This window comes from Homalodisca vitripennis, chromosome 4, assembly GCF_021130785.1.
Source record: "Homalodisca vitripennis isolate AUS2020 chromosome 4, UT_GWSS_2.1, whole genome shotgun sequence".
NCBI lineage: Eukaryota > Metazoa > Arthropoda > Insecta > Hemiptera > Cicadellidae > Homalodisca > Homalodisca vitripennis.
Genome location: NC_060210.1, coordinates 42969289 through 43107653, shown reverse-complemented (window position 1 = coordinate 43107653; position 138365 = coordinate 42969289). Strand labels below are relative to the sequence as shown.

Here is a 138365-nt window from a genome sequence, read left to right as displayed (position 1 = left end):
ATTATTGGTCCTCTGCTACCATAAGTACAACTTGAGCTCATAGCAATACTTTTAACAAAGGCACACTCCTGTTGCGTTGGGCTCGAGAGTGCATTTGCAAACTACTACTGCTCACAGAGTTAGATACAAATATATCTCTTACCTTAACAAGCTATTTCCACTGGTCTAGATAACCTTAACTAGAGTTGTATTATACATTTTTGATTAAATAAATAAACTGAATGAAGGAAGCCCATAATACTGGACCTATCCTCTTGCCCAGGATTAAGCCCTTGCGGAATAGAACAAAACAAGGAGATGTCTATGTCAAGTAGACCATGAAATAATGGAGACGGCTTACAATGATGATGATTAGTAAATTTAAAATACCATAATAAAAGTTTTATTAGTGATTTAAGGCGGTTTTTTAGAATACTCATGAGTATTTCATTCATTTCCTTTCATTCTAATGTACAATGTCTTTAAACTATTTTATTATTAGTACTATAATTCTGATACTTGAGTTTTTTATGGTATGAAGTATTTAATCCTGAACAATTTATCACCTTACTTTAGGGCAGGGTCGGGTAATTATTTGTTAATGTGATAAAACGGCCATGTCCAAACTAGGACTCAAATCTGAGTTCTTGAAGTGTTACCAACCAACTATATAAGCAGGGACAACAAGCACAATGGTTCTTTTGTGATTGTGTTATGTAAAATTTGTCATATTAATATAAAAAAAGTTAAAATATTATTTTCCTTGGGAGGTAGTACGTTACATTTACATTGCCTAATGTTTAGGGCTCTTATTAAAACAAAATTACTCAACCATAAAATGTGTACATTTTTAAAAACAGTGTTTTAATAAATTAATTGGTAATGTGAGCTCTGTATTAAAAGAACATTTGTGTTATTATTCTATCCTTACTAATAAATATCTACAGAAAATTGAAGAGGTGAATGATAATTCTAAATGCAAGCCACAAGGATCGTTTATGAACTGAAACAAACATATAAGTTAACCTACACATAACATTTAATAGAATTGAATATGATAAAACTTGTGTATCAATAAAATTACAAACATTTGAATTTAAGACATTAAATTTAATTTACAATTTAAGCGATACCAAATAATACAGAAGATTTAGGGCATATATTGTATTGATCTATAACAAATCGTGCAACCAACGTGAGGACTGTTTTAAACAACATATTTTAACCTAGTGACCTACATATTTGATAAACATAAATTTGCACTACCAATGAGTGACTTTTTTAATTTAGACCTATAGTCATTCCTTAACTGTACAAAAAAATGTTGGATCTTCAAAGTATTGCGCTACCAACCTGCGACTCATTATTTAAATAACCTGACTTACAACACATGACACACTCAACGTGGGCCTAGGCGTAAATACACCCATCTACAAATTTGAACTTCAACATATTCTACAAAATTTAACAATCCACATCATTTAGCACCACCAAACTGTGGTATTTTTTGTTTGTACAATAAAATATTGACTTACTGTAATTGGGACTACCTTATTACGTAAGGCTTGACAGATTTATACATTAATTTGACTGTTCACACCACCTCTGTCCATTCTAACAATAATTAATCTAAAACCTCGACAATTAGATGAAGAAATGTTAAGAGCACAGCACAATGATTGGATTTTGAAATGTAGATTTTGTACTAAAAATCAAGCTTTTCATCTCTTTCTTTTACATTATTATTATTTCACAACAGTAAAAACTATTTAATACTCCTGCAATAAAAAACTTTCTCTCACCCCTACTGCTCAAGCAGCGAAGGTTCACGGTAAAGAAGCGTGAGCTTCGTTGTCGGGATTGCCCTGTACTTGTCATTTCGATACACTTTCACTGTATTTAGATAGATGAAATATTTTTTTTTGTTGCTACTGTATTGATTTTAACATAAATGTTGCTACTCTTTAATTGTCTCACAACCATTTAAACTTAGTCTCACTGATTAATAGATCTTAGAAATTATAGAACTTATAGATTTATATGTTGTCTGATAGGTGAACATGAAACTACTCTGATGTCTTTGACACTGGCTTCTTGTATTGCTAATTCTCAGTTTAGTTCTTATTTATTTTATTCATGTTATGACAGTAATTTCTGATAATTTCTGAGAAAATCAATGGATGAAGACATTGGCAATTTATCAACCAAATCACAAAAGTAACACAGTAATTTTATTTAGAATTTGTTTTATAGTAATATTGTTTAAAGCTTAGAAAATATTAAATTTTTTATCAGTTTTGACATAAATAACATTGTTACTAAAGAACCAAACAAAGAAAATCTATAGTTACTTTTATCAAATTCAATCAAAACTAAAACATTTATGTCAATTTACAAAAGTTCTCTAAAAAATTCACCAAAACTCTTCTACAGTGTAATGAATTGTGATAACTTGTTTGAAACAGATAGCTTACAGAAGCAGTACCAAGTATCTCTTTTCCCAGTAACCTTCTACTCAATATACTAAAAGATAGTGGAATTGTTATACACTTCTGACATCATCTGCTAAGTTTCCTGTAACTAACCGATACAATTATATTGTACCTTTGTGATACTATAACCTTGATATTATAAACATTGACTTTCGATGTATCCATATTGCTTTGATAAAATGTTTAGTGTATAATCTCAAAGTTGTTATTACTAAAGAGGTATAGTAACGATATAATACATAATACTGATGACAGATAATAATGATAAATAATGTTGTCATTCTTTAAAATTTTATTATCAATGTTTAATAATAGCCCAAAATAAACAATTTCTTACAAAAGGGAAATAATATAAATTTTACAGTAAAAAATAGCATTTAATTCAAGTTATAATAACTACAGTATATATTTGTTTTGTAAATTATTTGTTATCTTTCATTTAGTATATGAACAAAGGAAAATGGGATGAAATAACTCATAAAGGGTAAATTTAATTAAGATCATTTAACTGCTTAATGGTGGGATGTTGGATTCATTTAACAATGGATGTTTAAACTTTAACAATTTGGTACAATAAAATGGCATAGTAATATGAAAATCAATCATGTATGGAAGTGAAACATGGACATTAACGAAGAAAAATGAGGGGCGGTTGATTGTTTTTGAGAATAAAGTTCTCCGAAAAATATTTGGACCAATATGTGATGAAGGGGTGTGGCGAATAAGAAAAAATAGAGAATTACGCAGTGTATACCAAGATCCTGATATTGTGGCTTTGGTGAAGGCAAAGAGAATTAGCTGGCTGGGACATGTACATCGGAGACAGGAGGGCACAAGGTTAAAAGAGGTCTACCAGGCGGTGGGCTGGTAGGGGGTACCGGCAGGAAGGCGCCCTTTGGGTAGGCCAAAGATAAGATGGTGCGATCAAGTGGTCGAAGATGTGACCCGGTGTGTGGAGGGTCTGTGGATCTGGCGGAAGACAGGGTGGCGTGGAAGAGGCTCATAGACGAGGCAAAGAATCGACTGAGATTTGTTAACGCCCCGGCAGTAAGTAAGTAAGTAATATGAAATTAAAAAAGTAACCAAGTAACTTTCAATCATGAAAAATAATGCCATTCAAATATTACAAACTAGAAAAATTAAAAATAAAGAATACATTTTGTGTAGTAAAATTGATTATGGTTTTACCCTTACACTTGTATCGCTTACAACAAGAACAATAATTAAAGATTAACACAACTGTAAGTCTAATAGACCTTGTTTCAAAGTGATATAGATGACAAATCACAATTTTTTAACACATAATAAGTACTCTACAATTTTAAGTGTGCAACCTAGGAAAGAATTCTTTAAAAAAAATAAGTATCCACATTCCAATACACTACATTGCAAAGAAACAATAGTACACTAAATAGTTAAAGTCATTAAGATTACCAAAAATTGCTTGGGAACTCAAATTTATCATTTTAAATAAGTTTTTAATTAAATCATACAAAGTCTTAAAAACCACTTGTTAAATATAGTCCAACAGCCTAGACATAGTTAGAACATAGTTATAGTGTTACTTGGTGTTTTAATCATTTTTAACAGTATTGCCTTACTAAACTAACGTAATTGATTTATCAATAAAAAATGGAATAAAACAAGAATTAATATTATAAAGAATTAACACTCAATACATTCATTATTTCATTCAATGGTAGTAAGTCTTAATGTAAACTGCATCACATTTTAAAACTAAAACTGTTCATTAAAAACTTTAAATTGTTAAAGTGGTGCACAATAATATTGTTGGGTACAATATATTAATAAACATAAAGTAACTGAAAAATGAAATATTAAAAAGTTCTAATAATAGTAAAATATAAGTTTGAAAAAAACTCTATAATGAATAGCCTATTTTGTATACATTATTACGATGAAAATCCAGCAATCTGAAGTATTATACATTTGTGTACTCTCAGAGCAGTTAAGTGTGAATAACAGGATGTGACAGTATGAGTAACTACTTGTGGAATGATTCATTGTAGAGATATATGTTCTTATTTCTTCATATTGGGTGGTGAAACGAGTTCTTTTGGTAGCAGGACAATTTTTTTCACTGCACACTTGGCTGTTTTATGACAGTTGGTTTGGATGAAACTTCCAAAGGAGGCGACACAAGTTTTTAATTTTCGCAGGGTCTTTCCTAAAACAAAGATATGCAGGACTTTAAAAATGTGAAAGGTTTGTTTTCAATAATCTTGGACAAATTTGTTCAACTAAACAGTAGCCATTTAACCCTTCGCATACCACTAATAAATCCATTAACATTCCTATAACATCAAGACAAGTCAAAAAAATGAGTTGTTTTCTTTAAGTTCAAAGCTAATTTTTATTATAACTAAATTATAAAAGGTAAAAGCAAAAAAAGCATGATAAATAGGGTGTTTATGAGTTAAAATTAGCATATTTATTGATACAAAAAATAAAAAAGATTTATTTATAAAACTATTCATTTCAAATAAAATATAAAAACTTCATTGTAAGAAAAGTAATTAAACTGAAAAGATTAATTACATATAAACTAAAAAACAAGATAAATATTTCAAACTAATGCACAACACTATGACACAATTGAACAATAATAACGAGATACTGGGGGGGGGGGTGGGGGGGGGGGGGGGTGGGGGGGGGGGGGGGTGGGGGGGGGGGGGGGTGGGGGGGGGGGGGGGTGGGGGGGGGGGGGGGTGGGGGGGGACTGATAGAAGCTGCAAACCAGGTCCAATATATATATTGTCACCTTTTTCTGGAGGGTTAAAGAACAAATACATTTTATGTTTGTATAGTTTTCTTATTATACAATTATGTGTCATACATTTTCATTCTTGGGGTATTAAATGTTTTATGTGGTTTTCACTAAAAGTATAGTATTACAAAAGGTAGTTGAACTCAAATTACACCAATGCATTTTCTTCAGTTTTTACTGTATGTATAATCTGGGACTCAACTAGCCTGTAATGTACCTCAGATCAGAACTTAGTTTAGTATATAATAAAACTAGGTGATGACTGTAATAAAACTAACTCTCTCGAATAATACAAGTAGTTAATAGGCCATGTATATCACGACAAACGACGGTGTGGACCACTGGCACATGAGTTATTGTGAACATGTACACTCAGTGGACCATTAAATGTGGCCCATACTTATTATTACCAGGTAGTAATTTTGTCTCTCAGCTCGGTAGGTCACATTTCATTTGAGTTAGTTAAATGGCAGTCTTTAACTTTGGGCTCTTTAAATGTATTTCTTGAATAATTTACAAATTTAAATAAGCTTCAAGTATATAACAATCAAGTTGCTCAATATTTAGATTAATTTGCTATTAAAATTACGTTAGTAAATATGTAATTTATGTTTTAGGTTGACATATTTTAAAAGCAATTTTATTTTTATGGTGTTATACAATAGTACGATCAGTCTCAAGTAAGGTTCCAATATTTACAAAATAGGAACTCGTTTCCATATTTTGAAGTTGAGCTCTACCAGTCCTCTTAATAATTTTATTGGAATACACCACACCAGCTTCAGAGAAATGGTTTTGTTTAAAATGGAATGTTCCACAAATTAGAGAAAGATTTGATTTAGTTACTTTGGACGAGAGATTGTAGCAAAAGATAAGGATTGAATTTTATAACTCCCGCAATACAGTGGGCCAATACGTAGTGGGGCTGACGAGCTGAACAGGCCGAAACAGTTGAGGGACATTAAACAGAAAAAAATAAAAAAAAATGGGCCCAGGTGATTGTGAGTGACCAGGATATGATCATAAACTTCTTACCAGATAGTATCAACTATGGCCCATAATGACCCATAATGACTCCATAGAGCTGAGAGGACAATCATTATAAGTTTCCAAATCCGAGTTTTAAAGGGTTAATCTTTTCCCAAAATCACTTGATATTTATTAAAAAGTGTAGATAATTGAAGGAAAAATCCCTGTTAGATATACTCAGAGTTGGTGTATGTTTATTGAATTTGAATGGAAAACAAGCATAAACATTATCTTTCTGTTCTTTAATAATCATACTCTACCATTAATTTATCATTAAAACATATTCAAATTTATTTTATTGATTATAATTCTTTTATTTCAGATTAACATTAAATATGGATGACTATGCGACAGTTACAATCTTGGTTTCCTACAATTTCATTCCCTTATGTCTGAAAACATATGCCAGTAGAGATTCGTCTCCAATACGTAAACATAATTTACTCTCCTTCAAAAATGTAGGAAAGGAGGGTGGTAAGTCTTTTGCATTAATAAAAAAAAAACAATTGCTTAGGAACTTATATTATTTTTTAACATTTTCTTAAACTTTGTGCATGAAATTACTGATCATACACTAAAGTCATTGAACAAAAATTGTAATAACAGCCATTATCTGTATTTAAAACCTCTATGGTTAACATTAGTATACGAAATAGGTGGCACGAATTTAGGTTTGTTGTGATGTTGCCTTAATATTTAATTTTTATTGAATTGTTTGGTTAAAAACAGGACCCTGAGCAAGTAAAACTGTTAAATCGACATAATTATAGGTCCGGTTAATGCCCCCCGCTTTTTAGTGGGATGTTTAACCGTGCAAAATTTTGTTCGATCAAAAGAAGGGGGACATTCCTTCCTATACATTACTACTTTTTTATATAGATAGCTCTACTTGTGAGGGTACTACTATATACTACTCCGGTAACCGTATCGATATAATTTCATGCACCATTGGATTCGGGAAGAAAAATGCTAAGGAGACAGATTGAGGTTTTATTCCTCTGTTGTATTGATGGTTATGACGTAGGCAAGCTTGATTTATTTTGAACGTAAAAGAAAAACGCGACGCCGTTTTGTTGTGACCGAGCCATATTGGCGCTGCCGTTCTTGTAATCACTTTCGTGCCGAGCTGTGGATATTTGTAAGTTTTAAATAGTTTTAGCGCGAGTTTATAGTGTCGTCTAATTTAAATTGTGTTAGTGTGTTGTTTGATGTCGGTAGTAGTGTAAACATATATATTTTAGAAATAAATCAAATTTCTATTTACTGAAATATGTTTGGAGAAATTACCGGCTTTTGTGTAGGCTATGGCAACAATGACTTGGCTAAAAATATCATTTCACATAGTTTGTTATTGTTTTCACTTACTAAAATCGTCTATTTATCAGCACTCTTTTTCAGCTACCTTGAAGTAAACTAATGTTATTTTTGGTAAATAGATAGTTTTCACCAAATAAAATATATATTTCACTGTATTTTCCTTTTTGGTTATATATCAATAACTGTTTGGGTTATTCTGCTATGTTTTTTTTAATTATCTTTAGTTAATAATTTATCAGTTTTCTAAACTACTTAATATTTCCTATTTACTTTATAAACCATAAAATTTTATAAATTTTGATATTAGTACAAGCTTTAGAAACACTATTTTATATTTGTGCTGAATTGAAAACTTTTCGCAAAATTTTTGAAATAATGGCAAAAATTTAACTTTTTTTACTTTTCAAAAAATAATTGTAATTAGGGTAATTTATTTCATTACTACTGTGATTATTCTATTTTATTCTAGGAGTAATATAAATTATGACAAAATAACATGTATTCATAGATAAATGGTATTTGAAAAAACTTGTTTTACCAAAGTCTTTAACGTTGTTACACCGCCGATTTTCAGGAATTTAATACGCATCGCTGCCTTTTTGTGTTCTATTAGCTTTATGATGCTTTTCATAAATGTGTATAATGTTTTATGTTGTTTCTGAAACTAGATAAAAATTTGACGACAGAATGGCTATCTCACTTATAAATATTTCCTCAACCTTATAAACTTCATTTGCTAGGTAGTTGGTCCCCCCCAAATTTAAGAAATATTCTTTCCCGATAAATTTTATATTTTGAATTAAAAAAAAGTGTTTTTATTAGACAAATTTTTAATTGGTTAAATTTTTACACAATATAGTGTCAAAATTTCTCTACGTTATTAATTCTGAACACAAAAATATATACTCTTATTTACATATTGCTTTTAATTTTATATTTTTAATAAATGGTTTTTTAAAAAAAACCTTAGCGCGAGAAGGCATCTCAAAACAAGCCCGACACTACAGGATGAAAATGACCCGCCGAGTTCTAGGGTTAGTAAATTCAGTGTTGAAAAATGATCAGATTTATGAAATCTGAAAAAGGTGTCAAGTAATTGAATAGCCTATCCCGAGGGTAACAAATGATTGAGCATCCCCAAAATTCCAACGTTTGTTAGTGTGGTATGTAGCCTGATTATTGGATATAATTTCAAACTAATGAATAAAATATTTTCTTTGAAAAATGAGGTTCTTGCATCAGTCTTGCTTTGATGGCATCTGCTGCTTTTCTTATAATATTTAACAAGAAACAAAATTGTTGTGTTTAAGTTATACTGTTAGAGTTTGTATATAAACATGTCACAATTTACTTTCTTACTTTGGCAAATGAGTTCTTGCATCAGTTTCCTTGCTTTGATGCATCAGCTGCTTCTTATAATATTTAACAAGAAACAAAATTGTTGGTGTTTAAAGTTATAACTGTTAGACGCTTTGTAATAAAACATGGTCACAATTTACTTTCTTCACTTGATAAATGGAGTTCTCTCTTCGCATCAGTTCTTGCTTTGATGCATCAGGCTGCTTCTTTATTAATATTTAACAAGAAAACAAAAATTGTTCGTGATGTGTTTAACAAAGTTTATACTGGTAGAGCTTTTGTAATAAACATGTCACAAGTTTTACTTTCTTACTTTGAAAATGAGTTCTTGCATCAGTTCTTGCTTTGATGCATCAGCTGCTTCTTATACTATTTAACAAGAAACAAAATTGTGTGTTTAAAGTTATAATACTGTAGAGCCTTTGTAATAAACATGTCACAATTTACTTTCTTACTTTGAAAAGTTTGTATTTATTTTTATTATTTATTCAAAGGAATTATGAAGATGTTCATTTATGTTGATGTCATTGTTCCTTCCAAGATTTGGTGTTTAATACAGTTTTAAACAAAAATAAATAATATAACATTGGAAAATTCAGATTCTAGCTCTTTATTTTCATGTATGAAGCATTACGACTGATATGGCTTTTTTCTATGAAATACAAAAATGTTTTAACATTTTGGTAATTGCCAATTTTGCCACCGCTTGCTTAGAAACGACCACAGATTTGTTTGAAACTTTTAGAAAATTCCACTGAGGTTACTATTTGTAATTGAACCTTGTATGTGCCTTCGTTGCTGTCAACATCTAACTTTCTAGAAGTGGTTAGTTGAGTGTTTTACTTATAATTTATAGTATTCCATTTGTGAATTATAAATAAGGCTTACATTTAATGTTACGCTGCCAGTTGATTAAAAAACCATATGTTTGTTATTTATTTCAAAAATCAGTTTATACTGTGGAGTTTTTTTAAGTTTGGTGTGCACTTCCTGTAAGTTGAAGACTTTGACTTGAATTCGAGCTATGTAATAATTCTTTATGTTACTTTTAACTGCTGGTGGAAATCTGGTGATTTTGCAATTTTGAGATTTTAGGGCTATGGTGGCTCATTGGTTTTTTTAGCAAGTTTCTTTTGTTATTTTGTCAACTTTTTCATGTGAATTAATTGCTTTGTATAAATGTTTTACAGGGTGTATGACGTGTGTTTTTTTTTTTTTTTTCATTAGTTGTAAATAAATTATGTTATAACTAATATTAGCTCACAAACTTATTTATACAATCACAGAAATTATTTTGTTTTATTAAATCCAATTAAGTGTTTTGTATATTTTTACGTTAATGAAAAATAATATTGTATAATCATGTAAAAAATATATGTTATAGTTTTAACTCAATTCACAAATGTTCTGCCACATATTCAACATTGTTTGCTGCCACTACTGTGTTGGAAATTCTTTTATAATTTAATTTATGCATGTGATATTACAAAAAATATAAAAATATTATAATTTCTATTGATTAATATTTTAACTTTGCAACTTTACAAACACATTTTACTCTATAAGTAAACCCAAGCTGTAAGTTACACCACAACTGAAATATTTGCCATACTTTAAAGAAGATTAAATTTTATTATATCTAGTCATTATGTCTGCTCAGTGCCGATATTTGTTCCTTAACCCATTTTCTTCTTCCAGAGATTGAAGTGCTTCCCTGTGAAAGATTTCATGTAAAAGGAGTTAATTATTATGAAACTTGCAGAAAAAAATGCCCAGGAATTGATTAATGAAGAACAGAAAGCAAAATTAAAAGCTGAAAAGAAAAAAAGCTAAAAAGGAAAGACAAAAACAAAAAAGGAAAGAATTAAATGAGTCTCATTCAGTAACTATTGATAATAGTGAAACAATTATTAATAAAGCTTCCAATAAAATGGACAATTTGACATTAAACTCAGATAAGTAAGTTAGTAAACTGTTAAAAATTAGTTTACTTTAGTACATAGAACTGGAATTAGTACAGTGTCATGTAATTGTATTCAAGTGATAATGAAACATGGCATGTGTAAAAAGTGAAGTAAAGTGTGGGGGCAGTTATTTGTAAATAATAAAGATAATGGCCCTACATAACTTTCACTGTGATGTTTAATTACATTGGACTATCACCATTTTTGACATTCACATGAGCAATTGTGTTAAAATCTATTCCAATATAAAATTGTTTTTATAGAGTTAAAATAAAAAGGGCAAGATCATCTTTATTTTTAACAACAAAAATCAAGAACACAGAGTGGTCAACAATTTCTCGTCAATTCCTATTTTAAATATTAAAATTAAATGTTCAGTTTCAATATACTGTTTTAAAAGCTTATAAATATTATGGGGAAAAGTTATTTCTAAGGCATTAAATTATATAAATTCAATTTTGTTTACCTTGTTTTATGTATGTAAAGGACAGACAAATCTTCACAAAAATAATTTATAATGGCAGGTAATTGTTAATATTGAAAAAATATAGTAAAACAATTTTAAAAATTTAACCCTTTGAGTTCTGTAGCACACCTGTGTGTTGTTTGTTTGAATTAACTCATTAATGTTGTTACAAAAAGATTAGTATATAAGATTTTAAGTAATTCTAAATACTATCTAGGAAGCCTGTACTGTTACTCATCTCCAACTGTTTAAAAAGTTCAAATATAAACTTTCAAAAGTTACAAAGTTTTCAAGTTTGGCGTTTCTTTCTGCATTGACAATGTTTTGTATTCTAAAGTAAACTTAGTATTAACAAAATATCCCATGTTTATGTTACTTAATTTTAGATTATAGAGATTGCACTGATAATCTCCTTCAAGAATGGTAGTAGGGATTATTAGTAACATGTTTCTCTCTCTAATGACAAAAATGATTTATCCAAAAAGCGTTATTTGAGGGGTCCAAGATAACACTTTGAGTAACAGGTAAACCAATCTCTCTGGTGCCACAGGACTTTTCCGTAAAAATGACTTAAAAGTTAGAGATTGTGACAAAAAATGTGGTATTCTGACAAGGTTATGTTTATTGTTTTACCATTCCAAATCCTGTCTTATCAAGAGTTAAAAGTGTGTTGGAGCAACGAAAACAGTTTACTTCTACAACAAAAAATTCCTTAGCTCAAAGTTCCATTGGCTTCTTTGTCATGCTGATTGAGTTTTTTCGATCAAAGAAACTGAAAACAGGGTCACGCGCAAACAGGGTTTAAAGCTTTCTCGCCATTTTGCTTTCGCCGAAAAGTTCATTCGCATGAGGAAAAAGCTCTTTGTCCCCAAAGGAGTTAAATTTTACCTGTATGGGAATCCGTTACTCAAAATTACTTTTGAAAACCAAAACGGGTATACAAGAAATCATCATTGCAAACATAACTAATGAGTGCAAGGGCTTGTCGGATTTTTGTGTTGCTGCCTGTTCGGCTTCAAAATTCGCCCTCTTCCAGCTAAGGAGATTTTGTCGTAGAAATTTAAAAGCAAGTGTTTTGCCTTACTACAATCACACTTTTACCCTCAGGACAGGATTATTAGAGTGGTAAACATATGACATACCTTAACATGTTTTTTGTTAGAGCATCCTCATCTACTGAACTGAGAAGAAAAAAAAAATTTTTGTGTCGCAACCCTTCATTACTCCAGAAAGAGCTGTTTTTGTAAGCACAAAATGTTAAAATAGCCTGTTTAAACAGGATTATTTGGTCATATTATCTCGTAAGTTATTTGTTTAGTGTGTACTTTGTAAGTACTAAAGAAAACAAGGCCATTTTCTTATGAAACATTTGTTTTTGTGTATTTTATTAACTATCAATTAATTATATAAGTAGATTCTTACAAACTGTGTACATCCATCGGGCCATAAGTTTCTCTATTATGACACACTCTGTTACTGGAATCTAGTGACGTGTTTCTATTACGATATTAATTTTATACTTGTTTACTGTTGACCATCAGTATGTTTAAAATTCCTTACTACCTAAAAGTTAGACTAATGACTAAATTGTTATATTTATAAAAAAATTTTCCTAAAATATTTGTAATTTATTTATTAACTGAACAGCCAGGCTTATTTAACTAAAATCATACATTTACTGTTTGAACATTTTTTTTTTTTTCAGAAACTTTTGAAAGGACTGGATATGAAAGCAGCTTTCCTAAGCAAGGCGCGGTTTAAAAGAGTTTAATAAAATTCTATGGTAGTATCCCGAAAATGCACTAAACGAAAGAAAAATTGTAATAGATATTAATTCCATTATTAATGACAGCTATAGATTAGTTGAAAAAAATCAATAATAATTGAAGAAGCCTTATACAATTTATTTTCGAGAGGCTATTCACTTAGCTTCCAAGGAGATTTTGATTTGGATTTTTAAAACGTAGTCAATCCTCTCTATATTCATACAACTTGCCTAAATTTGAAAAAAAGTAAGGTAATATATTTGGTTCTAAGTGAGTTTAGTCAAGGATTATTGGTTGATGAATATTGTACAAAAGCCATAAAGCTACACATTACTTACTTTTTTAGTGTATCATGGTGTTTAAATTGGCATGATTTAATGCTCTGTTTCATACAAAATATAAGCTTATACCTAGAATATTACTTTCACCAAATAAATTGTTGAATTATAGCTCTTGGAAATATTTTGGGTGTAAAATATTACTGAACTAGTCTTGGTAGGCAAAATGGTTGTGGTTGTAAATTAAATACTCGGGAGAACAGGTCCCAGACTATAAGAGAAAATCCACTAAATATGACAGTCTGTGGGTTTAAGCTGTTCCAAAATGCAACACCTCATTTTTTTTTTTGTAAATCCTCATATATGTTATGGAATTAGAGGTATATGGTAATAACATCTGAGAAGGTGATCTGGTTAATATTTTGTTTGTTTGAAATAAAAAGTAACACTCTTATAAAATATGGTTTCAATAAGCCATTCCTCTGTGTTGACTTCTACTCCAGAGATGAGTGGAAGAATCGCAAGATAAAACATCCCAACAATAAGGAAAGAGGCTTTGTCTGGTCACAAAGTACCAACAACAAGAAACAACGGATGGCTCGCTTATTAAGGGTTTCAGACAAGCTGGATATGGAAGTGTGGTTTTTTAGATAGGGGGGTCAATCCCGCTAGAACTGCCCTCTCCGGACGGGACGGCAGTATTTTGGGTCGGAAAACTTGCTCTCCATATTTCAAGCCAGAAATCTAATGGATATTCCTAGCCTATCCTAGCCCCTGTGCCATACCTAGGCCGTCACCAGAAGGTACGCGAAGGGGAATGAATCCATCCTGTATAATGTCAGGACAGGGTCCAAGAGGAGGCAGCTCTTAAAAAGCTTCTTGACGGTCCAAAACAAGCCATTTTTCATTTCATTCCAGGCTTGTCGTGGGAGTTTAGCTTTTAAATTTAAAACAACACTCATCTGCAAGCTTGGAATCAACGCAAACTGACTGGTTGTGCGTCTCTTGGTTACAGGGTTACTGACGCGGGCCCACATCAGGCATTAGGTGGCAACGAATGGCGCCGGGCGCCCGACGAGGGCTTTTTTTTTTCCCAAAAGAAGCAGGAAGCAATGCATGCCATACATCGGGTCCAGAACCGAAAGTTGTGGTATAAGCCAGTCAAGAGAGACCACGAAAAGAGAAGAGAGAGCCGCTTATACCAAAGTATAAACAAAAGGTCCAGGAAGACACAATAACAACCAAGGCCACCAGAAACGAACCCCCCCAACACAGGGGACCCCCCCGCGTGCAGGGGTGGCAGAGTCCACCCAAGGACAAGCACTACCGTGGTACCTCGCAAAAAAGAGCTTGCTTGCCGATTCTTAAGCTATCGTCTCCGGATTTCCACCAGATGGCTGATGGGGCCTGGAGGGGGCTGGGGCGGGCTAGGGGCAGGGTATTCTGGGTTTAAGCAAGTTGATTGCCTTGATCACTGGACAGAACCGGGGCCACCTTCAGGTAGGAAACAACGCTAAACACTCTAAGGTTTACGAAATGAGGCCTACGGGAGTGTTAATAGAACTCTGCAATAAGTCCTGAAGAGACTGCAAAACACATAATACTGGGACTGGTGAGAGACTTGTGGAGGCAAGGAGAAGAGGGCTCTTTTTCCGGTGACAAAACAACCAGGCGGACGAACCAGATGCTAGTAATCGGGGAAAAGCCTTCTTTAGCCTAATTAAGGGCACTCGGAAGATAGGCTTACTTTGCCGGTTACCTTATTACAACCCCTCTAAAACATCAAAGGGGGCACACAATAAAGCTCCAGGTTGGAACGTGTGAAGGATCTATGAATCCATCACCCCAATATTCCACCAAAGGAAAAAAAAAAAAAAAATAAAAAAAAAAAAAAAAAAAAAAAACAAAAACTAAAAAATAAAATAGTAAACAATTAAAAGAACATAGGTTGGTGAATGTTATATTGTTGTTGAAAATAATTGGCATTGTTTGTTGGCAATTTGGCTGCATAACATTAATATATCTTTGACAAGTGTAAAAGTATAATCTGTAAATGGATGAGTAACAAAAGTTCCTAGCTGAGTGGATTATTCACTCACCACAATCCAAAACGGCTGGCATGGCCGATGTCGATGTTAGAAGGGCAATAACTGTGAATCATGGTTCTCTTGTGTACTTTTAATTGTTGTTATTAGTTTGTAATAACAAGTTTATTTTTAAAAATTTTTAATAATCTATTGTAAATATGAGGGTAAAGTGCAATTAAATAATGTAGCCTAAATCTGTTTTTAGACCTCACTTTCATTGTGGAAAATACATAACCTTATTACTATTGGATTTAAGTTTACTCCACGTTATATGTTGAAACGAAGGCATGAATTATTCATTTAGTTTTATTATTTACTATTTATTTTTCTGATGGATGTACAACTACAAGTAGATTACAAAATTCATGGAATTAGTGATATACTAGATAACGAAGTAACATCCAGGTGATGAAAAGACTGATTTGTTTCCTCACACGTGATCTAGGCTCTAGTTAGCCCCTTAAATAGCTATTCTGTATCAATTTATTTTTACAGTTTATTGGAGTAGAAATAATATTACAAAACCAAAAAGAAATAAGTTGAGATACACATATTCAGTGAAACAAATATAATTTGATGCACCCAACAGCTTTAATCTATCATTAAAAGTTTGGATTTTTAGTTTAAAAACAAACAATATAATTTGTTACTAAGATTTTAAAATTATAAAGTAAAAATATAATGGTGCTAGCAAAAATAATTGTTTTTTATACCGTTGTTTTAGTCTAACATTTAAAAGTCTAATCATTAAACATATCATGCATTGTACTAATTTTTTTTTTCAAAAAATAAAATGTTATGTTAAAAAATACAACAGGTGTACTTCAACTGAAACGTTTATATACAAACCTGATAGATGTAGCCCTGTTTATTGAGTACATCGAATAGGGTTAGAAAATCTGTCTCTAGTTTCGACACTCGCATTGTAATAAAAAGAACTATAAAATTATCTCTCTGGTTAAAACTTTAAAAAGTTGTTCTTTCATGAGAAATGTAATCGTTTGGGTGTCTGTATTCCTTTTACGTGAATGACAAAAGCACTGATGTATTAAAATAAATGCAAAATGAGTATTTTGAACCACTGATACAATTCACTATGTAAGTTTAATTTTCTGAATAAAAAAATTTTGTAACCTAAATTATTATTGTACATGTGAAATGGTTTTTTTTATTGTAGAATATTTTTGTAAATTAACTCTTTTGTCTCCAAGTAACAATATTTTGTGGTCTATTAGCAGTTGAGACTTTACTGAACAATAATGTGACCTTACTTTCTCAGGCATACTAGTTCTTCATCTACATCAATTGTATTATTCACTCTCTAGAATTTAAGGCTTGGCAATGCTACACATACCTGTTTAGTAATTGAAAACATGAAGATTGCATAGAAACTAAGAAGATAGTAATAAATGTTGGGGGGTGGGGGGGGGGGGGGGTGGGGGGGGGGGGGGGTGGGGGGGGGGGGGGGTGGGGGGGGGGGGGGGTGGGGGGGGGGGGGGGTGGGGGGGGGGGGGCCCAGTAGTTTGGTTTCACTTTCAACCCGGAGATCAGGAATTTCTGAGATCTCATCTTGTTGTCGACTAAAGTTGATGCAGATTGTTTTCAGTAGGTTTATTGCCAGGTCATTTTGGAGACAATACTGAAGAGTTTCATTTGTTGATGAGATGATTTCTGACTGAAGGTCTTGTGGGGTTTTTGTATGGTGTATGAGTGTGGTGTCATCTGCATACATTATTGTCTCTGCATTGGTATCATTTATGAAAGATGGGAAGTCATTTGTAAATAGGACAAAGAGAAAGGGTTCCAGGACTGAGCCCTGTGGCACTCCTCTTGATGATGGTCGAGCACTGGATCTGAAGGAGGTTTTTTTTCCATTGGCTGTATTTTTTATTTCTACGAACTACTGTTTGCGCCCTTCAAGATAGCTTGCTATCCAGTCCCCTGATTTCCCTCTGATGCCCAGGGTTTCCAGCTTAATCAAAATTTGATCATGTCCGAGGCAGTCAAATGCCTTGCTGCAGTCAACAAAGACGGCAGCTATGAATTTGTTGTCTTCTAGTTTATCTGTGATTAACTCAATTAGGCTTACAAGTGCACTAACTGTGGACCTTCCTTTCAGGAAGCCGTGCTGGTGTTTTGATAACAGGTCTTGCTTTTCAAGATGTTTAATCATTCTTCTTATTGCAATTTTTCTATAATTTTCGAAAATGAGGATACAAGAGCAATTGGTCGGTAATTTTCAGTTTTTTTTTTTACTTCCTTTCTTATGTTTGGGATAAAATTTGGATAGTTTTAGTAATGAGGGAAAGTGTCCATGTTCAAATGACTTGTTTATCACCGCTGCTAGAGGGGCAGCTAGTTGCTTAGCACAAAACTTGATAGCTTTGGATGGGACCTCATCTAAACCACATAATAGTTTGGATTTAAGAGAGTTTATGACATCTATGACTTCTTCTTCAGTGGTTGGGGAAAATTGTAAAGTTGCTGAGAACTGTTTGATGGAGCTATTTGGAATAAGGGTTGCAGCACAGTGTAGGCCTGTCCTGTTTGTGTTCAGTGTCTCTTCTGCTGTTTCTGCAAACAATTTGTTCATATGCTCAGCTATAAGAGAGGGATTGTTTTCTATTTTATTATTTATTTCCAGTTTTAAGGGAGTATCACATGTGTGTTTGATTGTTTCTCTAAATTTATTATGGACCATTTATTGCTTTTGATTTATTGTCTGATTTGTTTATGTATTCTAATGCTGCTGTGCGTTTTAGATTTCTTAGTTTAAGATCATAGGTTTTTTTCTTGCTGTTCATTACTTCTTTATCAGCAGCATTGCCAGTCATTTCATATCTTTGAAAGCATTGAGATAGTATTTGACATTGAGCTTAGGGATTTTTTTCAATCTCGATTTTTTATTGGAACAAGTGTGATCAAGATTCAACCTTACAGTTTGATAGAAAGCATTATACATTCCCTCAGCATCAGGCATGTTGTACAGAGTGTTCCAGTCTTCTTTTGTCAATTCATTTCTTAAACTTTCTAGATTTTGTTTATTGAAGTTTCTTCTTAGTGTACTCACTGAAGTTGCCGGGCTCACTTTTATCAAGTTTAAAAGGCAGGTTTGGCCAGTGTGATCTGATAAGCCAGCTTGGTGAATATTGAATTCAATTGGTGTATCAGGTATATTAGTACATATGCAGTCTATGGATGATTGGGAAGTGCTAGTGATCCGGGTTGCTGGAAGTGGGAGGCGGGTTACCCCATACGTTAGTAGTTCATCTTCAAACTGTCTATTTTCTGTGTTGTCTGTAAGCCTATTAAAGTTGACATTCCCCATTAAAACTAATTGCTTTGCCTCTGTTCGGATTTTATCCAGGATTTCAGCTATCATCTCAATTGCGTGTTTGCTCTGCCCTCCTGGTGGTCTGTATACTCCCAGTACATAGAGCGACTTTTTGTTTTTTGTAATTTCCACCAGGGCTGCTTCACACACAGATTCTACACAGTGGTTGGTAATATCCACTGCCTTTGCCTCTATGTCGGCCATTTTGTCAAGATATATCGCAACTCCCCCAAGTTTATGGTTTTCTCTGCTGAAATTGGCAATGAGTTTGTAACCAGAAATTAATGTTGAGCTTAAATTATCTTGATCAAGTCCATGTTCGGTTAATATAAGCAATGTAGGATGTAGTTGATCAAGAAAATGATTCAGTCTGTCAACTTTCTTAGACAGTCCTCTTATATTTTGGTGGAAAATTCGAGATTTTTGATGTTGCTTTTTCTCGGCGAGGGATGGTTAGTCTTCCTGTTGTTGAAGCTTTTGTTTGCCTTTTTTCAGAGCAACTGATTCTAAAAAAGATATATTTGGAGTTGAAGTAGGTGTAGTGGTTGAAAGGTTGAAGTCCTGTCCAATGCAGCTGATGAGGTTTTTGTTCATCTCTAAAGAGGTAATTGGTGAAAAGGATGTTGTGCTGGCGGTGTTGCTTGGAGTATGTTGTAGTGTTGAAATTTCTTTTAGGTGCTTGTTTAAGAAGTCTTCATATGTTTCATTATTTTCAAGTAATTTTGCTGTTATTGGCGGGCTGTCCTGAACTCGGAAAGTGCCAAACTCTTTATTTGTTTCACTCTTTTTTGCAAGAGGAGTATTCAGACATTTTTTTGAGTTTTGAGTGTTAGCATGGCTTTGGTTGCAGTCAGAGCTAGATTTGTTTTGTGGTGGATCTGAATGGCTGAAAGTGTTTATTGATTTACTTTTAGCTTTTTGTAGGGAAATACTAAATTTATTTTTCTTGTTTACCATGGTTAGGGATTTGTTTAGTTTATAAGTTAGAGGTGTATTATTTGTCTTTGGGTAGGTCTGAGCATGGCAATGTGAGGGATTGCAGGATGGTTTGTTTGAGGCAGTTTGTTTTTTTGCCACCGTAGTCATTTGGGATTCTTCTTCACTGAGTAATTTACCCTTAGCTACCTCAGTTTTTAAGGTTTTAATGTCTTCCTCTAAAAGATATTGTTTTGATTTCACCTCCGCTAGCTCAATAAAAAAGGTTGTGTTATTAGGCATAGGAGTAAGAGTATTCATGTTTTGTACATTTTGGTCAGTTTGAGTTTCAGCGTTTGTATAGATTAGAGACTCTTTGTCTGATGTTATATGTTTTTTTAGGTTTCTTTGTAAAATATTTATGGTTTTCTCTAAGTTGTTAATTTTATGTAAATATTCATTGATTATTTGATTTTGTTTTCTGTCATTTTCTTCAAATATCTGCTGCATTTCTGTGTGTCTCTGCTTTTCCTTCTCAGAATTGTTATATATTTCTTCTATCTGGTATAAAAGTTCTTCAATTTTGAGAGCACATATATCTTTTTCTCTTTCTAGTCCCTCTGCCTTTTCCTCAGCAGTCATGAGTTTTGATTCCAATTCAAATTTTTGTCTTTTCAGTAATTCGTTTTCCTGCAGTAATGCTGTTCCAATTTTGGCTGCCAATTTTAGTTTTTCTTCATCATTTTCTGAGCTTTCTAATAGATTTATTTTCTTCTGTTAAGCTCTCTTCAAGATGTTTTACAGACATGTTTAGTGTATAATTTTTTTTGTAGTTCAAATCTTCTTGTATATTCATGTCACTTGCTTCAGCTGTTTCATTTGTCTCTGCTTTCTTCAAGGCTTGAATGAACTTCTTATTTCTGGAATTGTCAGTTTTTGGTCTTCCATGTATGTGTTTGTATTCAGAGTACAGACAAGCATCTTTATCTTTTACAGTGGCTGTTTCTTGGGTTCCGAAGAAGGTTACTTAGTATTTTGCGTATTGTTTTTTCTGTCCAAGATACATTGTCAATTATGGCAGGCCAGTATGGGAAGCCTCTTACCTTGGCGAATACCTTGTCACCTTTATTGAATTTGACTGCCATATCAATGGGATAAATTCTGAAATTCAGTGTCAATGGGATGAAATGTAAAAAAACTGTTTTTTAAGTCGAGGTTTGTCAGACTCCTCCGGTTGTTAGTATTCAATGTCAATTAGATGAAATGTGGAGGAAAAGTAGTTATCAGGGTAAAAATTTGTTTTGTCAGAAAAAGAAACTATTGTTTTTTATACTAGATTTGGCAGACTTCTAGTGATCAAGAGTAAAAATATGTCAGGTCAATAAAGAGAGCTGTTTTTTTATACTAGATGTGACAGACTTCTAGTGGTCAGAATTAGTCATAGGTGAAAATAAATGTGTTTGATTTATAGGTAATCAACTCCTTGTCAGCCAGATAGAAGCAGTACTACAGTGTTAGTTGTACTGCAGTCAGCTGAAAGGTGTTGTCGTAGCATAAGCACTGCTGACGCAGTATTTGGGTCAGCGGCCTTGTCACATATGGTGTAGCACTGCTGACGCAGTATCTGGGGTCAGCGGACTTGTCACATATTATGGTGTAGCGCCTGTGAGGTTATCTTGATGGTGTTAAGATAACAGTGAAGTGTTTAGTCGCTTATGTGTTGGCAATTTTTGTAACGTCACAGTCAACTTTTTGTTTTATTATTATTACTGCAATGAGCTAAGCTTGTCTGATTTACTTAATTAAACTACAGTATTTGTAATTTATGCAGAGGTGTGTGCTTCAGCTACTCTGAGAGTGGTATATTCTTGAAGTTGGATACAAGTTACATGTGCAATTTCTGCCTTTTAAAGTAGGTCAGCTCTGTGCTATTAGTTTTTCAATGTATTCTTGCTTTAGCTTTAATATTTGTCTTATATTATAGTTGTAACACTTACAGTTGCTGTTGAGGTTGTGGTGGTGAGTATTTAGTAAGTATTTTGTTGGGTTTACCTACTAATAACTGCACTAATATGAGGAGCAGACTTCTTTATGTTTTGACGTGACAACGTCTTAAATTAGGTTGCGGCTCGGAGTCACTCATGAAAAAGTGTAACGCCCGGTAACGTTACGATGCCCGTCCAGTGGGTCCGCCGCACGGGATCCGTCACGGGATAAAGCAGATAACTGAGGGTCCGCCGCACGGGATAAAGCAGATAACTATGTTTATTCGTGAAAATGTGGAGTGCTTAGATTCGTCATTTACAACAACTACAACAATAAAGGTAAATAATTGTACACTGATATTTCATTATCGTAAACTATGATTGATTGATTAATTGTTAGATTGACACAAAAGTTGAGAAACTGAGTTTATAGGTTATGTCATACTATTGACAAATGTTGATAGTGTTAAGTAAATTATTAGTTTAAATCACTCTGCAATCAATCGTAATTCAGTCGATTGAGAAGAAACAGCGCGTATTGCTAGTCAAACATTTAAAATAACAAATTATAACCTCTAACCTGTCATAACAGTGCGACCAAACAAACGAACTAAACCGACCAATCACCACGCGCGGAGTTAGAATTTAACTGTGTTTAGCAAGAATTTCAAATTCCAATTTTAGTAAATGTTTTATTCAACTTTACCATTTACAATAACAAATTTTAATTAATTTCAAATTATGTACAATGTTTTAGTAAACAAAATATATTTCTATAGTTAAAATTTGTGCAATTCTTATTTTCATTCAATTCCTTGTTCCTATTGTGCAATTTAATAATATTCATATCAATAAATATTCTACCGAGAAAAAGACGTTGTCACGTAAAATCTTCGCCCGTAAAACCGACTTTACAGGCAACCATAATTTTTTATATCAATTAATTCTAAATTTTGTGACTTTGTACATAATAAAATAAGGGATTCAGTGATCTAATCAATTATGTGCTAATTTTTTTTGTCTTGAGCATCATAGGCAAACTCAACAAATATTATATGAACCTAACTTTTGCTTATTTAAAAAACACAATTTGAAGTAAAAATAAATTTGAAAGAAATACATGCAGAGTATGAGAAAAAGACCCAATTTTTCACTTAGTATAATAATTGATATTTAAAACATTGAATAAGAGTCAGATTGATATTTAACAATACATAACAATGTATGTATCTGAAATACTAAATAAAAAATCTAAGGTATAAAATAAATAGATAACTTTTTGACTTCTATTTCTTATTTGATATAATACTATTAAGTATTGCTGTTAAAACAAAAGTAAATGATTGAAAATGAGTTAGTGACTCATTACCAAAAATTGAAATCAATTAACACAAGAACTGGTAATGATATCACTGTGTACTGCCACCTCTGTTTCAACAGCTACACATAATGTTTATTATAATGTAACCCATTTCATATTTTCAGTCCAAATTTAAACAATTATATGTAAATTTATTCACGAAATATTTAGAGAATATTACAATAAAGATAACCAACTATTAGTTTCCATGTAAATAATTTATTATTACATAATTTTTTTAACCCTTTTAGTGCCAGACAAAAAATCAAAAGTTGGTCTGAGAAATGCCAGTGATTTTTCACATAATACTACTGAAGGATGCCAGGCCTATTTCAGCCGTTTTGCAGTGTTTTACTAAAAAAATTGTAAAAATTACAAATATTGAGATATTTTCCTAATTTTTTTCATTGTTTTGCAGTAAAATAAATTTCCTTATAAAAAACTATAAAGCAAATTATATTTCTAAATGTAATTAACTTAACAAAATTTAAAAAAGTAGACATTTTACTTACAGTTTTTATATTTTTCCAGTTTCACATAAAAAATAGTACTTTAAAAAAATTATTTCACTATAACACATACTATCACTTGAAAGAGGAATTAAAACTGAATACACACATAAAAAGTTTTGATTAATATTTCAAAAACCAAAAAAGTCATGTCAATTTTTTTAGAAAGTTACATTTTCACTTTTTGTGTTATTTACACTATTTAGCTTCTTTATAAAGCTTATAATATTTTCCGGTACTTTGGGATTATACCGACCTCACCAGTATGAAGAACACAAAAATGTAAATTTATAGAAACAAACATGATAGAACGAAAAAAACAACTCTGTAATTACAAAATTACAAGCATTTCCAGATATTGTGATCGGTATTGTTGTCGCTGTTATCTTATCTTTCTCGAGAATTCCGATTACGGCAGGCCGCGCGGCATCACATGATTTGCACGGTACATAATTAATTGCCTTTCCATTACAATTTAATTTATATTTATTTCTGATCAGCCCCTCTAGAATTTGATATTTTACTGATAGGTACTATCTCGAGGGATGTTTTTCTTTCTTTGACATCAGCGCGGGGCAGCCGCCGAAGCCCGCGCTGATGGCCGGAGGCACTTGCATTTTGGGTGGCGGAATGTGATCAAGAATAAAAACAAGTTTTGAGTGTTTTTTCAATAAAGAGTTTAGTTTTAGTTTGGTAATGATTGTTTTTGTTGAATTTTTGTATTTGGAGAAATGTAGAGGTAAAACACGGAAGTACAACAAAGCGACGGGACTCTGCAATCACGTTATCTATTTTTTTTCTATACTAGACCGCTCGACTTTGACCTCTGTCTGAGGATGGGGAGGGGTTTGCGATAAGACAATTCCTGTTTTATATTGACGAAATATTGTTTTACGCTAATCTAGTAATCAGTAGAAGCAAAATGTCAAATAACGATTCATATCTGGGTGTGGTCGGTATAATCCCAAAGTACCTATTTTCCACTATGAAACCATTAAAAACTGTCTGAAACTACTTTCTACTTAAAAAATAATGTACACTTTGTAAAATATCAACAACAAAATTTACACACTTTTGTACATAGATATTATAGTTAGGCGGTAACACAAATATGGTGAGGCAAACATAAGGGATGCAATCCTTTTTTACAGCGTTTGCACAAAAATGTGGTTTTCATTTTATTGAAGTTTACTTTTTATGTTAGTAAAACATTGTTATTAAACTATTTATCAACAAACAAACACTGTGGAAGCAGCAACACAAACAACCAAACCAGAGGTTAGACGTGAACTATCAGCTGACACAACTTTGTCTGATGCAACAATTACGGCCATTTCTATCATGGCTAAACACCTGACTAACCTTACGATATTACTATTATTATTTTTTTTATGTAGATTGGTTCATTCTGATTGTTTGTATACCAACAAATTTAGAACAAGTTAAAAAATTATTGCGGTATGACTTTTACTCCGAACGTCCGTATATACGGACGTCGGCATTCTTCGGTAGTTATTCAAACGTCCGCGTATACGGACGTTGGCATTTCTCGGTAGTTTTTTAAACGTCCGTATATACGGACGTTGGCACTAAAAGGGTTAAATTAGTTTTGTAAATATTCCACTGTGTAAATGCTTAACAATCAGTTGTACATCAAAACTGTAGCTGATTGTATAACTTATTCTAAATTTTGTGTTAATTCCATAAATATATAGTTATTGTAACTTATACCTCAAACTTACTCATTACCGTACATGTTTTATATGAAAAAGCACATAGTTAAAAAAAAATAGATTGATCTCTAAAGAAATAATACCTTTCATGGGTAAACATAATCTTACGACTATATTTATATTTATTTAAGTATTATAATTAAAACGAAAATGAAATTAAATACGAGGGCTATGCAGAAAATAGATTACGTTTTGCTCTATAGCTGCTATGGGACTATCACAACCATTTTGATGTCAGGGCTTTTCTCCGTTCAGTGGCTATCCAGCTGTGCTAGTGAGAGGTTGTTGTCACCGGTCGGTAATACGGTTTTTGTTGGCAAAGTACAATAAACCAATTGAAATTTATTGCCAACTCTGTGAAGTTATATGAACAATGTGATTACTGTGCATTGCGTAACCAAATTACAGTCTATAAAGTGGGGGCACTTTGATGACGACGTGGAACTGCGAGAGGGTGAACTACCTGGTTGAAGTCTCAAGCGGCAGAATTTTATAATGCTGGAATTTAAAAACTAGTTCACCACTATGATAAGTGCCTAAATTTGTATGACTATGTTGAAAATAGTATTTTAGTTTCACTTTCAAATGCATATAATAGTTTTTTTCTTGTACTTTGTTTTGTGTTTGTATAAAAACGTAATATACTCTCTGGATAGGTACTATACATATGTACAATATACACAAAGTTTAATATTTTCACTCAGAGTCACTGGATTCTACTCTATGTTTGCGGCCTCCCTGTCGAACTGGTCTGGTATAGTGTAACATTTAACGTGAACTCCACAATTACATCCAGGGCAAAAGAAATTGGCTTTCTTTTTCAAGTTTTTACACTCACATATGGCACACAAGCGATAGTGCGTGTTGGGGAGTTTCACGAGTTCATGAGCAGGGCCAAGGACATTACCAGGAGGAAGAACAACTTCCCTGTCCGACTCTCACAATTGTGTGAGAACACTATTAGGAATTCACATCTGGTACATGATTCGTCATCACTACAAATAGGATGATATAAAATGAGCTCTCTAAGATGACATAATTGGTCTCTAATATTTTTACCCATAATGAACAACTAAAACTATAACCTAAGAAAGCTAAACCATGCACAGTAATAACAATACTGAAACACTATAAAATACATTTTTCCACAAATACAATTGGATTTGTAACTCCATACACAAAACCCGACAATTTTTTACAGTCACAACAACACAAACAACATCGCTGATGCCTATTACGTTCACGTCAGCTGTCTGTTGAGAATGTTGTACGATAATTAAAGTAAGAAAGATAAATCGGTACTATAGTTAATGGTCTGCCAGAATACATAAAATAAAAATCATTTATATCACCATAAATGTCTAAAACTTAAAACACTGTACATGTCTACTTTGCCGACGGAATATTCATCATTGCCAAATCAGAAGGAACCTTTGGCGACAAAAATACTTTTCATTCTAGCTGTAGGGTTAAAAAAGTGGAATAAAAATACTATAATTTGCACATTTAGTCAAAAAGATTTCTGCTCCACCATTGTTTGCATATTCCGTTGTCTAGATGACTACTGTATCAAGAGGGTGTATGTGGTGCCTGACTTAGCATTAAATTCTGTATACGATTTAGTTGCTTCTTCAATAAAGGACAATTAATTTCAGTAGTATTATATTATTTACAAATGCTGGAGAGTTAATAATAAAGCCTCAGTACTTTATATTAAAAAGTTTGGACATTATTTGATCTGAGGTCAGGAAAGTACTGATCAGGAATGCCCCTTTGCTGGCATACATAGTTTAAAGAAGTTTGCTTTGCATTTGCCATTCAATATTAAGGTGATACTGGTTAATACACTTATATTTCCACACTTCAACTACTATGACATTGTGATCAGTGATTTGTCTGTTGAGCAATTGCACCGACCAGCGTGCACAGAATTACCTTTAATTATTTTTAATCTCAGACGTCATGAGCATGAGCATGTTTCACCATTTTTTCAGCAGTGATCACTCTTAAAACTCCAAGAACTAAGCCAATTTCATATTTTTTCCATTATTCATTATTCAATTTTATCTCTGATATTATTGAATGATCTACTAGAAGGAGAACATCTTTACTGGCAATTCCAATTCACAGATCAACAATTTTTAATAGGTCGTTTACTGTTCAGGCTTGTCACTTTTGGAACACTCTCTCTGATGATATTAAAAGAGATTATATAGCATCAACGTATTAGTCACGCATTACCTTCCCCAGAAGACACACACACTCAAATTCACATACACAACACACACAAACACACACGTGCAGCGTACACACACACATTCGCACACTCACAAAACTGTACACAAAACTAATACTAATTTATTTTATTTTCACATTCACTATATTACTTATTTCCTAATAAATACTTTATGGGCCAAAATACATACAATCATGCACTCGTAATATACTTTTCCAAACATAACTCTTTATGACACAAAACTTAATCAATAAAAAAATCCATACAGTTTGATTTAGTAAAATATTGTAAAACTGAAATGATTTAGTGAAATACCTCATCTTTTAAAAAGCGTTCATATTCTTCCTTAAACTTTTTAGACAGCTCACTTTTGAGTTGTTCTGCCTTAGGGAACACCTCCCTCAACTTTTGTTGGATAACAGCTCTATTAGTCTCGGGCAGAGTGTTCCAACCTGGATGAGTTTTTGTTTTCTCCAGGAACAATCTAGAAAAGCACATATGAATCAGATGAAAATATGAGAATATTACTAAAAATCATCCAACAATAAAAAGAACAAATCCTTTGTGAGTAAAATTTGTTACTGTAGTACACTTTGTAAGCATATTTTTTATACAATGTTCCTACATTTGGGCTCAACACCACGTATATGATTTTTGTAATAATTGTTTGTAAGGTTTAGGCGGCAGTCACAGATTACTGTTTCAAATTCCGAAATTATTCTAAACTAGCGGACTCGGCGAACTTTGTTCTGCCTAACAGTCAATGAATGGGCAGATTTAGGATTTTAAAATGAATAAAATTATTCAATTAATTTTTTTTTTATCAGTACAGTAAAATACATGGGAACTGGCAGGAAAAGTGCACTCTTCAGAAAAGCACTCTGCAAGAACAAACAAAGCAGATGGTTTTCCGACTCATGAACATGGCACATACAATTGACCGTATGAAAAACATACATTTTCCAGACTTAGACCACAAACTTTCAAGGATTGCCCAATTGATTTATTTATCTAACGGAAGCATGCGAGCTGTAGTCAATGTTGCAATCATATTGAAACGCTGCTCGATTGAAATCAAAAATTGAATAACCTCTTCTTGAATGTCGAAAATTATCTAGTTGTTCATCTCTGAGGTTTGCTTGACAATTTCGCATTGCCAATCGAACCGTTTCAAGGGCTGCCTCTCTTTGCTCTCATGATTGAGAAGTACGCAGTCTGGCCATACTAATGCAGCGCCCTTCTCGTGCAACTTCTTGTTCTTCTTCAGTGGTTTCATTTACAATGTTTCGAATCCTAACTGTATTACGGCTTTGTCAGGAAAGATTAGATCTTCTCGGTCACAGCATTGTTAATAAGAATGATTCTTGCATAAAATAAACATATTATATTACCTGTGAATTTAGCATTAATTCAAAACAAATCTTAAACAACATTACATGAACTGTCACTTGTGTTTTTTTATAACACATCACCATTATCACAGATGTTTTGCCTCTTTTATTATTTTTATTGATAAAATATCATATTACTAATACTTATTATCCTACAAAGACAAGTCCAAAAACAGAAAAATCGGTCCAGCTGTTCTCGAGTTATACATAGCGTAACTAATACATAGACTAGCAGTTGCCTACAGCTTTGCACACAATTTCCTGTTGAAAAACAGTACACTATATTCATGTATTCTTTTTCCATCACATTCTATACACTCCTGAGATAATTTATAGTAGTTCCTTCGTGAGCCTCTTGGGCGCATTATGAAGGTGTGTACCATATTTCCTGCCTCTAACTTTTGTGGTTTTTGCTAGGTGTTAATAACTTATTCAGTACAATTAATTTATATGGATAAATCTCAATAAACTAATTTTCTTATTAAGAATCAAATTCGGTCTGTTAAAATTAATTTTCTGTCTAAGATATTTCCAGTATTATTGTGGAGTTTGCCTTGTGCTCCGATCAAGAAAATGTATGAACGAAAACCAATTTGGATCATGAAGCATCTTCTTTCGGTTCTTTTCATTTACCAAATTCGATTGCCTTATGTGTAAACATTCACTGCTTTGTACAATGAAATGGTTTTCATAACAGCATTTAATAGTATTTTCATTGCATTAGATAGTTTATTGATCATTGGTGCAATCTAAAATTAGGTAATAACTTCGTCTATGCACTCTGCATTACACTACTGATCAAGCACTTTACAATAATAATTTTCTAAATTTTAAATGTAAACAAATGTTTCTGCCTTTTTGACGAACTTCAGCTGAAAGTATTAATAGCTATTAAGTATCAGTTCACTTTGTATAACGTGTCATAGCGAGTCTGCCAGATCAAAATTAAATCATTCCAAAATCACAAAAATTTATAAATAAAATATTGATTAAACAACTTAAATTGGACCGAATTGTAAATATAAACTATTCTCAAATCCACCTGAAGACATACAACAAATTTCATTAAATCGGTCCAGCTGTTTAGGAGGAGTTCAGTGACATACACACGCACACAAGAAATAAATAAATAAATATATATGTATATAAAATAAAGATTAGCTAAAACTCAACTACAGCAAAATAGTATTATTTATTCAATAGTTTTTCTCAAATCGATGTCTGTACACAGATTTTTAACCCTTTGAGGTCGGCCGGGACAGCGTCTGTCCCACTCGTGATGAGTGGCCGAGTAGCGCGCGGGACAGCGTCTGACCCGGCATACTTGGGTGGCTGAGTAGTGAGCGGGACACCTGTTGTCCCGTGCTGTAGTGCTTTGTTCTTTATTTTGTATCTCCTAAACGAACTAACCTTTTCATGCCAAATGTGTGTTGTTTGTTTCTTAAAAGGTTGTATTTTTCACACAAAACAAATCGAAATTGTTGACTTTGTTTTGAAACGTTTACTTGCAAAGAACTATTCTTTCATTATTGGATACCACTGTATTGAACAGCTATATTCTCTACAAACCGGAAAATGGAACAAAGAAGCCTCTTAGTGACTTTCGACTAAAGCTTGTCCAGGGACTTATTCTTCGTTTTAGTTCCACTGAGTGAATTGTTCAGAGTCCTACCATACGAGAAACCACCAGGCTTTCTGCTAGAAATAGTAATCACTGGCCAAAACAATCCAACACTCGACGACGCTGTGTAGCTCTCTTGCCGCAAAGCCGGAAGAGAGAAGAGATCTAATATCTACTGTAGTGGTTGTGACGTAGGATTGTGTTTGGATCCTTGCTTTCAAAGGTATCGCACCATCCTACATTATTAAAAGGACTTGAAAATCATACTCGAAACTATTTTGATCTGTGTAAATAACTTTAATTTACTAAACTATACTCATTACAATTTGTAACTATAAAAATGTATTGGTGTATTCTTATCCCAAAGAAAATGTTATTTTTTTTAATTAAAATCTAACATAAGCTGTATACTGATATTTAAACTAATTTCAATGATAAGTATTTTATAACAGCTTCATTCTAGGTTTTGTTACCACAAAACACGCTTAAAATGTAATGAAACACCAAGTTTTTCAAACTAAATTAGTGTAAAACACATATATTAATTGTCGGAAAATTCGTCAGATTAATTTAAAATAAAGATAATTTAATTTTACAAAATAAAAACTTTACTTTGAACCAATTGAATACAAAATAAGAAAGTTAGAGGCAAATAACTAGAACGATGTGTGAGATTTTAGTGTAATCCCGCCGCTCAGCGAGGGCAGGCAGGTCTCGTGCGCACTGCCACTCAGATACAGCGCATATTAAATAGCGCCAGCGTCAAAGGCTTATACAACTAGGTAACAGAGTTTTAGTAACAAATAAGTAAAGATGTGTATCACTTTTATATAAATTACTCAACCGCCTGTCTCTACTGTGATGATTATAAACATCAAACAAATACCTTGACATAATTAAAGATAAGATTAGGCCTTGATAGTGAAGCCACAAATTGAAATGAAGAGCTCTTCACACTTACGTCAGCCATACAATGAAGACAAATTAAAATAAAAAATTAATTCACTGATTATTTGTGTTGATAATTTACTGATATTAATAAATGATAATTGTATGACTTCTTTCTTTTTAAATTGTTTTCTGTATTCCTTTTCATATTTCACAATAAATTTCTAATTTTTACATCTGTATAAAACATATTAGCCTAGTTGAGTAACAGCAATTAATTAGTTAACTCTGGATAAGTCAGTTAAAAAACATCAAATACATACTTTAATACTAATTGTGAACATTATAATTTTAAAATAATTATGTATGCTGATATATGCATTTAGTTCAACATAAAAATTACTTGATTTTTCACCAAACTTCGTAAGAAAAATATTGTTGTGATATTTTATGGTAATATTAAAGCTCAAAAATTAGTCATTTGATACTACAAAATCAAACAAAAATATTCAAAAATTCAAGTTGAGTTTGAAGAATAAAAACGTAACAAAAAACTGGTGGATTTGTTTCATTATAGAAATATTCCAAAAAGTAAGTTACTCATTATCAGGTGCATAATCAGGACACATTGAGAACACCTCTTCATCAAGATTACACTAGATGGCTGGTTGGTAAACCGCACAGACCTCTTTGTAGTCTAGCTGTCTCTGATGTTGAAACAACACAAAGAATTCATTTTGGGTGTCATCATTTCCAATTTTTGTTTGATCTCTTTTAACACATGTGGACTTCAGATTCTAGGATTTAGGTCTGTGACAATGTTAGATTTTATAAAATTGATTGATAGCCCAACAATGTTTCTTTTTCACGCATTAACTGTGGACACTTTTAGCCTGTGGCCACAAAAAAATATGAGGCTCACTGGCAGTGGTGTCCGAAATAAAATTTTGATAAACCTGACTGTTACCTTTAGACACCAAAATCAATAGAGCTTTTCCTTGGTACAAAAGTAACCTAAGTACTAAGTTTGAAATCTCTACGACTTTTATATCAAGAGTTATAACAGACAAACAACAACACAATTTTAAGAAGGATCTACAAGGTCCTTAGTTAGATACAAATTAAATCAAATTATATTACTTGTTCTTTTTATACAATGTCATCACTGGAAAATCAATTATTTATACTCACACAATGAACTTCATGTATAAAACGTAAGCATTTTCTAACTGTCCTTCTTCACGATAAACATTCGCCATCCTCACCATTTCTAATCCTAAATGATAATACCTAAAAAATAATTAGCATGATTAATAATTTACAGCAATCATTATAATAATAATTAACTCTATTTTCTAAGAAACCAATCCAATGCTAGTTTGAGTTTAAATATACAGGGTGTTCACCAACGAGTTTAGAAACTTCTGAGGCTCACGGTACCCATCATTTTAAACAAAAAAAGTCATTTAAACATAGGTAGAGAAATGTCTTGTTTACCTGCTAGCTGCCATTTTAAATTCTTTATTAAAAAACTATTAACTTTAAGATTAGTTAAACTAAAGAAACCACATTCCGCACTATTTTATTATTTATTTGCCATAATATTAGCAAAAATGTTGAAAATTTTAAAATCATTGCATTGGTTACAAGATCTCCACATACACCTTTGCAAAGACTAAGCCAGGAAAAGAACATTTCATTAGGTTCAGCTCACACTGCTGTGAGAAGAATACTGGAATGTTATTCGTATATTGAATGCAGGTTTTCCATGATCGGAAGGATGCTGATGTCAAAAGGGTTCACTACTGCCCATTGGCAGTTCAAGACATTGATTAGAGGCAACATTGACATTTTAGATCAAGTGTTCTTTACAGATGTATCTTGTTTCTATCTTGGAGGTTATGTTAATAGCCACAACTACCAGACCTGAAGTACTGACAGCCCACAAATTTTCATCTAAACTCTCCTACACACAAAAAAAAAAAAACGGGCGTACGGTGTGTGGTTTCAAGGCGTTTCAATAGGTACTTTCTATTTTTGACACAACTACGAATGCTGCTCTCTACCAAGACATTATCCAACAGTTCATAGGCATATTGCAAGAGGATTAGCGTTACTGCTGGCTGCAACAGGATGGTGCCACTTGCCATACAGCTCGCTCTAGTGTGGAGATGCTACTGGATTTTTTGTATGGAAGAATAATTTTAACTGGCCTCCACACTCTCCTGATCTGTCTAGTCTTGACTTCTTTTTGTGGGGCTACTAAAAAGAAATTGTTTAAAGGAGCAATTCTCATACCCTACAGGAATTGAAGACAAAAATTACCAATGTAATGAATTAGATAGACAGAGAACCGCTAAGAAGAGTGGCCAGGAACATGGTGAAACGTGTTGACAAGTGTATAGAAATGAATGGACATTTTCAAAATTTGTTGTAATTCAGTACAATTTAAGTGTTTGTCAATAAATAAATTGTTACTTACACAGATTTGGGGACTCTTTTTAAGTTGAACACCCTTTATATCTACCTCACATTGATGACTTTAAAGGTTACAAATAAAATATCTGTTTGAATTTAGTATTCACTGTCTCACATTGATGGTTTTGAGTTAAACAGAAACTCTTAGAATTTTGATGTCAACTTTGAATATAAAAAATTCTTTAAAAATATATATAATCAATTTATAACCCACACTCCAGCTCAAGCCATTAGTGCGCACACCATCTAAAATTTTGATCTGTAACTTTTAGGTACTATCTTTATGGCGGTTTTTTGTTTATTACCAACGGTGCAGTGGAGCACCATGATCGACTTCAGTTCCATATCGGCCCACCAAAGCAATCGAATAGACTATCAGTTTAGTATTTACTGTATCATTTTCTGTACCACTTCATCTTTACAACTGAATAACCTTGTAGCGTTAAGGGATAATAGTCTTGGGTATACCCTGATTGGAATTGCTGATCTACAATGTTCAGCAATCTGAGCAACAGTTATGTGCAGGGGGGGTAGTGGCGGACACAGGTAGTAGGTATAGCCTTGTTGTGATCGTGAGTATAGAAGTCGAAATAAAAATGTACAGTAAAAGAGATCTAGAATTGATTGTGATTGCAAATATGTGTAGCATACCATACCAACATCTAGTGGACCAAGGAATAAACAAGGCTGATTACTGGCTTATTTATGGTATGAGTGAGTTATTAAATAAAACTTTTAATTAACTATAATGTTGTTCTTTGCTAACTGGAACTCATTTGAATAAACATAAAAAATTAAATGCCTTGAGAATGGCACTTAATAAAAAACATACAGTATAGAATATATTGATGATGAATTATTAAACCAAAATAATCAAACACATAATATACATTTTTAATAGGATTAAAAGCATTTTATACAAAATATTTGGTTTTATCAATCACAAATAAAAAGCTATTTAAAAATTTAATAAACAACTGAACAAAACTTAAATAAACCAAACAAACATGAACTAAATTAAAATTATTGTCGTTGTCCAGGATAAAAATCTCTTACGGCTTCGATAAAATTAAAGGCTGCAGTATAATAAGAGGCCACCACCACAATAAGAATCATAGTCTATCCTTAAAAACACTAAAAAGTAACTAAATGTTAAAACTGTTTTGTTTGTTACATTTTATAGATACACAACATAGATAGTTTTTATATAACGTAATTCGTGTCAACACTTTTTTTCGATAGTTTGTATAATCATAAATTTAATATGATTCTATTGCGGTGGTGGCCTCTTATTATACTGTAGCCAAATTAAAACAAAGAACCTCAACACAGAAAACAAATAATTTGGTTTCCCTATCTGAATAATGTTCTGTGAGATGGTCAGTCAACTTTGAGGACCCTATATCTGTATTAAATGTTTTGGTAAATCTTAAGATCAGCGACTACCGCTCCGATCGCCGTAATTTTTTGTATCTAACACAGGTTAACGTAATTTCACCGGAAAAAATAGTCCCGATTATCGCCGTAGCCGTTTTCTCTCCCCCCCCAAAAAAATTTTGAAAAAAATAAAATTAAAAAAGACCTGACTGACATTGCATTTATTCATTTTTTTGGTGTTATTAGTTCGTAGGGCAGTAGTCCAGGTACTACTTCTAGTATAAACTCGTCTTATCTTATCAGTGATAAACGCGCGCCGCTTATCTTTTGCCTGTAACGAAACCTGCGTTAGTTCTGTCTGAGTTTTGTGTGTGTAAGCAGTCATGGCGTGATCTGGGCTTGGACTTTGCAAGCTCGAGTTAATTTTTTTTGTAAAAGAGCAAGCAGCGCAAAGCGCTGCGCAGCAGGCAAGCAGCGCGTGATCTGAGTTTTGAATAGGCAAGCTAGGGTCTTTTTAGCGTGTGACAAGAACCATCGCACGCCATGTCAATAACTTCACTTAATTATTCCTTGTCCATGTGGGTTTGTTTGTTTACGTCTGGCAGTCAATCGAAGCCGTCCTATAGGTCACGTGATCCGCCCGGCCAATCGGAAACTTTCCTGTTTGTCACGTGACTACTGTCAACTCATCAAAACGACCAAGGTCGGCCATTGTTTTTAGTTTGATAGTCGAAAATCTTGTTATTTATGTGTTTTGTATTGCCAACATTGTACTGCAGAAAAACTGGTTTGTATATGTTAGCGATAATCGGGACTATTTTTTTTGGCGAAAATACGGTACGTTAACCTGTGTGTTAGTATGCAAAAAATTACGGCGATTGGAGCGGTAGTCGCTGATCTTAATATTTACCAATGTTTTTTTCACATGTCTCGGAGACAATTAGATATTATTTTGAGCGTTTGATGTTGTGAGCGGATTAACACAATCTGTCATGTAATTCCTGAGAAATGTTGAACCGAATTATGTTACAGGTATTTATTTCAAATTCTAGTATCATTCGTTGGAAATGCCGGGTAGGATACAATAAGCAGACCCAGTATTTTATATTAAAGAATATAGTCATCGATACCTAATATTCGTATCTCAAATCCTAGACCATCAATCGATATAAAAGTATAGTCCTCAATAACAATCATAAGTTTTAAATTTAAATATGAATTTAATATTTACAGTGATCAAAACCAATTGCACTGCAATAATTGCACCTTTGAGATATTCCCAGTTGTATAATTAAAATTATGAAAACTGAAGACGGCCATATTTGCTCCTCTCACAGTTACAGTGTTGTTTCTTTCCCACAAATTTCACATAATGGGTTTTTCGGTACGAGTCCAACATGATGAAACCATGTAAATATGTCATCATTTCTCAAAGCAATGTCGTGTATTTTTCTAAAATTTACTGCCATTTTTAATGATCAAATGTTACTTATGTAAAATTGAAATATTACCTTACGTGTATTATTTGAAAGTGTTTACAGCTGTTGATATAGATTATTTAAGTTAACTGTTCAAAATAATTAATCAGTACCGATTGATTATATTGATTGTTATGGTTAAGTAATATCGTTTGCCAATTTCGATATAAAAACCGGGTCCACTTATCATACCCTCCCAGAAATGCCAACGGTAGAGCGGTCTAAAACATCCGATTTTGGATCCAAAAAGTTAGAGATAGCATGGGTTTAAATCCATTGACCATGTACTGTAAAGACTCTTCCCCCTTATTCTATTTGACAAGATACTTGCAGGGCCAGTGGAGAGAGTGAGCAAAAAGCTGTTTTATATCTAAAATAATTAATAACTTAATGATTAATTAAATATAGCAGTTTCCAGTAGTTTAAGTCTCTTATTCACTCAGTCTTATTGTGCACTACTCAAGTAGTCTATAACATAATTAGAAGGGTATAAACGAACATGAGTTTTTTTTTTAGGTTGCTAAATAAAATATCCTAGTAAATAAAACTATATTTTAAAATAATAAATATAACCCAACATACCATTTAGGAGGTATACTTGCGTCAATTTCTACAGATGCATAATCTGTAAGTAGTCTTTTCAAACGTTCTTCTGGGGTCGAAACAATGTCCATTGCAAATTTTTGATCTGTTTTTAACATTTATGGTATTTTATAAAAACACAACCACAATGCTAAAACTGATATTAAATTTATTTTACATCCCAATGACTCACGAGGAAACAAACATACTACGTCATATACGCCAATTTCCCACTAGCACTTGCACTTCATTCTAATTATAGATTACACAGGCCAACGAAAAATTTTTTTGTGAAAACTTTTTTTACTTTAATAGCTGATTTTTATAGATTTTTATGTGCTGAATCCAAATCTGGCCTTAGTTTTTTTGTATCACCCATAGTTTTTCTGCAATTTGGGTTTTTATGTAGTATACATTTTTATGTAGTTTCTTATGTAGTATAAATACGGTATATGGTGAAATTAATGAAACACTATGTTACATCATAATTATGAATATATTAATACAATAGGTTACTTGAAAGAGTTATACATGTGGTATAATACAGGTTCCATTAGTCATCTGGGATTGGTTTGTATTTTCTTTCCCTCTTTTCTTTGAAACTTCTTGTGTAGCTATTTCTACGATGAGTCGCCTGCTGAACTTCTCTGTGAAGTGACCAACAGTAGTCCCCCATCATGTTAGTGTTCCAGCGGCCCTGATAGCGTTTTTTCCATCAGTTTAATGTCCTGGTGAAAACGCTCTCCTTGCTCCTCACTTACATCGCCCAAGTTTTCCGGGAAGTAATCAAGATGACTGTTCAGGAAGTGAACTTTCAGGCTCATCAAACACCCTAACTTTTTAAAGTTCTTTAACATGTTAGCAACAATAGCAACATATTCTGGATCTTTTTTATTCCCCAAGAACTTGGTAACCACTTGCTTGAATGACACCCATGCTTCTTTCTCATTTGAGGTCATTGTCGATTCAAAGTTAAGGTCTAACATCATTTTTCTAATGTCTGGTCCGACAAAGACGCCTTCTTTCAGTTTAGCTTCTGAAAGGTGTGGAAACTTTAGGCAGAGATACATAAAACATGGCCCATCTTTAAGGGCCCCATACACCTGCGAGTCTGGCTCGCGAGCCTGGCTCGCCGAGCCTAGCTCGCGAGCCGGACCCGCTGATTATTCACCATACACCTACGTATCTTGCTCGCCCAGTTGCAAACATGAGTTTTTTCGAAGAATGTTGCAGCTGCGTTCATAGTGTTAGATGAGCTAGGTGTATTTAAGAAGAAACGGAAGAAAAGGGTAATGTGGTCACTAAAGAATTGGTTACGGTACTAAATAGAAAGAGAATTAGTCACATGAATTTATTGAATTTTGTTAGGAATGATAGTCGCCAATACTATCAGAACTATTTAAGGATGTCAGCTGAAAGTTTTAACATGTTATTGGACAAGGTTAAACCGCTTATAACAAAAAAGACACTATACTGCGAAACGCTATATCACCAGAGGAACGCCTCACTGCTACTCTCCGTTTTCTGGCTACCGGACGGTCTACATAATAAATGCTATCGGCAAATTTCGATACTCTTCAATAAATGTTGTTAAAAAATCAGGGCTCATAAATAACTTGGAGTCAGCCATGTTAACTCAAAACAAACAAAACACCTTACCCTTGGCGGAACGAGTGGTGCGTAACGTTTGGCCTACAGTAGTGAAAACGGAATGAACAGATTTTTTGGTGGTGGGGGCACGAGTCCGATCCGTAATGCGCCATACACTGGCGAACTGATACTCGAGCCGAGCCGAGCCGAGCCGCACGGCAAGCAGTGGCGGATCCGGCTCGGCTAGCCTGAATTTGACTCGGCTCGGCTCTTTATTGTCCATACACTGATGGATTTGGTCCATTTCTAGGCGAGTCGAGCCAGGCTCGCGAGCCAGACTCGCAGGTGTATGGGGCCCTTTAGGCAAAGCCTTGACAAACTGTTTCATGAGGCCTAACTTTATGTGAAGAGGTGGTAGGAGCACTTTTTTTGGATCTACGAGGTTTTTGCGAAGAATGTTCTTTTCACCTGGTTTTAAAGATTCCCTAGCAGGCCAGTTCTTTTTGCACCAATGTTGATCTCTAGCCCTACTGTCCCATTCACACAAAAAACATGGAAACTTGGTAAAACCACCTTGTTGACCAAGTAGCATACATGTTACTTTTAAATCACCACATATCATCCAACCATGATCACAATAGCCTATTTTATTCAGCACTATTTCTAGGTTTTCATAGCTTTCTTTCATGTGTACAGAATGACCAACAGGTATAGATGCGTACTGGTTTCCATTGTGTAATAAAACAGCCTTTAAACTTCTTTTGGATGAGTCAATGAACAGCCTCCAGTCTTCCTTTTTGTACTCAACACCAAATTCATTCATCAGACCTGGAATGTCTGTACAGTACACCAAATCACCATCTTGTTCAAAAAACTTTGAAAATTGTTGCTCTCTCTTTCTATACACATAAATGCTGGTTCCAGCACCCAACAAGTTCTTTTCTTTTAGTCTAGACCCAAGCAATTCAGCTTTTTCTTTAGTTAAGCCTAGATCCCTAACCAAGTCATTAAGTTCAATCTGAGTAAACAATTTAGGCTCTACATTTTCTGTAATACATCGAAATTCTTCATCATCTTGTTCATCTAACTCAGATTCTACATCATAAGATGGTTCAGTTTGAATGGAATCCAAATCATCTGGAGGTTCAGGGACCGGCAAATCTTGACCGTGTTTCACTGGTCGGATGGCAGACATAAGGTTAGGGTAGCTTATTATCTTCTTATTTTTTGAGTTGTGACCAGTTACATCAACACTGCAAAAGTAACAATCATCAGAATGATTTCTTGGCTCTCTCCATATCATAGGAACAGCAAATTTGAAGGATTTTTTCTCCTTTTTTGACCATTTTCTTAGATCTTCAACACATACATAACATACCTTATGCGGCGCCCAATATTTATCCTGATCTCCAAGTAAAGTTCCAAAGTATGATCGATAAACCTTTTTCACAAAGTCCGTAATGTTTCTTTGGTGTTTTTTAATCACAAACTCACCACAAATATAACAAAAACTGTCAACAGAGTTTTTACAACCGCGGTTAGACATTGTGTTGAGCACGTGTACAAAAACCGTGAAAGTGAGGTTAGATTGACAGTAAACAAACATCAGCTGTTAACGTTCAAATGGAATCTACCTTTTTTGATCTTTTAGTGTGTTTCAGCAGTGCTACCAACACAATTTAAGTCCATTACCTCTACTTTTTTGATTATATTTAAACTCTGTAGAAATCGCTTAGTTAAAAAAATGTTACTTCAAAATGTGAAGAAATTGTGGGTGATGCAGCTTTTTAAGCATCATATTCGGATTCAGCGACCTAAAAAACATTAGAATAAGGTATTTTTAGTAAAAAAGTTTTTTCATCGTTGGCCTGTGTTATGTTTCTACGGTGTACCTACTCACTAAACAAAATTATGAGTTTACATTTTTACTGACTCATTCGTAAAGACCTAGACTCATACGTAAGTAAAGTCTAAATCAGCTGGAGAATTAGGAATGCATCAACTGTCAGTCGGTGGAAAATGTATAATACTGCCATCTTGGGCTCGGCCTATTTTCTATTCAGGCAGCCTTACTTACATACACTGCAGCTTCATGTCCGTTCTGTTGAAAACCAGCTGGCAATTAAAATAAAATGTTGAATGCTGTTGAAAATAAAATGCTGGGTAAATTAATCCCGGTCATAAGTCAAATTGAGTACGAATTAATAAATTTCCTAAACAAAAACAAATATTAAATTAAACAAGCCAAAATGGAGTAGATTGTTAGAGAACGCAAATGAGGAAAAAAAACAATTACGTCAGACCTAAGCCCGAGATTGTGTTCCAAACATTAGATTTCCTGGTAGTGAAGTTGAAAAACAGCTTCTGATTCATTGAGTAGATGGAGAAATTAGAGAGGGGTGATTAGCGATAAGTCTTTATGAATTGTGATACCTGATTTCTACGGAATCTTTATATTTTAAAAATAGTGTTTGGCTATTTAAGCATCATATCAACTACTCCATCCCTTAAGAACAACATCAAAGACAAATTTTAAACAAAGAACGAGAGGTTGCATTGGAAGAAACAATATTGCTTTGTGTTGTATTAAAGACATTGATAGTCCAGATGATATTTTTAACTGTTTTGTACAGTGTTCTTAAAATCATACCCGTTCATTTATAAGAAAAGAAAGTAGTTAAATTAATTATTCCCTACAAATTAAACAAAAATGGCAGAGAAGGGGTGTTTGAGACGTGTTTAACAAATTCCTAGACACCCAACTGACAAAAACAAACTTCAATAGAATCTCACATCAGTTGAAATCTATACTTCAAGATATTTCATTTCATTTATTGAGTCAACGGTAAACCATTTCGTACATATCAAGTAATAGATGGCATGCCAGAAATTAACAAATCCAAATAAATATCGCCAACACTTAATTGTAGATAATAGAAAACAATGTTATCAAATATTAAAAGTTTAACATAATATACATACAAATTAACGCCTACATCAAAATAAATATCAAAATCGATTAATTATAAATAATATGAAGAATATTAAATAACAGCTGAGGTTTAATTTACCACCTATTAATAAATAACTAAAAATACCACCTAATAAATAATCATTAACAGACAACATCTAATAAATAATACATTTACCACCATCCAAATAAACAACAAATGGTAACAGATGGCATGCCAGACATTAACAAGTCCAAATAAACATCGCCAACACTCAATATTGTAGATAATAGAAAACGATGTTATCAAATATTCAAAGTTCAACATAATATACATATAAACATTAACACCAACATCAAAATAAGTATAAAAATCGATTAATTATAAATAATATGAAAAATATTAAATAACAGCTGAAGCTTAATTTACCACCTATTAATAAATAACTAAAAATACCACCTAATAAATAATCATTAATAAATAACATCTAATAAATAATACATTTACCACCATCCAAATCAATAACAAAATAATTTATTTATAAATAATAAGAAACAACATTATGCAACAACCAAAGTTCATAGCACAGGATATAAATCAAAATATTTAATAACGGCTCAATTTGTATAGATCTACAATGCACATTAAATAAAGTCATGGAGAGATCTCCGAAAGGATTTGCTTGAGGACCCAAAGAACTCAACACCGCCATTTACTATGTTTCCTTTCCTCGTCATTCTTGGAATACAGCTGTGGTGGGCGTAAACAGAAGACATAGCACGCCTACAGAAGATGTCTTGGGACCTCGTAATATTCGGAATTCGAAAATCAATTACAGACAGGAGATCCGGGCAGTCAATGAGTCCATTAATTATCTTGTGCAGCAGTACGAGATCAGCTATCTCTCTTCTTCTTTCAAGAAGGGGCAGCCCCAGGGAAATCCGAAGACAATCGACAGGTACGTCAAGGTATTGATAGCCTTGAGGGTTGTGTATGCTTTGGGATGGGGGTCAGGGACATGCTACCAGGGGGACTGTGGGGGTGACGGGCAGTGGTGCTTGCGATGTGTGTGAAGTCAGACAGTGTGTTTAGAATGGATGAATGCGTTATTGTCCACTTTATTTTCTCTTGTACATTGTTATCATTTTTTCTTTATATTTTATTAAGAATTATGTTGTTAAGTTTACAAGTTATTTTATCTGAATTAAGCAATTTGGTTTTCATTTTATTACAAAGTATAAGTATGTTAAGAGTTTACATGTTTCTTTATTAAATTATTGTAAATTTACTGTATATGATATGAAGTTGAGTGGTAGAGAGTGCTTTACAGCCCTAACTCCGCCTCTTTAATAAAGGCATTTATCGTTTCATTTCATGAATAGTCTCAACCAGTACCCTTCACTGTATCCTTGATGGAGTCTATTACACAATCATGGCACATAACTCTACCACAGTTAACTAGTTTTGAAAGTTATTTATGTGTTTAACTGCGGGTTATATGAGCAGTTAAAATAATAGGAAATTAATTTATTACTGTTTAATTGGTCATAGTGTTTTTTCAGAATGAGGGTACCAGTTCCTTGTGTAATCGTATGTTATTTTTAAATCAAGAAAAACTGTTTTTATGTGATTGGAAGTTACTATGTGGTATGTAAGTAGTACATAAAGACAATGTCAGTTTTACTTACTTATTAAACTTATGTTTGCTGTTTACACTATTGGTTTGTTAAAAGTTAGATTCAATTTGTAATATAATATTTTTTTATTTACTTTTAACCACACCGGATACGAGATTCACACTATTAACTTAATGCTATTGTCCTACTAAAGAAAACAATATAAGATTTTAGGTATGAAAATGACAAATAATGAATGTTAGAAGATTAAAACTGGAACTACTTTTCTTGCAAGGTAGTAGGAAGTTATGGTTAGGGGAATTTACAATATTTGTTTGTTCTTTCCAGTTGTGTTTCCTATAAAGCAGTAATGGCCAGAGGCACTAGTGATCAGACCATTTAGAATTTGATTTTTTATTGACAGGTACTACCTCGAGTTGTTTTCCATACGTCGCCAATAGCACGAGCTTGCCGTAGTTCGCAGTGATAGCCGGAGGCACTTGGGTGATATGAACTTTTATTCTTAGGTCTAAATTAATAAATCTGCAGCAACCAATTGCCAATTGTTAGAGAATTGCCGCCTCCTGTCAAGATCCATGAGGAAGAATTTAGTGTACTAATCTCACATGTCATGTCTCCTCGGAAGAAGGGGAAGCCGGCTCTAAACCAACCTCTCCAGCCACGCAAGGGGTGGCATACATTTATGTATAGGCTAGCAGAACCTTTGACTCTTAGGAAACGAACCCCACAAAATCTCTAACTGTACTAGACCTATCGAATTACCCTTGCACCCCAGAATCTGACATTTGCAGTTAGTGATATACCGCTCCTAGACATCCATAAGTCATCCCAGATTTAGTGATACCAGTTTTTGCTGTGCCCAGTGTGGGTTTAACTAGAAGGTATAAACCAGCCAGAAGTGAACTCTCCTAGCATCACTGTTATTTTTATAATTTTATTTGGCTAAGTGTTCTTCTTATTCTATGGGGCAGTCTATTGCCATGCACTTAAGCCTCGAAAGGGCCTTTTGAGCACCGCGGAAACACACCATGAGCCCTACCAGTCAACAATTTCAGCAGTTCCACAAACCGCAGAAAACAAACTATTAGGTTCTCCTGGGGAAATTCACCGCCCTTGTCCAAACTACCAAAGATGGCATACTGATCCCTTGCTATTGCAGCACAATCAAAGAGCAGGTGTTCAGCAGTTTCCTCCTGCTCATCACACATTCTACAGAGCGGATTCTCCCGAGGGATGCCGACTCTGTTAAGATGCTTCCTCAGGTGACCATGTCCCGTAATCAGACCTATAATCCGAGAAGTCATCAATCTACTTAGTGAGAGAAGGTCAGATGCCATCCTGGTAGAAGGCAACTGCAGTACCATTCTACTCATTCTCATACCTGGATGCAACCTCTATCTTCTCTCATGTTCAGCACAAATCCATTTCGGAACAGTCCCAAAGGATTCACACCTATAAATACCACAGAATGGTTGAGGTCCCATCATAATTGACGCTGAACCCTGGTTGGCCAGGGTATCAGCTCTTTAATTCCCTGGGATCCCCTCATGACCAGGAACAGAAACAGTCACATTGTTGATTCTGAAAAGGGAAGAAACAACTTGATAGCAATCCCAGTTGGGAGTTGAACACACAAGAGGCCAGCGCATTCTAGATGAGGTCCCCTGTTTAAGACCCTATCAAGGATCACGCCCAGGCACTTAACCTCGGACTTCAACTCAACTGAAGAGCCTCTGAGTAGAAGTGGACCAATACCCTCCAACTGATGCCTCCTGGTAAAGGCAACCATAGCAGCCTTGGTGGGGTCACCTCATCACACCAGTTTCCCACCATAAAGGCTCACCCCATTACACCAGTTTCCCACCATATGTAGAGCAGCAGTGATCAGTTCCGTGACTGTTGTGTTGAACTTACCACTCACAAGAATTACAATGTCATCTGATTAACCCTGTGATAAGACACCACTACCGTTCAAAACACGAGCAGGTCATCCACAACTAAGTTCGATAGTAGAGGAGAAAGGGGACCACCCTGGGGACTGTCTCTCGTAGTCCTTGCACTAACACTTGCTCCCACAAGACCACCCTGTCTGTGAGTAAGGCCCTTATCCAGTCACATATTTCAACATCAATACTGTGTCTGGAGATTGCATTGACAATCTGTCCATCTCAGTGCATATTAAAGGTAGGTCTCCCAAGTATACCAGGTTTTAGCTCTCCTGAATAAAACCCTGACTCTCTTCCTCAGAGAGCCCAGTTCAGAGTTTCACCAGGCTATGGCTGAGTACATTTTACCAGCTTCTTCTTATTGGAAACTAAATGCTTAATATATGATCGAACACTCCAATAAATGACAAATTTTTATTTTTGTGAGGCCTTTCGTGCTCAATGAACGATGTGTCAGACCCACATAATTGAAATAAAAGTAAAGTCATTTGTCATTTATTAGAGTTTTTGATCATATATTAAGCATATGGCTGAGTGTTGTTAGCAATGCTTGTCTCTTTAGAGGTTAGAAAAATGTAGGTTGACTTATGATCATAACAAGACCACATTACGCCTTTAGAACAATGAAATATTACTTTGCACGAGAAAAGTAGTCCCACTTTTAATGTTCTATAACTTTGTTGTCATTTTCACCCATTTAACTTGTTTTGTTCAAGAGGATGATAGCAAGTTAATAACGTGAAACTCATATTTTGACATTCCGCCCGTTAAGTTCATAATTACAGAATTTTTTGAAAAAAAGTGGTCCTTTTGAATTTAGGCTAGTGAAGGTTTGACACTTTCAGTATTAATCCCTTAAGCAGTAATCGCGTAGCAAATTCGGGAGCGCGTAATTTGTCACCTGCAGTAATCCCAATAGCCATATGGGAAACGCTATGACGCTATAGAATTTTATCAACAATGTCTCGTGATGAATAATCTCTTGCGTGAATATGTATGCAATCTGGTGGAATGGATCAAAAATCTTTCAAGTAATTTCCATTGTTCCCACTAAAGGCTACAGTATAATAAGCAACGCCAACACCCCTCTATTTGGACTAAATTTAAGATAATTTTGTTAGTAATTTTTGTAGATTCAAAATTTGTCTATAGATTATTAATAATCATTCCCATAATTTACTAAAATCAACTATTCCACAAACATGATATACATTTCTCTGTAAAATGTTTTCGCTCCCTGAAATTTGCTGAAATTGGGCTATAGCCATTTAAGCCTATATGTCCATCCAGCTATATGCCTAAAAACTACAAAATAATCCAGCAAAATGAAAATGTGGTTCCTGTTGTTGTAACTCTAGTGGTTACTCTGTGGTTATTTAAAACTCTGGTATTTATACGTTTTTAATCTGAAAGCAATTTCATCTTTTTATCCAGTATCCATTACAAAATCAATTTCTCCAACTTACCTTTGGAAGTTATTGGCCGTAGATTAACATTACATTTAATGAGAAAACACTTCAAATTATTTATGTTTAAATATATATATATATATATATATATATATATATATATATATAGTATATTATATATATAATAAACTAGTGATAAGTCAAGCCAGCGTTTCTACGCAGGGTGCAGGGTTGCAGTATTTGGTTGACTCATATCTCCTTTCTGTGGCATGTCCTTTGATATCTTATCGTATTTTCTTTTGAGAACTTTAGTATTTGAATAACACTTTGTTAAGTATTCATATTTTAATAACCTCAAATTATTACGATCAAGTTTTAACTTATAGCAATAGCAATATATTTCTCTGTCTGTTGTTGGATATATAGAGAATGAGAAATAAGCTATAGACTTGAAATTGTGCATGCAACTTCCGACCAAGCCTGATAAGTGTCATTTTGTGTCGTCTGGCGTACGCGATTATAATGCTGATCTGATCTATAGTACATTGGAAATTATCGAATAATTTTCTAACTAATAGTAATGTAACCTACAAATTATATTTATTTGATTAAGGCAGTTTGAAATGCAATGAACCAAAATATAATGTTACGAAACAATTTTATTGGTTTACATTTTAATACGAAAGATGCAATTAAAAAACTCAACATAATTGTTGATTTTGTGTTTGGAGACCCTGAAGATAAAATTCTTTAACTACTATGCTTAAGTAGGGCTCTTTTTAATCCTCCTGGATGTTTAATCCACCCTCGAATGTTTTGTAGCTACGCCACTGAATGTAACGAAGTTACTTTGTTACATTAGACTTCCTTACGTCTTTTTTGGTATTTCGATACTCCGTTGTATTGGTTTATTGTGTATGTAGACAAGAGTAATTGCTGCCATTAATTACGTTGTAAAATCACGGTTCAATGAAATAAATTTTAATTGCGCACCCCCCCCCTGCATCCTGCAGCATCCAGCTTTGAAATGTAATATATATATATATATATTACATTTATACATATACATACATATACATATTACACCACCAGGCTCTATTAAATTCAGAGGAGTACAGAGCGAGAACGCGCGGACTGCTTATTCCACTATTCTAATACGCGGGCTATCTCTAGTTGGCAGGAGGGGCCCCTCCATCCCCCACTTTTTCTCTCCGCCTGTCACGATCACCCCATTGAACACAATACGGGAGGAGCTCGTGACTCATACGTAAGTAAAGTCTAAATCAGCTGGAGAATTAGGAATGCATCAACTGTCAGTCGGTGCAAAATGTATAATACTGCCATCTTGGGCTCGGCCTATTTTCTATTCAGGCAGCCTTACTTACATACACTGCAGCTTCATGTCCGTTCTGTTTGAAAACCAGCTGGCAATTAAAATAAAATGTTGAATGCTGTTGAAAATAAAATGCTGGGTAAAATTTTTTTTTAATCCGGTCATAAGTCAAATTGAGTACGAATTAATAAATTTCCTAAACAAAAACAAATATTAAATTAAACAAGCCAAAATGGAGTAGATTGTTAGAGAACGCAAATGAGGAAAAAAAAAAAAACAATTACGTCAGACCTAAAGCCCGAGATTGTGTTCCAAACATTAGATTTCCTGGTAGTGAAGTTGAAAAACAGCTTCTGATTCATTGAGTAGATGGAGAAATTAGAGAGGGGGTGATTAGCGATAAGTCTTTATGAATTGTGATACCTGATTTCTACGGAATCTTTATATTTTAAAAATAGTGTTTGGCTATTTAAGCATCAATATCAACTACTCCATCCCTTAAGAACAACATCAAAGACAAATTTTAAACAAAGAACGAGAGGTTGCATTGGAAGAATCAATATTGCTTTGTGTTGTATTAAAGACATTGATAGTCCAGAAAAAAAAAAAAAAAAAAAATGATATTTTTAACTGTTTTGTACAGTGTTCTTAAAATCATACCCGTTCATTTATAAGAAAAGAAAGTAGTTAAATTAATTATTCCCTACAAATTAAACAAAAATGGCAGAGAAGGAGTGTTTTGTTTGAGACGTGTTTTAACAAATTCCTAGACACCCAACTGACAAAAACAAACTTTAATAGAATCTCACATCAGTTGAAATCTATACTTCAAGATATTTCATTTCATTTCATTTATTTTGAGTCAACGGTAAACCATTTCGTACATATCAAAAAAAATCAAGTAATAGATGGCATGCCAGAAATTAACAAATCCAAATAAATATCGCCAACACTTAATTGTAGATAATAGAAAAACAATGTTATCAAATATTCAAAGTTTAACATAATATACATACAAATTAACGCCTACATCAAAAATAAATATCAAAATCGATTAATTATAAATAGATATGAAGAATATTAAATAACAGCTGAGGTTTAATTTACCCACTCTATTAATAAATAACTAAAAATACCACCTAATAAATAATCATTAACAGACAACATCTAATAAATTAATACATTTACCACCATCCAAATAAACATCGCCAACACTCAATAATTGTAGATAATAGGAAAACGATGTTATCAAATATCCAAAGTTTAACATAATATACATATTAAACATTAACACCAACAACATCAAAATAAGTATAAAAAATCGATTAATTATAAATAATATGAAAAATATTTTAAATAACAGCTGAAGCTTAATTTACCACCCTATTAATAAATAACTAAAAAATACCACCTAATAAATAATCATTAATAAATAACATCTAATAAATAATACATTTACCACCATCCAAATCAATAACAAAATAATTTATTTATAAATAATAAGAACACAACATTATGCAACAACCAAAGTTCATAGCACAGGATATAAATCAATATATTTAATAACGGCTCAATTTGTAGTAGATCTACAATACACATTTAAATAAAGTCATTGGAGAGGATCTCCGAAAGGATTTGCTTGAGGACCCAAAGAACTCAACAACACAAGTGCATTCACTCTATGGTTTCCTTTCCTCGTCATTCTTGGAATAACAGCTGTGGTGGCGTAAACAGAAGACACAGCACGCCTACAGAAGATGTCTTGGGGACCTCGTAATATTCGGAATTCGAAAATCAATTACAGACAGGAGATCCGGGCAGTACAATGAGTCCATTTAATTAAATATCTTGTGCAGCAGTACGAGATCAGCTATCTCTCTTCTTCTTTCAAGAAGGGGCAGCCCCAGGGAAATCCGAAGACAATCGACAGGTACGTCAAGGTATTGATAGCCTTGAGGTTTGTGTATGCTTTGGGATGGGGGTCAGGGACATGCTACCAGGGGGACTGTGGGGGTGACGGGCAGTGTGTACACAAATGCTTGCGATGTGTGTGAAGTCAGACAGTGTGTTTAGAATGGATGATGTGTTATTGTCCACTTTATTTTCTCTTGTACATTGTTATCATTTTTTCTTTATCTTTTATAAGAATTAATGTTATTACAAGTTATTTACAAGTTATTTTATCTGAATTAAGCAATTTGGTTTTCATTTTCAACAGAAAAATTCATAAAAGAGTAAAAAAGTTTTAAATGTAATTTTAAAAAATTAGCCTGGGTAGGTTCCTTTTTTGAAAGAACGCTCTTAGACATAAACATATTTTGGTTTAGTGACCACGTTGTTGAATTTGAAGCCACCGAGACAATGTTAAATTTTATCGGAGTTTGGAGTTACTGCACATTATGTGGTGGACTGGTATTCTTTCTGCTGCAAGTGTATTTCCATCACATTTCAACGACGTTGGAGAAAATTGGCGGTTATCTGATATCGTTGAAATTGATGAGGCTTAATTTAGAAGGAGAAAATACAATCGCGGCAGAAGAATTCCGGGACAGTGGGTTTTTGGGGGAATCAAAAGGTAGAGCAGATTCCTTCCTTGTTCCTCTTGAACAACGTGACAGGGACATCATCCTTGACGCAATTAAAGAATGGGTTCTGACAGGTACGACAATTGTTGGCGACTATTGGCAGGCCTACAACTGTCACGGTGACGAAGGATTCGGGCACTTCTCCATCAGTCATTCCATTAATTTTCTTGACCCTGATACCGGTGCACATACAAGCACCATTGAAAGACATTGGTGAGAAGTCAGGGCGAACATCCCTCGTTATGGTGTCCTGGGTGACCATTTTGTCGAGTACCTGGCAGAATTCCTTTTCAGGCTAAATACCTTCACCCACATACCGGGCTCCACCACTTTTTTGTTGCTGCTGCTCAGCTCTATCCACTAGCACACTAATGGTAAGCGTTCACTATTAATGTCCATTTATATATTAATATTAGGGTTTTTTATGATTTATTAAGTTTTTTACACTTTACATAATTTCCTTTGCATTACATTTCAATTTATATTTCTGATCAGCCCCTCTAGAATTTGAATTTTACTGATAGGTACTATCTCGAGGAATGTTTAATTCTTTCATTCCTTTAGTGCTTCCCCGCGCTGATGGCCAGAGGCACTCGTCTCAACCTAATAACAACTAATTAATTTGTAGCTCAAAATTAAGAAAAACGTTCATTTGGGTCAAAATTCTGCTTAATTTTCAGTATTATTTTTCAAGTTGACTCATGATAGTCACGCACTCACTCCATCCAAACTATAGTACACAATATCTTGTGAAGCACTGACTTCTGCCCAGGAGCGCTCAGATAACAGATATACGCTATCAGTCCCAGCCGCAGATAATAATTACAGACCTCCAGACACAGCACACAAACATTAAAAAACTTAACTATTTATGAATTTACCTCCTAAAACCATGTTATTTGTCACCTGCACCCCCTAAAACCATATATATATATTTTTGTTCAGGAGGATGAGCAGAATAAGTTGATAACGTCAAATTCGTGATTTGCCAGGTCGGACTATAACCTCCTAATTGCCCATTTTTTTATATTCTACAACTTCGTTATTTCTCATTTCCACTCCATCAAACCATATATTTTGTTCTGTAGGATGATTCCAATAAATTAATAACGTGGAATTTGTATTTTGCCGCTCCGGCCGTCACTTTCACAATTACCATATTTTGTAAATAGAATAACTTTTGTGTAAACTATAATTATAATTTCTGTATAATACACAAAAGTTTCAAAATTTTAAATTGAGTGTTGTTTATAATATTTAACCTTCAGTAAACCCCAAAACACGTAAAAAATTAACTTTTTAGGGCACTCTTACAGAGGAAAAAACCCTAGTCAAAGGGTTGCTATGGAAATCTTTAGTTTGGCGCCAAAAAGAGTTAAAAGAAGTATATTGTGCCCTTCAACTGCACTATTTAAAATATAAATTATATTAGTGAATTAAGATTGTTAACGTTTAAAATAAAGCAAACATGATTTGATACACATGCCTACCTGTGTCAATAGACTTGTTGGGATGTAATTAAACAAAACTTAAATTAAGCTTGTTAAAAAGTTTTATTGATCACTCCAAAATAATTGCACTCACACTGCTCAGTAATAAACGCTGTCTTATATCACATTTTGAAAGTATCCTTCATCGATTTCATAACAGTATTTACAAAGCACTTAAGTCTATCTAATTTAGACAGTAAACACTAAAGCTAGACTAACCTCACTTCTTTTGAATCGTAACCAACTATTCCACCCAAATATCTCTACCGGACTAAATAAATAAACAAAGTACACTCAAAGACGACCAGATACGTTTTTATCTTTTTTTGCTATAGGATTACGATGCAACCACTTGGTACACTTCCTGTATTCTTATAGCACTGAATTATACAGTTTAAAATATTTATTTATATCGTAGTTACCGATCCTGAATCTTCAATTTGTTTTTAAAGTTCAACATGTATGTTATGTTAATTATGTATTAGTAGTTACATGTATGTTTCTATTTTACATATAGTGCTGTTGTTAGAAAAGTACATTTGTTGGATTTGGATGTCTTATCACCTAAGCCAGGGTTGATCAGACATTCCTAACACGAAAAGGTAGGCCGCGGAAGCTAGCATTAAGACTCTCAATCAGTCTTAGAATAGAACAGAATATATTTGTTGCCTTTAAGCGTTGGGAACAATGGACATTGTCAATTAATAATATAAATAAATAATGAAGATGACATTATGAGGAGATTAACAAAATTGAGGATAAACTAACAGACTTAACACCGTTGAGAAGAAGAACAACATTCAGATGAAACCATTTTAACAAAAGACACAATAAAATGTTTAATACATTACAAAAATGCTTAAAATGTTATATAAGACAGGTGACGATTTAAAAGTAAAACAATAAAATTACTATAACAATAAACAAATATAAAATGTATAAAATAAATAACAAGATATTTATAGCATAAAATAGATAATAAGCCCGTTTTAAAATTAACAATCTAGATTAGCTTAATACAGGTACTCATTGATTGAATAGACAGAATGTTTTCAAGCCAGTTGAAGATCACATACGTTCAAATTTTTCAAGTCTACTGTATATGCCTTCTGATTAGTTTATTAAATAACGTAATGGACATATATTCCAAATTCTTTTGAGTTTTGCTTAGCCTACAGTAATTTGTATCTATTTAATTCCTGTTCCTTGTATTGTAAGAGTGCACATGACTTCTGAGTACATAATCGTCTGAATTCTTCTTAACATAAACTAAACAAATGTCTATATAAAGATTTCTTTCAATAAGAATCGATTCTTCAAAAAAAAAGATTGAAAGTTTCATATTACTTACCAAGTTGTAGTACTTATTCATGGTGAATTCCAGAAATTGCGAAAAAATGGGTACCACTGTAGCAGTCCCGATTCACTCAGCCTAGGGCGGGGTCTATAAATCTTACCAAACAGATCAGAATCTCTGGGGAACCTTTATTCATTGAGAAAAAGAAAAGGGCGCCACCTTGTTTTCCTCAGTTTGGGGTATTAGGGCCAGAACAAGGAAAATGCCCGTTATTGAATTTGCCGAGATGGGATGTTAAGACCAACCAACATGAAACGAAAAAAAATGATAATAGGTTTAACCATTAAGAATAATTACTAACATGAACTATAAACAAACAAACAAATAAATCAATTAATAAATAGTAAGTTAAACTATAATTAACCTTTAAGTAAAATTACGAACAAATGCATTGGCTGTTAAATGAAAGGCGACGTATTATAACGAGCTTAGTTTATTATCGCCAACAGGAAACTCAGTGTTCCAACAAGTACAAGACAAATAATCAAATGCGAGATAGTAAATTTCTTAATACTAAACCAGATCTGAAGAATAGAATATAAATAGGTAATACCTTGGCCGGCCGCTAAAGCTATTGGAATGGTTACACAATAACAAATAAGTCAATAACTACACATACACAACAGATGTAATATATATAAAGGTAAACCTGAATGGCATTAACTAATCATTAAATAACTACGCCTGCGCAAAAGCTCCTTGTATCCGAAGTCCAGTTACGCACAAATATGTCCTTCACCAACGGCTAACACTGTACAATAAAGTTCGTAGCGACAATTTCGCAAAGACAGGTTTGTGTTGCCTCAATTATATAAATTATTACTGGTACCAGTTTATGAGGTAAAATTGAAGTTCTACTTATCGATACACAGTTCATCTGGTGGAACGACCAGCACAGCGGTAGGTAGGTAACATCAATGCAGCAGGTGATCCAGGTATGTAGGCAGCAGGTAGGTTAAGTCCACTGGCATATGCACACAGCATGTACAGCATGCAGGTACAGGTACAGCGCAAGTGTAAGCGTGAGGTTAAGCTCCCGTATGAATCTCTGAGTACATTCCAGGCAATAAAATCTAGGTATTATAATCTAGGATTAAATTTACATTTACATAAAATAGGGCATTACAAGTTTTACTTTGCTTGAACAGGAACAAGCAACAAGCCTATTAAATTAAATTCATCCCGTACAGTAATATTTACATTAAATCTCAGAATTAAGAAAAATCCATAAAAGTAAATTTAGTTTATTAATTATCATTCAAATTTTATATTACCAATAATTTTTACAGATACATAAAAACAATAGTTATTTTACATTCCATATTATGCATGTTCATTATACAGTACAGAACATATGACTGCATTTCATCTGGTTGGTCAAAAGTGTTTAATTAGCGTTTTAATTAATTTAAAGCAAGTTTCTGTAATCAACAAAAATCAATTATTCATATCGTGTGTTAGGAAAGGTTTTCAACAAAAGCAAATTAAAACATCTTACCTCAGCTAAAATCCAGTAAAGAGCAAGGTGGGAGCAGTGTAGGGCAGGGAACAGTCTCATTTAGCTCTCGTGAACGACAAACTTACACCACAGAGATCGGTTTATAGGAACCCGGTAAACCCTTGGAATCCTTCTTATAGACAGAAACAGATGTTGATATTTTTTTTTGGGACTAAATAAACAAGCACTGAGGCACCAAGTGAGTGGCAATATGATAGAGAAACAATTTTTTCAGAAAAACACTTGATATACCATAGATACCTTTACTATTTGGGGAATCTATCTTATTCGCTATTTTTAAAATCTCCTCACAACAAACTGGACTCCATTTAAAGTTGTTGGAAGTAAGGAGTGGTCTACCAAATAGATCTTCAGCAGATGAGTTACTACGAGTAGTGTTTAGTCGTATTTCTTTCAGTGTCAATGAAGAAATCAGAAAATACTTCAGGTGAAATATCGGGGCTGGATGAAAGTGTGTGTCTTCTGACAGCAGCAATAATGGTCCATTCAGTTTTACAGGGATTTAGCACAGAGTTGATTAACGCCTCATTTGCATTGAACTTGGCCTTCTTCAGTTCACTTTTATATACCGTATGTTTCTTATACGATTTCTTATATATGATCTTTGTGCAAGTTCAGTCTTGGCATGACAATAAATTGTATAATATGCCAAAGTAAATGCCACAATCACGGTCCTTTATGTACTATCTTGTACTACTCAACGGGAACTGGGTGAATGAAACTACTCGTACTTTTAGTATATAATAACTGCCGTGGGAATAACACACTGGACCGGAGTATCGAGGTTACGGTTCATGACTGAGGTATTTAGAGGTGGTGGTAGGACAAGGAGGGGGGAGCGTCATCCCTTGGCCAATAGGATTTATTCATACGATATCCATTGCCAACATATTACATACACTGTAAGAATAGATATAGTCCTGCACTATATAATATACCACAGATATCACATCCCTCCCTTCTTAATTAGACACACAATTTTGTTACATTAAAAAAACAATTACATAAATATTGAACATAAATTCTTAAGCACATAACCTGTAATACCCTCTTTTAAATACAAAATGAGAAGAATATTGTTATATCAACTATTGGAATAATTAAAATAATAAAATATTGGAATAAAACACATTATAAATTCATTATCCGTAATACACTTGTAAACTACTATTACAAATCTAACCTTGTAATTGGCTTTCGCTCTCGTTGAGGATACCTGCGAACAGGAGTGGAACGAGCAAGTGGTGAACGCTGAGTAATAGGACTGGTGTTAAGGTAGTGTGAGTATGAGAAGCGTTGGGTGACATAGCTGTACTGGGGCGGACAGAAATAGAATGCCGCGGCGCATCAGCTGTGCGGTTACTACCTACTGGATTGTCGTCTGCACAGTCAGAGCGCGCTGTCTGCTGGCTCTCAGCTGTTATTACCTCAACTGTTTGATCTGTCACTGGAGCAGTGCCGACTGCTATCAGCTGGTCAAAATAACGCTTGTAAACAATACCAGACGCTAACCTCACTAAATACATTGTTGCACCTAGTTGTTTTACTACACATCCTTCTACCCATCGCTCTTGAGATCTACTGTAATCTCTTACTAACACAGTTTGGTTAATTGGTAAAATACGTGTTTTACTACCTCTAGCATAGAACTTTTGTTTACCTTGTTTTTCTTCAACAACCTTAGATAAATTAGGTTTTAAAATGTCTAATCGGGTTCTAAGTGGTCTACCAAACATTAACATTGCTGGTGATTCATTTGTAGTCATATGAATAGAATTTCTATAGTCAAATAATATCCTACTTAAAGCTACTTGAATATTTACATTTTCTCTGAAAGCACATTTCAGTTTAGACTTGGCATAAGCCACTGAGTTTTCTGCTTGGCCGTTACTTCTAGGGTAAAACGGGGCACTAGTTGTATGTTTGATACCATTGTGTTTGAGGAAATTGTTAAACTCAATTATTGAACTGTACGGTGGACCGTTGTCACTATGCAAAGTGACTGGTATACCGAACCTTGAAAACAACTCACGAAAATGACTAATAGTCTGACTAGCGGAAGTTGAACTTGTCTCAAAAACTTCCAACCATTTTGTGTACGCATCTATGACAATTAAATACAATTTATTCTTATAATAGAAATGATCTGCGTGTATTCTCTCGAACGGTTTACTAGGATAGTGCCAATGGTGTAACTCACTTTTACTTGGATTCGGTCTTTCAAGAAGACAGGATGAACAACTGTTAGCAAGATTTTCAATATCTTTATCCAGATTTGGATACCACAGATAAGCTCTAGCTACTGCTTTCATTTTTGTTATACCGAGATGAGAAGCATGGAGCTCGTTTAAAACATAGTTACGTAAACTATTTGGAATTATTACTTTGTAACCCCACATCAAGATACCCCGCTCAACAGCTATTTCCTCCCTCCTTACAAAGAACGGGTACAATTCTATATTGTCTTTAGGAATATGGCTTGGCCATCCATACAAGCATAGCCTAACACTTTTCTTAGTATTGGGTCTTTCTGGGTTTCAAGTTTTACTTGTTCACATGATACTGGCAAAGAACTCTCTTTTACAAAATGTAAATAGGTCCCTAACCCTAGCAATTCAGAACTGTCTTCTGGTTTTGACACTGTCAATGGTAATCTACTCAGAGCATCTGCGCTGTTGTCATCTGATTTAACATATTTTATGTCAAAGTCATAGCCACTGAGGTACAAAGAGTAACGTTGAAATCTACTTGCTGCGAACACTGGCAAACCCTTTTTAGGTCCAAAAATACTGACTAATCGTTTATGATCACTTCTTAACGTAAAGTGTCGTCCATACAAATACTGGTGAAAACGTTTGACACCAAAGACGCATGACAATGCCTCTTTGTCAATCTGAGAGTAGTTACGTTCTGCTTGATTTAACGTACGTGAAGCATAGCTTACCGGTCTTTCCTGTCCATTGCTATCTACAATACTTAATACAGCACCTATACCGTATGCACTAGCATCGGTCGTTAGTATTACTGGAGCTTGCGGATCATAGTGTGCTAACACTGGAGCTGTACACAATAGCTCTTTGATTTGCTTAAAGGATTTTACACATTCTTTATCAAAGGAAAATTCTACATCTTTTCTTAACAGATTGTACAATGGTCTTAGAACCGTTGATATATTTGAATAGCGATTTGTTAAAAGGGCATTAGTCCATTTTTTTGAGAAATTCACTTTTTCACTGTTTTGCATTCTTCAGACATAGATTCATCTAACTGTGTTAGAAAGGCACAAATCCACAACATAGCATAAGCTACAGAGCTTGTTTGGTATTGAAAGTTTTGTTAAAAGGGCACTAGTCCGGGACTTGTGCCCCTTTAACAAAACGTTTGTTGGCAGCACTGTCTCCAGCTGTGTTGTTTAGTTTGTGTCTCAGCTGTTTCCCATTCCCAGATTGTTGTTCCAGACTAACCTTATGCATTTTAAGGTTATAACTTGCTTTTGTTGCCAAATGCTTTGTGTTTAACATGTCTAACGACGGTTTCCTGTTTTAAATGACGAAGTTGCAATTGAAAATAATATTTCAAAGAAGAGGAAATATGATCCTGAGTGAAAACTCTGAACAGGCACAAGCTGAAGAGCCCCATGTATTATCAATTTCAATACATTTTATGCAAAACATATCTTTGCCTAAAGTCCCAGTTCAGGAACTTTTTTATCTCACTGACCATAAACGTATTTTGTATTTCTAACATAGCACTATGTTTGTCTATGACGAAACAGAGGCAAAAAAGGCCCCAATGAGGTCTGCTCTTTCATTAATGACTACCTGAATGATTTGACTAAAAACCAGTATTCTGAGTTAAGAATATTTTCTGACAACTGCTACGGGCAGAATAAAAATCAGGCCTTGAGCAGATTTTTGTTTTATCTAACAGATTCTAATCAGTTTTCAAAAGTGCAGCAATTCTTTCCTGTAAGGGGACATAGTTTTCTACCATGTGACCGAGATTTCGGTCTTGTGAAAAGGCAACTTAAGAAATATGACAGACTCTTCACCCCCTATGAAGTTGTGGAGCAAATAGTTAAAAACAGCATACCAGGAAAGAGTTTGGTTAAGAAAGTGAACTGTGATGAAATATTGGATTTCAAAAACTGGTGGGGCAAGCATTACAAACTCTGCACAGTTTCTGATGAGACGACAAACTTGAAAAGAGAGAGTAGAGTTTGCTTTGGTATTAGTAAACTATACCACTTTGTGTATAGGCCAGACTTAAAAGGGTACATCACTGCCTATTCTACAATTAATGGCCTAGACAAGCAAACATTTTTCATGTCTGCTCAATCAGGTACGCCTTCAGCTCCAACCAGACTTGCATACCCGGGAGGGAAAATTCCCTTGAAGGAAGCCAAGGCCAATGTCATCAAGAAAGCTCTTTATTATGTACTAGTAGAACATCTGGAATTTTATAATGAAATTGTAATTGGAACAGCTGAAGAAGAAGATTTGAGTACCAGATGTTGAGACCTTATAACACATTAAAAAGTGACCAACTAATACTATGGCTCAAAAATATTTTCTCAATTCAAATTAAATGTTTATTTTGTTTAATTTGACTAATTTATAATCCAAATGCTATACCAAACTACTAATGTAAGCAATAAAAGCATAAGTTTGATCAGAAATTGTTTATTTTTTATCCTTTTTTAGTGCATTTTGTTAAAAGGGCACAAGTCCATAATTTTAAATAATTTAAAAAGTAATATAAATGAACAAAAAACACTATATCTATTGTTTCAGTAATTAAAAATAGTAATAAACTTAATATAACTAAAAAAATATAAAAGATAAAGTAAATATTTTCCAAACAAGATGGTTTTTTGTTAATTCCTGAAAGTTTTACCAAATGGACTAGGGCCCTTTTAACAAATCACGATTCATTTGGTACAAACTTGCCATAGTAGTTGACTAATCCCTCAAAGGATTTTACTCCTGTTACATTCTTAGGTTCTGGAGCCTCTACAATAGCTTTTGTTTTGGCTTCCGAGGTGTGTAGTCCGGTTTTGTCAATTGTAAATCCGAGGAACTCTATTTTAGAAGCAAAGAATTTACACTTGTCTTGTTTTACTGTAAAACCGACCCTTCGAAGTCGTTCACAAACTTCTCTTAGGCTACTAAAATGAGTCTCATCATTTGGACCGGAAATGATGATATCGTCCAAAAAACACTTCACACCTTGTAAAGTTTGCTCTATTACTTTTTCAAAATTCCTACTGCACTAGCTATTCCATAAGGAAGTTTTTTATAGGCAAACAACCCCTTGTGAGTTGAAATTGTACATAATTTCTGTGAAAACTCATCTAGTCTCAATTGCATATATGCTTGACTCAAATCGATTTTGCTGAACAATTCACCCTTTTGCATTTCTGCGAAAATATCCTCTACTCTAGGTATTGGATAACGATCTATCTCTAGCTGAGAATTTAAATAACGAAAGTCGCCACAAATTCTAATGCTGCCATCTTTCTTTGGTACTGGAACTATAGGAGATCCATATTCTGAACTACTTACAGGCATCAAAACACCAGCGTTTACTAGACGCTCTAACTCTTGCTCTACCTTAGCTTTTAATGTGAAAGGCAATGGTCTAGGAAGGGGTTTACTATTTTCCTTCAGCACCAGTCTGATAGGATCACGATTACACTGACCTAACTCTTTAGAGAACACTTCTGGATACTCTGAAACTAACTTCTTTACTAAGTTATTATATTTTACATCATCGTCATTTTTAGCTACAAATAACTTCTTTATTCTTGAAAGAAATTACAACCCCTAACTCCTTGATCCAATCTCTTCCCATGAGTGGATGTGCACCATTTTTAATTACAAATAAACTCAGGACTTTATTTTGACTTTCATACTTAACATTTACTTCTAACCTACCTATTGGAAGTATGGGTACATTAGTGTAAGAACTAAGCTTTATATCAGTAGGTAACAAGTTAAGGAACTGTAGATTCTCGTGATAAAATGATTCACTGATTACGCTTACAGAAGCACCTGTGTCAATTTCAAAAGATACTACTTTATTTTCAACAGTTACTTTAGTTTTCAAGGGATCAACCCTACTAGAGACTTTGGCTAATTCAAACAAATTACCAATACACTCTACTACATCTGTTTCATCGTCATTATTGTCTAGTACACTTTCGACAAAATTATGTTTACCCTTATTGAAATTACCCTTATTGCTGTAATGAGAATAATTGTTGCCTGACTTACCCCTAGCCTGAGATCGGCATACCTTCTTTAAAATGATTTGTTTTGCCGCATTTATGGCAAACACAACCGTAATATTTACACTGCTTACTGAAGTGACCTACGGCGCCACAATAGTTACACTTCACTACACTAATGCTGCTGGACTGATGTGCGTGTGTGGTACTCGGCGTGGCGTGGTGACGCGAAGCGTTGGTGTGGTGGCGCGAAGCGTTGTCTCTCCCGCTCGGCGCTGACTCACGTCCGTTGTAGTGACGCCTAGCCGATGACGTTGCTTTGCTAGCCGATGGACGCTGCGAACGGAGACGGCTGGCGTGTCATGGCTGCCTGACGCCAACGTTGCCGCGCTTTTCTCTGCCATCTCAATCTGCGATGTCAGTTGAACAGCCTTGTCGAAGGTCAAATTAGCTTCTGACAAAAGTCTTTGTTTAGTAGATTCTGAACGGATTCCACAAATAAGACGATCTCTCAAATAGTCATTTAGACTAGCACCGAACTCACAGTATTTAGATAAGTTTTTTTAATTGAGCAATGTACTGAGCTACACTTTCACCGTCATGTTGGTTACGTAAACTGAACTTATATCTTTCACATACAAAAGATGGAGTCGGATATAAATGGTCATTAATTAGCTTCACTAAATCATCGTACGATTTTGTAGAAGGCTTATCGGGTGTACACAAATCCCGTAATAGCTTGAACGTTTTTACTCCTACCACTGTCAGCAAGGTACACACTTTCTTAGAATGATCGATATCATTACAACTTAAAAATAGTTCAAACCTCTCTATGTACGAGTCCCACGTTTCTTCATTGGAGTCGAACTCACCCACGCTACCAATAATTCCCGTCATTTTTCTTGGTGTAATGTCACTGAATAACGAACTAATATCGAATTCGTACATTCACTTCCCTTCCTCCTAGGCTGAAACACTCACTTTGTTTACTGACGCCATTGAGATGCACGCGGTCGCTAACCCGACCGACGCTTACACGGTGCAGATCGCAATTGTAACAATAACTGCCGAACTGACCACTAAACACTCCGATTGTCTCGTCGCCACTTTGTACTATCTTGTACTACTCAACGGGAACTGGGTAAATGAAACTACTTTTAGTATATAATAACTGCTGTGGGAATAACACACTGGACCGGAGTATCGAGGTTACGGTTCATGGCTGAGGTATTTAGAGGTGGTGGTAGGACAAGGAGGGGGGAGCGTCATCCCTTGGCCAATAGGATTTATTCATACGATATCCATTGCCAATATATTACATACACTGTAAGAACAGATATAGTCCTGCACTATATAATATACCACAGATATCACACTTTAGAACTTGTAAGTGATCAGTATACCATTTAAGTTTAACATTTCTTAGATAAAAGTTATTACAAGTTTGTAAAGTTTTGGTTTTGAGGGGCAACATAAATTTAAAATAGTTATAAATAATACATAAATTTAAAATAATAAAGTGTTACTATAACTGTTTGCAAGCATGGTGGGCCAATCAGTAAGTGTTAGTTGAGAGATAAAACCTTCGATATTACTAGGAGCTAGGCATCTCACCTCATTTAGCTCATCCCGAGAATTCTTCTTGAGTTGAAATTGAAGGATAAGAGATATTTTAATTGTGTTATGATCAGACAAAAACTTACTCAGGACCTTGGCCTGAATATCATCCCAATTACTCACAACATTGTCTAGACAAGCATTATCTCATGTCGGGATATTAAGTCAATTTTCAATTCACTAATCTTAAAAAGTCATTTAGAATATTTACACTAGATAAGTTAGCCTTCAAAAAGTCAATGTTAAAATCCCAACACAAAATAATGGAACATTTAAACTCAATGAGATTATCAAACAAACGTTCAAAGAGACTCATAAGTATGTCCATGTTCCCCACAGGAGTCTATACAACTCCAATAAAATTATTTTAATCTCCGTCAATAAAACTGTTGCCACTTCAATGTTCATCTCACTACAAACTTCATCAACGTCAACAACGTTGAACCTGGTACCCTGCCTCAGTAGAATACCCTAGCCACCTAGTTGATTGATAGATCGACATTACATACTAGCCGACCTATCAAGTTCTGGATATTAACCATGTCGGAAATCATTGCGGAATACCAAGTGTTCTTTGACACAGAGTCCAAAACAACAGGATTCAAATAACAAAACCTCCAGCATGTCACGCTTGTCCATTAAAGACTGAGCATTTAAATACAGTATCTTAGCATTAAAAGTGTTAACTGCATGGAGTCAATAAAATGAAAAATATCACTCGAACACTTTTTTAGGTTAGGTGCAATTAAACCTAACCTCTCTGTTGAATCCTTGTGATATGGGTTAAGGCCATTTAAGGCCAACTTGGACTTTCTTAACATCACTTTTTGAATATTGTCGTTCGTGTTCACACCTTCAATCTCAACTGACTGGTTATAAACTAGGGCAGTTTCATCGCTTTGTCAGACAGACTTCTACGCCTGCGTAGGTTTTGTTCTCAATGTTCTTTATGAACCTGGACAAGATTCTTTAGCCTTTGTCAGGATTTCGTTCATTACTACCGTTGTAGATAATTTGTTTGTTGGAAATATATTCTAGCGATTCATTGTGTTGAAGTCAATAATATTTATGTTTCAGATCTCTCAATTGTTGGTTAACCTCCTGATACGCTGCCCATGCGCTCACATAGGGAAATATCGTTTTTGCTTTGAATTTCAAGTTGATCAACTAATACATTTAATACACTAGGTCAATTACAGCCATAGTCTGGATACTCCAAGATTTGGATAAACGTTTAAGCTTTGTTAAACACACATGGCAAAGCTATTTAATGTAGTTAGAATCAGGTTTGTTGTTTATTAAAATATAAATGTCTATTTACATTAACACAATCCGAATGGAACGAAGATTTACAAAAATTATCCTATAACATGGAAAAAATCACTTTAACTGGTTGTTCACAATGGCCACAAGGATTCTCATAGACGTTGGAGTTTCCTAGATTTCTTTGGAAACTTCTAGGACAAATTCTAGGACCTTAAAGACGAAATCATAATATACACATATTTATTAACTTTTCTCTAATCCATCTAACATTTTTAAACTAGGGCTTGGTTAGAGGTATTGATACCATTTCTTTATACCATCTTCCTGCTGTATTAGAAATGAAAATTTGCTCGAATTTGTTGATTGTACGACAAAAAGTTAACTTCTTAAAGTCTGCTGAAGTTAAACTGATATTGAGTCAACTCTCACAATTCTCAACCTTAGGTAAGTTACAGACTCTTAAAAAATACTTATTTGATATTAATTACAATGCAGATTCATTCATTCGTTTACAGAATCTCAAACTTTTTGGAAAAGCACAAAAAGCCGAAGTGGTAAGTCTACAATAGTCGTGCACCTGAACGAAATGATAGTAGAAGCTACTGAAATTCATAAAACTACGCTAAGCGTATTCTTCGACTTATCAAAGGTATTTGACTGTGTTGATCATAAAACCTCAATACAAAAACTTAAAAATTGGGAGATACGAGGATTCCCACTCGAGTGGATTGAATCTATCTCAGAAGAACACAGTAGAGATTTCAGACACTTGCTCGGAAAGACAGGGGCTGAATTATGGTATCCCACAGGGCTCTATATTTAGCCCTTACTCTTCCTGATCTACGTTAATTATGTTGGTTCATCAGTCACAACGGACAACTTATTATTACAGTTTTGTTTTGAAAAGTTAATAGTTCATATTATTTTAGGTTTGTTTATAAAAGATTAATAAATAACTATAGGAGTTTATACCACATATGTACACACACACAGGAATCCATAGAAGAAGATGAACATACACCCATACAATTTTGATAACTTACAATAAACATTATAAATCAATAGATTTTAAAATTAAGATAAACTAGCAACCTATTTTAGAGAACATAACACAAATTATCATACATATAAGATATAAATAAATAAACTATTGTAAAATTGAATCATCAGATAAAATAAAGTAATTTCTTTAGACCAAATACTACAAAATACATTAAATCTTAATACCAAGGAGATTGTTATGCAACGTAAGTTTACAACACCTGGAGTTATAAAGTGAATTTAGATCAGCTGGTGACTTTACAATAATGGAATTTGATTCTCTTGAAAGATGGCTTAATATGAGAAGGAGAAGAATCTTTGCTCATCAAAGTTAGTCAATATTTGAGTTATTAAATAAAGTAATACTTTTATTATTTGTAATGCCTTTTCACTCAAAATTGGTTGTTCCATTTGTACACCAATCTAGAAGTGTGTGAGAGAAGATTCTTTCAACTAACTTTCAAGCTCAGTGTCACTCTGGAGGTCAATGAGGTTTGCTTCTATCATCGTGAGGGAGCACTCATCTACGGATGGTTTGAACGGGTTTTGAATCTATGCCAAATCATCCAAGTCTTTATCAAAATATTTTTTAATCGAGCTCTGAGGATTTCGTAGTGTTTGAGAAAGCATCGCATCACCATCGACGAATCTTAAATAACATAATAAATAAGCAACTCTATGAAGATCGGTAGTTTCATCAACTTGTATGACAAAATGAGAATTTTTCACCTTCTCCATCGATTGCGCGTGAACATCTTCCGAAATCCCATACGGCTATACTTCATGATACCGTATCATTTGACATCGTTATGGCCTTCAACTGCTGACCCATGGATTCTCCAAACCTAGTTGAAACGATATGAATTGCTGCTGGAAATATCAGGTCTTATCCAATAGTGTGCGGTTTTTTTCTTATGGGCGATTCTGTGAGAAATCTGATAGCCAACAAAGCCTTTGAAGGTACACTTGAAATGTTGGAAAAACATTTTTGTTCAAAAATGTTTTTGTTCTAACACCCTCTAGGTTTGTTTGCAATATTTCCATGTTTAGTGTCAAGATGTATTTTTAGTTTGTTAGGTTTCATGCTTCCAGAGGCCAGGACGGATAGACAGATTACACACTGAGGCCGTTCTTGGCCATGTATGATTGTTTTTTAAAACCTAGTTATAAATATTGGTTGGTAAGGTTGGTAAGGTACCTTGAGGTTGGTAAGTCTGACTCGCCGTCTTCAGAAGTCTGGCGTTCGTAGCTGCCAATTTAATGTTTGAACACCGTGTTATGGCCATTGCATCAGCTGCAGAAGTGTTTTGTACATCTAGTGAGTGCTCCAGATAACACCTATGTTCTCAGAAACTCAGTAAGTTGTTCAATGTGCTGTAATTGGGGCTAGAACTAACACCAGTTGGACGGACTAGGCCTGTTGCTGTATGACAGATGTGTTTGAATTCGTCATCTGCTCAAGCCAGCTGCGCATCATCCATCAGTGTGGCCACCTGCGGGGAAAATTACCCACACAAATTTCCCTACAGTTACTCTCAGCGGGGTTTCATCACAATCTGCACTGCGGGTTCTGCGTCACGAAGATGAAGGCGCCGCAATATGTAGTTAATTGCAATTAACTAGTAAAATGACATTCTCATCACCTCTATGACTGTGTATTGTTGTAAATAACTCTTGCTCCTTCTGTATTTTGTACAAAGAAAGCCATTTTGATAAGCATAGGCTCAAGGATACTATATGTCAATATGAATTTAGATAGAAACCAAGAGTCTATGTTAAACAACTTAAACAGCTTAAGTGTAGAAATGGAACAAATTGTACTGGAATTCCTTACGGAATCCAGATCAATAGCTGCTAACTGTCCAGATGTAGACTTTACTAAATTCTACAGCTTAGTTATTAAACTGATTATAGAATTGGACAATTTATCTTATGAAAAGGAAAACAACCCTTTGAAACCTAGATTTGATGAACTTTCTTGTGAATTGGTCTTGCTTAGGGACAAACTTTCCTACGAGAAAGAGAAAAGGCGTTTAGAGATGGACAGTTCTTTTCAATTTCAGGATCAAGCCTTTTTAGAAAAAGATGAGTTAGAAAGTAAGATTAAGGCACTTAACGAGGAACTACAGTTATCACGGGTGGCATTTGAAAATCTTTCATCCGAAAATAGACTTTTAAATGAAAAAAATTGTAAACTTAGTCTAGAACAAACATCTGATAAGAATAAAATAATAGAACTAACATCTTGTAGAGACAAACTTGTAAAACAGGTGGAAAGTTCTAAATCCAGGACCAGTTCTGAGTGGTCCAAATCGAGATGGGTTGATGGTGATACGATTCAATTTTATGTAGACGCATGTGAGCGTGATCTCTGTGGGAGGAAAGATGTTGTGGTTATGGGACCCTCTGTTTCCCATGCCGCAAAACTCAGTGACCCTGTAGAGACCATAGCAATCCTGGAGAAACTTTATTTACGGGACAAGGATTTCGTTTTGTGCTGTGTAAATGACAGTGGAAAAGGACTGACTGACGACAGTGGCTCACACTGGAGCCTGTTGTTAATTGACAACAGGTTCAAACAAGCTTTTCATTTGGATTCGATAAAAGGGTATAACTCTCGCCACGCCCGTGAACTATGTGTTAAGCTTGGTATACCTGATAAGGACTTCAATGAACTTCCTTGTACACAACAAAAGAACAATTTCGAGTGCGGTTTGAGTGTGATGGTTCACTTAAAAATTATAGTGGGCTGTTACATTCAACCTAATACTAAAGCATCTTTCCTTGACTGGTATTTGAGTATATTTAACTATCCAAGCGAATCTCAAACTTGTAAGAGGCCTGAGTTGAGCACTCTCCATTCACAACCTCTTTCGAATAAAAACTCGAGTTCAACTCGGCATCACGTGCAATCAAGTAAAACAGAAAAGATGCCCAGCATTCCTAGCTTGAAATTGAAGAGAGGTGGGGACAGTGAGTGGAGAGTGGTTAGCCCAAAGCACAGTGCCAGGCACAGACTGGTAGCGTCATTCAACGTAAGTCTTGAAAATTCATACGATATTCTCGTATCTGAGAAAAGTAATGTTCCTCCTTATGTTGATCGGAAAATTACCAACACTAGTAAAGTTCCTAAACAAAAAAAATCAAACTATGGTAATACAACTAAGAGCAATGCAAGGTTGCTGCCTTCCAAACCTGCTCATGCACCTGACATTACTGTAAGTCAGCATAAAAGCAACAACAAAAAAGGTGTTGTCCTTTTATTAAGTGACTCGCATGGACGTGATATTCCAGAAAAACTTGACAAATTGCTAGAGCCTAAGCTTAAAGTAAAATATAGTGTTAAGCCTGGTGCTACAATGGAGAATGTACTGGAGGGCAGCAAACCTGGCCGGAATGAGCTTACAAAGAGTGACGTTCTCGTGTTGTTTGCTGGCACTAACAATGTCCCTGACAACTGTGGTGGTATTCTTTCATCATTAAGTAAATCATTGAAAGAGTCAGTCAACACCAATGTTATCGTTTTGGGTATACCTCTGAGGTATGATAATAGGGCCCTGAATAATAAAATCGGACAATTAAACAATGAGATCAAAAACTTAGTCAAATCCGACGATCACGTCACCTTCTTGCCTATAGAATCCATTCCAAAACACCACTACACGAGACGGGGGCTGCACTTTAACAATCGGGGAAAGAGCCTCATAGCTACCATAATTTCTGATGCTATCTTGTCTCGTGCGGAGTACCGTAAGTCCCACGCCTTGTGTCATGAGATCCAGGAGAGAGTCAAAAGACGTGGAAGTGGTAAATCGTTCAATGATCCCCCACGGGTATACCGTACAAGAATATGGTATAACTCTCGGTTTGGCTCGGGCGCTTTCGGTGCGGAGAGTTCACCGCGAGAAACTCCTGAAGGTTCTGCCCGGCGGAGGGTGTGGGTCAACTCGGGAGTTGAGGCCAGCCATTTTTTGTACGGGGGTCGAGTCCGACAGCCAAGGGGATAGCACCATCATCCAGCTCTTTCTCGGCGGCAGGGTCGGGAAAAATGTTCTTAAATGTATTTCACCAGAACATTTGTGGAATACGTTCCAATATTGACCTACTCCAAATTCATCTGGAATGCGAGCCGCCGGATATCTTGTGTCTTTCCGAACACAATCTTACGCAAGCGCAGTTCGAAGTTTTTAACTTGCCAGGTTACACAAGCGTTTCTGCTTTTTGCTGCAATTTCAGGCAGAAGGGAGGAGTTTGCATTCTGATGGATAGTAAACTGCAAGGTGATCATGTCGATGTTTCCCGATTTTGCTCTGAGGACGATTGTCAGATGGCCGCAGCAAGAATACGTCTTCAACATGAGGATCCCCTTTTTGTACTGGCGGTATATAGAAGCCCGGGATATGACTGCGAAGCCTTTTTTAACTCAATCAGCCAATGTCTTGAAAAACTGCTGAGTAAATCTCGAAAAATCATAGTGCTCGGGGACTTCAACATAGATGTCTTGAGTTCAAGGCCTTCAAGTAGAAACTTTATACATATAATGGGATCCTACGGTCTCAGGTGTACAATTTCATCGTACACAAGAGAGTTCAAAAACTCCAGAACCGCAATCGACAACATTTTTACTAACATTGATACACACGGGATAAGCAGCAAAGTTGTTGTCACTGCCTTGTCAGACCACCACGGCCAGGAAACCTTAGTAAGGTTGTCACCAGTGGTCCTCGATAGCTCTCAGTATAAGTGGTCTCGCCGTTTCTCGCCACAGAATGTCCAGACATTTAGACATTACTTAAGTAATGAAATGTGGGCTGACATGCTTAGCACAGAGAATGTCAATGACAAATTTGAGGAGTTCTTCAAAGTCATCAATCACTACTTTGAGGTTTGTTTCCCTTTGGTAAAATCTAGGATTTGTCCTAGAAAGTCTGCCGGTTGCTCTGTCACAAACCCTGAGATCTTGCATATGCGGGATAGGTTGCAGTTTTTGCACTCAATAACAAAGGATTTCGATTCATCCCATCCCTCACGAGTATTGTATAGGAATGAGAGACGAGATTACAGGAAGGCTATTCGGAAAATCAAATCAGATCAAGTACTGACCAAGATTGCCAACTCCTCTAATAAAAGCAAAGCAGTGTGGGAAATCATAAACAACCAAAAGTCTTCAAATTCCAAGAAGAACTTGAACATTCAATTATTGGACGAAAATAATACCCATATTACAGATCCTACAACAGTTGCCAATATATTCAATAAATATTTTGCTGTTGTAGGACAAACACAATCAGATGTGACTTGTGGTAACACTGCTGCTATACACTCATCTTCAACTAGTATGCAGACAATAATGAACTCCTTCTTCCTTTCACAAACGTCGGCAGAGGAAATATCACGCGTCATCCTTGCTATGAAATCCAAGCCATCTTGCGGATCTGATGGTATTTCTTCTAAACTCTTGAAACAGATCCATGACTTGATATCACCACTGCTGGCCTTTCTTGTGAATGAATCTTTTCAAGAAGGCGTTTTTTCCGGATGTTTTGAAGCATGCTATCATTCGACCACTGCACAAAAAGGGTAAAAGGGAGGATTGCAGTAATTATCGCCCGATTTCCCTCTTGTCAACCTTCTCCAAGGTAATTGAAAAGATTTTTCTCGAGAGATTCTTGTCCTTTATAGACAAGAATAATGTCCTTTCTCCTCAACAATTTGGTTTCATCAGAGGAAAATCCACGATGGATGCCGTGAACTTTGTTGTGTCATCTCTGGCTCAAGCCATGGACTCAGGAGATCCGGCCTTAGGTTTGTTTTTCGACCTTACTAAGGCATTTGACATGGTCAATCATGGCTTACTGATGGAGAAGCTTGACAGACTTGGAGTAAGAGGAGTACCACATTCCTGGATCTCATCATACTTAACAGGGAGGACTCAGTCTGTTCAGATACAGTACTCGGATGTCTTTGGGTGTCGTAGGTCAGCCAACTCAATCTCAGCTGGTGTTCTTAGGGGCGTTCCACAGGGCTCAGTTTTGGGTCCTGTCCTCTTTTTGCTCTTCATCAACGACCTCCCGAGGATTGTGTCTGGTGTCAATGCCAGGATTTGCTTGTTTGCGGATGACACATCACTCACGGTAAGAGCTCCGAATCAGTTAAGTCTTCGGACCTTGACATCGGAGAAGGTTTGTGAGATTGTGCATTGGTTTGAACAAAATGAGCTCAAACTGAATGGCTCCAAAACAAATCTCATGGAATTTTCCATAAGTGGTTCGGTGAGTTCCGAGCCGCTTGCAATATCTGTGGGGAGTGACGAGATCTCTCCGTGTGCCGTGAGCAAATTACTCGGCGTTCATATTGACAGCAGGCTCAAATTCCATGACCACATTGAGTTCGTTTGCAGAAAGCTTAGTTCGGCTATTTTCGTAATACGGAATCTCTCAAAGATCGCTGACACTCGAGTGACACTGGCTGCATATTACGGGTTAGTTTATCCGTACTTGTCATATGCAGTCGGGATTTGGGGTGGTGAAAGCACGCGCACGGGGTTTATTTTTAAACTTCAAAAGAGGGCATTGAGAGCTGTCTTCAGCAAACCTAGCCGATCATCCTGCAGACCTCTTTTCAAGGAACACAAAATCCTCACATTTCCATCAATTTACATCCATAGTTGTCTCACTTATATCCATAAAAATCCCCTCCTGTTCAGAAAATCCCACAACTCCAACACTTACCATCTCAGACATTCCAATAACCTTCAGATCCCTCCACACAAGACCAGTTTCTTTGAAAGGCAATTGCGGTTTAGTGGTATACGGTTGTTCAATGCTCTTCCCGAAACCCTTAAGGCAGAAGGTGACGGGAAATCGTTTGCTAAAGGGGTAAAGAACTTGTTGGAGGTGAAGTGCCACTACAGAGTCAGGGACTTCCTCAACGATAGTAGTAGTCTAAGGTGAAAGGTCACCTATGATCATGTTTAAGTTATTGTTATGGTCATGTACCGTACCTTGTTATTCTTAAAATATGACTACTTTAGTATTATTTTTTATTTGTTGAATGGAACAATCCTATTTTGTACATGACGCCATTGTATGACACCATATTGTGTTTTGTCAATAAAGAAATTTGAGTTTGAGTTTGAAATAACTGTCGCCATACTTGCGCACTTTGGCTATGTTGTAAACTTAGTTATACTTGCCATGTCGCCCGGGTTCTCATTTTGACCTTAACTGTCACTGATGCCACTACTCGTACTTGCCTTTACTGATGCGTCTCCACTTCCACCACTTGTTACAGTTACAAGAAATCTTTTCATTTAGATGTAAATATAATATACACTTGTACTCAAAAAGCTTACGCAAAAGTTAAGTATCTCTGAAAATAACTACAAAAAATGTATAGGTGCTATGTTCAAAACACAGAACTGCACTAACTGCACTAGACGTTTCGCATTGGCGGTAAGGATAGCATTAATAAGGGTTCCAGTAAAGTCCTGGCCCGATCGGTCACGGTGGTACTTCACGAGTCATTGGGAAACCACAACAACTAGGCGTTACCGCGAGTCATCTTCAGCACTCTACTGAAAACATGGTGTACACTCACAGTATTTTACTGCCGATAAACTAAGGAAAATATAATATTCGGCACTATTACGATGATGACTAAAAGTTATACGTAAACTTCTTGTAATTTGAAGAATAAAAAGTTTGCTTTATTATTTTGTAAATAAATTAAATTAATTTTTCAAGTAAGCATGGGCCCCCTTGAATCTTCATTGCGCCCCCCTTGAGGGTCGCGCCCCACACTTTGAGAACCTCTGTACTAGATGATGAACACTTGAATATTGGATGGCAACCAGAACTCTCAGATCTGCAAGGATTACTACTACCAGTATTAAATCTACACTAAACCGACAAAGGTGATTGGAAGATGAATAAGTGTCAATGGAACATACAAAGTAAAACAGGATTTGAACTCAAGTAAGATCTACCCAATTTAAGATTCCAAATCTTTCAAAATTCAAACCTATTTTTGTATAAATTCAAATTTAACATGCACCACAATGTTTTTCTATGTTGGATATAATATTTTTTATGTGCCCATGGCAGTATAATTCACGAAACCCTGTATCATACATGTGACAAATAAACTCAATAATAATTGTAAATCAAACGTTTATTTATTTATATCAATAGCTAGTTAAGCAAGGGCAAAGAATAAGGGCAAATAAGTAAATAAAGCAAAAGACAATTTAATATTATCCAGTATGCAGATGACACGACTCTGTTTCAAAGCTAGGTCGAACCAAGAACTAGAACAAATTACATTCATCGAGCTCAACAATACAATTCAACATCTTAACGAGCTCAATCTCAAAACCAATCCAACCAAATCTTCATTCATTCAATTTAGATTGCAACAGACAACCTCAGATAGTAATTCAGCTCTAATGGTGGACGATACCGAGATTGAAGAAGTCTACTAAACAGAATTCCTTGAAATGCACCTGGATCGAGAGTTGATTTGGGATTGTAATATACGTAGACAGTGTATGTGCAAAGTTAGCCTCAGGCATTTATGTTTTGATGGAACTTTCAAAATACTGCCCAATTCAGGTGCTGATGATGGTGTATTTCAGAATACTTTACCCACACTTATCTTATGGATTGACTTTGTGGGGAGGACGCTCAAGCACTACAATTATTAATTAATGAAGATTCTGTAGTACATGCTCATTAATTTGGGTTTAGGCGAAAACGTGGCACAATTCAAAAAGTACATAGAATAGTTGAAATGAGACGGTAGTGCTTAGGAAATAAAAGTTATTGTTCGGCTACCTTTTTAGATGTCAGTCAAGTATTTGATAAGGTGTGGCATACTGGTCTATTATATAAAATTAAGAAGTTTTTGCCTCACTCTGTTTTTTCAATACTTAAATCGTATTTCTCAAACCGATCTTTTCAAATAAAATACCATGATTTTCTTACTCAGCTACATTAAATAGAATCCGGAGTTCCTCAAGGAAGTGTAATTGGTCCATTTTTATACTTACTATATACCGCTGACCTCCCAGAAAATGAACATACTCAAATTGCAACTTTCGCAGATGATACTGCAATTTTGTCAGTCCATAAAGATTGTATTCGAGCATCCCATTACTTACAACAGAGCTTAAATGCAATTGCTAATTGGTTTAAGACATGGAGAACCAAAATTAATGAAAATACATCAGCTCACATAAAGTTTATGTTAAATCAAAATTCTTGTCCTCCAGTTACATTGAATAACATTCATTTACACCAAGTAACTGAAGTAAATTATCTGGGCATGAGCTTAGACAGAAGGCTTACATGGAAATCCCACATTTACACAAAGATACAACAGCTAAATTTAAAAACAAATAAAATGAATTGGCTACTCAGATCTAAATCAAAACTCAGTTTGAAGAACAAGATACTATTATATAAAACTATCTAAAACCTGTATAGAAATATGGTGTGCAGTTATGGGATACAGCAAGCAACTCAAATCTGGAGATACTACAACAGTATCAATAAAAATTGTTAAGAAAAATTGCAAAAGCGCCATGGTATGTATCCAATAAAATATTACATCAAGAGTTGAACACCCCAACAGTCAAAGAAGAAATAACCAAATTCAGTCGCATTTATCTTTCAAGATTAGAAGATCATCCAAACCACCTTGCAGTAAATCTACTTGATAATTCTAAAAATGTGTACAGACTCCACCGAACTGCCATCCTGGATCTGCCTTTTAGGTTCTTGAATTAATTATGTTAGTGTTAACAATGGTTAACATCTAACTCAATTTTAATTGTCAATGGTGTTTCTGTATATAATATTTACTTATTGTTCTCCTTAAATTGAACAGATTTTAAACACACATTAAAAACTTGACAACACGCTTCACCAAGCTATACATCTGGAACGAAACTATTCTGAATGGTTGGTTACCCAAGTACTTAGCCATTATCATGTGGTATTCAATACCAGTTTTTATGCCATATTGTATTTAAGGAGATCAAACAATTGCTCTTCAGCATCAGTCCAACCAGTATGGGAAAAAACCACAGCTAAAGTCGCATAGTGCAACAACCATGTGTTATGTGCAAGCTTTATAACTGTGATATCTGTTATGTGATGTGGCATTGAAAATTTCAACCAAAACTACAGAAGTTTCATTTTCTTAACAAAATATAACTTATTATTCCTCCTCAACTTACTTTACTCTCGACTCGGAACTTCAAGACCCCACTGAACTAATGTCATTTCCCAGATATCTAAATGTTAAAAAGGACTAAAATGAATGTGGGGGCTGGGGTAATCTTGGTCCTGCTGTACAGGAACAAACCTGTGTACTTTCAGGCTTAAGGCAATCCCTTGTACTGATGTCAGTTGTCTGAATATCTACTTCAACTCATTAAAAAAAATCATCAAAGAGACATTATACATTTTAGTCTCTTGTGGTGGAATGATTAAATAAATACTTGTAGAACTTTATGAGTGAAACCAGTGAATTTAACTGATTCACAGTATTAAAAGCCACATCTTGGAAACACACTACACACAATCAAAAACATTGTTACGGGACTTATTTCATCCAATAATATGTGATCTCTCAACCAAAACTTTATAAATCTTTATACATTTTTATAGAGGCTTGTAATTATTGTTATATCTGTTTGACACTAATTACTTAGCAAAAATGTCAGCAATGAAAAATTGATTCTAATGATAAATAAATGCCAAACATCTCCACAAATTCTAGACACAACTTGACTACCATTCGAACAAGTAAACACAATGGACTATGGATTACTGGTGTGATGAACACCTTACCAAAAAAAGGATTAAAAGATTTGCATTGGATTGGAAGGATCATTGTTGGTTCATTGATTTTTAGACAGTTAAAAATCCGTAAGAATTATCTGTAGAGGCTTGGTTGCCTATTACATGTTCCTCTATTATTTCTTCCTCAGAATCTGTGAAGTAACTTAGAGCAGCAGCTCCAGAGAGCGAGTCTGTCCTGGCTTCAGGATTCAAGAGCATCAATAAAGCATAATAAACTGCTAGCATTCATCAAGAACTAACAGGAAGGCTCATAGTAGAATACTCTCAACAAGCCAAAAATGATTGACGGATATACCTAGACAGACAGTGGACTGATACACATAAAGATGGTAAATCTTATACGAGTACAAGAAGTGTCAAGAAATGGTCATCGATTGGATAAATATTAAAATTAATCTCTGCAGTGGCAAGAGGTGGCATCTTGACCATTTTGATTAGTCAAAACCATTGTCACAATAGGATACAGCTACCAATAAACACTAATTGGCAGAATGTGGGAGAATATGTACGAATTAAGGAGATCTTTGAGTCCCTGAATAAAAAGAAAAGAAACTACTGGGTAAAACAGCTCAACCAGGAGAATTGATGGAACTGGTGAATAACCTTAAGGGTAGTTAATAATTAATTATTGCACCGATTGGGAAGGTCAATGATCAGACTTTCTTTGGTATCATGAAGCCAAGTTTGAAATATCCTCAGAAAAATGTTTAAGTTTGATGGGTGAACGAACAAAACAACTTAATTACTTACTTTGTTTTAGGACAAAGTTAAACATTAATGCAAAAGAAAAACAAGGTGTAATCAGAACTCTAAAGTTCTGAGCAAAATGTGCAATAATGGTTAGGGCTTTACTGAACTCACAAACAAAATAATAAGAAAGTGACTGAAAGATGATAAGTATAAGAATAATATGCAATTTGCTTTGCATAATGAAGAACAGGTGGAACTGGAAGCTACAAGACCAAAGTTATTGTAACCATACAGCTGGGGACACAATCAAAAGTGTATCTATCTGTCTATGCAGCTTAGTATCAAAGACTTACCGTATGGAATTTCATGGAGATGCAGTTCTTCATCAGCTGCTCTTTTATTTGATAGTCACACCAAAGATAGTATCATTGTTATCATAAGATAAGGAAATCCTTATTTAGTACGATATTGTAATTTGTGCAATATCATACTAACCAAAGATTTACTTATTTTAGAAAAGTGTCAATTCCAGAAGAAGGTACAGGATATCCTAAAAATGCAACTGTACAGCCTTTCTTCAGCAGTCCATTTATGTCTGTATAAATCTATCTGCAGTCCCGGCAACATTTACATCCACTTTAAATACAGAAAACATATTCATACATTACAATTCTTGTTTAGATTCACCTAAAAAGAAATACAACAATTATTTTAAGGGATGGAAAGATGATAAAAGTTTTTTAATTCATTTTAATAGTGTAGTAAGTGGCGGAGCGGTGATTTTATGTTTATATTAATATTTTATGACTTTTACTAAGATATTTATAAATACCACACATGCCCACAAATGTTTTTAACTGTTTGAAGATTACAGATGGAATGAGTATGAATATTAATTTTGGATGTTATTAAGAACTATTGTTGTGTGAACTTGGGGCAATGGATGATCTGAAGGCAAGCATTACTCTTTAGATTACCCCCAGTTGTGTCTAATACTATATGCGATCATGAATTTACATTTTAAAACTATTATGTATTTTTGTATAGAAAGAAGCATTTTGGATATCAGGTTTTTAGTGAAAGTGATAGCATCAAAATGTTTGTCTACACATAACGTAGCTATGGTAGGAAGGGTTGATTCAATTGAATTTCACCTTCATTTTTTTGTAGCGACTGGTATCTGACGCTGTCTCAGACTTCTTAGAAGACAAATACACTACCACTTCACCTATTTATAGGTGTCTCTGATGTCGAAACGATGTAATGCTTTTCATTGTCGACTTTCTTTGGATCTCTTCTGGTGATCATGATTCCAAATTCCAAGAGTCAAGTCTGAGACAGTCAGATATCAGATGCTACAATTAAATGAAGTTAAACTGGAGGTAAACTCAAAATGTTTGTGTTGCTATTTTTATCAGGCAGCACACCTCTACAACAATATACAAAAAATTATGGTTTTATATGAAAATTGCTTTATTTTTTGTATTAATTATGTAGAGAAATAGATGAAATTGTGGTCGGTCATGTACAAATAAAATAGCATTTATACATAAAAACCGTGGTTGCTTTAAAACGTACAACTAGTCATTCTAGAACAGAATGTACTTCTATTAGGGCTGAGAATATTAACATTTCATATAGTAGCTTATCAGGATTATATTTAACAGTGTTAGCCCTAGACTCTATGCTACAGTGCAATAAGTTACAACACTGTTACTCTGTTGTCTCAAATGTGGCTGAGAATGTTAGAGCTCTCTTGCTGCTACTTTTTACTCACCCGACACCAGTCTGTTTACTGCCTGCATATAACTCATTCCTACTAAAAGCTGTCATGTAGCATCAATTAATTCAAACAGTCGACAGTCTCTTTAAGGCACCATGCAGTTCATCTCCACTATAAGCTGCCATGTACGAGTAGACTACCTTTATTCGATTCAGACAGTCAACAGTCTGATTAGAGTCTGCATGCAGCTTAAAAACATAGTAAATTCTACGCAGGCTATACAAAATTTTTAACTGTTATATAAAACAGGTGTACAAACTAAATTACTATAGGAGAAATATGATTTTTTAAGGCATATTTAATTGCGTTAAAATTCATAAGCATTGATAAATAACTAAACATAATAGAATAGTATGATTTTTCTTCCAAACACTACTAATAACTCAATATTTAAATTTCAAACCATGCTCTACCTGGCAATTTATTAAATAATTTAATTTTTATATGCATGTGACTAGTTTATGTATTTTTCAAGTATAGCTCTTGAGAAATATAACATATATTTACTCCTAGTCTTATATGCATATTCATCCTTTTTAATTTTGTAATTTTGTAGGTTTGATTTAACATCTAGTAAACAATAATATGTATATGCAATCAAGGCATTGCCATAATTATTTTTTAAACTTTAAAGGTATGGTAAAAGCTGTAAAGGCATTTTGAAAGGCAGATCAGCAGCTACAGCTCATTAAAAATATAACACACAGGCTGCAAGAAGGCCTGTACCTAGATTTTAGTAAGGCTTTTGATTGTTTAAATCATGCCCAGCTGCTTAGTACGTTAAGGGGGGTAGTACACCGTTAAATGTAAAAATATGTTCATTATTTATTTTTTTCATTATAATTGTTTTTACTAGTTTGTTCTGAGCAATACAGTAAAAAAATTATGATGATATCTTGATTTTTAGCTGGAATTATGAGGGGGGGGGGGGGGGGGGCAAAAAACGAAATTCAAATACATGAGGCTTTTTGTACAAAATCAAAAATCTTGTACACTTCTCTTGTTTTTAGACTTCATTTTCACGCAGTATTTTTTTTACAGTATTCATTGATTGTAGGTAGTGTTTTGCTTTACAATCTGTGATTTGTTTCTTATTTCTATTTTACTGGCCTATGGTTTTGGTTCAATGTATTGTTTGTTTACATTACTTGAGTGAAGATTAGTGTCAACATTTACGTTTTCCAAGTGTCAAGTAATCGAAAATAGATGACAGACCTCTGTGATTGACCAACTAGGTGTGTACTTTGGTAATGCTATTAGAGCCAATCCCAATGAGACTTGGTATCACATGAGAAAGGCTGCATTGGGCAGTATGGAACCACAAGGCCAGTTCGGCATGAGAAACCACTTCACCATTTTTGTCCGACTGGCCCAGAATCTTGGTGTAAGTACCAGCAGGCTATATCTAATGACTCAATAACAACTTTTAAACAAAAAAAATACAATACCATACCCTATAGTGGATTCCATTAAACCAACATTCGTAGATATGACAAAGCCTGAACTTTTAAGAAGATGTTTATAAAGGAAAGACCCAAAACGCTAACAAGTCATACAACAATGTGCTTTGGAACATATGCCCTAAAAAAGGTTTTGTTGGAAGAACAGTTTTTAAATATTGCAGCACATGAAGCATCTTTGATTTATAATGAAGGGCATTTAGGTAGTTTAAAGGGTTCTTAACTCATTTTATCCATGACTCCCGGGGACTTTCTGTGAAGAATTGTTGATGAGATCCCGTGTGCGCGCATTGCTAAAGAAAGTTGAAAATCAAAAGTTTGGAAGCCAGAAAGAGTCAGAAGGAGATTGAGACTAGACAGCAAATGGGGATTTTAAGAAGTAGAAGGTGTAACATATGCAGCAGGGTTCTTTTTAATGTAAGATAAAAACATCATTTATAATAGTTTATACTTTAACAGTTGGTTTCCGAAAGTTACTTTTTTGCCTACTATTTTTACATGATTTTCTCAAAAAGTATTCAAGTATATCCTTACCAAATTTTCAGGGGTTGTGTTATAACAACATTAGCTATAGCATGAACTAGGATTACCAGAAATGAAAACAATATAACTCAATTTATGAAGGTAAATAAATGTTTTTTTTAATAAATTATGTTTATTTTGTAATTTATATTTTTTTTATTTATTTTATTTTTAACATTTAGAGCAATATCCTTAGTTCATTGCCATAGCCTTCTAAGTCTAACAAAACAGAATGATACCAAATTTATGTATGTGTGAAACCTTAAATTTGAGCGTTACAATTATGTTAATAAGTAAGCTACGTACAAAAAACAAAAAAAATCTATAACTCAGTAATAGAATTTAAATATTTTATTAAAAAATATTGGTAATTTTCATAATTAACCCGCCGGGCGGAAAAATACAGAGTTTTGCGTTCTTAACTTATTGGAATCGTCCTATATAAAAAAAATGTATAAGGTTTGATGGGGTGGAAATGAGAAATAACGAAGTTCTAGAAAATAAAAAATATTAAATAACCTTTTCTCAGTAATATCTCCATGTTCTAAACATCCACGTCTAGCGTCACGTGTACCTTTTGTGGCCAACTGATTGAACCTCGTGCTGACGTCATCGGTTGCGCCGCCATCTTTGCAAACGTAAATGAGAAATTACAGAAATGAGCCAGAATTTGATCAAAATTAATAATGTTTTTCTTAATTTCGAGAAAAAAAAATTAATTACGAGTGCCTCCGGCCATCAGCGCGGGCTTCGGCAGCACCTTCGGTGCTGCCCCGCGCTGATGTCAATAAAATGAAAAAACATCCCTCGAGATAGTACCTATCAGTAAAATTATAAAATTCTAGAGGGGCTGATCACAAAAATTAAATTGAAATGTAATGCAAAGGCAATTTATGTAAAGTTTAAAAACTAAATAAATCATGAAAAACTCAAATATATAGATGGATATTAACAGAGATAACACTTACCATTAGTGTGATGGCGGCATATAGCTAAAACTGCAGCAACAAAAAAGTGGTCTATTACAACGAAACGACACAGGTCTCCTCTCCCCGGTTTAAAAACACCACTCGTACCGCACGACGAACAAATACACTTCATTTTTTAAAAATGCCCTGTTCTATTAAAAAAGAGATAATTTCGTTTCGGTTAAAAACGTAAGCTCTTTACGTGCACCTACGAAACACTCCGACACACACAAATGCTCACTAGGGTTGGTTGAACTAGTGGATGGTTTGAATTCATCATTGTAAACTCACTCACTCTCACTCAATCCGACCTACTTGAACACGATATTCTTGTGTAGAACTGACCTATGCCCAGGACAACTCAGATAAACAGGTATGCTACTCAGGCTGCTATCAGTCCCAGGCCGCAGATATTATATTCAAGTAAACAGATTATCCAGGACACAGCACACAAAAACTGAACATTAAAACATTAGAAACTTTACCACTTATCAATTATACCCCCTAAAATCATGTTATTTGTCATTTGCACCCCCTAGTAACTATATATATTTTTTGTTCAGGAGGGTGAGCAGAAAAACGTTGGTAACGTCAAGATTCGTGATAATGATTTGCCCCCTGCCCCTGCGTTTAATCTTACTGGTACCAAATAATTTTAAAATAAAACTAGAGTCATAATATCTTAACTTACCCACAAAATTTTCATATGTGTAGGTATATCAGTAGTTTGCACAAGAAATAAATTTGTAAATGCATGCGGAAAGGTGTACTACCCCCCTTAAACGCTCTAGGAATCACTGGAACAGCATTAGCCTGGTTCAACAGCTGTCTAAATAATAGACAGCATTCAGTGGAATTTTAATGTCTCTTTCATAATACTGTGATGAAATCACAATCAACTCTAATACCAGTACAGAGAGGTGTGTCGCAAGGATCAGTGTTAGGCCCTGTTGTATTCCTGCTGCTAACAAAGGTTCTACCAAACCAACTTATACATATCTGCCATACTGTCATGTTTACAGATAAATAAAAATAGAATAGAATAGAATAGAATAGAATAGAATTTATTTTTGAAAATATTACAATAACACATTATATACCGGTACATTGGTCTATACACAATGTAATACATCAATAAAGTAACCTAAACAACCAAATGCATACACAATGTACAAACCTAATGAGCAAACTTAAATAAAAATGTAACATTCTTGTAAATAAAATTAAAACAAAAACACTCGTAAATTAAAAGAAATATTTTCAAAAATAACTAGGGCCTCTAGAGGCAAGTGCCTGTGGAGAGGTTCCTTTTATTACAAACATATTTTTTAGCTCAAAGAAAATTTCAATAAAACTTTGATTTTTTTATAAGCTCCTAAAAAAATTTATTAAAAGTGTGCTGCTGCAGTTACAAAGTAACAAAAAAGTAACAGTAGCAGAAACCAAATTGACATCCTAGCAGTGGCGTAGCTACCTTGGGTGGCACCCGGTGCGGAAGTAGGTGGTGTCACCCCATTGAAAGTAAAAAGCAATAAATTTTATATGATGAAGGTTATGGATAATTTATTATCTATAATATTGAAGAAATAGCAAAACAATAATAACTAAGACAGAAAAGGAATTGTTATACAATTAAAATTTCTTCTTTCTAGCTTTGACAGCTGCAAACTCAGCAATAACTTCATCGAAATTTAAATTTTGTATTGCCTCGTGTTCGATGGCTAATATACCAAGATTGCTAAGCCGCGATTGGGTCATTGTTGCTCGCAAATAGTTTTTTATTAATTTTAATTTACTGAAACTCCTCTCACATGAAGCTACGGACACGCAAACCATCATGAACAATTTCATTGCAATCATAAGATTTGGAAGAGATTCTGTAAAATCCCATTCTACAATAAACTTTAAAAAATCTAGAGACACCCAATCAGTAACTGTAACATTAGTGGCTTTTAAGTGTCTTCGCAGTCTTGGTATCTCCAAAATTAATTCGTTTTTTATTATCTATCACTATAAATTAATACATGTTTAACAATTCACGCCAACCAAACACAAAACACTTCACGAAACAAATAAGAAATGTTGCAACTGAAACGTCAAAGATCACGATTATGGGACAAGGAATCCCCCAGACAGCATCAGGCTCTTTTGCGGGAATCTCCGAATTATACATAGAGCTGAGCTAGTGCTAGTGGAGGAATCCCCGAAAAAGAAAATTTGTGCTAGCTAATTATTTTTTGTTTGTGTGTATGTTGTTCAGTTGAGAGACCGGGTGGGTATCACCCCAAAAAAGGTGACATCCGGTGCAGCCCGCCCCCGCGGCCCCCCCTTTGCTACGCCACTGCATCTTAGCCTATACTGCCTATAATCAAACAACGTTTGGGTCAATCAAGCTAGAAGGTTGGATATAGTTATATGTATACTGCAATGTAATCAATACTTTTCTGAAAATAAATTAATTTTAAATTTGAATTGTATTATAAAAAATACTATCATAATTTTAAATATACATATATTAAAGTCCTTTTAAAAATCTGAAATATTGATATTCTGAACTTTCTATTTAGTGTTTTTTGTTTGTTTACATAGGACAAGAAGCTGAGAAACCTCTCATTGTACTTAATCCTAAAACGATCCTAAAAGATCTTGCTTCTGGAGTGACAGGATACAGAGGATGGGTAGGGCGAGGGGATAAATGCCACCTCCAGTCAAGATTCTATTAGGAGGGATAATGAGCACACTACGTCTTAAGTCATGTCACCTTGAAAAAAGGTGAGGCAGCTCTGTTCCAGCATCTCCAGTTAAAGCGGGCAGAGGACAGCATTTCTTCATGTACAGGCTAGCAACAACCATTAAAACTAAAAGAGATCAAGAGATCCACCCACTCCAACAGTCTACCTCTGCTGTAGATTAGACCTATCGATTCACCCACACCCAATATCCCTAATACCTTGAAATTTATGGTTAGTAATATGCCGCTCCTGGACATCCATAGCATTACCCAGATATAAAAGATATTTCAGTTTTTGCTGTATTCAGTGTAAATCCAAGTGGAAGGATTACATTTTCTACATTGAGTGTAAAATTATCAATGTAGGTCTCACAGTATAAAAATACAGGTATTTAAGTCCTTTTAAAAAGTCTGCAATACTGACAAAAAATTCTCAATTTTCCATTATTGTTAAACCATTTAGTTTTAAGAAACTTTCCCTGAACAGTACAATATTAATTTTAGACAGTTACAACATAAAATTATAATGAGTCTAATCATAACAATTTATGAAACTTGGGTGCTTAACATTAGTAGTGTGAATAGTACAATCTGATTGTCAAGTTAAGCACAAATTAGTTTGTTTATACTCCTCATACTTATATCAGAATAGATTTAAATCTGTGCTGATAAGAGCTTCTCTACTTTTAGTTTATACAAAAACTTGCAAAATTTTCCTCCCAGAATATAAATACGGTGGAACATAATAAAAATTTTACAATAACTCCTATGATTGTATTAACTTTATATTATTATATATTAGAATACAAACCAACAATACATGAAGTAAAAAGCTCCACCGTAGTCATATTTTTACCTCAGCAAAATTACTTATATTTTAATTATTAAATTAAACTTGATTTTCACTCCTATTTTATGGAATTTGTTACACAAGTTATCGTACAAATTCTGCTTTCGTTTACAACAAGCAAGATTTGTACTATTCCGGCTGTCCTAAAGTCGGTACATGACTTATCTCAGTGAAGTTGTTAACAACTTATTCTATATCTAGATGTGTATAATTGTTTAACAATGATTCAACAGCTTGAGATATATCATTGATTAGCAATGTATTCTGCAGCTAGAGATAGCATCACTGTTTAACTAAGTATATATTCTGCAGCTAGAGAGCAATAACACATTGACTGCGGTGGACGCAACTTATTACTATCTCGGTTATACTAAAGTCCATACTTTTCCACACTTACATTTTTATTTTGATGATAAAAACATAAAGTTTATTAACACATTGTCTAAGGTGAAACGACTGCCACTTAGACTTTACCAGTGTTTAAAATTGGCAATTAACATTTACAAATATTTTCTGCTAAGTAAATACTATTTTTTTCCTATTTATGTGCTGTATGTAGTTTGTCTACATAAATTCTTAGTATGAACATTCTTGAACAAAACACAAAGTAATTTTTTAAATTAGCTAATAATAAAAAAACTGACATTAAAAATTATACTTTTTGAATTGCTGAAAACTGCATTTCAGCTTTGGATAGTAGGTAGCTCTGAAATAACCATTAATAGCCTACTTATGACACCAATAGCAGATTTTTAAAAACCTGTTTAGCACTAAATGGTTTAAGAGCAAAATTGTATCACATGTTTGGTTATTTTAAAAATGACATCCCTCATAATGGTAAAATATGTGATAAAAACAAGTGAACTGTTTTGTAAAATACATGGAAAAGGGTTTTGAAAGCTTTGTAGTAAAAAATGTTTAGTATTATCTAAAGATAAAGTTTATTAGGATGTAAACTATAAAAGTGCTTTAAAATAGTGATTTATTCATGTGGCTATATAATTAAAAAAATGTAAATAAATATGAATGTAGTTGTATATTACTGTAAGCAGATAAAGATATAAAAATTTTAATGTAAGGTAGAAAACTGAATAATAAAATAACATTTTCTAATCAATAACTATATTAAGGGGAGCAGACCACTTTGAAATTGAATTTGTATGGGATCTCGGTTTTTGATAGATTTGAGTACCTTGAAGTTTCCTCTTTAAAATGACATACAACACAAAATAGTTAATAATTACATATATAAAAAAAAAAAAATTCTAAGAGTACACAACTGCAATCAGCATTTACTGCCTGGAATTGCAGTCGCCAAATTCGGCTTTACGTGCAAGTAGTGCTTATAGTATACTTCACAAGTTTTTGTTGAACTATTTATTACAGTGACATTCAATACCAACTGATCAATACTCTCTGTGCTAATGAATACCACAGCATGCTACAAACTAAAAAAAAAACTAATGCTCTCTGATAGAATAAGCATTGGTGGCCAAGGCCCATATGTTTTGTGTAGTCTATGCCTAACCTGGCTGTATGGGTATGCTATCGATACAATTCAAATCTATTGCTCTGCCATGAGGATAAATGCTACAAAAAGGAGTTCATGCTACGAAATCTGCAATATGGGCAAAATATTTTCATTTAGGTTTCTCTGATGAAAAGCCTGAACATTGGTTATGCCCTGAAGACAACAATACTTCGTGTAAGTATCAAAAATTAATAACAGAGGGGACTAAATACAAACATTCACAGCATACTCACCTTCCCCCTGCAGTACTACTAGAATTAAAACTTGTCTTCTAAGACAACCAATCCAATGTCACTTGCAATGTGCTCATGGCAGTACACTAAAATATAGTGAATCACTAAATTCATTATATGGAGCAGAATCTCAAAAAAGTATTTGTTAGACTGGGGGACCCTAGAGCTAGGTGTTTATGACACAACAGGAGGATACACTAGAAGAAATATTGCAACGTGCCTAATTTTCAAACTCATGGGTCATATTACATTACGCCTGCTAGCAAGAACTGTGTGCCCATAATATAAATTTTTGATCTTTGAAGAATCTAAAAAGCAGAGAAGGCAATGCAGGAACTTGAAATGAAGTCTAGGAAGCAAACAACCCAACAAATAAGGGGGATAGAAAATAAGTTTTAAGAAAATGAAGACCCAGACAACCCTACCTACAGCCCAAGACACTACTGATTGGAAGTTTTCCGAAAGTTGCATTTTTTTCATGCATAGGTACACCTTTCTCATGAACTACATGACAGAGAGCACAATTTGGCGCTTTTTGACCTCACTCTTTTACACAATTGGATATGTAAAAATTTCCATACAGGTATCTTGCTTATTTTTTAGGTGGAGTTTCTTTTTTTTTACATATGCTATAGTTTTTTAACATCTCACAGCATAAAATGTTATAACAAATATTTAGAGCAAAATATTACAAATTCAACATGTCTAGTTTTGTAAAAGAGTTAGTTCTATAAGTGTACCAAATTTCAGCTCTCTAAGTAAAGTGGTTCCTGAAGAAGGTGTAACACAGGTTAATAAAGTTAATCAGCATACTCTACTCTCCTTTTATTATTTTAGTTCATATTCGATTAAACGTTATGATTCCATATTACTTTATTAATAAACAACCTTTGCGCAGGTTGTAGGGCAATATTCAATGACAATATCCTTGAAAACTCGCTGAATACATTTTTAATTGGTTTTGTTTGATAAGTTTAATTTTTTGTACAGTATGACTCAGATTTGGACACTAAGTATCAGATTCTTGCCTGTTTGGTGTAAGTATTTAAACATAAAACACTGAACGTTTGTTAGATTACTTTGTAATAACTACTTGCAGCAAACATTTATGAATATAATATACTTCAGAAATCCAATGGTGAATAGTTAGATTGGGCTGTTGTTTTTGCCACAAAAAGCAAACATTTTAGTCATCACGGTTGGAGTACAAGGCTACCTTATTATTCTACATATAAAGTTTTTAAACTAACTGTATAATAATTTATTTATTTACTCTCAATTATATTTATCTCACCCAATAAATTGTATTAGTTTAGTTTGTAACATTCCATTCAATAAAAGAAACATGAAAAATATTGAATTCTTCAGTACACATAGTGAAAAATACATTGACTACCACTATTATACAAATTTTAAATTAAAACTTACAGAATTAGAAGCATTTACTCCATAATCTTCATAATAAAGTGTCCATTTTTATATTAGAAGTACTTGTATTCACACAAAGAATTTAAACTGGTGTTACACAAATTTTTGAGATGGAATTATTTTGCATTGTTTCTAGGTAACATTGGTAAATTAATATGTGCATTGTTGAAGAAAATTATAATTAGTGAAAGTTTTCCACAAAATGTTAGTATAAACTTTTTGTCATTATTAACAACCCAATAAAATACAAGTTTATAGAATCCTAGAGATTATGTTCCCTTGTCAGTACTTGGAAAAATATTTCTTCACACCTCTTTTGAATTGTTTTTTTTATTGAATAGAAATGTTAGTCTATTTCAATTCTTTATGGAAAAATAAATAACTTGGCTATAATAAGTTATTAATTATTTTACAATACTTCATTAATAAAACTTGAAAAAATTGCGAATAAGACTACAGAACACCCTTCCTCCGCGAAATGTGAGTTGAAGGGTTCTGTCCCTCCCAATCTCCAATCCCAGATAAACCAGTGACAATGGTTTTGAAACAGTATTTTCTCAGCTCCCACTTTTTTAGATTGTGTGATACATAATAGTTGTATCCCAATAGTTATTATCAACAAGATACTTGAAAGGTTTGTATGCTGATGCTGGTTTAACATTTATATGTGTATCTGAAAGTTGGTTTTAAGTGTGTCAAGTTAAAAAAATATGATCCGAGAAGAAATAATTATATCATATTTTTTACCTTTTGATATACTTTCATTCAACCTTCATCAAAACTAGTATGGCTGGCGATCGGTTTCTTTCTTATGAGGAATCCCTCCATCGATTTCAAGACAAACCAGGTTTTGTGCTTATGTGACACAAATTGGATATTGGCTTCTGGACTATCAAGAAGAGTATCAAAAGAGATGGCCTTGTTTGGAGCTTAGTCATCCAAGGAAGCAGCAAAATAGGGTAGTGATCTTTGTTGGCTACTCTACCTGTAGATTTAGCGGACAGCATAAGGGGACAGTATCTATTGGGTTAGAAAATTAGACAACTATATTCCTTGGTACTTAGCTGGGAGGAGCTCATGAGCAGATTACAGCACTTCTTAAGGCTTACAGGCCTTTAGAAATTTCCCAAGTATATCCCATTTCCCAGAGTACAAAAGGCTTAAATATAGAGTGCATTGGAAAACTTACAAAAAGTACGATAAATGAATATAAGTACCTATCCTGTTACGTTTCAGGAACACTTAAAGATAATGAAAATAGATTTTGAATTGGTTTATCCTGTTTTATTTACTTCATAATCTTATAATATCCAGAATGTTTAAACAGAGAACCCATTCCTCAGAGCATTATTCTGTTTACAGTTACCTGTTACATAGTACAGTTAAGTAGATGAAAATAAATACGAATACTGTATAGTATTTTTTCTGTTGCCTTATATAGTTGTTTTTACGATTAATGGTTTATTAATGTTGCTTTCTAAATTATGTTGCCATAATACACTCTTTGTAATGGTTAAAAGAAAACTTTTACTGTGCAAAAAAGAGAAACTTTCGGCATCCTAAAACATTGATTAAAAATTACCCAATTTACAAATTAAGATCACATTAGTATAAACTAATGATTACACATGATAGTTGTAATCTAATAAAAAAAATCAACATAAAATGTCAGATAATATTAAAATTGCAACTAAAAATATCTGTGTAGATTTTATTACCTACCTTGTTGTAATTAACAGTAAGTCAGTATTTATTTCGTCAAACTAGAATTTTATTAGTAATTTTTAATATTATAAAATAATTACATACATAAGTCATATATGCATTTGAAGAATATACTTGTATGTTATTCTCAGAGAAATAAAAACCTAAAAAGCTTAGATTTTTCTGTTTATAATTAGATTAAACACTGGTATGGAGGAAAAGGCGGACCAATAACATAAAGTATTTGAGATAATCAAGTTTAATAAAACATAGCACTTTACAGGAACATAAATTTATTTACTCTTTATTGTCCAACATCACAATATTACTTTTAACTTTCACTTCTGCTGCAGATTACATTAAACATCAACTTACAACATTAAAATTATTTTTAGTGAGATTTTCTTAATGAAGCCAGCCAGTCATTTATTTTTGAAAAGTACATTTCATAAGTCATTACTTTTAAAATACTTACTGGGTGAATGAAAAATATGAAAAATAATGAAAATACTATTGTTTTATAGTAATAATAAATTACTATCATAACAAAATTTTAGAAAATTGTTGTAAAAAATTATTATTTACATTACAATGTAGTAAACACTCTTAATTGAAAGAACTCTTAATTAAAAGAACTCTTAATTAAAAGAAGATTAAACACTGAAACTCAAATCAGGTGACTTAATATTGAAACTAAGCAAATACTCTACATCCAAGTGCTATTTATACAGTAATTGTATGGACAGTAAGCAAGATAATTTGTGTACATTGCTAAAATACTTAATTAATGACTAGACTTTGGTGGCTTAAAGATAAAAATATAAAGTAGAAGTGTAATTGCTCTAAATTAAACTCTCCTACATTAAGAGAATCAATGCCATAACATCATTTCACTATAAAATAATTGTGCAACATGTATATTCCATTTGTTGGATTTATATTGTTTCTACAAAATACTTCAGCAAATAAAGTTATTAATCAGTAAGTACCTATGTTTAATAATAAAGAATGGAAACAAATTCAACACTTTCGAATCTGTTTAAAATATATATGTGTGCCTTAAATATTTCTATAGCTTATTTTAATATTGCTTTAAGTTTAACAAATTGAGCGTTTTGTGTGCACTATAAGAAGGTCTATGAATGAAGAGATTAATAATTGTATTTTTATTCAAGTGTTCTACAAAAATTTATCAACTTGTACTTCAGTGAAGTAGCCAGAGAACAGGCAGGATGGGTTAATTTACATTAATTATTGAAATTTCTTAGTACATACAGCCTCTAGGAGTATTAAATTTGGATTTTAAGTGTTAAAAATGCCAAATAGCTTATTTATACTATTTTGAAGAAGACTTCTTTCATAATTTTGTAGAGAAATTGACTGAAACTGACAAGTGAAGGAAACAGGATTTTTCCGGACATTTGCCATTGTTCAATGATACAAACAAATCAGTAACAATGCTTTGTGAGATCTGCAATCTGATCTCTTCCTTAGGTATATAACTAACCCAACACGTAAATGTCTAGGTTAAAATAAAAAGATCATACCAGAGCGTTGTGACATGCATAAGTCAGGAAATTGTGAAAGAAGCTTAATCACTAAAAAAAACCACGAATTTACAGTCTTGGTGGAGATGGATCTTTTCTTAACCTCCACTGGTAATCATCCTACAGTGACTTGAAAGGGCTAAGTAGAAGAGCATCAATTCTATATTTCTTAATAGTTTAAGTTCGAATCCTGGCTTGCATTAGTATATTTCTAACAGTTTGGTCTACGTGATACCTCACTGACATCTTCAGGCTAACCTTTAAGCACAGATTAAAATTAAAGCTAGTTAGCATTTACTGATTATAGTTATAACTTTGGTTTACTGTATAAAAAATTAATTATGCTAATTTATAATCATTTACATATTAATACAGTATATGCCCTATTAACCGGCCTCTGATCAACAATCCATCGGCCTAACTGTTGCCATTCCTGGAGATAAGTCACATATGTTTTTAACTGTATTCAGTGCAATAACAATGAACAAGTCACTAAAGTCGTTGTTTCTACTGTCTTAGTTCTGAGTTATCTTGTGTACAGTATATTATTACTTATAGTTTGGTGTGAAAGTTTTTCTTGAGTGTACTTTGTACAATTAATTGACACAATTAGTGAAATGTACATGAATGAACATAAATGGTTATAAATAACTAGGCACATTATGATATTTATATCCTAGAGATTATACAATGGCAATTTTCGATTTAATTGACTATTCCTTTACACAAACAAGCTTTGATACCAAAGGCGATCAGTTAAGAGGGCAAATACTGTACTGTCTAAGTGGCAAAAGTAAATATTCTTATTACAGCTAGAATCTCGTTCTACGATATTCCAGAGAGGAGTAATGACCTTGAAAATTATTTCATGTTAGTCACCATAACATAGCAGGTATAGTCACTGATAGCTGCTCATTACCGAGTAGATAACAAGGAGGAAATATAACAACTTAAGATTAGATTAAGGTGCAAGTTTAGAAGGTTTAGACCTCCAAAACAACTTGATATTGATAACAAATGCTAACATGCAACCACAAAGAAGATCGTAGAATAGTACAGTGAGATGGAATAATACTGATCAACATGAAGCATCAACTGGTAGATAAGAAACAACAGCAATTAATCTATAATAACGAACCATAATTAGCAATCCACAATACAATATAAATTAATGATGAGTAGGCTACATCTCCACATTTCAGGTCACTTAAAACAAACAAGAATACAACATGTGTGTTTTTTATGCCTTTGAAACATAAATGCACATAAGAATATATACTCTCTTCTAAAATAAAGATACAATAAATTTAATAATTAAAAATCATACAAATAAATATGTAATATAACATGCATAAAATAAAATTTGAATATCAATTATAGATTATTTACTTAAACAAAAATATAATTATCGTGTGTTTGAAAATACTGTAACTACATCATCTTTATTATCTAATTTTAACATATGTCATTTCTTATCATATTAAAAACCTTACATATAACAACAATAAATTAGTTTAGTTTCAATTCTTGTTATTCTAATAGAACAGTTGGCAACATACTTGAAATCATTGCCTAAACTCTGAGGAAATAAAAATACAAAATAGAGCCACCATATTACCTTTAAAAATAGTTATACGAATTTACTAAGGTGTATGTTAGTAAACATATATTGGATTAAAAAAGAATGAATTTTTAAAGCAAACAAAATAATTGTAACTAATCTTTTAGTCAGGGTGTCCAGAAATTATTGACAGATTATTTGATAGATCAACAGATACATGAAACAACATACAATGTTTAGGTAGTTTCCATCTGTCTGTCTGCATATGAAGTTTACAACTCACTTACATTGTTGATTTTTGCACCAATTATGCACATCTTATTAGGATATAATTATAGTAAACAAAATTCTCCGATTACAAATTAATTTTAAAAGTTTTCCAAAAACAAAAAGGTCTAGTTTCTTTAGTTTCTTATTTATCAGTGCTAGATGGAAATAAGAGAGTAGAATAGGGGAAAGACCTAAAAATATAAGAACCATGCAGGTGGATGGATAGTCACAAACAATACAATTTATTTTGTAATTATAAAATTACAATTGATATGTGATAATATATACCTTCTCTATTTTATTGGTATAGAATGTGTAGCACATTATATAGTATGGGCAGGATTGTTTAAAAGACAACACATATTTATAATAGATTTCAAATGATTAAACACACAGCCCTTATGATAAAATCTAAGTAACAAGCAATTATAAGTAAAAATATAAAATAAAGGAATATAAAGATTTTTAAGTTATTGTCTCGTCATTACACACTACATAACTGATAACATCAATGACAACATATACAATCTCGGATTACATGTTTGCTTCCCAAGGCAGTGGAATGTTGGCAAGATTCAATTGTATTTAGAGGCCTTTGTTAAAGTAAACTACAGTTGGAGGAGGTTTCAGCTTTTCTGCCTCTTTCTGTAACAGAAGTGTCAGCAAATTTTATGCACTGATTGCAGTGTGATGAGTAAAATATTAGGGGAAGCAGCATTGTTTCTAATAGTGGCAGGAAGAGAGTAAGGAAAGGTACATAGGTCCATTCCAGTACCATGTTTTAAATGGTGATTTAAATAATTATGTTTTTATTTAAATCTTTTAAACCTAGGTGGCAGAACATGATATTCTTTGGGTCCAAAGGATAAAAATCCCTTCATAGCCCTTTAAGGCCAACCTTAAAGATAGTTATACCATGGTGCAGTACCAATAATAGAATTTTTTTCTAGAAGGAGAAAATGAAGAATAGTGCACTGTCATTGTGGTGGGAGGTGGAGGGAAGGATCTGTGAAAAATTAAATCAAAGTTTTTGGGGAATGTTTGAGAATATTTTAAGTCTATATATTTGTATAGTAGAGAATTTATAGCATGACCGGTGACTTCGAGATGCGCCGTAGGCAAAGACAAAACTAAAGTGGTGGGGGATGGAGCGGCTCAGTCTGTTGCCGTATTTAGCCTTGTGAACTTCGGTCTCCAGTCTTCTATACGTGCCGCCCAAAAAACATTTGCTTGTGCCAATTCACGCGTTGTAATACAATTTGTGAATTAATTGCGTTGTGTCATTACGTTTTAAGTAAAGAGTTTGAGATGGATCATAATGTAAAAAGTAAAATTGGAGGTAGAAAGGTTATACACGGCCAAGCAAGAGAAGTGCTTCCCATTTTATGAAACGGGAAGCAGAAACCAACACACTTATAAATTTGAAGAAAGTTCAACAGCGTGTCGTAGAGGCAACTGGAATTTCTGAAAGTACGCTGAGACGAATTTTGAAGGAGGAAAAAAATAAGTCCAATTGGCAATTCTTTTAGTACGCCCAACAAAGTAAGAAAACGCAAACATACTAAAAGTAATCTGGACAATTTTGATTTGGGTGTAGTTCGAAGAACAATAAATAATTTTCATCGACAATGGGGTTTTGTTATGTTAACTATTGCGTGTGGATCGTTGGCGTTATTGTTATTTTAAGTATACATCATTAAATTAACTTGATACAAGTTGGTAGATAAAACTGAGTTTTTTCTTATTCTACTGTGTATATTGACAAATTAGTTTAACCAGTTTTATATTAATTTTTAATTTAGCAGCTAGGCTATGTCAGTTGAAAATTTTGTAGTGTATAATTGTATCTACTATCGTAAATCCTGAAGCTTACACGGTTAGTATATGATAAATTGAATTTTAATGCCTAACAAAGTGTAACAATTACAATTCTGAACTGTTGTCGTCGTTGGAGATCAAGAATAATATAAATTCCTACCCTTTCCCAATTTATGAGAACCCTTTCTTACCACCAGGTATCTCTACTGCGAACTCATTAAGAAGGGTGAACTATGAACACAATTTCGGCAGAACATAGTCATTGTTAAGATCACGTACATCCGGTCCCAATAGTTCCAAGATTTCCTGTATTGAATTCCCCATCATAAAAGTCCGTCGCCGTAACTTCAAAAGAGTCTAGAAATGTTCAAATATTCTCCAGGTCTTCTATACTAAATTGCTCATCATAAAAGACCACCGTGGTAAGAACATAAGGGTCTAGAAATGTTGGCAAACACTACAATATTCGGCTCCCGCCACCACTATGAGCCGGGAGCCGAAAACTCTCAGTAGGGTTAATAGCACCGTATTCACTCCCCTACTTTAGATTGTGCCCCCACGCGCTCAACTCCTCCACTCCTCACGCGCATCCCACCGGTCATGCTATAACTTCCCTAGAGTATAAATGCATATTCTTATTTCAATGTCAATACATACTTTGACACTGGAGGCCATATTGATCCCCTCATATTAATTATGCCAATACTGTGGTATTTTTCAGAGTAAGATAATCAGTAACATCCAACTGCAATATCAAAAGTGTTCATGTATTAAAGTCTACAAGAAGCAAGTACTTTATGAACTATGTTAACTGAATTCTTTTGACAGATCTTTATTGTTGAAAACTTTTCCATATGATGAGAAAAGCTTGGTTTGTGATCAAATTCATGAAGAATATATGTAGAGAAATCTTAATAGTTGTCTCAATACTTGATTGCCTGTAAAGGTCAAATTATTCTGAAGTGACTGCTGTCAGACTGCGCTACAAGCAGTGTTGCCACCTTATTCCAAACAGTTTCAAGTATTCACTCAAAACTTGGACAGGAACATTTTGCTCACTTTTAACCTATTTAGGATTTAATCTATACATTGGGTAAAAAATAAAACAAGTTGTGTAGACCCAAGCCTACTCGCTAGAGCTGGTCTTTGAAAATTATTCCCATCATATGGTGATGTTCAATCATAGTTAACTGAGTTGTGTGGCAAAACAAGCATTCGGTTCATATTACTTATGTGGAGAATTATTATAATATTAATCTTTAAAGTACTCATTGCATCTTTCATTATCTTTCAGACAGCTCTGTTGGATTTCTTGTATTGAAAGTTTTATGAAAGTAAATTTTCTTCACTACATTATAGTTTTTTGAGTTATATCTGGCAGTATAATAGAAGTACCTAACCTATCTTCTGTATAAAATATGTTCACCCTTTGAGAGTCATGACAAAATATTTTCACTAGAATATTTGTTATAAAGTTGCATTGGGTATGAGCACAAAATACGATGCCTAAAAGGAGCAATTTGTAGAGATTTACAAAATAATTCTTAGCTTGAGTTATAAAAGCTATATCTTTATTATTCTTTTACTAAAATATTACTTACTAAATTGCTTATTGATATTTAAGTATAATAGATGGATATGTTTGTTCTCACTGGGGATTAAATGTACAGAAATAATTTTTTAATTTCTAAGATTACTTCTTCCTATAATAAAAACCAAAAATATCTGTACTGTGGAAGATATGTACACACACTTAAAAAACAAAGACTATGTTAAATTATAATTGGATAAACAGATTTTTAAGTATGAGACAAATAAATTATGTTGCATTTTTTTAAACTATATCTTTATCAAACACAGTGTAAATATTGTAAACTAAATACACAGAAAGTTTCTATTTTGTGGTGGAAAGAAATCAAGGTGATCAGAACAAACTCAAAGACAATTAAATAAAGTTTCTAAGGCCAAGAAAAAAAAGTGTTTATACAAATCTGCTTATTTGTAACTAGGCCTGTACTCAGCTTTGGTGTGCCTGCTTTTTTTCAACAGAACATGGATGGTTGGTCTATTGATCCTCAAAGAGTGAGCATACCTGATATTCATCAAAAGTACTTCTTTAATTTTTTATATTATTCATGCAAAAATTAAACAAATGTCTGAAGGCAAATTCTAAAAGAATTGGTTTTTATCTTTCTGACTGTGTGTATAAAATAAAAACTTATCATTTTATTGCTTTGCTCTCACTGAGTGAAAGTAAAATCAACCAAACAAAGAATGTAATAACTCCTACAGGGATTTAAAACATAACTTTATAGTAGCACATTGGACTATATACATTAATTCCATTTTGAAAGTAAAGTCCATTTACAGTACATAAATGCCCAGAACTGCGATATTTCATTCGACGTATGAATAATTATCAAAAATTATAAAGATCACCTATTTTGGGAAATATGATATCAATAACAATAGAGACTTACCTTTATTGTGTCCTCAAGCCTACTGACACTAATTTGAGCTCTTTGAGAGAAGAGCGCACATGCCATTGGAGTGGCGAATGTAAGAAAGAAGCCACACAGTAACATCTGTATGGGGGCAGGACTCCAGGGATAGCGTCGGAATACCCCCTTGCGATCCAGCATGTTCCCCACAACTGGCGTCATAACTAAACATACAAGAAAGCGTGTTACCACAGTAATATCTACGTTTTTGGGTCATGGTCCAGTAAATCCCTGTGCCCCCACTATCACAACAAGAATTTCAAAATTCAAAAATTTCAAATACTGATAAAACTTGGGTTCCCTATGAGCCAAAATCAAAAAGGCAAAGCATGGAGTAATAAATTTGTTCAAACATGAAGATAAATAGTTATAAATGCAATTGGAACAAGTGCATAAATGTTCTGAGGATTATGTTGAAAAAGGTACTATTTTGTCAAAATAATTGGTTTATTCTCCAGACCAATTTATCTCTTTAATTATCGAACAACCCTCGTAAGTACATTATAATTAACCAATATTAATTCTTTCGGTAATTGAGAAAGGATGATGCATATTTTTGATAAATAGTAGAATAAGCTGAATAAAACTGACACAAGAAAATTAAAACAAGTTGTTGTAAAACTTAAGTTGTTATCAGATATAAAGGACACTTTCAAAAAACAAATTTTATTTTTTTAATGTTCAAAGTTCAACAAATTTTTTCATAATATAATGGTAACAAAAATGACTAGTATAAAAATACAAATGTTGGAAAATATAAAACTAACCAGTTGGTTTGCCATTACATTCATCTGAACACAATTCAACAATCTAAGTTGGAGTGTCAATTTTCATTCTTAAATTACGTGACCATATCCTTCTTCAATTCAAGATCTGGCTGTAGCGAAATAACATAAAATTTTAGCTCTTAAGAACCATGTTAAACTTAAAACACTATTACACCCTATTTCTTTTTACTGTAGAGACATGGGAGCTGTCTCATTTTAAAGATTTGGTCAGTATGCATTTACAATCGTTTTAGCTTTTCTTGAAAAGTGTATGCTTTTTGACTATTTAAACAACAAAGTATAAAAACGTCTGATACGTTTTTATACTTAATTGATTATACTCGTTCTGTATAATAAATTAAAATATCAACTAAAAAGAGATTGATTGCATATTATTTGTGTTTGAAGTTTAGCATTGTTCTTCTGTGGTTTAAATCATGCCAGTAGATTATTTAATATTACATAGTAAATATTCTTAGGTTATATAATCATTAGGTCAATATAAAACTATAAGGCTGGTGCTTACATACCCATGCTAGGAGTGGCCATGAGTATGCGACTGAACACCACGGCTGCTATGCCTGTCTGGGCTGCTATCTTTGACTCTCCTAGCTTGTTGTTATTTTCATCAAAAACAGTTACTCCTTCTTTTAGTTCTCTGAAACATTTCAAACCATAATTCAAAATTCTCTAAAGTATTAGTTAAAAACTCTGAATTCTTCGATTTGGGAGAGTAATGGGAATAGGAAGAATAGTAGAATTCGGGAGAATGCAGAGAATACAGGCTGCATGTCAAATGATAGCTAAAAGTATTCTAAAACAGTATTGTCATAGTTCACAACTCCCAATCTGGCAATTCTGAAACAAATGATTTTGTATAAGCTATCACATATGACCTTCCTAGTGTGCTGTTGTTTCATTGAATAAAGTTACTTCCTTGATTCTCTGAAACATGTCAAACCATAATTATAAGTGCTCTAAATCAAGAAAGCTCTAAACTAGAGTGCTAATCTTAAGATTCTGGATAAAATCGTTGAAGATTAAAAGTCTGTAAAAATCAAAAATTTAATAAATTATTTTTATCTTTTTTCAAGTTATTTGAGTTTAAAATGTAACCACAAAACAACCAATAAATCTTTAATAACGGGAGTTACATTAAGATTTTACCTTTATATTTCTATGTTTACAAATAGAAAGTAAATAAATTGCAAACAATAACTTCCAGTTTTTATATGGTTCGAGAGGAGGATTCAAAACGCTATCCGGAGCAGTAGAAGATACGACAATCGTGACAACAACGTCCTCAGCAGTTTTGCGGCTTGCGCGATCAGTTGAGTAGGCACCGGCAACAGTAAATTAACAAAACCTGTTCGATTAAATCGGTATCAAACATTTCAAATAGTGGTGTAAAATTTCCAAAACAATAACTTTAAAAGCTCTATAACTTGACAAATGCCGATTTTTAACTGCCCAGTCAAGAATTAAAGTAATGATATACTAACAACCACGTTTAATATAATTCTAACAATTTAACATTAGAGACTGAAAAACAATACATTTGTAATTATCTTATGTACAAATTTGGCCTTAATCAGATCATAAGTTTCAGAGTTATGAATTTGCAAAGTAGCGTTTTGGTTGAAAAGTGCCAAAAACTGTTGTTTTTAATTATTATTGATATAAAAACTGGAAGTTATTGTTTTTAAATTATTTGCTTCATATGTATGTATCTGTTGTTGTAGTTATACTGGTTAGTTCGTTGTTGACTATCAAACTCTAGTACCTAACTTTTTTTTGAACTGAGAGTAGGTTTGATCATTTGTTAATGTATTTACCAAAACAATAAGTTAATCTGATTATATGTTTGATAGAGGCCAGGAAATGTGAAGTGCTTCATGATTTCAAATGTTATATACTTAAATATATTGTGTCACACTTCCAAGTTATAGATATAGAAGTATAGTATATGCATTGGTGATGAAATACTCTTTAAACACAAGTTGTACTTATGAAGTACTAGTATAAGTACTTATGAAGGTTATGAATAAGTATAAATTGATGAATATTTTTCATAAAAAGTTAAAAGAAAAGTTTGGAAAGCAGTGCTTTTCTCTTCTCAAGGGGATTTGTAATAAAACATTCAGAAATATTAAGATCTCAAGAAAATCTGAAGTCAAGCCCCACAGAGAAGTAGTTTAAAACACAACTTGAAATTATTCCTCTACATAAGAGCAGAAAAATATAAATAAAGCCATTACCACACAAAACAAATGTTGTCATTATTACAATTATACAAGGGCATAGCTAGGGAGTGAGTTCAAGGGGTGCAGACCCCTACCTCAAATCTTCAATCGTTTCAATTACTTTTTTAGTATACGATTGTTTAAAACAATTTCGTATTACTGATATTTACTGCTGAAAGATCGTTCTCACAGATACGGGTCCAGAACTGTTTAAGGAACAAAATGGGGCCTTACTTTCTGCCACTTTGAAAAAATATCAGCTATCTTGACCCCCTTTCCCCAAAACTTTTTTCTTGCCATGTTCTTTCAATTATATAATAATGATTATTTGTAACTTCAAAATTCACCACTTAAAAAAGACAGGTTTTACTTCAGCAGTTAGGTAATGCAAACTCCATACATTTTATTTATTTATCTTTTACAGTACAGACAATACTTTTTCATATACTATCCTCCTCACAGTGGATTGTACACACTGTACTGCTTGGGAGGCAATCCCATGTACAAGAGTATCATAATCTAAGTCTTAAGTTTAATGTATTTAATTAATTGTAAATGCAAAGCATATTTAGAGCACAAAAGATCTCAGGTTGCAGTGCATTGGGCTTGTTAGCAAAACTTCAACAGGAAAAAATTCAAAGTATTTAGTGAACGAGTTATTCGTGTAAATGAAAATATATTGTAAAACATGTAGATTGCAAACATTAACATAATAAATATTCTTTTGCAAAATATGTTTTGTTTGGAATGGATTTATCATCTTAATTAACAATTATGGTTTTAATATTATAAAGGTGTTTATGTTATTTCACTACAATCTGCAGTGATTGTACAGAACCAACAATATTTCATATAGTGAAAATGTTATAATATATTGTAAACAGCATTTTACTCTATAAAGTCTTTTAAATATGTAATAATAACGTTTTTTTATTATTTGAAATACATATTATACATTGACTATAACTGTAAAATATAGCCAAACTATATACAGGGTGCATTATGAAAGTAATGCATATCTTCTAAGGAAAATAATTTATTTATTCGATTGGTACAAATGGTTAAAATTCTTCAAAATAGTCTCCTTCTTCATCAATACACCTGCTGAGACGATTCTGCCATGCTTGGAAAGCACCGTGGCTCCTCGATTGGAATGCCTCTCAGGAACCTTGTAACGTGAGCTTGGATGTTCTCCACCGACACCCAGTGCTTTTCCTTCAGCTCTCTTCAGTTGGGGGGACAAAAAATATCACGTAGAGCCAAGTCAGGGCTGTAAGGAAGCTGGAGCACCATGGAGGTCTTGTTCTGGATCAGGTAATTGGTAATGACGAATGCCGTGTGGCAGGGGATATTGGTGTACTTGAGTTTGAAGACTTCTTTAATTTCAGGCTTGACATACGCCCGATCAAGTTTTGTGTGCGGTTTACTTATCTTAAGGGAAGGGCAGAAACCCCACTACCTACATTATCCGACTGGTTTGAGCGTGCTGTGATAAATAGTAACATCATAATAAAATCATGTGCATTACTTTGTTAATGCACCCTGTATAAACTGATTAATTGAATAATTCTTCCTTAAATTTGAAAATAGCTCTTAAAATAATTTTAGTTAACTGTAAAATGCATCAAGTTAGTTTTGCATTTCAAATATTTAGTATTGAATTGTGATTATGGATTGTTGCACAATAAGACGTTATCAAAAAGTTTCCAGAATCTACACATTTTACTTTCCACTTTTGCACTATTATCATTTTATATTTTCCTTTAAATCAAGATCAGTGTAAATTATATAATACAGAGAGAGCTAAATGTAGAAACAGAAACAAACCCAAACGTTATGTACAAGCCCAAACGTTATGTACAAGCCCAAACGTTATGTACAAGCCCAAACGTTATGTACATGCATATAACATGTCCAATAATTTCAAATAAAAAATTAACATTATTAACTCTAAAGTAATTTGGTACTGTTCAAATTTTCATTAAGTCTATTTAATGAAATATGTGCATTTATTTAAAAAAATTATGGTTGCCTGTAAAGTCGGTTTTACGGGCGAAGATTTTACGTGACAACGTCTTTTTCTCGGTAGAATATTTATTGATATGAATATTATTAAATTGCACAATAGGAACAAGGAATTGAATGAAAATAAGAATTGCACAAATTTTAACTATAGAAATATATTTTGTTTACTAAAACGTTGTACATAATTTGAAATTAAATAAATTTGTTATTGTAAATGGTAAAGTTGAATAAAACATTTACTAAAATTGGAATTTGAAATTCTTGCTAAACACAGTTAAATTCTAACTCCGCGCGTGGTGATTGGTAGGTTTAGTTCGTTTGTTTGGTCGCACTGTTATGACAGGTTTAGAGGTTATAACTTGTTATTTTAAATGTTTGACTAGCAATACGCGCTGTTTCTTCTCAATCAACTGAATTACGATTGATTGCAGAGTGATTTAAACTAATAATTTACTTAACACTATCAACATTTGTCAATAGTATGACATAACCTATAAACTCAGTTTCTCAACTTTTGTGTCAATCTAACAATTAATCAATCAATCATAGTTTACGATAATGAAATATCAGTGTACAATTATTTACCTTTATTGTTGTAGTTGTTGTAAATGACGAATCTAAGCACTCCACATTTTCACGAATAAACATAGTTATCTGCTTTATCCCGTGCGGCGGACCCACAGTTATCTGCTTTATCCCGTGCGGATCCCGTGCGGCGGACCCACTGGACGGGCATCGCAACGTTACCGGGCGTTACACTTTTTCATGAGTGACTCCGAGCCGCAACCTAATTTAAGACGTTGTCACGTCAAAAAATGTATTTTGCTGAACAATCAAAAACCCCAACTAAAAAATGTACAGTATAACTTACTTCATCCTCATCATTGGAATATTGATGCAGTTGGCAGCTGCAACAGCAGCAAAGGGGACCAGCCTGCCTATCAGGGATGGAGCTTTCTGTAACAGTTCATCCAAACTGATATTTTCAATGTAATATGTTAACTATATATTAATTCATAAAATAGGACCCTTGTTTCACTGAATACAGATATTTTTGTATTAAGTAATCTACAAATATTATAATGAACAACACAATTACTTAGTTCTTTTTGTATTACCCTGTATATAATATCATTCATAATTTCTCTCTATAATAAATATCACCAGTTGTTTAGCTTTTATTTTTACTATTTCATATAAAATTTTAATTATAAAGTTATTTTATTCTCAAAATAACTCATAAAAAACAATACATTAAGTGCAATCAATACTATGGTTTTTATCAAGAGATCTTGGACTCACTGCCCAGGGTGATATCGAATTTGAGCGTGTCATGAATATATCAACGCACTTTAATACCAGCGTTGCTACACAATAACGTTTCAAAATCAAACGTAAGAAAATTTAATGTTTTTGTTACAAATTAAAGGATATTTGTATAGCTTTGTCATACTTATTTTATAACCTGTTGGCAACAAAACACTTCTGGCTGCAATGTTTGAATGAAGTAATTAATAGAATGGATTCTTGGATAAAATATGTGGCAAATACATACACTTAACTTTTATTACAGTAAATAACAATGATTAATGATCCTAAAAAACAAGTTTTATAAGAGCAAAGAGTGGACGACTCACCGTAACCATCCTGTTGAGACTGATCGCCGTAACCAGAGCTCCTCCAGTTGCCAGAACATAAGACTTTGCCAACTGACTGAAACACAACAGGTAAAACTACTGTATAACATTTCCTAAATTAATTATTAAACAAAATATTTGTTAAATGTTTCATTTTGTAAATTTTTGTCGGACACAAATATAAATCATACTAACAATTAACCACACCTTCGCATGCAATTTCGTAGGTTTTGCACCTGTATGAGCACTTCTATTTCGAATTCTATTTCAAACAGGAGTGGTTTCTCCTTACCAACTGCTTCAAAGGGAGTCTTTGGTGTCAAATTCTGACCATCTCATGTTTTAGGGCAATTTGTAAGGTAGATGAGTACATACCTAACCACTGAAATCTAAAACGGCATTACAGGAATATTTATTATTCCTTAGAGAATGTACTCATTGTAAACAAAATATTAAACAATGTTTACCCAGAACAGTTGATTACATTAAAAATGTTCTTTTAATTAATATTTCACAACTTAAGAGACCAAGATGGGATTTTCCGCTACTTTAAAGGCCAGCGGGGTATAGTTCTTAGGAATTTTCAAAATAAGAATATGCTAATATTCATCTCAGGGAGCGTAAGAATGCCCATGAAAAGTTTCAGTACAATCAGTTGAATAGTTTATAAGTGAAAGCAAAACAAACAAAGGCACTTTCGCATTTGTAATATGGATATCAAATTACAAGTAATACTCTTGACTTTAAGTTTGTTTCTTTTTATTCCAATAAAACAATGTAGTATTAATGCTGTATTGGGTCTTATTTAGAAATATTTTTGTTAAACTACTCACAAGATGTTTCTCAAGTAAGTGCAAGAATATTGTATTACTTTTTATATAAAAATAATTTTGCAATTATTTACATTAAATATAAATAAATAATAGCGCAACTTCAAATGCATTGCATCAATTTGTTTGTTTTGTAGAAAGTTTTAATGTGTATTAATATTTTATTGTTTTAGTGGGCTTTTAGTGCATTTATTTATACAATACCTATTACAAGACTTTCGGTGGAGAGAACTAACACCAAAGTGGATTAAAAAATAAAAATATTCCACACATTTTTAAAGAGTTTGTATAGAACAGTTTTGTGTTTATTTGGTTGTATTAAGTAAAAAAATTAAAGTGAACTAAGAATTACAGTTTCTACTTCTCATCTAATGGTAATTAAAACAGATGTACCCTTGATATTTTGTGCTTATTAAAATTAAAGTTAGCCATTCTGTATGTAATCGTAACACAGTTTACACCTATTTTGAACAAGAAAAGATTTTAGGTCGAGGCGTCATTTTTGGTAGTCAAAGTATTGAGAATATTGATTTTAATTTTTTTGTAACATCTGTTTAACTCAAAAAGATAAATTTATGTATGACATCTAAAATATTTGAAATTATATAGTACGCATAAAAATCAGATAAGATATCAAATAGTTTTGTTGGCAAACAATTATGTTTTCCACTTTAGTTTAACAAGGTTGTTTACGTCAATAAGTGTGACGTACATGTTGTTGAATGTTTATTTTGTTGTTAAGAATGGTATTAGTTCACTAGTGTAGTTTATCACGACCACTACTAATATTCTGATAACCCTTGACAGTAGTTTTATATTTTTCAGAACTCTTCACTATATTTGTTGACATCAAAATAAAGCCTTCTTTCTCAGTTGAAGAGCAATAATGCATAACAATTAATAAAAGAGCAATCATTAATGATTTAACTATCATTCAAATAATTAGTAAATCTTACACAGATTTTCGATCTTAATAATTATTTATTTTACTGAGTATAATCATATTGTGTTTTGAAACATAAGTATTATAAAAATTTACTTTTTTCATAAACAGTTCATTCTTTATTTAATGCTTGGTTCTTGTTAGATCATGTAATTTTAGATAAATAAAATAATGAAGACAAATTTTAATTACACACATTTTTAAAACAATTTTAATAAATGAGTGGCTAGTTAAATATTCAGTAATTACAAATTTGAAATGCATGTTTGTTGGGGCAATCCAAGTTCATGTTCCTTAAAATAGTTGTCATCTTAGAAAAATCTTAAAAACTATAAGCAACTTAACCTATAAATATCAGAGTCTGTGCCAATTTTTTGTGGAATCCAAAAGATAAAAGAATACCAGGTTTGTGTTTTGATGTCCACGTTCTTTGAACAAAGTTTGTTTCTGATGATGGAAGGATTGTTAAGGAAACATGATTCTTTCAGACGTTTGCCACTGTTCAATGATGCAAGAAATCTGTAACACCACTTTTGACATCTATTATGTGATTTCTTTCTCAGGGGTGTTTTGGTTTTATTAAGTGGATGTTTTAGAGATACAACATGTTTGTTGTGATTTCTAACTTATGCTTGTCACAACACTCTGGATGCTTGACACAAATAAATTATTAAAGAATTTATATATTTTACAAGTTATACTAAATAAGCTCTTCAAAGTAACTCATACTGAAGAACAATTTTTATTTACTTCACTTGTGTTTATATGACAAGGAACCCAATTAATAAAGTCAATATTGTGATATATGAGGGCTATCCAGAAAGTAGATTATGTTTCGCTTTGTAGCTGCTAGGGGCGGGACTATTGTGGGAATTTTTATGTCAGGGCATTTCTCTGTTCAGTGTCAATCCAGCCGTGCTAATAAGAGGTTACTGTCCCTCCTTGTTGTGTCACAATAGTAGTTTAAAATGTGTATGTGATACAATTGAAAATCCCACGAGTTGTGATGTGCGGTCAGTAATACGGTTTTTGTTGACAAGCACAATAAACCAATTGAGGTTTATAGCCAACTCTGTGAAGCTTATGGAAACAATGTGATTACTGAAGATGGAGTGTGTCAGTGGTGAATTAGGTTTACAAATGGCCGAAATAATGTGCAAGATAATGAACGAAGTAAGCGGTCAAGCATTTTGACCGATTAAGTTGTTTCTGAAGTCAATAAGAAGATTAAAGAAGACCACCAATTCTCAATAACAGAACTCTCACTTAGTTTTTCTAAAATTCAAGGAGTTTGTTACACGGAATTGTTATGAAGATGTTAAGGTTACCATACATTTTGTGGTACATTATGATGGTAAAAAATAAAAAATCAACACACGGCAAATCAGACTTGAGAAGTCCTGGATGCTTTTACATGGGAGGTGTTTCCACATCCAACTTACATTCACCTTGTACCCAGCGACCACCACCTATTTCCAGTAATGAGGACCTGATTTGTGATGCAGCGCTTAGATGATGACGTAGAAACTACGGGAGGTTGTAACTACGTGGTTAAAGTCTCAGGCGGCAGAATTTTATAACGCTGGAATTTCAAAACTAGTCACTACTATGATAAGTGCCTGAATTTGTATGGTGACTATGATGAAAATAGTATTTTAGTGTCACTTTCAAATGTATATAATACAATTATTTACTTGTATTTTATTTTATCTTTATATCAAAACATAATCTACTTTCTGGATAGCCCTTGTAAATATCGATTGGTTTAGTAAATCATCTGCTGACTGTTTTTAAACATCAAATATAAATGTTTGACATAGTTATTTAATTAAAAAAAATTAAAATGTTCAAAAGTAATAAATATGAATAAATAACATTCACTAATGACACTCATGTACTACATTAGTTTGGTAACAGTTAAAAAGAGATTTTTGTAAAAATCACATTTTGCACAGAAGCGTTGTCTCAAGTAAAATAATTTTATAATGAAAAATACTTGACACTTAGCTTAAAACCTAACCTTATTAATCTTATTAAAGACATATTGTTAATTGACTGAGCGTTACCGAAGCCTATCACCTATGAGGCTGGAATAATTCCATTTCTGTCTGTCTGTTGTCAGCATGATATTTTGCAAACAAACTGACTTATGGACTTGAAATTTGGTATAAAGCTTTATTTCCATATAAGAAACACTAGGTTCGATAATGGTGCATCGCTCTATGAAATTTGGCTCAGCATTATAGTTCGGTCAATTTAGACATTGACCCTTGCAAAAATTCCCAGAAAGCTGAAAATTTGCATAGATGTTAGGGAAACCATTGTTATGAAATTGTGAAAAGTTCCCCCATCGATCCCATGTCTGCAAAATTTTTTTATTCAAGGTCAAATTTCACAAAAAATTGGTTTTTTGAATTTTTCAGTGAAACGGTTAGTTTTATGAAAAGATATATTTCAAACAAAAATTGTAGATCATGCAATTATGTACAAAAATGCTCCTTACGCTTTTTTTAATAACACTAACCATTTTTGAGAAAAAATAATTACAAACTTTTCTTTACGCTTTATTGTCTATAATACGGACACGTTTCCACACCACCTATGAGGTAGTGTACATAGCGCGATTTTTTTAATGTGGTTTCCCCGATAGGCCTATTTCACAGTAAAATTTCAGGAATGTTTGGTTATTCTTCTTCTTTTCAGTCGTTGCACTCAGTGTGGTCGTTGTCGATCACGTACAGCTCGAGTGATAAGTCCCATTATACTTGATTGTAAACATATTTTATTCATCATTCATCGTCACTAATTATTTCCTCTTCTTTCCCCTCCATCTTCTTCTCTCTCTATTTTCTTCTTCTTCCTCATCTTCTTAAGTAGACTTAAATTATTACTAACAGCGATACATCAGTTGTATCGTTGTTCATGTAAAAAACCTTATATTGTTAGAGATTCAAACATTTGAACGATTGGCCTTGACAATTGGTGCACGCTAATGAACAAAATAATTCTACTTTTTGCAGCCGCATCTTAAGTTACACCCCTTTTTTTTCAGTTGCAAAAAACAGAATTAAGGAGGTTTTCTGGTGCAGGTGGAAGAAGCGTGTGGGTTGGTTCCAATGCATTATTGACATGCTTCCAACCCCATTGTTCTGGGTCTAGTTCATTACCAAGCCACACCTGAACCTAGTAATATATACGGTAAAAACTGTTGGTGAGCGGATGCTGCGGTTGGAGGAAGACAAGCTAATTGCACACGTGTTTTATTACGTTGTTTGTTTTGCAAAGATAAGTAACGTAATTTTGTCTATCGAAGTAATTTTTTGGAGCTCCATATACAGACGAAGAAAGCGAGTTTCTGGTGAAGAGTTGATATCTTGGAAATCATGTGCACAAGTAATAAAATTTTCTTTTTCAAACAATAAAAAACTTGTTTTACCCCTTCGAAACATTGCTGATGTTTTATCACAGCCAGTCATAGCATGTAAAAACTGTATATGATTGAACCGATTGATTATATCTTCCCGAAAATTGCTGCTGCAGTTGATAGGACTTTCAATTGCTCTTCTTTGCCTTTATGTTTTTTCACTCTAGCTTGATTGATAATATCATGATAATTAACAAGAAAACATTACAATGTTAATTGTCCTAGTTTCTGAGTAACAATGACTCTATTACTATAATTTCACTTCAATCGTTGTTCAATACCGATGGGGGCAAACACTAGTTTTTGCGGTGTCATCAGAACGAGACTGAGCGATGCTTTCATTGACTGAGTTTTTAAATGAAAGAGTTCTAACGTTACAAATTTTATGACGAGATTTCTGTGCTTGTTTCTTTTTGTATTCCTCACTCAACTCGTCGCCGCAAAATAAACAACAATTTTTAAAAGAAAAATATGACACTTACATATGCTCTAGTAAGAGGAGGACTTTTTGAGAGGTAACTAGCTGATTCCTCTTCATGTTTGCCGTTTTGCTGCTGCAATTGTACTCTTTCTATTGTATTGTTTGCGACACTGCACATGATTTGTCGCTGAATTTACATTCTTTTAAGTAAACAGTAAATTGATTCCCTTGAATACTCGCGTTAAGTAACGTCTTCATGCCTCGATCATCAACAATAAACACATTCACTCGAAGATAAAAGTTTAGTGTAAATAAAACATTATTGCGACATATTTTCTACAAAAAGTGAATACAGCACAAACTTTAGCAGAAGAATATTTGAAATAACTAAGTGTTTTCACTACGAAGGAGTTTTCAAGACTAACGGTGATTTAGGTTCACCTCAGAAAAGCAGTTGGACGGAACGGCCACTCGAACAATGGGAATGACAGGCAGATGTTGTTCAAAGGGCACATGGTCCTTTTAAAATTAGGGGCTCCGTTTTTCTAAATATCATATTCTCAGAGTTATCGGTCAATATGAATGTATTAGCCACACAGACTTATAGTCTTACTTATATTACACACCCAATGATATCATAGGCAGCTTAGTTGTGTTTATTATGGACAATACAGCGTAAGAAAGTTTGTAATTGTTTTTTCTCAAAAATGGTTAGTGTTATGAAAAAAGTATAAGGAGCATTGTTTTAGATAATTGCATGTTCTACAATTTTTGTTTGAAATATTTTTTCATAACACTAACTGTTTCGCTGAAAAATTCAAAAAACCTATTTTTATGAAATTTGACCTTGAATAAAAAAATTTTGCAGACATGGGATCGATGGGGACTTTTTACAATTTCATAACAATAGTGTCCCTAACATCTATGCAAATTTTCAGCTTTCTGGGAATTAATGCAGTTACCCCCCTATTTTTTGGCTAAATTGACCGGACATTAGCAAATATTTTTACATTGGTCTAATGAGCAACCATGATGGCACAAGAAAAATGCAGAATAAATAAATTTGTAAACAAACTGAGTACAACCATATTAGGTTTTAATATGTGACATAGATACATTCAGATACACTTTTATCATACAGTAAAACAAAAAATTAAGGTGAAAAGTCAATGTAATCAGTGACAAGATTTGATTTTAGTTCACTCTTGTTTATTAGCAACACAACTATTATTTAAACATTGCTATGGAACCTCAATTATTGAACAAAAATTTGAACGTCTCATAGGGCAAAGATATCCCGAGAAATATTTTAACTATAGACTTTAAATTTTGCATTTTGCATGAAAATTAATTTCTATATAGACAAGAAAGAGTTCTACGATATTGTGTGTCCAACCATGGAATTTTACTGTGTGCAATTGAAATCACTCAGTAGGGTGATAAAATTTCTCTTTTCTCATTCAAATGGATGTATAAATTTCTTTTCTGCCTGTCTATCTACCAGTCTGCAGGGCATCTAGAGAATGAACTGAACTGTAGCTACTTGAAACTTGAAATTTTGCATTCTATAACAGTTGAATGACTGCATGCTATATAAATGGTGTAACATAATTTTACCTTGTATAAAACTGAAAATAAAGATAAAGGTTTTAAAATTTTTATCTTATTATGAACATTTGGAATGTGATGACACATTAGTGATAGTACTGGAAAGATATTTGATAATATAAATTATTAAAACAGTTCTTTACCTATCACTGTGAAAATAGTGGTACAAGTGAAGAGTATTTTTCACTCTTTACTTGTGACAAACACTATAAATAACATGACAGCTGTTGAGGTGTAGGACAATTTGCATGGTGGACCAAATTATCCTCTGATTTATTTTTGGCTTCAAAGAACCAATATTAATATTGAAACTACACATAATTGTAAAACAAGATGTAATTATTGGTTGAGTGTTAGCAAAGCTTATCACTCAAGGGACTGTAAAAATGTAATATTTGTCTGTCTGTCCGTACAATCTCATGAACGAGCTGACTTGTTAGATTTGAATTTTTGCATGAAGTCTTGTTTTTATACAGGCTGAGTTCGATGATGGTGCATGTCATACTATGGGATTTAGCTGAGCACGAACATTTTACATTAGTCTTATGGATAACAATGATTGCATTGAGAAAAACATAGTATAAACATATTTTAAAACAAACTGAGTCCTATTATGACACTTTAAATTGTAACATAGTAACACATGTAGTCTAATTAAATGAGCTATAGACTTAAATTTTGAATGCAAACTCAGCGAAGCCTGCTACAAAAAAAGGTGTGGGGTACTCCTTTACTTGTGTTTTTTTTTTTGTGTAAATTAATTGTGTAAGTAAAGAAATTGATTGTAGAGTATATGCATATTTTGACTTACTCAACGGGTATAGATGAGGAGCCGCTTCTGTTAGTGTAGTTAACCACAGCATTAAAGGACTGGTTGACCCACTGCCAAAACACCACAGCAGGAGTCGACCTGTAATGTGGCATAACACATAGAACTGCGGTAGAATTGTTTACGAGACTATTAACGGCTGTAGTAGTCATCGTGTCCAACAATTGGTTAGCCACTGCCAGACTCTAGCACAATGACAAACGTAAGGTATTTTAGAAATAGAACCAATACTAAGTTGCCTAGTGAGTAGAAAAGCTAGTTACACATATCTCTGGCTACTCTCTGTCAATTATTTAAAATACTATGAAAATTTGTTACCTTAATCAATGAGTACTATATAATGCCAAGGCTTTAATTAGCAATAAAGCTAAAAAACTACCTACTATATAACACATAGAAAGTTATATTCTTAGCGAATAGTCTAACTCAAAGCTGAATTTGAAAACAAGAGCGTGGGAGATTTAGTGATCACAGCTTAACAAATTTACTTAAACGCATTTTCAGTGTTTTATTTTCCTGAAAGTAATTTCATCACTGGTTTCTTGAATTTAAAAGTATTAAAAACCTGCCCTAGAAAACCAACCAAAAAAGGAGAATAGGTACCTATTGAATATTTTTTTAAATAAATTATTTTTCCGAAATCGACTATCAAGAAACGTAGAAATATATACTGGTTACAAAAAATTTTCTGTATGTCAATAGTTAAAAGGGCTGCTTTATTGCCTCATGAGGTTTATTAGAATGACAAACACTTACACTATGAGCATTAATGTGTTGCAGAAAGACTGTTAATGGTTCAGAGAGTGCCTCACAAGCAGTAAAACTTAATAAATATAAAAAGCTCTTGAAAAATTCTTTAAGTGAGAGCTCAAAAAATTTTCTTAATAGCTGATTTTTAATGGGTATATCATAGCTAGCTTAGCCAGTGATGAAAATCTTGATATTTTTAAATTTCTTTCATACCTCTGCTATTTATGTATGAAAATTCCATCTGATCTCAACCTGGCAAACAATCAAAAGATTGATTGGCTTTGATAAGTTGGTGGTTTGAACTGGCTAGGCGATATTTCATCAAACAAAATATAGTCTACTATTTTATCAGGTTTGTTTGAAGTAAATCTCTGATGAAAATAGTACTATAATAACAACCATAAAGTCAATGATGTTCCATTGTAACTTTCACTACCTTAAAAATGTACAAATTAATCTATATTCTATAAGTTTACTTTATAGGATGAGTTTTACAGTTAAGCACTGAAAGCAATCACAATTCGTACACTCTAAGCTCTATGTATTATTATGAATAACCAGGCCTATCCAAACAAAATTGGTGATGATTTAATTACAAATTTTTAAAGTATTGTTTAGTATTTTAATATACACAATTACCTACAAATTACATAAAAGTTTAGATAAGGTAAATGGAATGAAGAAGGAGAATAAGATGATCATATTATCTAATTAGATGCAAATATTAGTTGTATTATTTTTTATATGTGTAAAGTAACAAAAATAAATAAATATAAATATTTTAATATAATAAATAATAACAAAAAATAAATACAAAGTGTACTAACTAAAATTTATTAAAAAATATAATTAATAAATAGATAGAATATAATAGATTTAAGTTGGATAGTAATGAACATTTTAGTTGATCTGAATATGTATACAAATAGTAAACTATCAAGAGTGTCTGTCTACATCAAAATATTACGTATTATTTACATATTTGAGTCTACTAATTTTAAGTAGGGCTAGCTATGAAATCTCAAAACAGTTTTAACTCAAGGAAATGAAATCACTTTTACATGCGGGCACAATTAAGAAGAATGCCTCCTTTTATTGTAAAGGGTTGACCTTTGCTTAAAAGTAGTTGAGTTGCCAAGAACACACCACACCTGCCACAGATTTTATCACACCACATATCCATCCAAATGTAACTTACTCAGTGATTCCCATTTCGATTCAGAAGAAAAATATTGATAATGTCCGATAATTAAGCCTCTGGATGATGAGAGCAAGAATAGTAATTAAATATTCTAATTAGTCTTATTTACCATATTTAAACTGGCCTAATTAATTAATTCTACTGTATACCACATAAGTTGGTTCTAATTCTACCCTTTCACCTTTCAGAATAAAACAGCATGAGTATTGGCTTCTATATAATAAAGGGAAAGAGGTTTATGAGTACAGAGTATTGAAAAACTTAGTAAAATAGTTTATGTTTGTCATAATAAATAAAAGAAGTCCTACAAACAAAGGTCTGCAATTCTGTATGGATATTTCTCCTTACAAATCAGGAGCCTGAATGCAAAAATGTACTAAATAATTTCATTAGTTTCTATAAATAATAACTTGTAAGATTTAAGAGGTAACTGTGAACTCCTATCCCACCTCTTTTTGGTTGAGAATTTAATTAGTCAGTTGGTAAATTGATTTCCTAGTTGATTATAAATTGAATTATACATTAAATATTAAAATACATTCTAATGAATATTTTAAGTTAACTAACTTGTAGAAAGTCATCATACAGCCGGTAATGATCATATTCATGGGCACCTGAGCTGACATGCGACCAATCAGAATCATTTTTTCTCCAGTTTCTGGGTGGAATGCAGAATCATAGAGGTCTTTGGCTCGATAAACATCAGCCATCGTTATTGACTTTGGCAGCTCTTCACCAGCCCTGTAAAAATGACTCTCACAGCTCCTTAACAGTTTATGAGAAATATACAAATTCTTAGGCGGTCAGCGTCAAAAGTATTAACAAGTGTTGTTGCTTCACATAGTGCCAAAAAATTGCAAACACAATTAAAATCGTGAGACATTTCAGCTCCACTATAGTAATTTTTAGTCAACAATATGGTTAAACATTTTTCAAAGCGGTGTGAACCAAAAAACTTTTGATAGTTGGACAACGTTGATGGAGTATGATAATTGTATTTATGTTATTTATGGGGCAGAGAGAAAGTAGTTTATAACAGTACTCATTTTCAACTGTAAACTATATAACTTTTGATTGAGTTAATAAATAATTTAAAATTTAAACATTTATTGTTGAGTAGACATCCGACAGAAAGCTTTGTATATTGTGACTGGAATATATAACAGGAGAAAAGGTACAGAAAACAACTTGAATCTGTAAAATATAGTGTTATGATGTTTCCATGTATTTGTTCACTACTTTTTCCTACAGTACAATGTATGAAAAAAATATTGATGTTTGTAAAAACAGAATAGAGGTAAATTATTTAGATCTTTGTCTATACCAACAATTCAATGTATACATTTTGTTGTCTTATTCAGTCGAAGTTTAATACAATATGTGTTTCTTAAACAAAGACAGTAACCTATATAAAATTTAAAATATACAGAGGCTATGATAAAAATAAAAACAACTTCTAAAAACCGGCTATTATGAATATAAATTAAAATCTAACCTCATCTTCATTTTTTATAATTCATTACACAAATTTATTTAGAAGTTATTAAATCAAAGTCACCTTTCATGCAATTTTTACACAGAAATATAAAGTGATTTGTAAGATTGATTCTTTAACTTGATTAATGTTAGAGAAAGTCGTTAATTTGGAACATGTTATTAATTTTTAATAAATTATACTGCACATTATACAAAGAATTCCTTAGTAACGTAAATCATGCTTTGCATATGTAAAATATTCATAGCTATATTTTAGAAAACTTTTTGTACACTTTAATATATTATTAAAGGTTAAATTTAACCTACTTCAATTTGTATAAATCAATTTAATTTCACTATACAAAACAATAGTTTGATTTTAACAATGTTAATAAAATATTTAAAAAGGTACTTTTAGTTTCTAGTAATAGTTTGGCAAACATTCTATTTAAAAATTACTAGTCAATAATCATAATTGCAATTAGTATTGAACCAAAGTAATCAGTAAAAAATAGCTGCTAAAGGTAATCTCAAATGGTGAAAAATAGATTACTTACTTGTATTTCAAAACAATATTTTTTGAATTTTCTAAAGTTTTTGACGACGCAAATACATTTAAAGGGTTAACTGTCGTAAAAAAATATTTTGCTCTTCCTATATAGGTATTCTGATCCCACCTAGGTTCGTCTAGGTTAACTCTAGGTAAATGCGACATTATGAACACGCACAGCTAAAATGTCAATTGAAAATGAACACAAACCTAGTTGTGACTTTTTATTTTGTTTTCACATAAACAAGACGTGTCACACGTGCGTTTTTCAAATTAAAATGATTGAGATAAGATAAACATTTTATCTTACGACCAGCACCGAACAAAATCAAATTCGCGCACCTATTTACGCACAGCACTACTAGTCGACACTGAATCGATTTCATACCCCGCTTCCGCTTTGTTCCGAGAAAGACCGCTAGAGTGGGACACTATCAACGGAAATTATTGACTTGTACAAAACAATACTTTACCAACCCATTAACTTGATTTCAAAAATTAATGTTAAAATTATTAGTTTATTTGTAATTCAATTTATGATGACAAATGGCCGGCAATTCACCTAATAATTTGATATATTGAGACCTAAAAGCATAGCTGTATAAAAACACAAAAAGGGAGTTTTTATCTTATATCTTTGATTATATTATCCTGCTTTAAATGTAATTTCACGCTATACTGTGTTCTATGTGAAAATAAGCAGAATTATCTGCTGTGTGTTAATTACCAGTCTTGTGTTTTAGACTACATGTCACCCGTATCACTTTCGTACGTATATATACTATTATACAAAAATCTATTGGTGTCTTTCTGTGTGTTTATGAATATGACAAAATCGCTTAAAAATGACTGAACCGATTGTACTTAAATTTACACGGAGATTCTTAGGGTCCCTGGTTAACATATAGGCCTATTCATATTTCGAAAATTCCTCCGGGCTACGCATCACTGGTCTTGAAAACTCCTTTAACACTCAATTATCCATTATATTTTTCGTCTTGGCATAATCAGCAGATAGTAAATATATGTTTAATCACCTGTTAAAGTAAAGAATAATAAGCATTTTATACACATTTTAACGGGCTATAGTAAATGTTAGTTAGGCTATACTGTATCCTTGATCATGAAACCTTCTAAGGTTGCCCCAGAATATTTCATAATCGAGGGTTATATTCGTCAGTTACACTTTAAAAATTTTATGTTACTTGCAGAAGCTTTTCTTTGTATGGGTTTGTTTTATTGGGATTTTAAACAACTACAGTAGAATGCCATATTTTATTATATTATAAGTGAGTTATAACTAAAAAGCTAAGGACTTCAGAATATGAACATGCTAGTTTCTATAAAGCTTGTTGGTTTTTACTATACCGGTAGTCTATTAATTAAAAATACTGTTATTTGGTTTAATTTTTTGTTTTTATGTCAACGCTGGAACAACACCTCATTTTAACTTCTAAGGGAATACATAAATATAAATGCCTTTTATTTTTGTTTTTCAGTGTATTACATCTGGTTAGCAGAACAAATCATGTCAAATCTTACACACACAAAAACAAACAAAATTATTATACAGGCATAAACAATCATGGATTATACAGGCTTTGCCTCCGAGTGTTAAAATGACCTGTTGTGTTTTAATATTTCATAGAAAATTTTTTAATGTGTATATAGTAAATAAATTTGTTTTGGGAAAATATATTACACAAATACAGTTAATTTTTCAGATTCAGTGTTAGGGAATATTGATTTTATAGTTGTATTCTTGAATTCATTTATGACATAGGCTACATGTACATCAGTATTTAAACAGTTCTCTTGCATAGATCAGTACTATTCAAATGCCATTGCATGTAACTCAGTGAATTAACTGTACTTTGCATAAATATTTTTTAATTTTATATCTAGTTATAGGGGAAGTTAACCACTCAGAGACTGGTGGGTTGCAGCATAATATATTACTGAAAGAACGGTAAGTGGTTACTATATTTCGTTTGAACAACACCCTTCAAAAATTACTGGGTAGTTTTATACCTAAACTCGTAATTTGAGCCCACCTAATTGATTGGGACAATGGCGATACCGGCTTCCATAGAACTATTTCTGCAAAACGAGACCATTTTAAGAAAAGGGTCGGTCGTTACTATAGCCGCCTCTGAGTCCCCTCACAAAAAAGGGACGGCTGGGGTCGGGGGTGTATCTATGTCAACCGCCCACTTTCACGCACATTCACAGCCTTGGGCTACCTCAGGACCATAGTCTACTTGCCCTTTCAGTAATCGACTGTGTACGGATATTAATGACAGTTTTTTTTTTTTTTTTTAATTTTGGTTTAGTTCAGTGCAATGCATACATTTGTATCCCCATAGCAAAATAAAGAATTTTAGTATAATTACAATTTACTTAAAAATAGTAACGCTGGTATAAATATATGTGGCTATTTTTAAATAATCGTAATATAATATGTGTGCCCTGTTTTAATAATTTTATTTTTAACGATTTTACATTATTTCAAAGCATTAAAAATATTAAAGTAGTTTCTATATATCATGGCGACATAGCTAGCCTCATTATTGCATGGCCCGTTGAGGTTCGTGTTGAAGCCCCGAATCACTAACCACATGCCAATATTACATTATCAGTGCTTTCTGGGCGGGGCTAAGGATAGTAGGCTATCCTTAAACCACCTAAGGAACACCTCCGCTACCTGAAAATCAATAAATGTTTGTCAATAGATAATGCAGTTTTATCAAGTTATTTATTTTCATGGGTTTGCAAATGCAAATGAACTTGGTTCGTGTACGGAAGTTATACAAGGAAATTGGTTATAAAATCTAGAGTTGTAGTGTAAAAATGTATTCATACTAGCTGTTAATCCAGCTGTTGTTAACCACAGCTGTATTGGCATGCTGTATACATGTTACAACACACATCACCAGACGAAATTATGAATAAAACTAATATGAAATAAACAATGAAACTAAACTGATTATTGATTTATTGTCAGAATTCCAGTTTGCTTCCTGATAATCATAGGAACTTTACGTATTCCTTCACAATCGCAGTACTTTAGTGCACTGTACTGTACACAACAAACTAAAATAAGAAAGTAAAGATAAGTCTGTATGGCATAATTTTAATGGTATGAAGTATAAGGAATATTTAGCACTTTGAGGGTTAGCCTGAAAGTGGATCCCGTTTACTGTGTCTTTCTGATCCGGTTGGTGTGCCTTCCACAAAATGCATATGAGTGACACAATCTGCACCAACTACAACCTGAATAAAAAAAACAGCAGTAATTAACTCATTTGATTGCATTTTTAAAGAAAAACATTACTTGTGTATATAACCATATATAGTAGAATTACCCCAACACATTAGCACTTTTGAATGAGTGGGGGAAAGATTGTCACCTTTAATCTTTTAATTCTAATTTTAAACATATTTATTCATCAAAATCTGTGTTATAAAAATTAAAAATGCTATAACTTCAGAATTTAAAAGATCAACACTCCTTATAGGATTTGAAATGACTGTGAGGTAAGTTTGCTAAAAGTGTGAGCAAGCCATTTCATTTTAGTCAGGTGTATTATGACTTTTTTGTATATTATACACAATTGGAATTAAAATATATTAACACCTATATTATTATTATTATTATTATAATTATTACCTATACAATTATAAAGAAAAATAAAAACATAAAATCAATACAATATTTAATATTTAATTTAAAAACAATATTTTAGTTACATATTGCAATTCAGTTTAAATTAATTTGGAATCTATTTTACTAACAAATTTAATGTAATGAATCATAATTTGTTTTGGTTTGTTTGATGATTTGTTATACGTATTCCTAAACCACCATTACGTGATTCCTAGATAAACATGTTATATATAATTATAATTATTTATATACATAAATATTACAATTATAAATATTGACTATTTTTTCAAAAATAATATTTAAATTAATGTTAATTATTTTATAACTAACACTTGTTTTTTTTCATATTAACGACATTTCATCAGAACAAAATGTGCAGCGAAACTAATTCCGTACTGAAAGGTTTTTCCAATTGAGATGCTATTGAAAATGCCAAGTGTAGGCTATATGTCGCTAGTAGTTACCCGCGGCTTAACGCAATTTTGAAAATCAAAGGCCAAATAGCCTTCTTAGTGATAGCTTTATGATGTAAAATAATGGCGCCCTAAAATTGTTTTAAACAAAGCAGACGTAGCCTACCAGATACATATTATTTTAGTATCCATGGTTGAGAGATTCAAACGTAATAACACTTTGATTGGCTCTATGGTAGGTTTTTTTGTATGCAAAGATTTATACATATAAGTCTGAAAAACCTAATTTAGTCAAAAAGTGTCAACTTCCGTCTGTTTAGATTCATTATATATCTAAGGTATTTCAAGTGCCATAGTTGAATTTGACTTGTGTTCCGATCAAGAAAATATATACCAACAAAATCATTGGACATCAGATCAGCTGACATGTGTAACGACTGATTTCTAGGAACTGTTACTTGGAGCAATCAGTTCGTCACCGTTGAATCCCTAATATGGGATTTGTGTAAAAATGTGTTCACTGAATATCAAACATGAAATTTAGCTAGGGGCAGAAAATTAATAATACTCGTAATTAGAAATATAGTTAATTTTAGCGTTTAATAAACTAAATTATTACATGTTATAAACTTAGTACGTACAGGTATACACATTCTAATAATAAACGTAGTATATTTTAGATTTTAAAAGAATTTGATAACTTAAAAGTTGCATTAACACAGAAATATTTTTTTATTTATGTATATTTATATAGCCTACCCTTATATTGAAATAAATTATTTATACTTTTATTGTGCGTATGCAATCTTGAATTATCTAAGAAATAACACTATAGCATAACGGAATAGGTAACAGGTTATGCAACGATGCCAATTTCAAGTAAATATTTGGCGTACCAGGAAGGAATACAGCATTGCCAAGCTGTACACTTGAAGAACGACGTTGAGCAATTTTAATCCTGCTGTTTACCAAGAGCAGACTCAGACAAGATTAAATAATGAGCTATATGTGTCTCCTAGTTGTAATCACCTACGTGCAATCTTCTCTATTGTTATAACACTTTCTATAACACATTATCTTTCTATTAGGAACTTACTAGGAATATACAGAAAAAACACAAGGTCTTGAAGATAATGTACCTGTTTCAGAGTTACAGAAGTTTCAGATAAGAGTTTAAACAATTTCATTATTCCATACGAATGTTTTTCCATACGAAAATGACTTATGTAGAAGGTAAATTTAGTATTGAAGCGGCCTTTGGTAAACTTACAATACACGTATAAATGAGGGACGCCTATGTTGCTCTCCGCATGGGTGAGACAGAGACCTGGGCCGGAGTCGTAGCTGGTGATTGAGGAGAACGTGGTCTGCGGGTCGCCGGATCCAACCTTGCTGCTGGTTTACCCCGATGAACTGTGGTTTTGGAAGTAGCGCGTCGTAAACGAGGTGAAACACCTACCTGTCTTTGATCAGGTAGGAGAAAGCATAGGTGGGTCTGTGGTCGAAAGCCTACTGAACCCTCAGGATCTTCATGTGGTTGGTTGCCTGAGGAGACGAAGAGGGGAGTGGACGACCGGATCCACAGTTCTTCTTATGGAGTGCGGGGGAGCGGAAGGCTGATGATGGCTGTGGTTCGAGAACGCAACCCCACACCTGACTCGGGGGAAATACCCCTATTTCTAATGGATGGTAAAAAGACCATACCGGGGCTGGGCGGGTTTGTATTTTTCAGATGACAGAGGAGGAATTAAATAGGCTAGAAAAAGAGAAGCGGAGAAGATTTCATCCGATCTAAAAAACTGTGAGGTCACCATCTGTTTTAATGAAACTGATGATGCCAGATTCTCCTAATAATATACCAGAGAAATTAAAAAAGGCTGCAGAGGTGCTAAAGGCAGCTGAATGCCCCAGAACGACTGCATAAGTAATACCAGAGAAGAATAGTGGGCATGGCACTGGTCTAATATATATGTGGCGTAATTGCCAGAAGATCCTAGACCGGATGCGCCAGGTCACCACAAAACGAAAAATGTGTCTTCTGAAGTGAAGAGCGGTGTTCTGATGCTGCGTAACGCCACTGAAGTGCATGACATTTATTGTTGCTCTGAAGCTGAGGATGTTAAGGCAGCCATTGAGAAGGAGGTTGGCGCAAACGCAAGAGAAGGCAGGCTAAGCTTATCTAGACCGAACTCGCGGGAGCAAAGGCGTTTGAGCGTGCTGTCACTCGTCTTGTGGACACCGGTCTTATCAGGTTGATTGGGTGCACTGCAGAGTGCGATCTCGTGTGACAGTTGTTCGCTGTTTCCGGTGAAGTGGGATAGATCACATTCAAGCTACTTGTAAAGGCCCTGACCGAAATGGTGTGTGCCTGAAGTGTGGAGGTATAGGTTACTTAAAGAAGGAATAAAAGATCAATCCACATTGTCTTCTCTACAAGGACAATAATGCGAGGTCTGCTGATCTAAGCATCTCCCGGGGACTGGAGCTTGCTCTGTTTCACACAGGCTCTGGCACAAGCAAAAACTAAAAAAATACGATGATGCATATGGTACTGGTGAATCTTCATACAAATCGGAGATCAAACGGGGTTGGAAAAACACATAGACCTTCTGATCATCAGCGAGCAGTATCTAAATAATAATGATCCATGGTGGTTTCAGGATGACCTCGGAAAGGCAGCCATTTAGGCTCCAGATACAAGAAGTAACTTACTTGTTGAAGGGCATAGCACTGGAAGGGGATTCGTCAGGGAGAGGACTTCACTATTGTGAGCTACTACTTCACTCACAACGAGAGTATCCTAGACTTCCAGACAAAGATTGACAGTTTGGAGGACACCCTGAGAACGTTTTTATGGTAACGTCGTGGTCGACAATGTTGTGATTGTGACTTTTGGAGTGGGGTTTGACCTGTGCTGATGCCAGAGGAAGATACATTCGTGAGATGGTTGCAAGAACAGGATTCGCTGTGATCAACGAGGGAAGTGTATCCATTTTCCGGAGGCCGATGAATACGTAGACAACACCGGCCGTTACTTTCGCAACGGAGGCATTTGCACGTAATAGAGGATGGAGATGATGGCACAGTTGCAGGAAGATCTTCAACCCCAAACTACCATTTGAGTTTTGCTCCGAGGACAGGAAAGCTAGAATATGGTGGCCAAATACGTGGAAAAACCCCTAAGGGTGAAAAAGGTGACTCTAGATCGTGAACAACTAATCTAGGAAATAAAGTAAACCAAATTAGAGCTTGAATAAGCTCAATCAAAAGGCCTAGCCCGAAGTATTGGGAACACATTTCCAGGCTGGTCCAAGAAAAAGAGGGGGTGATTTTAGTGGCTATACCTCCAGGAAAAACCTGTTGGAGAGCCCCGCACTTGTTTACGGTAAGGCCAAGCGTTCGTGCAGTAATACGTTTTTTACAACCCCTCCGAATAAAACCAAACCGTATACAGGCGCGGCGTTAGGGTAGGGCGCGGTTGGGCGACCGCCCAGGAGCGCCGTACGAAAAGGGGCACCACAGGCATTTCTTCGTATGTAATTGAATTGCAGTTAGGGGGTGCCGAAGAAATTTCGCCCATGGCGCTACTAGTGCTAAAACTGGCACTGACCGTATATATGGTCTATATAAATTTTGGATAAAAATTAAAAAATAACACTGCAACTGATCGAAGATAACAAATTAACTTCTGATGGAGTAGGTACCAGTAAGTCAAAGTTATTTGGGAGTAGAACATTTGGAGCTGATAAAAAGTGATAAATGTCAAAACTATTAATCATCATTCAATTGAAATGCTGATCCTTATAATAAATTCCAGCAGCACAATACAATTACAATAATTATTACGATTGGATTAATGAACGTAAATAATCTTCTGAATAATATATCAACAATTGACATGTAAACATCAGAGAGGAGTAGAAGAACAGCACGGAGGGTAAGATTTATGATGATAACAGCATTGGACAAATTAGTTATGGCTGATTTTATAGTGACAAAAGGAAATGGAAAATAAGTGGTGTTCCCTTTAGAAACTGGAATCTGTGTAGGCTTCTATAGTTACAGATGAATATAAATGAAGATATGAATAAACTTATGATTTCCACAAATTACAAGTGCAGTAGAGGTTGAAATCATGGCATGAATTTTATGATCTTTTATCTGTGACTATAGATGGTGGTAATGTCATCTATGTCAGCAAATGTCTTTAAGACCTTACATTTAAATAAACAATTATTATTTTTGAAAGGCAACAATAAAATATATCTGTAATTTATAATTGTAAAATATATCTATATATAAAATGTATGTGGTGTAGCTTGTTACGGATTTGTATTAAAGATTTTTATAAAGAGTTTTGTTTTTCAGTTATGTTTTATATATCAGAATAAAATATAAATGTAAAATATACGTTACATTATAAGATATGTTTGATAATGTAATAAAACATTCTAAATTGATACATTTGGAAATTTTATATATTTGTGGAAAAATCTAATTTTTTAACTTATCTGGTTAGTTGTGTTGAAGAAATTTCAGAAACGTTGCAACGTTTATTTTAAAGTCCATTATTCTTTTACTGATTGGCACCTGAACAATATCTGACAGTTGGCAGACACTTTGGCAGAAAATGAGTTTGACAGAGTAAGGATGACAAGTCAGCACACAGTCTCGGGTATCCCTCTGGCTGAGTGATGTCTTACAGTCTTTACAAACACCACTCACTATGGTAGTTAGTCATACAAATTTACCAGAAAAAGATCAAAATAGTTTGTAACAATTATTTTATTAAAAATTTTAAAAATTATTACAAATACAGTAATTCCTTTTCTCTTTCATTTACATCTTTACAAATATTTATAAGTAAACAATTGCTTATTTGGACTTGTAATGGTGTGGTAAGGTAGTTAGCAAATACTGTGTGTTAATTTTATATGTTTACTAAAAGAAAGCTGTGGGGTTGGGAGGAATATTCTTTAGTATATAGCTAGGAAGCTTAGGGGTGGATTTTTAGAAATGTAAATACAAGTTCTCACTGATTTTACATCAATTACTCATTACCATTTGCTTCATTTTTAACTGTTCAATTTGTTCGAACAGTTCATCACACATTGAAATATCACTAGAATCCACATAATGGATTAGGGAAAGCTTTTGGTTTGAATGCTAATATGGAGTCCTAAACAGTTTGAAAATTGCCGCCAATTGTAATGGAACAAAACAGATTTTATCTTTTTGGTTTTAGCATGTGAGTATCAAAGTTTGGAATAAATCTTCTTGCCATTAGAAATAAACTTTCAGAATATGTTGAAAAAAGAAAGCAAAATAAAGGATTAAATCAAATCTCTAGCAGTCTAATAATTATTCCCTAAAGAATCACTAGAATGGAATTTAAATGGTAGTGGACCTACTGTTTATATGTGTTTGAGGAAAGAGGAGGAAGGCCTTTTAATCATAGTACACCTACAAAAGTAAAACGAGCAAATAATAAAATATACTAAAAATCTAAAACAATATTTTATTGTTCAGAAAGAGAAACATTAGACTAAATTATAAACAGAGATGATTACTTGCAATATCATAAAATATGTATGACTAGATATGACTAGAAAGTGATGACAAACTTAACAAAATTCATGGTATTAGTTATATTATAAAAGTAATTAGGATGTAGTAGTTTCCTTATAATTCTATTCCATTGTAATGAAAAGGACAAACATACAACTTATACTATATAATAAATCAGAATTTTGCATATGCTATACAAAATATGTAACAGTTCCCTTAAATTCTGATTTGACATATAAATACACTAGCTGCATTTAATTATTAGACTAGCATGCAGAGTAAGTATTTACATAAGACTGTCTCATGAATATACATTGGGATAAGTAAGCACTCATTTAGAGCATCTTCTTGCAAATTCGATTTAGTTGATGAAAAATAATATTCCATTCTATATATTCCTTACAAAATTGTTTCTCAATAAGAGAAGTTACAGGCACAGATTTTAAACCAATTATTTACACCATAAAAATGGACATTTACATTGTTAGTCTATTATTGCTCTTAAATACACATTAATGGACGGAATATGATGTGAGCTATTACATTGAGCTTTTACAAAATTTACTGTAAACTCTAATATGACTAGAAAAATTGTATGTACAACTAACAACTAAATTAGTGTTAAAGGTAGAACACATTTGGACAGTATTCATTATGGTATATTAAGGCTCATATTTTACATAACATGAGTACATCCATATACTGATGTCCTCAAGTATGTCCATAAATATCTTATAAAAGTGTAATCTAAATACTTGCGGCTATAAATGGTCAAAGTGAAACATTTATAATACATTATTATTTTGTTCGTCCTATAAAAAAACTTTTCTATTTGTTTCAAAATTAGAACTGTTATACTTATATGTATATATTCGTGTTTGTAACATCAAACAGCTTGAATGAATATCATTCCTTAACACGTTTACTGCGGCATATACCCTAGTGCACTTGCTGTCTTATTAAAATCCTAATACTCAAGATAGAGCCGCAGTGAATGTATTAAACAATATTTTTGATATTTGCTGTAAAAGTAATATATTTAATGGCAGTCTTTAAAGTTAAATGAATATTCTACATTGCCATATCAATAAATCAAAACCGAGTAACATTCAAAGGAGAAGGAGGTGTCCCATACCGTTCATAAGTGTTGTCAGGGAGAGGAGAGATAGTTCTTATGTGAGGTATGGTCTCCATTTTGGAGGTAGAAGGGGTGTTTGGTCTGTCTGAGTAAAAATTAGGGTTGCTTTGTCCCCTGGACACACTTACAGGGTTGACAGAATCGTAAAGAGCCTGAGTGGACCGATAGTTGACATCAACAACACTGTTGGATGATTGATAGGCAAGAGAGGGTAAAGCGCTTGCCAAGTGATCACGAACAATCCCTGTCATCATTAGATATGTGCGAGGGATAAAAATTATCACCAGAAGAACAGAAGCTGTGCCACAGAGTCCAGAAACAATAAAAATGTCATTATATTCTTTTGGAAAAAACACATAGCCTCCCACCCAACCGATCCAAACGAGAAGACAGAGAATAGATCCACCTGCAAAATAACCCCCTTCGTGATAGTTTCTCTTTGATCTCAATATGAAGGGAGCAGTGCAGACTAGTAAAATTAGTAAAAACATATCATAACACAGTGATAAGATAAATAAATATCCATCAGTCAAAGGAGTACATTGATCCTCTGGTAGAAATCTCCAATTGACAGCCCAGAACTGGACACTGAGTCCAATTTGTACGGCTGCAATGAAGAAACACAGAATTGACTGGTGGTAGCCATTGATATGACTCATAAATCCTCCATCCTGATCACATGATGCTAGCATGAGGCTACGAGCAAGCATTATAGAAAACAGCAAAGCGTAAGATAGACTTGTACCAAACAGTCTTGCGGCACATAAGATTCCTTTGTAGAAGTGGTGATCATCGACCACCTGAAATGAGAATGGAAGAATTGACCCATAGGTGAAAATTATAGACAGAAGAAGAAGAAAGGAAAAAGAAGGGTTTCCTTCAAGAATATCACGCTTGCAAATTCTAATAAGAATGAATGTAGCAATGGCAATACAACACAAAACCCCCACAACTGAAACAGAAGCTATTGCTGCCACCCATGATTCTGATCTCCACTCAACCATATTACGAAGAGTCTGGTATTCCCTCAAATCATCGAAATATTGCTGATAAATATCGTCATAATTAGAGCAATAGGTGCAATCCATACCAGTAACATTCACTGAAGGTATGCTCCGGCAAACATTTGGAGTAGTTTCATTTAAATTTTCAGAAACAAAGGTCCATTTGTTTTCAATGATTTTAAATGAACCAAAATGCTCATAGAATTCAGTCACATCAGGAATTTTATGAAACACTGTGTACCCGTCAAAGTCATCACTCTCCATCTGCAACACGCTGAGGATGAAAGTGACGAGATGGGGTGTGCGCAGGACAGCGCGAGTTGTTGCACGCTGGTGTACTGTATGCAAAGCATCACATATGTTGCCAGGAGGACAATGGGCTGCCAGGGTAGTCTTGAACAGGTTTAGAACTTGCAATATATCTGCTGCCATCTGAACAAAAAGGGGAGCCTGCACTGCTTCTGTCAATGGTCCTAAGCTGTTGTCACCCTCCATTGTTGGTAGATCCAACAGAGAAGGGACTAGAGCATAAGTCTCATGTGGTATTCGATCTGTAACAAACAAGAAATGCTTTATACATAATGCAAATAAATATATTTAAAAAAAATCATATTCACTAACCATTAGCCACTGTATTAGCTGTACATTAATCTAATCTGGGGGGACAATATTACCTCTAGTAGAGAACCAACAGTTATTACTGTTATAACAAGAGCAGAGCATTCTTAAATCATTCACAGAGAATAGTGTAGTCTACATTACGTCACTCCTCTATGCTTTAACAACCAGCTGCCTTCTCAAATCAATAAATATTTTGAACCAATAATTATTTGAATCTTGACGTCCTTTTTAACGATTACTAATTCTTTTTTTGAAGTTCGTTTGTCACAATGGAAGAATTGTGAAGGAAACAGCATTCTTAAGAAAATTTGCCATTGTTCAGTGATACAAAAAAACAGTAACACTACGTTTCGAGATCTGCAATCTGATCAATTCTTCAGGTAAATAACTAACGTAACACATAACTGTTATTGACCAGCTGTAGATAGTTGGTTGACGAATGCAGACCTGTTGTGACCTGTGTTCTGTAGTTCAGTTTTAATAATTAGTGTTGTGTTTTGTCATTTATTAAGTGCATGTTTAGAGTTAGTGAAGTTGGTTGACACACATCGTGGTGGTATTGATTCCTGACTTATGCGTGCCACAGCGCTCTGGTATGACTTGTTTATTTTAACCTAGTTTGTGATTATGTGTTAGGTCAGTTATTTACTTGAAGAAGAGATCTGATTGTAGATCTCTTAACATAGTATTACTGATTTTTTTATATCACTGAACAATATAAAATGTAATGGAAACATCCGATTAGTAATTTGTTGGGAGTAAGCACCAGGAAAATCACACATAAGTTATCACTTAAAAATCTCTAAAACCCCTCCTCACTTTTATTAAAACGTGATATAATATTTTATCCTCCTGAGACCCAGGGATTTTTGTTGTTTTTTCTAATTAAACTCCTAAGTGACTAATACTAGGCCATTAACTACAACTCAGTTGAGTCCTGAGCGTAAACTGATGTATACTTAAACAAATTCCTGAGTGCCTAGTATTAGTCACTTAACTTCAAAATTCTCTCCATGGCTTGCTGGTTATCAGACTGCCCCATAGGGGGTAGCACTGTACAGGTTAGAATGTTCCTTGTTGATGTAGTTCCTCAACTCACCGCTAGGGTGCGTCAGTGTGACACAGCATTGAAACAAACAAGATGGCAACACCACCCAGAAAATCATCCTCTACAAATCAACGATGTAAGTAGATAAAACCATTGTTTTACTTTATAAGTTATATTTATATGTCATAAACACATCACAAGGTTATTATGTAGTGTATTGAATGCAACAATAATCAGTTTCTTTATAGGACAAATTGTTGTGCAATCTAAGTGACTAATATATTAGGCACACAGGGCTAAAGACCAAAAGGCAGTATTTTACTAATACCTAATACTAGTAACTTCGGTCTTTATTATGTTGAATTTCAGTATAAACTTTTTTACAGTGACACCAAGAAAAATCAATGCTTGTCTGTTTGGGACTGATGATTCTGAGATCGAGGATTTCAATGATGAAGGAAAATGAAGATAATGTCCTCAGTGCCAGCACAAGAGAGCAATCTTTATTTCAAGCGAATTGGGAGTGACAATACTGACAGCGGACCCTGGACTATCATCCCTCAACTAGTGACAGCGATAACGAACCCACAACATCAACAGCAGTAAAGGTAACTTGATCATCAAATTTCTTTATCCTAACCTAACCTAATGTAATCTAACTTATACAAACAAAATACATGTAATTACTATGGTTACACATTCTACTTAAAATTCTGTTTGAAAATTATTAAATACTTTAACTGAGTACATGATTTATTTTATTTTATTGATTGTTTTCAGAAAAATCAACTAGCCAAAAGGAAGAAAAAATACTAAACTGCAACCACCAATCAAGAGAACAAAGAACATACCTACTGCCGAACCATGGAGAAAAGGCATTTTTTCTCCTGATCCTGTGACTCTTCACGAACCTTCGTATATACCACTGGACTGTACGAATTGGGAGTAATGAGAAGTTTGTTGAAACTATATTATGATGATGATATTCTTTTACAATTTGTGGAGAAAAGCAACCAGACTTATGTACTTAAAGACAGGTAAAAGTTTGAACTTATCTTTGAGAGAATTCAAAGTTTGGTTGGGAGTAAATTTTGTAATGTCATCCCTACAGTTGCCCCAAATACGTATGTATTTGGGACAAGGGAAATGGAGAGTTGCTGTAGTTGCTGATCATATGTCTAGGGACAGGTTTTTTTCAAATAAGAAATTCCACTAAAAATTGTCTTTGATGATGACATTAATGAAGAGCAAAGGAAAGCCGATAGGCTATGGAAAATAAGACCACTGATTGGACCGTGTTTTGTTAGGATGCTTAAAACAAACTAGAAATCAACACATCTGTATAGATGAGATGATGATACCCTTTCAGTGGCACAAGTGACTTAAAAACAGTACATTCCCAACAAGCCCAACCCCTTAGGAATTAAGGTATTTGTTTTGGCTAATCCTACTGGGATTATATGTGACTTTGTGGTTTACCAGAATCAGACCACCTTTACTCAAGATATTGCTGGAAGCTTTTGGCAATGTGAGTCTGCCGTTCTTTATCTAACTTCGGTCTTTAGTTCCTGGTCATGTCATTTACATTCGACAGATATTTTAATACTGTACGATTAGCTGAAGAACTTCTTAATCGTGGAATTAGATGCTCAGGGACTTTAAGGAAGGATAGGCTTCCCCAGGATAATGATCTTCCTGACGACAAGATTTTTAAGAAAAGCCAAAGTAGGGGTTCAGCCACTGTCCAGTGTTCGCGCCGATGGTGCGATAGCATTAACAAAGTGGCTGGATAACAAATCCGTAACTATGATCTCAACTAATGAGTCCGTTGAGCCCATGTGTGAGGTTTAAAAGGTGGTCAAAGGCTGAGAAGAGGTATATTCAAGTGTCCCAACCAAGTGTGGTGCAGTCATACAACAAAAATATGGGGAGGGGTGGATTTGATAGACAGAATACTATCTTATTGCCCTTCGAGATCTAGAACTAAAAAATGGACAGTTAGATGTTTATTGCACTTTTTTGATGTAGCCCTAGGAAATGCATGGCTTCAGATGAGGGAGATTAAGAAATTCGTCAGGAGTATCTCCCAAGGGACATTGTTCAATTCAGGCATTTCAAGTTGGAATTAGGTAAATCCATGATTGAGAAGAATAGTGTTTCGTCTGGATGTTGATGAAAATGGGGATGAAGATCAAGGAGACACCAAGAGAAGGATTTTTGGATCGTAGGAAGAGTGAGCGGGCCCATTGTTTAGAGAAAAGACTGCAAGGCGCCACCCACTTACCGGAGGTGACAAAGAAAATCCAAAAGAGGTGTGCTCTTCCAAAGTGTTTAAAAAAATCTACTGTTTTTTGTACACAGTGCAAAGTTTATCTTTGCCTTGTAGATGGAAGGAACTGTTTTGCTTAAATACCACACAAAGTAATTTGAGGGTCATGATTTAAAAATCCTAATTAACTTAGTATTTTTAATTAACTCAAAAATCAACAGAAACCATGGAAGTCTGATTACGATAGCTCAGTGCAGTATTTTTAATTCTTTTGTACTCATGTTAATTGACACTCAATAAAAGATATATGGTTTAACTGGATGTACTATGTTTTTATACCATTTCTACCCATTTTCAGTCCGAAGTGTCTATTATTAGGACAATCAAAAAGGGTAGAATAAGGCACAACAGAATTTTTTAAATATTTTTTTTTTGGGCTCTTTTCATTTGTTTATAGAGAAGTTATTATCATGTCATATGATATTTTAAAGAAAAAAATTCTCGGGACTCAAGGCCAATTTTTTTAGAGTGCCTAATAAAAGGCACTTCGGTCATAGTTGCTAAAATCTTATTGAAATCCTCAGGTCTCAAGTACTATCAAGACAAGTGGCCTAGTATTAGCCACCCCCCAGGGGTGTGGGGGGGGGGGGGGGTGGGGGGGGGGGGGGGTGGGGGGGGGGGGGGGTGGGGGGGGGGGGGGGTGGGGGGGGGGGGGGGTGGGGGGGGGGGGGGGTGAATTTAAAAAATAAATTATTAGAGACGTACACGGCAGTTTTAATTCATTTAGGGTTGACACACTGCCTTTGTATACTGCATGCTATTAGTTCCTATCTGAATAATGTATTACCGTTCGAAGTAAAGATGTAATAAAAACAAACAAGGAGTCAGGGACAACTATCAAACGGGCTAACACCGGATATTAATACACGAACGCCTGCATCCCCAAAGCAGGTATTTGTCAACAGCCCTGCCGAATGGATTAAAAACAGATTAACTCAGGCGTTAAAATCTCGATTAAAAAGTCGATTTTGTTCAATTGCCTTTTACGTGGAGGGGGGGAGTTTGCTGTGTCACAACCGGTAGAGTGAGACAGACGACTTGGACTGTGTCAGAGAGGTCTGTTGCCAACCGCATGAGTGTGTGGATGAATGTATGCCCATGTAAGTCTGCTGATTAAATAGCACGCGGCTTATGTTGCCCGACGATTACGTAACATATGTATGAAACACTTAAATACAGAATTATTATTGTTATTACAAATGTTTAGAGAGGACATTCTTGATTCTTAAGGTTCAGCGATTGAAACATTGTAACGTGTTCTCACGGATTTTTCCTGTTAGACTGCTAACATTTTTCAACCAGTTTCTTTGCAATCACCTAAAGTCCATTTGCAAAATAAAGTCTCCCCTTGCTAATGTTTGAACAGTCGCCGATATAAATTAAAATTGGTGATGTTTCCACAAAACATTCTCGCGACGTCACTGTCTGAAAAGGGGACTCTGCCAATTGAAAAGTCAAATTTTTAACCCCCTCTTTTATGACACATATAAAATTATATAAAACAAAATTTTGGTTCAAACCTTCCGTATTTATATTTTTTTCATCTTCGGTATATTAAAAAAAATTAAAACTTTATCTACTTCAAAAATTCAATGTACCAATATTATGAAGGTGTAAAGGTTAACTTAATGAAAAATTAATTTTCTTGACATGATTTAGACTGTTTTTCAGCAAAGAATTTTTTAAGAGAAAACTTCGTGATTAAATGTAATAAAATCTTTCCTGTGTGTTTTTGAAAAATTAAACTCGTTAAAGTGGATTTACTCGATTTCAGTGTAGAACACCTCTGGGTCAGAAAAAATCCCTTTTATTAAATTTAACAGGTTATCTTATACAGTCGACTCTCGATAATTCGAAATTGGCGGGACATGCAAAAAAATTCGAATTAGTAAGAGTTTTGAATTACCGAGAGTTTCGATTTATTGAGAGGAAAAAGAAAACTATTCGAATTACCAAGAGTTTTTTTTATTAAACACACAATGTCATACGGCAAACTAACAAAACTTAAAGAACATTAATTTCTAATGATTCAATCGGAACACACACTGCACACTGTCGCTAACGCTAGCGCTTTCCCCACAAACCTTTTTAAAAACTATACCATTAAGTTTTTTGAAATTAGTCAACCAGCCTTCGCTTGCTGCAAAACTGGGGATGCCAAGCTCTTTAGCATATGCCTTGCCCTTTCTTTTAAAAGCGAACCTCCAACAGGAACATTTTTATCTCTACACTGTCTAAGCCATGTGACTAAACACTCTTCTAATCTAGGATATTCAACTTTTGTCGTTCTTTTTCTTCCTGCTACGGAACTCACTTCAACTATTTTTTTTAGAATGGTTAGACAAGGTACTCGCAGGGATTTGAAATGTTTTTGCAACTTCCGACTTCACTTTACCACTTTTCTACCGCCGCGATCACTTCCTTTCTTTTCCGAAAGAGAAAGATATTTATATTTTTGCTTAGGTAGCCATCACGACAAAACACTTCTTACACACAACAAACATGACTTCCACACAACACGGCGCAAAGATAACCAACACTGCAAAGAGTATGCTCTGGGACACAGGATGCAAAGTTTCTTGTTATGATAGGAATAAGTTGAAATGCGTGTTTCCGACCGGCCGTCTCTCAATTCGAATTACAAAGAGTTCTGTCGAGTGAACTTCGAATTACTGCGTGTTCTGTATCGGCCTAACCTCAATTCGTTTACGTCCATTTCGAATTATAGAGAGTTCCGCCGACAAGACTTCGAATTACTGCGTGTTTCAAAATTAGTCTGTCCTCTGCGGTAAGTTCGAAATACCCAGTGTATCAAAAATGCATTGAAAAATTTCGAAATAGCGAGAGTTTTTCAAGGGACCGGCCTTTTCGTTCGAATTACCAAGAGTTTTGAATTATCGAATGTTTGAATTATCGAGAGTCGGCTGTACTACGTGGACAGTGATCGCCAAGCTGGGCATTTAACAGCAGTATTTCATTAAAAAAAACATGTTAAATGAAATGTTTATGTATTTCTAATGGTTTTAATTTTATCACTGATCTAAAATATCTGAAAAACAAAATATGTAAAGAAATTCTGTTTGTGCCAAAAACTCTTGCTTTCGTGTTTTATTTCCAAACACGTAGATGCAGTTAATATTTAGAAAATTTAAAGTTGGTGGTAACGTTTGATATTTTTAATATGCCAAAGTAGGCAATGCCGACCTAGAAAACATCCCCTACATTTAATTGTTCTATGCTGCAATTAAAATTACCAGGGCGGTGAAACTAGCCCGCACCAAAATAGGGCTGATGGTGACTGATGAGTTTTGTTCCCTTCTCTACACCTTTCGCCTATCACTGCTGCCAGTTTTACGTGCGTGAGAAATCACTTATCCATCTCAACATCTGCTGCAAATTAAACATACATTATATGTTACTACTCGCCTTCGGCTCGCTGGGGCTACGCCCCCAGGGCCCCATGATGTACACTTGCAAATTGGGGATGAGCGGTTAAATTTACGCTTGCATATTCGAGATAAGAGGGATTTGATGATTGTTAAAATTTGGACATGAGGTCAAGCCAGGAAATTCCATGGAGGGGGTTTTAATGTTACCAGGGGTTAAGACATCGGGGGGTTATCTGGTCATACCAGGAACTTCCCAAGGGGGGGGTTAAGAGATTTGGTGATTGTTAAAATTCGTACATGAGGTTTCATGTTCCCTGCTGCTCTATCCGATTCCGAGAATCGTACGGGGTCATATCGCTTCGCTAACGCTCAGCCAATTGATATGTGGTGTATAATAACAATCAATAGACATCGCAGAACAGTTAAGTTATGTGTTCGCGAAATTAGAAGACAAGAAGAATTTGATGGTAACTAAAGTCAACTAATGCCGATCCAAACGTCTTACAAGAATGTATCGAAACTAATCCTATTCTTCCACAATCTTATCTATCAATCTTCAAGTATCTAATATGATAAATACAAACTACAAGTTTGTGGAATTCAGACAAAATCGTATGTGATAACATATGAAGTTTACTTGCAAGCCCTTTTTGATTTTGTCGTTAAAATAAAAACCGTTACAATTAGGCCGTTAATACATTTTAGTGTCTTAGACCTCAAACGTTATTAGAGCTATAAAGACAGACCCTCTATATCAAAACACACTGAGGTGGGTTTGTGTGTTGTACATGAACTATTGTGATCCATTTATGGATGTTGAAAAGGCCTGTATTTTCATACAATAAAATGTTATGGAACATTTTAGAACGATTAAAATATACTGTATTATATAAATGTATTGTTGGGAACTGTTTCGTAAAATAGTTGTGAAATATTTTGATGTGTTTTACTTTTCTTCTGTAATATTTCAAAACCGAGCTTTTAAACAAACTTTTTCTTTTAGGATAAACTGTTCTGAAACTTTTATATTTGTTTCAAAGTTTTGACTGTGTCAATTAAATTTTAAACAGTGACTACAAATAATTAACTATAATTTAATTTACTTCAATGTGCAACTGAGTTGCAAACAAACGATGCGATGCAAGGCGGCGCGGCGGGAGTTGGTGCTCACTGCCCAGCAGCAATGACCATGGCCTCCGGAAACAGTGTGTCTCCTAACCTCCTATGCTTACTTGACACCGGTTAGCCACGGCCTTCTGTTTGGAACGAATTCTCCTCTATTCTCACATTTTGCACGTTACGGGGTGTTAATTGTTAACTACCTAAGGACAACCGTTTCCTCCAAGACAGCTTGCAGGGGGTCGTCTACGGGTTGCCACATCATACTTCTGAATAATACGGAAGCCTTATAAACTTATACTAGACTTATAAATTTATATCTATATGATACATTTGGATGTAAAAATTGATTTATTGGCGTAATTTTATAAATAAAAATGAATCCCTAAATGTGTTGCTAACCGGAAATCTCGAGAATGATTGGATCAATTCGGCTTATCCTTTTTTTTCAAAATATTCGTTAAGATCCCAGGAATGTTTATACTCGTAAATAGAAAGATAGAGAACGTTTTGCGCAGTAATTTAGAATTCGAATAAATTATTATATTGAAACTGAATAGCAGAAGTTCGTCAAAAAGATTGAAACATTTGTTTACATTTAAATTTCAGAAAATATTGACAACTAGATGTTACCCGCGGTTACACGCGCAATTTTTATTTTAATAATCTGTAGTCAAATTCGTTTAAAGCACTTATGATGTAATATAATAGTCCTCTACGGTAGTTTTCAAACAGAAGTAGGCATACGATAAGGTACGTATGGTTTCGAGGTCGGACGATCAGAGGTTGAGGGACTAACTCATATATCACGCGTTGTGCGTATAGGAGCATTTCAGGTTCAAATTAATTATACTTCCGATGCCATAGCATATAATAACATTTTATACATAGTTCTAAAAAATAAACTTTGGTAAAAAACAAACTACTTAGTTACAGCTCATGTGATTTACTTCCGGTCTAATATATTACCAGTGTCATAGGTGAGTTTGCCTCTTTGTATCGATGAAAGAAATATATTTACTATTAGTGAGTGTGTGTAGATGTAGGAATCCTACTCCTGTCAAAAAGCGTTGACTTCCGGTCTAATATATTACCAGTGTCATAGGTGAGTTTGCCTCTTTGTATCGATGAAAGAAATATATTTACTATTAGTGAGTGTGTGTAGATGTAGGAATCCTACTCCTGTCAAAAAGCGTTGACTTCCGGTCTAATATATTACCATATATAGGGGCGAGTTTGCCTCTTTGTATCGATGAAAGAAATATATTTACTATTAGTGAGTGTGTGTAGATGTAGGAATCCTACTCCTGTCAAAAAGCGTTGACTTCCGGTCTAATATATTACCAGTGTCATAAGTGAGTTTGCCTCTTTGTATCGATGAAAGAAATATATTTACTATTAGTGAGTGTGTGTAGATGTAGGAATCCTACTCCTGTCAAAAAGCGTTGACTTCCGGTCTAATATATTACCAGTGTCATAGGTGAGTTTGCCTCTTTGTATCGATGAAAGAAATATATT

The 138365-nt window shown here is 33.8% G+C and overlaps 4 protein-coding genes across 4 annotated transcripts; 1 reads left to right on the top strand and 3 right to left on the bottom strand.

Annotated features, from left to right (window-relative positions):
- Positions 1-27900: 27900 nt before the first annotated feature.
- LOC124360997 (STAM-binding protein-like) lies at positions 27901-37673 on the bottom strand. Its single transcript, XM_046815035.1, has 3 exons — positions 37413-37673; positions 32689-32787; positions 27901-28081 (listed from the first exon to the last, which is right to left on the bottom strand). Exons 1-3 carry the CDS (start codon positions 37529-37531, stop codon positions 27901-27903), a joined length of 399 nt encoding a protein of 132 aa, XP_046670991.1. The 5' UTR covers positions 37532-37673.
- Positions 37674-66355: 28682 nt separating this feature from the next.
- On the top strand, positions 66356-69398 carry LOC124359219. The gene has a single exon (XM_046811783.1). It carries the CDS (start codon positions 67128-67130, stop codon positions 69387-69389), a length of 2262 nt encoding a protein of 753 aa, XP_046667739.1. The 5' UTR covers positions 66356-67127; the 3' UTR covers positions 69390-69398.
- A 20995-nt stretch (positions 69399-90393) lies between these two features.
- On the bottom strand, positions 90394-116938 carry LOC124359218 (sideroflexin-1-3). Its single transcript, XM_046811782.1, has 8 exons — positions 116559-116938; positions 115093-115266; positions 112557-112655; positions 104520-104595; positions 103754-103839; positions 99145-99272; positions 97827-98011; positions 90394-94173 (listed from the first exon to the last, which is right to left on the bottom strand). The coding sequence occupies exons 1-8, from the start codon at positions 116714-116716 to the stop codon at positions 94114-94116; spliced, it is 966 nt and encodes a 321-aa protein (XP_046667738.1). The 5' UTR covers positions 116717-116938; the 3' UTR covers positions 90394-94113.
- Positions 116939-126129: 9191 nt separating this feature from the next.
- Positions 126130-128889, bottom strand: LOC124359217 (protein bride of sevenless). Its single transcript, XM_046811781.1, has one exon. It carries the CDS (start codon positions 128834-128836, stop codon positions 127292-127294), a length of 1545 nt encoding a protein of 514 aa, XP_046667737.1. The 5' UTR covers positions 128837-128889; the 3' UTR covers positions 126130-127291.
- Between the last annotated feature and the right edge of the window lie 9476 nt (positions 128890-138365).

Coding starts and splice junctions, on each gene's coding strand:
- LOC124359217 (XM_046811781.1), bottom strand. CDS start 128,836: ATGGAGGGTGACAACAGCTTAGGACCATTGACAGAAGCAGTGCAGGCT.
- LOC124359219 (XM_046811783.1), top strand. CDS start 67,128: ATGAATTTAGATAGAAACCAAGAGTCTATGTTAAACAACTTAAACAGC.
- LOC124360997 (XM_046815035.1), bottom strand. CDS start 37,531: ATGTTAAAAACAGATCAAAAATTTGCAATGGACATTGTTTCGACCCCA. Junction 32,788..37,412: donor GCAAGTATACCTCCTAAATG/GTATGTTGGGTT, acceptor ATTATTTTTTAG/GTATTATCATTTAGGATTAG. Junction 28,082..32,688: donor TTATACATGAAGTTCATTGT/GTGAGTATAAAT, acceptor GTGCTTTTCTAG/ATTGTTCCTGGAGAAAACAA.
- LOC124359218 (XM_046811782.1), bottom strand. CDS start 116,716: ATGTCGCATTTACCTAGAGTTAACCTAGACGAACCTAGGTGGGATCAG. Junction 104,596..112,556: donor TCCTCATCTATACCCGTTGA/GTAAGTCAAAAT, acceptor GTTGTGTTTCAG/TCAGTTGGCAAAGTCTTATG. Junction 94,174..97,826: donor GGCTTGAGGACACAATAAAG/GTAAGTCTCTAT, acceptor CTTCTGTTACAG/AAAGAGGCAGAAAAGCTGAA.